A 142,917-nucleotide genomic window follows, 5' to 3' on the forward strand; every position below is an offset into this window, starting at 1 on the left:
GATCACATTTCCAGTCCAGGTGCTGACCGTCTCTCTTCTTCTCGAAAACTCTTTCAAGATTTGGCATTTGCTGAGCACCACAGCAGGTTGAGGAGCTCAGAGTTCCAAAGCCAGAGGCACGGGTTCAAATCCCAACTTGACCAGTGACCAGTGGTGTGATCTCGGCCATGTTACTTGACTTGGTGCCTTTGTGCCCTGTAAAGGAGCTGCTGACCTTCTAGAAGCCCGTCCTTCTAAGGGCTCAGATCAATACCTCAGAGACATCTGAGGTATTGATGAGCATTTGATTGATGAGGTATTGATTGAGACAGGACACTGTTCTGTCTCTCATGCCCACATCTGATCTGACTGTCGGGAAGTCCGGTCGGCCCTACTTTCAGGTATATCCAGATATCCAGAATCCAGTGACCTCTGTCCTTCTCCAGTTTGACCCCACTGCTCGGAGCCATGACGTCTCTCAACCCCCTGTTCTTTCTGCTTCCATGGTGGCTCACCAATAGCTCATTCTCAGTGCTCTGCACCCAAAGGGAGAACCGAAGTCCTTCCAGTGGCCCGCGGGTCCACACCACATGGCCTTGGCCTCCCCTGCCTGCTTCTCCTCCTGCCTCTCCCCTCACTCTCTCTGCCAGCCACCCTGGGGTCCCTGGAACAGTCAGTCTGGGTACACTCCTGCCCTGAGGAGTTGCCCTGGCCATTCTCTCTGTTCGGAATGCTCTTCTCCAGATACAGGCCTGGCTTGCTTTCTCACCTTTGGATCTTTGCCTAAACATCATCTTATCTGACTCCAATACTTAAATGGCAGCCCACCTCTTCCTAGATGCTCTGATTACCCCCTCTGTTTTTCCTCATGGCCTTGATCACTATTTAATAATCCTCTATTTTACCTTACTTGTAGTTAACTCCTTCTACTAGAACATAACTGCAGAGGGCAGGGAATTTTGCTTCTTTTGTTCTCAGCTCTATGCCCTGAACCTAGACCAGCGTGTGTCCCATAGTAAATATGTAACTGATACTGTCAAATGAATGACCATACGAACGAGCAGTATGAGCCATGGGTTTGCTCTGAGGCTTAAATGCGTCTAATGCGAAGTATTTGGAATGCGCAAGCCTCACAGGAAGGACTCAGTATGAGTCTGCTGCTGTCGGGGTGCAGGTCTCTGCTCCAGAGAGCTCGGAGTGCAGTGGTGGGAGAGGTCATGCCCCTGCCAGGAGGATGTTATGGAAGAAGGCTCAACAACACTGCTGACCCCGGGGCTGTGGAAGGGCCCGGGGTGCCCTGGAAATGCCGAGCAGCAGGCTGAGCAGGCGTGGGGTGACAGAGCGGCCCCACATCAGGCCCGGCTGTCTATAGCTCCATGTCATGAAAGGCCTGGAATGCCAGGCCAAGGAGTTGGAGCCATCTGTGGGGGCAATGGGGAGCCTCAGGAAGTCCTGGGGTGGGGCTGGGTGGGGAAAGAGTGTGAAGACTGAAAACCAAGACCCCAAGACCTGTGCCCTTCAAGGTCTCAGAAGGGAAGGTCATGACCTTGAATTAGAAGCTTTGTTGCAGCAGTGAAGGGGGGGGAGGGCAAGGACCTGAGCTCTCCCTAAAAGGACAGTCTCCGGGCGCCTGGGTGGCTCAGTGGGTTAAGCCTCTGCTTTCAGCTCAGGTCATGATCTCAGGATCCTGGGATCGAACCCTGCCTTCAGCTCTCTGCTCAGTGGGGAGCCTGCTCCCCCCTCTCTCTTTCTGCCTGCCTCTCTGCCTAGTTGTGATCTCTCTCTCTCTCTTTCAAATAAAAATAAAATCTTAAAAAAAAAATTTAAAAAAATTAAAAAATAAAAGGACAGTCTCCATTCTGGCCCATGTGGTGAGGGGGAACCTCTCTGGTGAGCAAGAAAGTTCCTCTAGGGACCCCTCCCTATGCTAGCCCAGCATTAGGGAGGAAGCAAGTAGCCCATCTCTGGCAGTTTTCCAGCAGAATTTCCTGGATGCTAGGGAGGAAGGGAGAGCGGCTGGACTGTGTGGCTCCCTGAGCGGCGGGAGGGGCACAGACAGGTTCTCTGTGAGGGGCTTTAAGGTGGTCTCTGCAGGCTAGAGGCCTCTGGGGAAAGCTTCTTCACCAGTTCCTCCACCGTGAGCTCAGTGAGCACCTACTACGGGCCAGGACCGGGCCAGGGACTGGGTGTGTTGGGGACACAGTGTAAGCGAGGCCCTTGCTGCTGTGAGGCCAACAGTCTAGCACCGGAGGCAGCAAATCCACAAGCAGCAGACACACGACACTGAATTGCAAATGTGGGAGAGATCGATGTGGACTGGAGGCTCAGGGGAAGGCAAAGATGACACCTGAGTCAGTATCTGCAGGGGTAGTAGAAGTCTTCAAGTCAAGAGTGAGAGGAAGAACGTTCCAGGCAGAGGGAACGACTGGCCACTTCCAGTCTAATGATTTTCAAGATGATGTTGGATTTTCCAGGGCCGGTCCGAATCTGCATTGGGGGAGTCCACTTTTAGCAGCAAAATTGTTTGAAGTGAAGCCCAGTGTCATGCTCACTGTGGTCTCCTCTACCCTTCAAAAAAACAATGTTCACACCTTTTCCACCCTGACATAGGGGGAGAGTCTGGCCAAGCAAGGATTCAGGAGGCAAAGAGGCAAAATCAGCACTTTCTCCTTCGAAGGTGGGAATAATCTTATCAAAGAACAGAAGGAAAATTCATTAAAGTATTTCATTCATTCAAGTACTTGCTGAGCACCTACTGTGTGCCAGACATTATTCTAGTGCAGGGCATGGAGCTGTGAATAGGACGAAATCTGTACCTTCTGAAGTTTACGGTCTAGCAAGAGACCGACAATGACCAAGCAAGTGAATAAAAGTATCATTTCAGGAGTGAGATGATAATTGCTATGAAGGAAATAAGGCCAGGAGAGAATGGTCTAGAGTGTGTTTGGTGGTCAGGTAGGGTCTCTTTGAGCGAGTAATATTTGAGTTCAATAAAGTGAGGGAGGAATTGGGCACCTGGGTGGCTCAGTTGGTTAAGCAACTGCCTTTGGCTCAGGTCATGATCTTGGAGTCCCAGGATCAAGTCCCACATCAGGCTCCTTGCTCAGCGGGGAGTCTGCTTCTCCCTCTGACTTCTCTCCTCTCATGCTCTCTCTCATTCTCTCAAATAAATAAAATCTTAAAAAGGAAAAGTAAGGGAGGAAGCCTGAGAGGATGTGAGGTAAAGAATTCCATATAGAGGGAACAGCAAGTGGAAAGGCCTTGGGGCTAGGCACCAGTTTAATTGGCTCAGGGAGAAGCAAGGAAGCTAGCATGGTAACAGTAATATGAGGAGGCAGAGTGGTAGCAGAAGTGGTCAGACAAGTACTGAGAACAGCTCATATGGGGCTTTCAGGCTCCTCAGGGGCCCTAGGACTGGCATAGCTGTCTTAGGATTCAAGCCAAGTGTCTGCTCTCAGGCACAGACCAATAAGATATCTGCTTTCTGAGATCTGTAGTCCCACATCCCGCCACCGCTCCTCCTCCTCTTGTCAAAGTCTCTCCTGGAACATTCCATAAATCCAGTTTGGGTGACAGTGATGGTTGCAGAGGTAGAAGGCTGTAGCCAGGGATCTTTCTGACTTTGGAGAGAGGGCTGCAGCTGGAGGCCTAAGGTCCTCCCATCTTAGGTGTGGCTCTTGTATTTCCAGTCCGTATACGGGCTGCTTTCTCTACTGCTCGCTCAGGATACCTCTCTCTGCCTGGTCTGATCAAAAGTGTCCACACCCCACACTGGGCCCACTGGGAGATCCAGGCTTCTACCTCTCTCTGGCCATGCTTGTTCTAAGCCATCTTCTTGCACCTCTGTGAACACCCAACCCTGCTCCTTTGCCTTCAAGTCTGGGCTTCCGGTATGTACCTCCTCTCAGCTCAGCTGGCTCTTAGCTCTGGCCCCATCCGCTGGTGACATGGCCAACTGATGGCCAACTAGTTGATCCCCTGTTAAAGATGATGGTGTTGGGAGTTTGCCCAGTGTTGACACACACCCTCTGTGGGGCAATGGGGATGAAAAGATATCTGCCCTCAGGGAGCTTGCTGGTGGCAGGGGTGACAGCTATAAAGACTTGGCTGGAGGAGTAAGTGTCCCTCCAGCTACACCATCCCCACAGCCCCCTACCCTCAACAGCCATCTTCTTTTGACCTGTGGTCTATAATTTTTTAGATTGTATCTGGAAAAATTTGAAATTTACAGAAAAGTTTTAAGAATGGTTCAAGAAACACCTCTTTTGCTTCACCTGGAGCAGTGGTTCTGAGCTAAGGGATGGTTTTGCCTCCCACAGGAGGGCAGGTCTGGAGGCAAGATCTAGAGATATTTTGGTGGTTAACAAACAAGAGGTGCCCCTGTCTTCTAGTGCTATAGAGGCCAGGGATGCTGTTAAACGAGCTATAATATGTGCCATGTGGTGACGGTCCCTCACAACAGAGAATTTGCTAGTTCTCATCACAAGCAAAAAAAAAAAAAAAAAAAAAGTATAGTGATGGATGCTAACTAGACTTATTGTGATCATTTCTCACCTATATCCAATCATTCTGCTGTACCCCTAAAACTCATACAACGTGGTACATCCCTAACATTTCAACAAAGATAAAGAGATATATTGAAATAAAACCACACTGAGAGTTGTGAATGAAAGCTGGGGGAAAATGTATAATGTGCAAATACTAACCAAAGAAAACTGGTGTAGCCATATTCATATCAGAGGAATAGATTTTAAGCAGCTATATTAATAGGATTACAAGGGAAAATACATAGAGTTAAAGAGAAAATTCTTTAAGAAGGCACAACAATCAGAAATGTGTCTGTGTCTAAAAGCATAGCCTCTAAATATGTAAATGGAGAAATGTACAAACCCATAATTAATTTGGGATATTTTTACTACATCTGTCAAGCAGACAAAGGGAGAGGATATAGACTATCTCAGCAACGAAATATATGATCTTTGTTAGAGATAGACAGATAGATAGATGACCCCAGCCAAGGCTGGGGGAATTCTTATACAGCAAGGTACTAAATCTCATGGTATTTGGGCAGTTGTCCCCTAACAGCCCTGGAGATGACATATTAATGCCAGCTCAACTCTTACGATAAAATGACGAATTTGGAATTGCCATGTGAACTCTAAAGAAACAAAGAAAAAAGCATTTTATGGCCCAAAATGTCAATAATGACAAGATTGAGAAATCCTGCTCTAAATTAACCAATGATAAATGTTTGACTCATATACTTAAATCTCTCTCTTTCTATTTTTTTCTTCTTCTTCTTGTTCTTTTTCTTCCTCTTGCCCTCCTCCTTCTCATTCTTTTCCTTCTTTTGCTGAGTTCTTTCAGGGTAAATTGTGGACATCATGACTCTTTGCCCCCAAATACTTCTGTGCTTCCCTGCTTTACAATACACATTTGGTGCAAAACGATGATCTTGTATACAGTTTACACTCAGATGCTGCCAACTGTCCCAGTAATATCCTTGATTGCATTTCTTTTTGTCACCCAGAATCCAGCCCCGGGTAGGGTCGATATTCAGCTGCCCTGGCCCTTTTCCCTCCTTCCATCTGGAACAGCTAGTTCCTTGGCCCTCTGTATCTTTCATGACCTTGACATTTCGGCAGAATACACGCCCATTGTTTTGTAGCATGGCCTTGTCCTTCAGCATGGGTCTGTCGGGTTGTTTCCCCATAATCAGATCCAGGTCCTGCATTTTTTGGCAAGGACTCCCCGACAGCGTTGCTGAGTCCTCAGTGAATCACATCAGGAGGCATGTGATGTCTGATGGTCCCAACTGATCTCTCGGCTAAGCGCATGTCTGCCAGATTTCTCTCCTGCAAAGGCTTGCTTTCACCTTTGGAATTAGTAAGTGATATGCAGGCTGATTTTTGGAGACTGTGTCTATATCCTCTCCATCCCCAGCAAACTACACCCTGTGATGATTCTTACCTAAATCCATGTTCACTCTATGGAGCCAAATGGTTTTCTCACTCCTTTGTTCCTTGAGGATTCTGACCCGATGACTTGCCAGCATCCACTGCGGATAAATGAATTCATTTTTACTACAGTGGTTGTCCCTCGATGCTTTTATGAATCCATCATTCCTTCTTCGCTTATTAGTTGGCATTCTTCTGTAAGGAAGAGCTTTCCCTCCTCCTCCTCCTCTTCTTCCTTCCTTCCTTTTTTCTTTATTTTGTATTTATCAGGGTGAATTCATGGACTCTTCTATTCAATATGTCATAATCTATTGTCATCATTATTCAATGCTCAATTGTCTCTGATAAGTCAATACTCAAATTGTTCCATAGTTGGCAGTAGTGGCCTCTAGGCTGGATCCTGTACCTTTTTGGTGTATCTCCATCATTCTTTGGTCATTTCCGTACTTTCTGCCAAAACTTGATGTTCCAGGCTCATCTTGTATTTTTCCTGTTTCAGCCTTGGAACCATCCATTTCCCCAAACTGCCCCGTTCCTTTTACTGGGGAAAGACACTTATGAGCTGAGATCTGTGTGCTCATTGTTATGGGGGTGTCACTGATCCTGTACCTTTCCAGCAGAAAGAACCAGAAATCAACATTCATTTGTGTTTTGATATATTTATATTGTGAGCTCATACTTTCACTTCAAATTCCAGTCCAACGCCACAGGCTTCTTTTTCATCATCTCCCTCCCATATTTGGACCTTCCCTCCTGAAAACCCTAGCACTCCGACATTAATTAATGTATTTGCTCATTTTCTTGGTGCTACCATAACCGCAAAACAGCTTCGGACCTGGTGAGCAACAGGAAACCCGATTACGTAAAATTCAGGCTGTCTTTCCAGCTTGGATTTGTTCTTTGTCCCCTCTCTGTCATATCCTGCTATCACAGGGGTTGGATATCAGTTTTTTATAGTTAGATGAATTTGTTTTGGTTTGGATTTAATTTTAGGTTTTTCTGAGTCTTACTGATTTGATTTAACACCTTCCTTCATTCCTCTCTGCCTCTACTTCCTGTGATGTTGGACAATGTCCTGGGCTAAAAATGCCGGGGTGCTGCCAGTGTTGCTGGGAGCTCCTTGTGCTTCAGGCTTTCCCCTGCTGCATCTCTGGTAGAGATGATTTTGATTTTGATTTATTTTTTAAAAGATTTCATTAATTTTAGAGAGAGAGCGCGTACACGCACACACACAGGCATGAGCAGGGGGAGGGGCAGAGGGAGAGGGAGAAGCAGGCTCCCCGCTGAGCAGGGATTCCCCATATGGGGCTCCATCCCAGGACCCTGGGATCATGACTGAGCCAAAGGCAGACACTCAACCGCCTGAGCCACCCAGGTGCCCCTGGCAAAGATTTTTATACTGACTTGGCACTACGTAGCAGTACATCACCTGGTGAGAAGTGGGTTCTTTTTCTGATTCCCCTTCATTGATGACTTCTGGAGGCAAGTCTCAGGTTGCAGTTACTATGGCTTTAATGGCTCCCTAGCACTCGCTCATCTTTCTTCATAACAAAAGTCGGAGGCCCCCCCCCCCCCCACACAGAGCCTGTAGAAGGCAGTGTTATTTAGGTAGAAGACAACATTGGCTTATTCATCTCTGTGTTTCTTAGAGCCAGACTGCCTGGTTTCAGTGGTAACCTTGCTGCTTTCCATCTGTGACCCTGGGCGAGTTACTTAAGGTTGCCGTGCCTCAGTTTGCCCAACTCCATGCTTGAGATATAGTGGCTCCCCAGTATACGACTGTTACAATGGTGTGTGGGGTCATGTTTGTAAGGTGTCTAGCGGAGAACCTGGCAACATGGTACGCGTCAGCTATATTCATTTGTATGACGATCTTCTGTTGATGGGAAGTGATTCTAGCTCTCCATTCAGGATAATGATGCAACATTTCCTTTTAAGATACATTTAGTTCAGCGAGCCAATGAAAAATAAAGATTGAGTTTAGAAACAAGTGGTCTGCAGATTTAGCACAAAGAACGAAACACTACAGTGTGACTGTGACGAGGCAGATCTGCGGGTTTCCTGCTGCCCCTACTTATCAATAAGAAAGAGCACTGGAAACTGTAGAGTGTTCTCCCCCCTCTCCCTCCTTCCCTCACTTCTATCTTCCTTCTTCCCCTCTTCCCTCCAGCCCTCCTTTCTTTCCTCCTCCTCCTCCCCATCCTCCTTCCACCACCCAACTCCTCCTCCAGCCCTCTTCCCTCCCTCCCTCCCTCCCCCTTCCCTCTCCCTCCTTTCACAAGTAATAATAAAGACTCCCCCTAGGTGCTGGGCTCCAGAGGTGAGTAAGTCATGAAGCGTCCTCCCGGAATTCACAGTCTGGTTGGGAAGGCAGACTAGTAACCAGATAATTATGAGCCTGTAGTAATTGCAGCGATGGCAGATCTCAGCAGAGCATGTAATTGGAGCAGAAGCGGGGTGGGATTGCCTCACACAGCAGGGGTGAGGGCGTGTCACGGAGGGTTGCTGATGTCAGAACTCCATCTTGAAGACTGCATAGGAACTATTGGGGTGAAGATCGGGAAGGTGTTTCCCACGGGGAACTCCACCCGTGTGAAATTGCGTGGCCTTAGAGAGGGTGTGTTTGCTCAGGAAAACGTGAGCATGTCAGGGTGGTGGGGTGCAGGGTGCAGGGCGCAGGGCGCAGGACTTGGGGGTTGAGCACAAGGTTGGGAGAGGTCCGCAGGCGTCAGTGATGAAGGAACCGGAAGGCCTTGACATCCAGGGCTTGATCCTGGACTACCGTGGAGCGAAGTATAGCCTAACTTGGCCACATTGCATTTGGGGAAGGTCATTCGGATGCCGGGCAGCATGCCTGGAGGGGCTAGCCTGGAGTCAGCATTTGGGGAGTCTCTCGAGCTTGACCCCATAGTCCCCAGACCCCATGCCTCTCCCTGCTCCAGAGGCATTTGGACCCACTCCCTCCTGAGCCATTTGCGAGCTTGGGTCCCAAGACAGAGGCCCCATCCAGCATGGTAAAGCGAAGACTGAGTCACCCTGATCCAGTATCCTAACCCAGCTCTGTCATTCTCTGGCTGGGAGGTCTTGAACAAGTCACCTCCCCTCCAGAAGTCAGTTTCTTTGTTGGCACCATGGACAGAATCCCACCTGCTTCAAGGATCACAGTGAAGATTAGTCATGGAACCATAAGGGAGAGTCCCTCGTGCCTTGTACAGTGCCATGTCCATGCATGGGGTGGGTGTTGGCACCCAGTTTGTCAAACTCCCATAGCTCCTGGCTGAGTCAGGGCTTCAACGTGCTTTGCTGCCCTGTTCCTGGCTCCAGGCCATCCACCCATTCCTGTCCTTTCTAGCAGATGTTCTAGGTCAGGTGTCAGGGTTCCTTCATTGGTGCTCTGTGCACGTAAGAGGTTGCCAGCCCCTGATGATGGCCTATCCCCAGCACTGACAGCTGCCCCACCCTGGATGTCCCCACACTAGAGGGCCCTCTTACCGGAGTCACTGCTGCCATGTCTGCCGATCTACTTCCTGTGAGTCAGAAGGACAACAGGAGCTCAGGTCAAATGGTCTTGTGTCCATCCATCCAACCATCCAACCATCCATCTATCCATCCAACCATCCATCCATCCACTTCCATTCGAACTCCAAGCCTCCATTTATCTTCCCTGAGCCCCTTTCTCAATGCCAGGCACAGAACTAAGCTGAGGAGAGAGGGATGAAGGAAATGGGTGCATACCTGCCCTCATGCACAGTGGGTTTGTTCAGGAGAACGGGAGCATGTCCTGGTGGGGAATGCGGGGCTCAGAACTTGGGGGTGGAAGCACGAAGCTGGAGAGGTCTGAAGGGGTTAGAGTAGAGGCTGGTGGGGAGATGATTGCACACAGGTAAACGAGACCATTTTAGGCTGTTGTAGTATCAGGAAGGCAGGGAACATGGCGCTCCAGGGAAGGACGGTTGGGTTTGTTGGAGGGCTGGCAGTGGAGGAGGGTGAGACCCTGGGGGCTTGTGAACTGTGCTTGATGATGGGTGGGCCCCAGGGACGGTGAGGAGCTGCTGCCAGAGAACTTGGCTTGCCCTCCAGGTGGTTCTGAGCCTTCTGGGTGCAGGCAACCATCTGCCCCAGCGTGGAGACCTGGGTTCCAGTCTGGGGTCCTCTACTCCCTGGTTGCATGATCTTGGACCAATCACCTTCCCTACTGGACTCTCATTTCATTATCTCTAGAATGGGAATCATGATAGTACTGTCCTCTTGAGTGATAATGATAAATACACATCAAATAACTCAGCAGGGTGCCCACACCCAGGTGGTGGTAATAAATGCTAAATTTTCGAAGTCTCTACTCCTTTCTTCTCACGAGGGGCCTCAGGAGTTTCAGGAACCCTGAAGACCCTGCTTGGTGTGGCTCCTGCTACAGTTTCTCCATCAATAAAATGTATATAACAGTGTCTGCTATATAGTGAGTGCTCGGTCAATGTCAGTGTCTGCCGTGATTGCCCCAGCAGCTAGAGGAGCCGTTAGCCCGCACCTTGCAGACGCCCTTCTGAGAGTCTCGCCACTGCATCTGCCCCTGACCCCACTGCCACCTCTTGCCTCCTCCCCACAGGTCTCATGGACTTTCATGCCTCAGGGCCTTTGCTCAAGAGGCTTCCCTCTAGCCAGCTCCCTGCTGCTCTCCTTACTCCCAGTCCTTGGGCACTCCATCATATCACTCTTTCATTTTCTCCAGGGTCTTATTTTTTGCCGGGATTGGAAAGGATCTTTCTTACGTCTTCTATTTATGTTTATTATCCGTCCCCCTTAGTTTGGGAGTTCTAGAAGGCAGAGCCTAGATCTTGCTCCCTGCTCTGATCCCAGCTCATAGCACAAGCCAGGCACACAGTGCATATTTGCTGAGAGAAGGAAGGAGGACAGGAAGGGAAGGAGGAAGGAAGTAGAAGAGATGAAGGAGAGGAGGAGGGCAACAGTGCTGTGGAAGGAGGGGAGGAGGAGTGGCCAGGGGTGGGGGAGCCCCACACCTCCTCCCCTGCTTCTCCACACAGTCCTTTTTCACATTTCTGTGGTGACTTTCACCTGGGCTTGCTTCCTTTTTTATTTTATGGCGGTAAGAACACTGAGATGAGTTCCATCCTCTTAATAGATTTTTAGGTGCACGATACAGTGTTTACCACAGGCAGTGTTGTACCCCAGACCTCTAGAACTTACTCCTCTTGTATGACTGAAACTTTATACCTGTCGAAGAGTAACTCCCCTTCCCCCTCCCCCCTGCCCCTGGCACCCACCATTCTCCTCTCTGCTTCTATAAGTTCCATAGCTCATATAACCAGAATCACGCACTATCTGTCCTTCTGGGACTGACTGATTTTCCTCAGCACGGAGTCCTCAAGGTTCCTCCATGTTGTCGCACGTGGCTGAATTTCCTTTTTGAAAGGCTGAATAATATTCTGTTGTATGTCTATACCACATTTCCCTCACCCATTTATCTGTCCATGAACATTCAGTTTGTCTCCATATCTTGGCTGTCATGACTGATGCTGCCCCGAGCATCAAAGCAGATCTTCTGCACAGCGAAGGAGACAGTAAACGGTGAAAAGGCACCCCACGGAATGGGAGAAAATACTTACAAACCATATGTCAGCTAAGGGATATAGATCCAAAATATATAAGGAACTTCTACAACTCAATAGCCCAAAAGTGAACAAAGCTTAAAAAATGGACCAAGGACTTGAATAGACATCTCTCCAAAGAAGATGCACAACAGCCAATAGATATATGAGAAGATGCTCGATGTCACTAATTAATCGTAGTGCAAATCAAAACCTCATACCTGTTAGGATGGCTATTTTTTTTTAAAGATTTATTTATTTATTTGACAGACAGAGATCCCAAGTAGGCAGAGAGGCAGGCAGAGAGAGAGGAGGAAGCAGGCTCCCCACTGAGCAGAGAGCCTGATGTGGGGCTCGATCCGAGGACCCTGAGATCAAGACCCGAGCCGAAGGCAGAGGCTTCAACCCACTGAGCCACCCAGGCGCCCCAGGATGGCTATTTTTTTTTTTTTTTTAAAAGGCAGCAAGTGTTGGTGAGGATATCGAGACACTGGAACCCTCACGCACTGTTGGTGGGAATGCGCACTGGTGCAGCCCCTATGGAAAACAGTGTGGGGGTTCCTCTGAGCAAATTGTCAGGGTGCCTGGTGGCTCAGTGGGTTGAGCCTCTGCCTTCAGCTCAGGTCATGATCTCGGGGTCCTGGGATCGAGCCCCACATCGGGCTCTCTGTTCAGTGGGGAGCCTGCTTCCCCCTCTCTCTCTGCCTGCCTCTCTGCCTATTTGTGATCTCTATCTGTCAAATAAATAAATAAAATCTTTAAAAAAAAGCAAACTGTCACATAATCCAGCAATCCCACTTCTGGGTATATATATCCAAATGAACTGAAACCAAGCCTGCTTTTGAAGTGGCCAGTACTCTCCTTCCCCAGGGTTCAGTTGGGCAGAGGTCACTGCCCTCCCCCACCCCATTCCCACTGCCCCTGGGCCTGGGGCCTGGGTACTTTGTTGTGGCGTTCGGCTCAGGAAGCATCTCTTGATGCGATGGAATGAGCGCTGGGTGTTACGAGCAACTGAGGAATCACTGAACTCTACCCTGACACTAATAATACACTATATGTTAGTTAATTGAATTAAAAAAAAAAAAACACACCAACCCAAAACTTCGAAATCTGGTTTCTCATCGGTGAATGAAGATTTTGTTGAACAAGGGGCCTCTGTCGCCACCTACTGGGCATCTGGGGGAAAGAGCTCCTACACGCCCCCAAAGAGCCCCCCCCTGACATCTGGGCACTTACAAATAAATGCCAAGAACAACAGCGAGAGCAACAGCCATGATTACTCTTTGTCAGGCATTGTACCGGGTGCTTTAAAGACATGATGTCTTAATCTCCAACAACCTTGTAGTGTGGCTGGGGTTACCCTCCTGTTACACAGAGAGATGAGGAAATAGACTCAGAGAGAAAGAATGGTCAAGGTCACACAGTTAGTGAACGGCCAAGCCTGGGTTCTAACCCAGGTCTCTCTGGCCCCAAAGGGGAAGCTGAGCAGTGTCCCGGAGAAGGGCAGAGGGGGAATGAGAGGGCAGGCAGGAAAGATGGGAGAAGGGAGTGGGGTGGAGGGCCATAGAAGGCTCTAGAAACTATTCCTGGTGTCCTTCCCAGGAAGGTTACTCACAGTCACTCTCAGGGCACTGATGCTGTCCCAGCGCCTTGCCTTGAGCCCCCCTCAGGACATCCTCCCAGCCACCCTGAGGGCTAATGCTGGGAAGCCATCTTGCAGTCCCCTTGGTCTGCCTCAGGTCCTACCCTCCCTCCACGCCCCACCTGCTAGGGAATGGTAGCCGAAAGACCCGGGGCAGTCTTATCTCAAAATATGTATCTGATCAATGAATGAAGCTCTGAAATGCGCATTTTTATCCCCACCTTGCAGATGCGGAAACTGAGGCTTGGAAGGGGGGAAGTGATTTGCCCAGGGCCACACGGCTCTGTTGGGGTAGGACCCAGACAATAGCACCCTGAATCACCTCCCATGAAGAGAGAGCTCTGGGTGGCTGGACTCCCTCAGGGCTAGCTGAAGCCCCCAGCTCAGGCTTGGGATCAAAGGCAGCACCGCAGGAAGCCCTTCCCATCCCGACTTCCCCAGAACTAGGACAGGCTTTGACGTCAACACATTCACATTCCTGCCCTCCAGTCCCAGGGCGGGGGCACTGATTTCCTCCCTCCAGCCTGGGCATCACAAACAGGAAGATGGGTCATGTGGGTAGGTTGGGGCGGGGCAGCAGCAGGGATGGGGGTGGGTGCCTAATCCAGGCAGCAACTCCCAACCAGTGCCTACCTGGCCAGGGCCCCTGAGGAGGGCCAGGGGCTGGCATTATAATGTGCCCCCAGGGCACCCACAAAGGGTCCTCAGGGACTTGGTCCCTGCCGGTCTCCTCTAGCTACTGCACTCGCATCATCAACTACCACTGGGTTGAGTGCCTCATTTAATTCTCCTCAGAATCTTCTTACCTTCCTTTGCCAGATGAGGGGACTGAGTTACTGGCAAGCTAAATCAGTTGCCCAAAGTCCCGCAACAGTTGGGGGTGGGCATGGCAGGGACTCTGACCGGAGTGTCCACACACAGCCTCCTTCCCTGCTCAGCCCCTGCCACTGCAGTGTGGGAAAATGCAGATCAGATCGTGTCTCTCCTGGGCTAACCCCTCTTCCATGGCTCCCCTTTGCCCCAGGGACAAAAAAACCTGTGCTCTGAGGATGGCATTCTATGCCCTTCATCTCCTGTTGCCCTCACCTCCCTGGTCAGCTTTCCTGTGTTCAGTGTATTGAGCCCCTGCTGATTATGGAACCAACTTTTTTTTTTTTTTCCCATAATGGCCTCTTTTATAGAGGAGGAATCTGATGGTCAGAGGGGATGGAATTTGTATCAGATCCCTAGAAACAGCTGTGGCTGGCCCTATGCCTTCCATGTGCAAGGTGCTCAAATGTTAGGAGGCCTGTTCAGAAGGCAGCTTCCTGGGCCCAACCTGGGAGACGCTGGGAGGGGCCTGGGAATCTGCATTGTCGGTGATCTCCACACCGCCGCCCCCCCCCCCCCGCCATGAGTTTGAGCTCTTCTGCTCCTCTCCTCTCCTCTGCTCCCCAACACTCTGTGGCCACCAGGGCTGTCTGGTGGACTCCCAGGTGTCACAGAAATGGTAAGACTTCATCTTGTGGGACTTTTCCAGCCAGTGGTCCCTACCCACCCAGGGATCTTATCAGCCGGAGTCCAACTCAGGAGATATGTAGCCTGTCTTCTCACTCCCCTTCTCCCTCAGGATCCTGCCGGGACTACTCCACGCTCTCCTCCCCTTTGTCTCATCTCCCCTAGGGGCAGGTACATTGTACAGACCTGAGGAAGGGCTTGATGCACTGGAGGGCTCTAGACCCAGAAGGCCGGCCCCAGCCTGAATCCCTGATTTGGAGGTCTCGGGGGATGCTCCCACTGATTCAGAGCTCCACTGTGAGAACCACAGGTGTAGAAAATGGGAGATGCATGGGAGGCCAGCCAGCAGGCAGGGTGTGTGTGTGGGGTGGGGTCACCATTTTCTACCATGAACAGCTGTGCCTCAATTTCCTCATTGACCCACATGGGGATCAAGAATTCCTACTTCTCAGAGTTGTGCTGAGGTTTGAAGGGTGCATGAGAGTAAGGGACTAGTATTTGCTTTTCTTTCTCACTCACAAGTTCTTTTCTAGGCTGGTTCCTTCCACAGATGTTTCTGAACAAATGCGTGTTTCTCCCCCAAGGCTCTTGGGCTCGGGTTCCCACAAGGGCAGGGAGGATTTTTGCCATCACTCTGATTCCGTGGGACTTAAAGCACTAGCTCTGTGGGGCAGGTGCTGGTGGTTCAACAATCCCACTTGACAGATGGGGATATTAGTGGTGGCTGAGCATCCTCTTTGCACACAGCTAGGAAATGGCAGGGGAGAGATTCAAACGGGGTCTCAGTGTCTAGTTGCCCGAAGTGCTTCTCAGGGAGACCACTGCGCTCACGCCAAGGGAGGAGACCCCGGGTGCTGGGCTCCATCCCCTGCCTGGGGCTTATGGTAGATCGGGTCTTTGGGGCAATTTTTCAGGTTATGGCACCCTCTAGTGGTCCTTGTGCAAAGGCGAGGAAGGCCTAGAGATGAGAGGCTTGAAGAGAGGAATTAACTAAGAGAAGAGAGTGGAGATACCCCAGTCGTGGGTATCTCTTGGAGTGTTAGGCAGCAGGCTCCGCGGGTGCAAATGCCCTGAGTCAGGAGGAAGCCTGATGAGTGAGCTGGTAGGATCTGGGCTGAGTGGGGTGGATGGGAGGAGGACAATGATGGGAGAAATGCTCTGGAGGGAGTCAGACCCAACCTCACAAGGTCTTCTGAGCCTCAGTGGGAAGTTTGCTTGTCTCTGTGGTGCACCAGCTTGGTGTCGGGGTTAAGGGGTAGGCTCTGGCCCTAGGCCATGTGGGTTGAATCCTGTCTCTGTCTTATGCCAGCTGGGTGACCTCTGACAAGTTGCTGAAGTTCTTTGTGTCTCGGTTTCTTCCCTTGGGCACCTGGGATGTTAACAGAGCTCCCCTCTTAGGGCTCCTGGGAGGAATGAGTCTGCACAAGTGACACTCCTGGAACAGCGGGGGCCCCTTTAAGCCCCCCTCCTTCCTCACGAGTGTGGGCGAATATCACTGCTGTTGTTCTAGTTATTTGAGAGTTGTGGGACGGGGTGACAGGATCCGAATCCCAGGGGCAGGAGGACTCTGGCCTCTGAGGAGGGTGGCTTGAAGGGGCCTGGAAGCAGGGAGAGCAGGGAGGGGCTGCTGCAGCCCACTGGAGGGGACAGGATGGTCGTGGGGACCAGGGTACTGGTGGGGAGGAGACACATTCCACATGTATTGAGGAGGGAAGATCGATGGGGCTTGGTTGGTGGATTAGATACGGTGGGGTCAGGGGCATGAGGGAGAGAGCCAGTCCAACATGACTCCCAAGACCCAGGAGTCTGCAAGCCTGGATAGAATATGAGATGAGGACCAGGGGGTTGTTATTGCACCGATTGCCTTTACGTAACTGATGGGGGGAGTGCTGGCATATGCCGGAAGCCCGGGGCTAGTGCACAGCTGCGGGGCGGCAGCCTGAAGGAGGCATCTGGCAGAGGGTGGCTGTGAGGCCCAGCGCTCCAGGTGAGAGGGGCATTCTGGGTCAACTGCGTCGAGGCCATTATTAAAGCCAAGGTTGAGGATACCTCCAAGACGGAGAGGATGCAGATGTGAAGGAGGCAAGGCCTGTTCTGAGCACCTAGGAGAGCCCACCAGCAATGGCTGGTTAGGGAAGGGTGAGCTGGAAAAGACCCCTGGGGCTAGGGTTTCTGGACCTCACAGCATCTGGCCCAGGAAGGCGCATTTCTATCTGCCGGGCCTGAGCCCTCTTCCTCAAAGGGACTGTTCAGCTCAACTCACCAAATGCCTTTTTCTTTTCCCTTTTTGCTTGTTTGTGTGTTTTGTTTTGTTTTAAGATTTTTTTTATTTATTAGAGAGAGAGAACACAAACAGGGGGACCAGCAAAGGGAGAGGGAGAGGTAGATTCCTCACTGAGTGGGAAGTCCACGGTGGGGCTGGATCCCAGGACCCTGACATTATGACCTGAGCTGAAATCAAGAGTTGGATGTTTAACTGACTGTGCCACTCAGGTCCCCCCTCCCTGTTTCTTTCAAATGCCCTTCTCCTGCTGCCTAGACTCTACCGCTAGGTCATTCCAATAATACTTTCTACTCCTTTGCCTCCCACTCTTTCCATACCCCTCCTCTGGGCAGCCCAATCAGTCCACAGAGTAAAGATTCCTCCAAATGCCCCATACCCTCAGCTCCTCTATATGCTTCCCATTATCTGCTTATAAGATTTCCTCTTTGTCTTTGGTTTTCAGTCATTTTTCTATAATGTGCCCGGGTGAATTTTGATTTGAATTTGTTTTGCCTGGAGGATCTTAGCATTTCTTATAATTGTGGCTTGAAGTCTTTCATAACCTTTGTAAAATTTTAGCCACTATCTCTTTGAATATTCCTTCCACTTTTCTCATTATTCTCTCCTTTGGGAACAGATTTCATGGATGTGCTGTGGGCTGAATTGTGTCCCTGCCTCACAAACTCATATGTTGAAGTCCCAACCCCAAGGACCTCAGAATGGGACTGTATTTGGAGAAAGAGCCTTTAGAGAAGAAACTAAGGTAGAATGAGGTCTGTGAATGGAGATTCTGTCCTCCTGGAGCCCGCAGGCATGTTCCCAGGTGACTTGAGTGCTGAGGCAAGAATGAGGACGGCACACAGTAGGTGCTCAGTAAATGGTTACTGGGAAAGAGGTGGGAGGCCGCAAAGGGAACATGCAGTGGGGAGTATCAACAAGCACCTTGAAAAGTGATGTTAGATCTGTATTTCACGAGTCAAACCAAAATAAATTCTAGATTACTCCATTACCTAAATGTTTGTTAAAACCATATAAATGTCCTATAAGATAATATGGGTGAATATATCATCTTTGGGTTGAGACATTGTTTTAAAGATTCACCCCAAAGGCAAAAGACAAAGGCAAAGACTGATAGCCTTGGCTACCTGAATTATCATTTTTTCTCTTTACATATAAAACGTCTAAGCAAAATTGAAAGTCAAATAAGAAAGTAGGAGAAATACTTTCAACTTATCTGGCCAGCAAAGGATTATTGTTTTAACTAGCATTCTTAACTCTTTGGCAATAACACTTTGCCAAAAAATCCACAAAGGACAAGGAAAAGGAATTCACAATAAGATAGGCAGTACTCAAACAATAAAATGCAGTGATTGCCAATAATAAGAAACAGGCATTGCAACATCAAGGAGAGGCCATATATTTAAAGTATCTAACTGATCGAGGATGAAAAATAAATCCTACCCAGAATTAGTGAGGTTATAGGGAAGTAGATAATCCCACGTTGCTGGGGAAGTTGTAGATTGTTTCGGCGTTTTTGGAGAGCTGTTTGGCAGTGGAGGTCTAACTGTCTTAGATCTTTGCATATTTTTGGACTTAACACTTCCTCTGCAAGGAATTCCTCCTATAGGAATTTCCTACAGAAATTGTGAGATGAGCAAAAAGAGCTTCAAGGACCTGCAAGACAGGGTTGTTAACCATTGGAAAATGTCACATACAATTTAAATGTTTATTACTGGGGGAACGATGAAAATACATTTTGGATCATCTAATCAATGGAATACTATGCATTTCTTAGAATTAATGATAAAAATACATGTAGCAATTTGGAAACTGCCCATACATGGTGTGAACACTGGGGAGCAGGTGTCCCAGAAGCCACCGCTCAGCTGAAGAAGCCTCCAGGCCACAGGAGTAGAGCAGGGTGAGAGCCCACATCCCTGGGAGACCCTCAAGGTGACCCCGCTTTGCCTCCCAGCCCTCTGAGCCTTCTGTCTTCTTCCATACTCTCCCTGGGGCCAGTAGTCCCTGTACAACCCCTCAGCTGGCCCGATCCTGTCCATCCCCCTCTTCTCTCTCCTTCCCTCCCTGCCCTCTCTCTCTTCCACAACATGCACCCCTGCACCCACTGACACACCCAGACACACACTCACACCCTCTCTCACACACATCTGCACTCACATGTATCCGCCCACATTCACACACTTAACACTCCCAGAAACTCACCCCCCCACACACAGGAACCCTCAGCCACCATATATTCTAACATGCACACACATGTTCACACCTGCACTCACATTCAACACATCCTCACACCACCCGTACACACATACACAACCACTACTCCCACACGCATTTGTACACTCACCCACATATTTGCACCTGCACTAACACATTTTCACGTATGCTCCTGCACTCACACTTGACACAGGCACGCACAGGCACACTCAGTCACCTCCCCTCTGCCCCGCCCTCCTCTCTGAGATCAGCGGCTGAGGCTCTGAGCTGTCCCCTCCTCTCCTCCCTGGGCTGGAGCTGGGCTGCCCCTAAGGACAGGCTCCCTCTAGGTGTATGAGGGGGAAGACGTGTCCACACCCACGCGGGGTGCCTGGGGGCCGAGGATGACTCTGCAGGTTCCCAGGTCCCTCTTCTTGAGAGTCTGTCATCTGGCCATACTGCCTTCCCTTCTGCCTCGTGGCTGCCATCTGCCACCCCACTGGACAACCCCTCCAAATCACAGAAGACTGGAGCTCACTTGGGGGGACTTGGAGGCTCACAGGAGTGGCCCATCCAGTTCCTGAGCCTCATTCCCTCCCACCTCCAGTGAACTCCTGTTCCCCGGCCCCTTAGCCCCCTGACCCCACTGCATGCCAGGGACCTTCCATCCTCAGAAACCACTGCCCTGCAATCCTCCCGTGACTCTCTAGGTTTCCTTTCCCATTCTGAGAACAGAGCTCCCCTCTCCACTCTGAGCCCTGGCCCTCTTTCCTTAAGCCCTTTACTTCTCCCGGACTCGCAACTGATGATCTCAGCTCATTCTTCGTGGAGTAATAATAGAGGTCTCCAGGGGCAAAGCTCACATCCACACCCCCAAACCTACCACCTTCCCACACAGTGGACACCTCCTCTCTCTGCCACACAGCGGATGTCCTTCTCCCCACCATAGCCACCTCACCTTTCGGGCTCTGGATCCCCTCTGGCTTTCTCAGAAGCCTTGCTTCTTTGATTTTCCCTCCCTTCAACATCACTGATGTCTTCTTTTTTAGCTGATCTTCCTACAGCTCTAGGGAGCTCTATGTGGGCCAAATCTGGCCCGCTAATCCCCTGAGGGCAGACCACTTCCATCTTGGCCCTGGACCTCTGCGGCGGCCAGCCAGTCTGTCTGCTTGGCAGCTCCCAGCCCCGGGTCATTGTCCACAGCTTCTCCCTACCTTGTGCCAGGTTCTGGGGATTAAAAAGTGAGCAAGATAGACTCGTCTCTGCTTCGGTCCAGCTTCTGATAGGGTGAGAGAGAAAGTAAACTGACAGAATGTGAGAAATGCTATAAAGAAGGGGCACCTGGCTGGCTCAGTCCACTAAGCAGCTGCCTTCGGTTCAGATTATGATCCCGGGGTCCTGGGATCGAGTCCTACATGGGGAGGGGGCGGGCCTTGCTCAGTGGGGAGCCTGCTCCTCCCTCTCCCTCTGCGGGCTGCTCTCCCTGCTTGTGCTCCCTCTCTCTCCAACACATGGATAAATACAATCTTTTAAAAAATGCTATGAAGAAAATGGGATGCAAGGAATCCATACCTGTGGAGGGTGGTCAGGAAGGGTATTTCTGAGTACGTGACCTTTAAGTTGAGACTTTGATGCCACAAGACCTTGCAGGCCCTGGTGAAGAGTTTTGGGCGGGATGGCAGAATCTTTGAAGGATTTTTAGCAGAGGAATTATGTAATTTGGTTTATGTTTTGAGAAACTCCCTGCAGCCGTGGTGTGGCCAAGGGGTGAGGCGGGGCGAGGTCAGGAGGAGGTGGGAATTGTGGCCAGGCCAGGCCATGTGCACAGCTCGCAGCCAGGGGAATGATACCCGATGGCAGGATTCACACGGATGAGAGTGCGGTGGGAGTTGTCCCCTGAGGGAAATTGAGGTGCCGTTTCCAAAAAGAGGGGAATAAAGCCTGGGCGGGACAAGAAAAAAAAAAAAGCTGTCCACGTCAGGGACCAGAGTGGAAGGTATTGAAGGGATTATCATGGAGGAGAAGTGCCTAAGGATGGAAAGGACTGTCTACACCGGGGACGTGTGGAGGCTCAAAGAAAGTGTGTGGCATGAAGAGCTCACGTAGGTAGCAAATATGGAGGGCTCTGCACTCCGGAAGGGGAGACCTCTCTTCCCTTCTGCTGATTCAGGAGGAGAGTTAGTGGCGTTCTGTGATGGTTTCTCAAGGGTGTTCAAGGTTAAAAAGCTGTGGTCCACATGGTCCAGTCTGACAGAAGCCAATTTCGGCAGCTATCAGAAATAACTCCCTCTTGGATACTTTCGCCCACTCTGTCTTCCTCACTTACCGGTGGTCATTTGTTCAAGTGGAGAGCCATCTGGGGGTGCCTTCTAAGAGGTGGGCACTGCTCTGAGCACCAGAGATCCAAGAGTGAACTAGATCTTATCCCTCCCCTTGAGGAGCTAATGGTTTACTGAAGGAGACAGAGAAATAAGCAAGTTAGTACAGATTAACCCAGCCTGGTGGTGCAGGGGTGAAGGGTGGCGTCTGCCAGGGAAGGCTTTCTGGAGGAGGTCATGCAGAAACTCTGAGGTTTGAATGGAGAACAGGTGAGTAGGCGTGACCCAGACAAAATCTGTGTGTATGCACTTGGAGAGGGGGCATAGAGGGAAGCATGTGTATAACGGGTCTGAATCTCAATTCATAAACCCAGGCTTGCCTGAAGTGAGCTTATTTTCCTCACAACTTCATTTCTACTTTGAGACCCCATTCCGCTGGAGTTCCCTCCCTTTCCCCCAAGGTCACGGCCAAGTTGCAGGGGCTGGTATCATGCCAAGATGTTGATGGGGTATGGACATGGAACTCAGGAGCTGGTCCTCAATTCCATCCACGCAGTGACCCCGACTGGTCCTAGAGCATCAGATTAGGTGCTGAGCCCTTGCACCCTTTGTGCTTTCTGCCCTGTGGGGAAGAGAGATCCCAGATAAGGGAGGGAAGAGGGGAGCAGAAGAGAGATCCCAGATCAGGGAGGGAAGTGTCAGGGGGTCAAGGAGACTCGGTTAATATTTAAAAACTAAGAGCTTTCTACTTTCATAAAGTTGGCTTACTCTGGTTAGGGCATGGCAAAGTGCAGGGTCAGGGTGATGGGGGGTGGGGAATTGTAGGGGAGCAAGAGGGAAGAGTTGGGGTGGAGCCCACATATCCTCTTTCTTTTATCTATGAAGGAGGGGGTGGCCTGAGTCTCTCCATCATCACTGTTCTCTCCATCAGTGATGGGTGGGCTCTTGAAGGCCATCTGGGGGTCTCACAATTTCACTCTTCCCAGATCCTGTAGTGAGAGGTCTTCTAGGTGGTTTGGGGCTATCACACACCTCTTGTGTTACTACAGAAACCAAGGGGAGCAAGCAAGTGGCAATCACTTTGCTGGGGTCATGCTGCTGACAGAGCTCACTTCTCAGCCCCTACCCAGGGCACATCGCCTGTTTTCCTTACAAACAAGTGGGGAATGATAAACAGCCCTGGGACACTCACTGTCCTGATTTAATCTGATTAAACCGCTTAGCATTAGCTACGCAATTTTTGCAATTTATCAGGAAAACCACTGCTCTGGGGAGAGGCTTAAAAGGTGAATCAGGGCTTAAGTGTTTTCTATTTTATGTGAAGGAGGGAGGGAAAATAACAAGGACTATTTACAAAGAAATATTCAAAAGCTATCGGCAAGATGCGGTATCCATCCTCTCCAAACCAGCTCCTTCTTATATTTCTGTTCTTATTGTTGGCCTGATAAATCACCCAGGAACACACTGTCCCACCTACGTAGAAAACCCTTCCTCCTTTTTCCACCTGGAGACCATCTGCTCCCCCTGCAAGATGCTCCTCCCAGAAGTCTCCCTTGACCTTCGTAGGGTAGACCAGGGCTTTCACGTCCTCCTGGGTTTAGCCAGGCCACTCTACTGTAGCGTCTGCTGCCATTTCTGTCCCGCCCCCTGGTGAGGCTGAGGGTGTGCTGTTCCATTAACCTGCTCCCTGGGCTGCGCGCCCCTTGGCCAACTCTCTCCTGATGGAGGTGGCCTCACCACGTCAGATCTCTTTTCCCACTGTCCAGACCCTTCTTGCACTAAACAAGGATAATGACCCTTCCAGGAGTCATATGCCGAAAACCTGATCCTTCAGAGCCGCTGCCTTTGGAGATGGGGTCTTTGGGGAGGTAAGGGGGTTAATTGAGGTTATAAGGGTGGGCTCATCCAGGAGGACTGGTGTCCTCATAAAGAGAGGAAGAGACACTAGGGATCTCTTGCTCTACATGCACGCAGAGGAAAGGCCATGCCAGGATGTGATGACGGGAAGAGAGTCACCAACACACCACCCTGACAGCACCTATCCTTGGACTTCCAGCCTCCAGAACTGTGAGACAATATGTTTCTGTGGCTTAAATCACCCAGTCTGTGGTATTCTGTCATGGCGGCCCTAGCAAACCGGGACAGGGGTGTAGGGAAGCTTCCCCTCTGCCCCGACGGCCAGAGGGACAGTTTTAGCAGCACTGCCACTCCTCATCTATATTTGAGAATTTTGTTTTTCTTTCCAATTTAAAAAAAATTGTGGTAGGCGTGCCTGGGTGGCTCAGTTGGTTAAGCATCTGCCTTCAGCTCAGGTCATGATCTCCGGGTCCTGGAATCAAACCCTGCATCGGGCTCCCTGCTCAGCGGGGAGTCTGCTTCTCCCTCTGCTGCTCCTCCTGTTTGTGCGCGCACGCGCTCTCTCTCTCTGTCAAATAAATAAATAAAACCTTAAAAAAATAATTGTGGTAAAATAACACATAACATAAAATTTGCCATCTTAACCATTAAAAAATATATTTGAGAGAGAGAGAGCAAGAGTGAACAGGGGGACGGGCAGAGGCAGAGGGAGAGAGAGAATCTCAAGCAGACTTCATGCTAAGCACAGAGCCAGATGAAGGGCTCGATCCCACGACCCTGAGACCGTGACCTGAGCTGAAATCAAGAGTCAGCTGCTTAACTGAGCGCTCTCCCCAAGTGCCCCCTCACCTTAACCATTTGTAAGCATATAGTTCAGTGGCACTAAGTACATCTTCGTTGTGCAGCCATTGTTACTGTCCATCTCCAGAATATTTTTCATCTTCCCAGACAGAAACTGCCCATTCAACAGTAACTCCACACACCCCTCCCCCAGTCCCTGGTAGCCTCTCTTCTGCCTTCTGTCTCTATGAATTTGGCTACTCTAGAGACTGCAAGGAAGTGGAATCGTTCAGTATTTGTCTCTTTGTGATCGGCTTATCTCACTCAGCATCATGTCTTGAAGTTTTCTTTTTATTGCATTTCCTCCTAGTTGTTTAATTTTAATGTGCCTGACACAGGGCTGTATGTGTGGGTTAGACTGAGCCAGTCAGATCAGTGGCCTGAGGTGAGGACCAAAGTTAGGGGCCAGGTAGCATCCTCCTAGTTCTGCAGGGTCTGGGGAAGGAACCTGTCCTGGTCTCAGCCCCAGTCCTTCCCCACCAAACCTTCAGCCCAGTCCCAGACTCTGATGTAACCTCAGCCCGGACCTACCTCAGCCCAGACCCAGTGTCACCCTAATGTGTCCTCCTCAAGCTTCCCTGGACCCACAAGGCCATCCGCAGGAGCTGGCATTCACAGGCCATCTGGTGACATCTCGAGGATGTGCCAGGGATGGGGTGGGAGCCGTAGCTTCATCCAGTGCCTGGACCTTGACTGCCCATCCAGCAGTTTCTTTCTGCTTGTCTTTGCTCACTCTCTCAAGACCAGGAGAGGGCGACCATGCTCCATCTTTGGCAAAGAAACGGCCGGCCCCTCCCAAGGAGGAGCCTGGAAAAGCCTCTTCTCAGGACCTCAGGACTTCCAGGTTCACTGCCCCGAAGGTGAGACTAGGGAAGAGCTCATTGTTCCAAGGGGTGGGGCCCACCCAAGGCCACCTTGCTTCCTGACCTCTGCCCAGGCTACTCTGGGGCCCTGTGTCCCACCTGGAGCTTCGGAAGCCTGGCCTGTGGGAGGAAGCCCACCTAGAAGCCAACTAGGCAGCAGAGTCCTGAGATCCTCTTGGAGGCAGACAGGCTGGCTGTAGCAGAAGGAAAATGTCTCCTGGGACCCTCTGTCTGGCCCCTGGTCTGCTCTCTCAGCAAGCGACCCCGCGTCCTCTGCGAAGGGGCAGCTCCCTTCTGCACCGGCCAGTCTGCCGGCCATCTGCTGTCTACCCTCCAAGGCCCAGCTCTTGTGTGACTTGCTCAGGGAAGCCTCGCCCAGGCCTCTGTTTAGAACAAGGCCGGCTGAAACCCCCCTCCCTGCCCCACCACCACCCTCCACCCCCAAACCAGGGTGGATAGACAGGAAGACTGGGCCAGAAGGGATGGCTCCGGTCAAATCCAGACAGCCCTAGGACTATCTGCAGCTATCTCTCAGAGGGATCAGAGGCTGAAGGGAGACTAGAAGTGTTCAGAATAATGGAGAGGGTTCTGGTTTTTTTTTGAAGCTGGGCCGGGTGTGGTACCAGAAAGGGAGAAGAGCACTAGTTAACAAGGGAGACTAGATGGGGAAGCCCAGAGACATCTCACTGGGAAATTTCTTTCACTTCTGTCCTGTGCTGGCAATGGGTATCTTCTATCTTCTACCCACTGGGGGTGGGGGGAGTGCAGATCTCCCTGGGGGACGTGGAGGTGGGCATGGCCGGTGCTGAGGCTGTGAGCAAGGCCAGGCTGCAGGCAGCTCCCCAGTCTGGTCCATGGAGCTGGGGGAAGGCCTGGCCCTTCCCACGCCCCTCCTGGAATGTAGGGCTGCTCCTGGGAGTTGAGCAAAAGTGTGACTTTCCCTCTGGAGTCTGAGGTCAGTCAGCCTCCCAGGCCTGGTCCAGCATTCTTGATGGGGAGCCAAAACAAGCAAGGGGCGAGGGGCCAGGGCAAACTCAGAGGCCTGGCAAGCCCCCGCCATCTGATTGCCCCTTTCTTTCATTCCTTGTGGGAAGGAGGTGTGCTAACGCCAGAAGTTCCACCCTGGGGGGAGGGGGATTAAATACCAAGGTTCTACTCTTTGGGAGACCCTGCATGATCACCTGCATGATTAGATGCTGCTAATAGTGTCTCGGGGCTAACCCCTGAGGCAGTACAGGGCCTGAAGGAAGGCACAGGGGACTGTGGAAGACTGAGGCCCACCTGGGATGTTGGGGGTGGGTAGTGGGACAAGGGAGGGAAGGGAGATAGCACAGCCTATAACACTGGTAAAAAGAGGAACCACCATTACTGAGCACCTCCCAATGCCAACCACTTCCTGACCCAGTTGGTTCATCTTGACACAATCCACAAGGGGGCTGAGACCTTAAAGATTCAGACACTGAGGCTTAAAGAGGGTCAGTAACTTGTCCAAGATCCCACAGCAGAGGCAGGCCTGGCTCCCAGGCCCATCTGTCTTCTCTGCTGTGCTCTCATCACCCCCTCACCTCCACCACCCCGCACCCCACTAGGCACCAACAGGCTGCAAACAGCTGCTCCAAGCTGCAAAGCCAGGAGGCAGCCTCCCTTGGGCAAAGGTCCCCAGGAGACATTTTTTTTCTGCCACAATCTGCCTCCCTTCCTCCCCGCTATGGGCTTGAGGGGATGGTCTTAGAGACCCCACCTAGAGGCAGGGAAGTGAGGCATAGAGAAGCGGGCTTCCCACTGTACAACTCCAGAGGCCATATCTGTGCAAGCTTCGGGATGAACAGCACTCCTGGGGCTCCTGATTGTTGGCGGCAGGGCGTGGACGTGAACTCAGGTCAGTTCTGCGGACTCCTAAGCAGACCCTTTGTGCTCCTAGGACGATGGCTCAAGCATTTCCCGGGCAGCTGAGGAGAGGTAGAAGAGGGCAGGCTGAGGCGCTCCGCTCAGGGAGAAGGGTTACACCTGGGCAGGCCAAGCCAGGAGGGGGGGCTGCTGAGGAAAGCTGACTGGCTGCCCCAGGCACTTTGTGTTGATGCAGCCGCCCATGGGCTTCTGGAAGCTTCCCCTGGGTGCATTTAACAGCCAAGGTCGGGGCTCTGTTCCCACTGTGGATGCCTGGAATATTCGTGTTTTCCACATCCCTGTGTGGGAGCCAGGACCAGCTTCCGAGAGCCAGCAGAATTGAGCCTGAAGGGAGAAGGGAAGATTCTCTGGCCCTGGAACTGCACTGATGGCCATTGTGTAAGTCAGGGACCCAGCTAGACAGCTTTCTCCTTTTGCCTTTCTAGGTGCACAACCTGGGTCCCTCCCTTCCTATGCCCCTTTTTCTTCTCTTTTCTCCTCCCCCTCCTCTTGCTCCTCTCCCCCATCCCCCTTCTGATAATTTACCCACAGACAAGCTGCGATGCTGTGGGAAGAGTCAGATCTGGTTCAAATTCCCAATCCACAGCTCACAGCTGTGTGATTTAGGGCAGGTCATTGCCCTTTCTGAGCCTCTCTTACCTTGTCTGTAAAATGGGACTATAATATCTGTCTGAAAAATTGTTGGTGGGGTCAGTGAAATCATAAGGACATATGTTCTGGGACCATTTGCCCTTGAAAACCACTAGGTCTAGATCCTGGGAACTACTTTTGTCTTTGAGAGGCCATATGGAATGGCACAAAGTTACTTCATCTGAGTCTTGGTTTTCCTTTGTATAAAACAGAAGTAATGATGGGACCTACTTCAAAGAGCTAGGATGAGGAGTCAGACATGTCATGGAGGTCCTTAGCACATAGTAAGTGTCCAGTAGATGATTTGTTCTTATCTTTGCAGAGGATTGTTTGTCCTGCAGGAACCCAGGAAATAAGGGAAAAAGAAGTCTCCATACAGAACTCCTCTGAGGCTAGCTGTGCTTCCGGTGGCAGGATGGTGAGGTTTGGGGCACAGGTTTTGTACATTGAAGCCTTAGAAGAGAAATATGGTGTACTAGGAAGCATGACCCAGGCATTAGTTAAAGTCTGAACAGCCAGGAGAATGAAGGATGTTTAAATTATATATCACTAAATGATCTATAGTCTTTGTGCCTTGAATTTGATCTGTCCTAGCAGCCTCAGGTCCACACCGGTTTGAACGTGTCTTTTTATGAGTCTGCCTTCCCCTCTAGATTGGTTGGTCCTTGAGGGCAAGGGCCATGTCATCCTTGGTTTTGTGTCAAGTGCGGGTATGTGACAGAAACTGATTTAGGGATTGGACTTTTGATCCAAGGGGTCAAAAGACAGATGACCTGAGACTTTTCCTGAAAGGTTTCTAAAGGGTCACTAAGCTGGTATGATATGAGTGAGGAGCCACTGAAGACCATCGTGGTTACCACAGAGGGAGAGCCTGCCTGAGAGTGACGTCAACCCAGAGGAAAGCAGAACTGAGACAGAGGCAGATACCTGATGACACGTGAGCACCTGGATCCAGCCATTACTGAAGCAGGTTTTGACCATTTTAGTTGTGTGAATTGTTTCTTAAGTTGTTTTTCTTGAGTTGACTTTCAGTCTCTTAAAATCCAAAGAGTCTAGATTAGTATGGTCTTTACCCCTCTTTATTAAAAAAAAAAAAAGAAAAAAGTCTTGATTTTCAGATGATATCTGTGAAAATGTCCCCTGGCCTGATAGAAATGAATGCTATCTTTCAGAGGCACATTTTGTCTTAGCTCTGGAACAGCCACATCTAGGGTGGCTTCCTTCTTCTGCTTTGAAGGGACCCTGCTTCCCTCACCTATAAAATGAGGAGACCAACATTGTTGTGAAGATTCATTGAAAGAAGTAGGAAAATCATGATTTCTTCGGCTTCATAAATGCAACTTCATTTTTCTTGCCCCATTGTTCCCCAAACTCAGTGTCACCAAACCAGGCTATGTCAGCAAGCCAGGAAAAGCAGGCGTGAGCAGCTCCACCTTCTCCCTTCCCCGGCTACTCCCCATACAATGCAAGGCTCCACCCCCAGAAATCTGGGCCTTAAAGCCTGGCTGGGAGAAAGCCCAACCAAAATGGTCAGCCTGGCCTGGTCTCCACTGGAAGCTTGCAGGCCTTTATCTCCACTGTGACTAAATTTGGATCTCAAACTTAGACAATCAGCCTGGGAATTCCTGACAAATTCCAGCAAGGGCTAGCTGTTTGCATCAGTTTTTGCAGGGATGGGAGATACTTTTTCCAAGTAGCATGTTTAAATTAGAAGTAATAATTTGTCATTACAGAAAATTTAGAAAACACGGGGCGGCGGGGGAATGTCCGATAATACCATTATCCCAACATAGACCCCTGGAGATTTTTCCTTCTTTCCTGTTGGTCATTCCAACACAGTCTGGTTTGGGGGCTGTTGTTTGTTCATTTGCTTGCTTGCTTGTTTTTACAACCACAAGATCAGAGTGTATGTGTAGTTTTATATCTTGATTTTCCCACCGTGTTTTGACATAAACATGTTCCCGTGTTGTAAACTCTTTGCTGAGTGCCAGACGCGGTGCCTAGCACATCACCAGCACGATCTCAATAACGCTCACACCCATCCTAAAATCAGGGAACCTTAGGATTCTTGCTTTGCAGATGAGCAAACTGAGGCACAAAGAGGTAAGTGTCTCGCCCAGTGTCGTGGTGAGGACCAGGCCATCTGGCTTCACGGGTCATACCACTAACTAGGTACATATCTGTATCATGGTTCGTTCAACCTTTCTTAGAGAGAGCGATGCCTGTTGTTCCAACTTGCTCAGCACTAGTTCCTCACTGGAGACTGCGATTCCCTACTCTCAGTTCTAGGAGAGCAGCTATTGGGTGGAGTTGAGCGCCTATGGTAGGTCTGGTCAGTAAGAGGCCTGGATCTCCCTGGCTTCTGTGATTGGCTCAGAGTGGAGCATGTGATCCAGGTGGGCCCACACAGGGAGGCTGTAGGCTGCTCCTACCCCGTGCTGTGCCCAATTGTCTTGAGAACCCTCCTGGGATTGGGCCACAGCAAAGGAGGACAGAGTGAGAAGCAGGGGAGACCAAGTCCTGTTGCAGCATTTCAGATTTTGGATCCAGCTGCACCTGAAGTGGCTTCTTGGGTTCATGACACTGGACTTTGCAGGTAACTGAGTTTTTAAATCCCCTTAAACCAGTTTGAGTTTGGTTTTTGTCACTTAAAACTGAGAGCTCTGGCAAGTTCACCCTGGTTTGTTGGTTGGCTGGTTTAGGGTGGCTTATGCAATTTTTTTTACCATTATAAATAATGCCGCAGTGAACATCTTTGCATATAGAGCTTATCCTTGATTAGAATGATTTCCATGTGATATTTTCACAAAAGTTACTTGGCAAAAGGATCAAACATTATCAGGACTCTATGGACATAATTTGCAAAATGTTTCCTCAAGGTCAACAATGCTTCGTACCCCTCACCTTCACTCTCCAACAGTATGTGCAACTGTGATTTTTAAAATTGAGTTCTGAAGAAGCTTTCTTTTTTAACAAGCCAAAGTTGTATTTGTTTTTTAAACAGAAAAAATTATGTTAATATAAAACAGATAAAAATAGACAAAAACCAAAACACACAACACACAAAAGCACAACACACAGGACCAGTGCAAACCCTTCCCAACCCAGTCCACCCCAAGTTTTAAAATCTTTATTACAGATCCCCAAAGATTAGATTGTATTGGAGAAGTCACAGTATTGAATCAGAAAAATAAGAATAAGAGACATTTTTTAAAAGGTCTGTACACAGGTAGTGGGGAGATGGGGTGAGAGACATACACTTCATCACTCCTACATCAAAAAACATAATGCAGAAGGGCTTCTGTGATTAGCACATATTTCTAGAATACTACTAGGTATGCTAGTCCCCTGCCCACTTTTTAAAGTTGCTTTTAAAAAGGATAAAAAGTGCACAGACACTTTCATAAGGCACAGACAGATTGTTGTACAAGTTGTTTCATTAGGGGCTTAGGAAAGACAATTAAATACCAAGAAATGCCAGGAGGCCACGTGTTCCTGAGCAGACATCCCTCTGCCGGAACTGGGGCAGAGATGGGATTGGGCAGGGGGAGGTTACTGCCTCTCATTCTCCAAGACTTTGCACAAGCCCGTTCTCGACTGGAACTAACGGGGTTCTCTGGGGACCAGGGGATTATTTCCATCAGCCACTCCCAAGCCTGAAAGTAGCAGGTAGCCATCACCCTAGGGGTTTCCCTGGGGGAACTTGAGGGTAATCATCAAAAGGTGGAGCCTTTGAGGGTTCTGCCCAAGGCCATTTTGGCAGCAGCTCGCTGACTACAAAGTGCCTGGCATTTCTAATGCTGAAGAGGCTTCTCGAAGCATGAAGCTTTCAGGAAGGCTCTGGGGCACTCACCAGGATAGATCCCCAAAGGCAAGAGAATGGCTGAGAAAGACCAAAGGATTCTGTCCTTAGCATCTCATTGTCCTCTAATGTCTCTACTACTGAAGGCAGAGCTAGGGTGCTGTCCTCTCAGCTCCACATCCCCAGCACCCCACACCCAGCAGGCACGCAGCAGATGTTTGTTGAATGACTGTGTGCATGTGTATGTGGTGTTTTACCAAACCCCTGAGCCCTTGTAATTTGATTTCTGGATTTCTCCCTTAAACCTTTAAAGAGTACCTATTATGTGCTAACACAGGACCCAGTGCCTGATGGGGCACATGAAAGGTTATAAATCTGCCTAGCTCCGGACTCTCAGCTCCCTGTGGGCTCTGTCTTTAGTCCCAATTTCCAGTGCCATGTCCAGAACACAGGCCATGCAACGAGTGGGTGCTGAGCAAAGTGTTGCAGCACTTAGGGGAGCAGCTGCCCTGGGTAAACCCCAGAAGACTCCCAGTTCTGGGATTGGATTAGGGAAAGAAGCTTGTTTTGACTTGGAAACAGCCCAGTTTCTCTGGGGGTTCAAAATAAATAGGCACAAGACCACAACAAAGGTGTATCTTCTGGTCTCCTCCTTCTCAGCCCTGGAATCCCTTCCTGAGGCCCAGGAAGGTGGTGGGACAACGCCTTGGCTCCTCCACAAAGTGGCCCCGTGTGTGCTTCTCTGTGTAACAAAAGGAAGCCTTCGGGTTGGACTCAGGATCTCACATGGCTCAACTCTGCCAGAAGGCAGGCAGTGGGAAGGTGAGCCTGAAAGGAAGGACACTTGTCCTTCTAGGATATGGGTGGCAGAGGGACCACAGTCTGGGGCAGGAACCCTCCGTACAGGTGCAGGTGCCCAGGGTCCCTCCAGGGGCTGCCCGGAGAAGGTTCTAGAAAGAAAATGCAAGGCAGTCTCAAGCTTTCCGGGGCTTGGGGCCAGGCAGCCAGGGAGTGGGACTGAGCACCAGACACTGCTGGGTTTGAATCCCAGCTCTGCCACCTACTGCATGTGATCCTATCACTTCACTCACAGGACCTCAGTTCTCTGACCCGTCAAATGGAAATAATACCATATTTTATCGATTCTAAATAGCAGGATTTCCCCCCCCTCACATGTCAAGTCTCTGATTAGAATGAATCATATAGCTGAGGCATCTTAATTAAATCTGCATATATTCCCCTTAGTGGAACATAAGATGGTGTATTTTATCATCAGTGGTGTTTTAGATCTGATTCAGTGGAGTAAGAAGGCTTGCCTCGCAGGATCCATGTGCGGGGATGCCTCTCCAGCCCAGCGCCGAGGCACATAATGGCGTGAAGTGAGAAAAAGAGGTTCCCTTTCCTCTTTCTCCCGCCATGTGAGGGCCATGTGAGCCGCTCCTCTATAGCACTGAATAAATCAGTTTAGAGCATCAGGAAATGTCTGGTTTTTAGAAGATAAACACCCCCTTAATTCCTCTTGGAAACAGGGAGGCTATTTATAGCAGCTGCGGAACAAGTTAAACAGGCCACCAGTTCCTTTTGATCTGGGTAACTGGTCACCAGGAGCACGGCCTGGGGCCACGGGTGACCACGGCCTGGGGCCATGTCGGGTCGGGCCCTCAGTCACTGGTTTCTCAGTGATGGCTGTACATGACCCTGGCTAGAACCCAGGGGTGGGGGCAGTAAGGAAGGGCAAGGAGTAGGGGAGACCAGCTGCCTCCCTCGGGCTTCTGAGACCACCAGAGCTTGGGACTGGCTCAATCCTGTCTGCGGCACTGCTGCCTGGAGAACCAGCTCTAGTGGGGAGGAGCTCACGCGTCCTTTCCCACGAGGTGTGCTGACACCCCGCATGGTGGACATGGAAGGCTCCTGCTGGCCAAATGCAGCTGGGCCCTAAAAAGCTACCGAGCTTCTCCAGCTCTTGTCCTGGGGCTCCAGTCCCTCCCCAAAAACTTCCGTCACAAAATTTGAAGGTGGGCATGTTTCCCGGATTCACTAGGGGAAAATAGCCAATCAGGGGTCCTTGCAGGGGCAAGAGTGGAGGTTCTGAAGTTGAGATCAGGTCAGAACCCTGACCACTTCAGACAGAGAAGAAGCAGGTGGTCCAAGAGCATCACAAAGACCAACTGGTCTTAACCGGCTTTGATTTGATGAGGGCCCAACTGGGCTGGGGCTCTGGGCCCCCAGACACCTGGCAAACATGTGCTCTATGAATGCAGAAACTCTCTGAATGTTCTCTTTTCCCTGCCATCATCTGTGCAGCAGAGGAGCAGTTTAGGAATCGTAGTAAAAATGTTATCCATTCTTTGCAGGGTGCCGGGCTTTTTAGATGTTATGCTGGTCCTCTCATGGATTCTGGAGTGGGCAGGTACTGGGCCTCATCTTAGACAGATTGGGAACTGAGAATCAGAAAGGCCCAGGGGCTTCCTTAAAGGTACAGCACAAAGTAGGGCAGAGGTTAGACCCAGACAGAACTGGAGGCAAAAGGAAGGAGCAGGCCTGGGCCAGCCTATCAGCCCCGGGGTGGTCTGGGAGTCTGCAGATGTGGGCCTCGGCAGGGGTGAAGAAGTCAGGGACAGGGCCAGGTCCCAGGAAATGCCTGCAAATGGCCCTGGACTCTCCCTGAAGGGGGAGAGTCCTACGGTCAGCATTTTAATATCTCAGCTATTAACATTTTAATGATCATTTAACATCTTAGTAATCAGCAGCGAAAGAGAAACTGAAAATCAGAATCAGTTGCAAAGTCTTTTCCTCCTCCCACTTCCCCAGCAGGCTGCCCTGGTGGTGCCCACTGCTGCTGGTGAATGCCAGGCCCGGGGTGACAAAACGAAACGTGGAGAGCCATCTGCGGGATGGGGTGGCCTTTCCAACTGCAGGTGAGTCAGCTGCCTCCTGGATTCTTTCCCTCCCCCAGGAAAAGAGAACCTGCTGCTTGTCTTCTTCTTGGGGACAGCAAGGGGTGGGAGAGACAAAAAACATCTAGAGGGACCGAGTCAAGGGGCACTATGCTTATTATTAGGCTATCTGGGGTGAAAGGCTTCCCGGGATGACAGCACCCAGAGCTCTCAGTGGGTCGCAGCACCCATCAAATCTCCTCTCCAGGACTGAGGAAGAAACTAAAAAAGCAAATTGTTCTTTTCTGTTCTCCACCCACCTTCCCCCCAAGGCGTTGCTGCTTGGGAGCTGTAAACAATGAGCTATTTTTTCCTCCCCTTAGAAAATCTGAGTGTCCCTTTTCTATACCATCCAAGGGAGTTCTCTTTAGGTGCAGGCTTCATACATTCAAAACCAGCTGACGTTCCAGCCCCAGAAAGTGAATAATTTTGAGTCACGCTACCGTCTGGGCTCTGGATTGCACATTCCTTAGTGTTAAATAACCTCCTAGAGCCAGGATCCCTGGATAAATATGCGTTCTCGCTCACTCATTCTCTCACACACATTCCCACTCTCTTCTCTGGCAGCTCCCTCCCCTCACCCTCTCTCACACACACTCAACCCAACTCCAGCAAAGAGCATTGCACAGAGAATGCTGTTTCCCAGCTGAGAGGTCACCAAGGGACAGGGTGGTCTGCCAAGCAGTTCCTGAGCTCGCTGTTGGGACGGCCTTTTGGGGGCAAAGCACTTTTGAGCCAGAAGCAGCCCTTGCCTGGGCTCAGACCCCCAGGGCCTCATCTCCATGACTGTCATGCCTTGCCCACCATTGGAGAATGGCAGACCGGATGGCCACTGCCCTTGGATCCCCTGGTGGCCACAGAGGTTGCCTGGCCCAGGGGGCCTTCAGAAAGGTGACCTTGCTCTGGCCAAGGCCTGTTGGCAGGCCAGGCTATGGCCTATAGATCTTAATGACATCCTTGATGGGCCGCCGGCAGATGGGGCAGCAGGCACGGGCCTGCCTCTTGAGCCGCAGGCCACAGCTGTGGCACAGACACATATGTCCACACGTGTAGATGACTGTGTCCACTTCGCCGTCAAAACACACCGTGCACTCGCCGTTCTTGCTGCCTGCCGGCTCTGGTGGGGAGAACATGGGGGACACTGGGGGGCTCAGTGGGGAGCTGGGTGCGGTCACTGCAAAAAGGGAGAACAAGACAGACCATAATAATGTGGTTTTCAGGGGGGGCTCCACTGGGGCAACCCCCAGAAGCCAGAGCTTCTGTGGCCGAACTTGTTGGGAAATAATTTTGAGAGACCTTTGGGGCTTTTCTTCTGGGCTTTGCACCTTCCCTACCCTCCTTCCCCCAAGCATCAAGCACCATTATCTCCCTTTGGCATACGATATGTAGATATCTCCTCCCTCCAGATGAATGGACAGCCAGGGAAGGAGAAGATGCAGGGGGGAAAGGTGGCCATCCTTGCTCAGTCTCAGGAAGGTTCTGGCACAGCTAAAGGAGCCAGGGCAGCCCCTACCCCCTCTAGAGTTTATACCTCCTTACCCAAGGATGACTCAGATGCTGAGGAGGACTGGTTGACACTGAAGGCCATATCAGAGTCGCTATCATCCTGGGAGCCGCTGAGGGACCCTGATGGGGACGTGGTCGCAGGGCTGGACTGCAGGGTGCCTGAGACCAGAGAGACTTTATCAGGGGAGATGGGAGGTGGGTCCTGTTCTGCGAGTCCCTGGTTCTTTTGCACCTTAGCTTCCCTATCTGTCTAATGGGAGGGTGGATAAAAGTTACCTCCCAGGTTTCTGCTAAGGACTGATGGAATCCTATGTGGGGTGGACACCTATTCTTCGCCTGCTCAGCCTCCACTCCTGTTTATTTCAGAAACAGTACCAGGATTTTGTTTTGGGGCACTGACTTCACCCTCACTCACAAGATCCAGGCCAGGCCAAGAAGAACTTCCACCCCTTGGTCTCACTGATGGTTTAGATAAGGCTACATAACCCAGTGGAGGTCAAAGAGGTCTTCATGAGAATAACTACAACTGCTGGGAAAGAAGGGGCCCATCCATTTGGAGGTAGGTCTGGCACCGTAGAGCCTGCTTGAGAGGCTCTACATAGGGGAAAGTGAGCTTTGGGATGCGATCCTGCTGGCATGCTTTCAAAACCTCAATCCAGCTGCTCCTGAATCCATCCAATATAGTCCCAGACTTTTGAGGTGTGTGTACCCATACCTTTCCCTTTCAGTTTAGGGCACTTTGAGTGGGGTTTTGTCACTTTCAACTACAAGATTCCTGACTAGTAGTATTCAACAAGAATGAGTTTTCTTCCTTGTGTTCACTGCCATTTCGGATAATAATGGCTTATTTCTTAGGTGAGAGAGATGTTCCTTCCCTTACCCTACTTGAGGATGGATGGACAAATAATGGAGTGCTGGGGTTGCTGTCGGGTAGAAAACAGGACAGCAGGTCCCTGGCCTCCAAAAGAAGTTGCTTCCATTCTACCTTCTTTTCCTGACCACTCAAGGACTCATCCTGGTTCCTCTGGAGGTGCTGGGGAGGAACGTAAGGAAGACAGATTCTAGGCTTAGTTCTTGCCAAAGCCCCAGTGGAAACTTAGGCAACTCATCTCAGGGTAAATGATAACTATATCCGGTCATCCCTTAAACAACAGCAACAACAAACGATGACCTTCCTTGTTGTTCTTCTGCCTACAAACAGCAGTCATCGATGTTACTGCGTATTAAACATGCTGTAGATGGCTGGCACCTGCTGGAAGCATTATATGAACCTCATCATTTCACCCTCCTGACGATGCCACGATGCAGGTGATTACTCCCTCTCTACACAGAAGGAATCCAAGGCTCAGAGAGGGTCTGTGATTTGCCCAGCATCTTCATGGCTGACCAGCTATGTGACTGGGACAGTGAGTTAATCTCTCTGTGCTTCAGTTTTCTTACCTGTGGATGGGATAGTGATACTGGTCTCATAGAGGCATCAGGAGTATAAAATTGAATGAGAAAACATGAAGAGTTCATCATTTCTGTTACCATTTGGACTGACTTCTTGAGTCATGAAAATGGAACGGTGCTCTCTGGGAGCCTTCCCTGACCACCACCTCCCTTCTACCAAATGGGAGAGAAGGCCCTCTGCAGCGGCCCACAGCATTCCATTCAGGGGTGTCTGTAGGGTCCCCCTGTGCTTAGCCTGTGTCCTGTCCTCTGCCATGCCCCACCCTGGAGCCTAGCGCCTGGCCCACAGCTGGGGGGTGCTCCATGTCTATTGGTGGCATGAATGAAGGCAAAATCGTGTCAAAATAAGATGGTTCAAGCCTCCATCCCATTTTCTGTAGACACTGTTATTTTGATGTCCTCTCAAGTGTAGTTGTATTTGCTTTTTCTTCTACAACTTAATATGCCTCATGTATGTAAAAAATAAATACGTGATATAATAAGTCATAACAACAGAAATAAAAATTGCACTGACCATCTACCGACTGCATGAAGCCATCCAGGCCCTGACCACAGTGGGAACTTAGGTCGGTGTGGGCAAAGGGTGGGCTTCGGAGCAGCAATATGACATCCCTGGGACACTTGTTTGAACTGCATTTCGGGACCGCCCCGACTGAATCAGAAACTCTAGGTGGAGGCAAGAGGGTGCCAACATGTGCTCAAGCCTGGAAAGCGGGCCTGGGCTTCCGCGGTGGCTTGAGCTACTCAGCAGACGGCCCCGCGCACGCACGGTGGGTCGGGGAACTCACCGAGGAGGCGCAGCTGGCCGGCGGCGCCGCCGCGCACGGCGAAGAAGGCCCAGAGCGCCTGCGTGGTGTCGACGCATAGCAGGCGGCCGCGCGGGCGTCCATTGACGCCCAGGAGCACGTCGCCGCCGGGCCGCAGCGTGAAGCTGAGCGCGTCACCGCCGCTTGGCACGGGCCCGGCACGCGCCACCACCCAGTACTCCTTGCGGTCTAGCAGCGCATCGGGGTCGGCCGGCAGCTCCGCAGGCCGGAGCCCGCCCGGGTCGCACGACGTGATGCCGAAGGCCAGCGCACCGGGCGCCGCTAGCCCCGGGCGGCCCACCTCCACGAAGAGGCTCTCGCCGGGTCGCAGCGGGCGTTCGGAGAAGACGAGCGTGCGGCCGCCATCGGGCCGCGGTGCGCAGGCCACTTTGCGGTCGGCGGACAGGCTCACATCGGGTCCGCGCGTGGCATGGAAGCGCAGGTCAGCCTCCAGCAGCGCCGGCGACGATGCGGGCCGCAGGCGCTCGCGGGGTCCGCACGGGATGGCGGCTGCCGAGGCGTCGGCGGGCAGCGGGCCCAGGGCGCGGCCCAGCGCCAGGTGGCCCAGCTTGGCCACCACCTGGTTGTTCTCAAGCTCGTTATTGTCGAAGTTGGCGGCGTCGTGGCTGCTGGGCGGCAGGCAGGCGCTGAAGCGGGCCTGGCTGAGGCGTGCGGGCGTCAGCGTGTCGGCGAAGGCGCTCTCTGCTCCGGGGGCAGAAGGGGGGTGGTGAGGATTCGGGCTGCCGGCTGGGAGCCCTCGGTGCCCCCACTGCCCCTCGTCCCCGCCCCATAGCCCCTCACTTTTTTCTAGTTTATGTGTGTGCTGATTCAAGAACCACAGGTGCACAGACTCTGAGTAAGCACAATCCTGTTGACTTCTCTTTGGGTTGGGCAGGTGCGGCCTTTTCTGTTTTCCTTCCTTCGTCCCTCCCTCCCTCCCTCCTTCCCTCCCTCCTTCCTTTCTTCTCCCTGCCCCTCCCCTCCTTCCTTTCCTCCCTCACTCCACAGGTTTTCTTATACTTTGGAAGATTTGAAGACCCTTTATTGTTGGCCTCCCCAGCTAAAACATAAGCTCCATGAAGGGAGCCTCTTTGCTTTTTATTTGTGGCCTTATGTGACAGGTGCTATGTTAAGCTCCCTTGGTGTGTTATCTGAGTCCTCACACAACCTGTGAGGTGTGTTCTGTTATTACCAGCCATTTAGCAAAGAAGGAAGGTGAGGCACAGAGGGGTTAAAGAATGCAAGGTCACACAGCTACTGGCAAAGCCACAAGAACCCCCGCTCTTTAGCACTGTGCTGACACTGAAAGAACGCAGCACACAGCCCCGTGCCTGGGTGCTGCACAAACATTGAATATATTAGCTTTCTGCAAGACAGCCTCATTTTATAGGACAGAAAACTAAGAGTTTTAAGTCACCGTCATGAAAATATTTTTGAATAATTTTTAGTGGTATGGAACATGTTCTTGATACTACATATTATATAGTTAAGTAAAAAAACAAAATAGTGTTTCATTTAGGTAATACAGGTCTTCATACTTTGGTAGATTACTTGGCGATTGTCTCCCCAACAAGAATGTGAGTCCTTGCCTGTCTTTTCACTATCACCTTCTCAGGGCTTAGCAGTGTGATGGGCAAAGACCTCCATTCTTTATTGGCCGGATGGATGAATGAATGAATGAGGTTTGAGGAAGACTGCCACTCTGAGTAACAAATCAGGGAAAGAAAGAAACAGTCATTGAAGTATTATGAAGGTTTTTTTAGTGATAAAAATATCTTCATTAACCATAATAAGCAAAGCAAGAAAAAGTGTTTTTCAAACTTCTCTAACTAGATCCCTCTAGCTAAGATTTTTCATTCTGTAATTTATATCATGGAAAAAAACTATTTCTTCCTCTTTTTAGTTTTCCAAATATAAAATTGTCATAATAATGAATATGCTTTTTCAAAATCATGCCCTAGCCCCTAGTGTGAGTCTGGTATGTTACTCCCTACCCCACCTGCAGAAATCTACAGGGCAGATTTTATAAACTGGCCATCCCTGTTCTGATCCTGGCTCACAGAACTGTTTGTTTGGCCTACTGGTGTATTATTCAATATTTCTATAATAAATATATATATTACAAGTCTTATCAGAAAACCCCAATATTTTAAAAAATCTTTTGAAATCAGTAGTTAAAAATGTGGGAAAACACCAATGATATAACATTAAGTGAGCAAAAGAAGATACAAAACTGAATATATCATTTGATTCCAATGGTGTATGTATAGGATGCATAGGAAAAATACAGGGAGGATATACATAACAATCTGAGGATGGTTATCTCTGGATGTAAATTGACTTCTTTACGGTTTTAGATTTTCTCTTTTTTCTCTAGTGAACATGTATTGGTTTTGTAATCAGAAAAAAAAAAGGCACATATAAAAGATTAATGTGTTTTAGTCTTTTTTCTTTTAAAGACATTTTCGATAAGTGGATGTTTCTCACATAGCATCCACTTCTGGTGGAGCCTCCGGATGCACTTTCCCAGGCCTCTCTGTCCCACCCATCCTGCTAGGCAAGCCTCAAGGCATTGTCCTCGGCTTGCCCTGGGCCTCTGCCCTTGCCAGTGTCTGCTGCTGTCCCCCACCCCAGTGCTGCTGCTCCTTGCCCCAGCAGCTCTACACAGGAGTCATTCCTTCAGTGTGGCATTCTCATTAAGAGCATGGCCTGTGGAGATGGTTCAGGTCCTGGGTTCTGCCCTTCCTGGCTATGTGACTTTAGGTAAGTCACTTAATCTCTCAGAGCCTCGGCTTCCTCAGCTTCAAATGCGATAATCCTGGTCCCCCTCCCTCACGTGGTTACAGAGATGACATTAGATGTTGTTATGAATAGTGTAGCCCAGAAGATGGGACAAAGTAAGTGCTCAAAACATGTTAGTTATTATAATTATTCCCTCAGTGTTTTTTGAACAAAATATATAGAGCACTTGCCATGTGCCAAACACTGTGCTGGGTGCTGGGTAAAGAGAGGTGAACAAGCAGGCATGGCTTCTGTGTGCATGGAGCTCCCCTTCCAGTGGGAGAGGCAGACTTTAATGAAGCACTGACATAAAACCATGTAAGGACAAACTGTGATGAGTGCTACTAAGAGCCGCTGTCCTGCATGGCTCTGTAGAATGAGCATGCTTCAGTGTGGGAACTCAGACTCTGAAAGGCAAGGAGAGTTACTCCACATTGTGCAACCAGAGAGTGACAACTGGAGTTCTCTGAGAGTGTGTGAAAGGGGGACTTGGTCAAAAGTGAGGCCAGAACGTGTCTCTTCTGACAGTGAAGATGGAGTGAAGACCTGAAGGCCAAGGGAGTAGAAGGGTGCCTGGGAAGTGGGATATAACCATTCCAGGCAGAAGGGATAAACAGCATTTCTGAGGTGAAAGGTTCGTCTCTGAGACTGGTCTAACAACATATGTGACAGCATTTAGCCTAATACCTGGCACACAGCAGCCCCTCAGAAAAGGTTGGGCCTCCTCACTTATCTCTGTGCAAGGAACTTTGTCCCCATCAGACATTGTCCCTGAGTGAGACAAGCCCAAGCCAGCACACTTCAGAATCCACCTCTCAAAAGATTCTCTGTGGAGAATCAGAAATCCCACAATACCAAGAGGCCCCCAAGGGAGCTTATCAAGACTTCCTAACTTCTAACCTGTGATTTGCCTCCAAACTCTCTAGACCTGATGAAAGTACATACAGACAGTTTTTTGAGACCCTGCCTACCAGATGCAATTCTGTGCATTATCCCCATCAATCCTCACCACTATCTCATGTAGCTCTGCAAAGTGGGTACTTTTCACAGCGGGAGAACACCGAGGCTCTGAGAGGTGGAGTGAGTTATTTAAGGTCGCACAGCCAGGGGTGACAGAAATGGGATTCCATCTCAGGCTGTATGACTCCAAAACCAGATCCCCTGACCACTAGCAGTACTGCCTCCAGAGTTCACCTGTCTTTGTTCCACTCTTAGAGCTGCCAGTACGTGGACTCAGCCTCCGGCCAAGTCACTCTTAGAGTTGCAGTCCCCACGAGTTTAATATGATCTCTGAGAGAATGAGTCTGGCAGTTCTGTTCCCGCCCCAAACATCTACTAAATAGCAGTCCAGGGGTGCCTGGGTGGCTCAGTGGGTTGAAGCCTCTGCCTTTGGCTCAGGTCATGATCCCGGGGTCCTGGGATCGAGCCCCGAATCGGGCTTTCTGCTCAGCAGGGAGCCTGTTTCCTCCTCTCTCTCTCTCTGCCTGCCTCTCTGCCTACTTGTGATCTCTGTCTGTCAAATAAATAAATAAAATCTTTAAATAAATAAATAAGTAGCAGTCCAAGGCCAGGCACAGGGAGACTGAGGTGGCTAGGATTGGCTCCACAACCTCCAACTCTCCCTGGCCCATATACAGAGCCTGGCTCTGGATCTGGGAGAAAGTTGGATTCTTTCCTTTCCCTAGCTCTCTCAGGTCAAATATGTCTGGGACTAGATGGAAGCAGAGCTGAATTTGCCTCAGGAGAAACCATATTTGTGTGAAGATGAAGGAAGCCAGGAATGAATTAGAGACAGTTCATCAGTCACTCATTGTCTCCAAAGGTGTTTCAGGACATGCTGGCAGAATGGATGTAAGGAGAGGAAAAGAGGAATCAGGAATGACTCTTGAGGTTTTGGACCAGTCAACCAAGTGGGTGGTGCCCTTCAGTGACAGTGGGGATGACTGCCTGAATGTGTTCAGTGTGGAATGCCTGTTGGATGGCAGGAGAAGATGTGAGTAGGTAAAGGGAGGCATCAGGGCTGAGAATATGGACTTGGGAGCCAACATCCTAAAGATGGGATTCAAAGCCTGGTGACAGGCTTGGATCATCATCTGGAGAAAGGGTAGATGAAAATATGGTCTTGCTTTATGATGGCATATTAAACTTCACATATGTTTTGTACACTTTTCTACCTGCATATTGATAGAGAAGAAAGCTGACAATAGAACCCTGGGGTTCTCAGCATATGGAGACAGGTAGGGAAGGAACCAGAAAAGAAGCCAAGGAGGAACAGCCAGGGAGTCAGGAGGAAAACCAGAAGCTTGTGAAGCCAGGAGGCCTGAGCAGGTCGGAGAGGCAGGAAGAGATCACCTGTGCCAAAAGTGAGAAGCCAGGTAAGAGGACAAGCCTGAGCTCTGGATCTGACAGCATGGGGCTGAAGGGAGAGTTTGCAGGCTGAAGTCTGGTGAGACCATGAGGACAGCTTGGGAGCAGCCAGATTTCAGTGCATGAGGCAGAAATTGGATAAAATCGTTGTGAGGAGGTACATGAGCACTGGCTACCCCACGTGTCATTGCTACAGCTGGGAACAACTTTCTCCAAAGTACCTGCTTTGAACTTTGGACTTTGAACCTGCTTTGAACCTGAACCTAACCCAGGAAAAGATGAAAATGAAGAACTAAAATGCTGACAGATAATTGGTCCTCAAGATCAAGTCCAGCCAGACTGGGTCATTGCTAATTGCATTAACTGGTAGAGACCAAATTTTGAACCTCTTCAGTATCCATTTTTTCATGTACATACTACAAAGCCTAAGGAACAAAAGTTGTTTTGGTTCAATGTCAAGAGGAAGCCTTGTTTATAGTCCCTAAAAATTACAAGCTGGTAGCTATACCATTGCTTGAATTGCATGACAATACACCAGGCTCTGGGCCATCATTTCTTGTCTCCTTCAACTTCTGAACAAGTTCAATTTTATATACAGCTGAATTCTGTGCAGTGGTGAAACGAATACACAGCCATACACAATGTAGAATGAACATGGTAAAAAAGTCTTTTCGGGGTTATTTCTTTCCCATTCCCTAAATTGCTACCTACTTCCTACTGTTTGAATAGTAGAGTTAATGTGGAGAACCATATTATATATGGCCATATATACATATACATGTATATATACACACATACATATATGTGTGTGTATATATATACACATTTGGTATATATACATATATGTGTATATATATGTGGTATAAACAAATGTGATATATAATTTATTATTGTTTCTACTCATATTTCTTTGTACATTAAAGAAAGTGGACTTCTTTCTTTTTGTATTTTCTTTTACATTTCACATTAAACTTTTAAAATTAAAAGTTTACATATTACTGGGATAAGATAAAGAGGATTGGGATGAGCCAAAGAGGGAGGTGGAGAGGATAGCAAAGATATTTTTGAAAAAATTTTGCTCTGAAGAAGAGAAGGGAAATGAGAAAGTAGTTGGTGGAGAAGATTGCCAAGGGCATTAAAAAAAAAGAAAAAGATTTACTTATTTTAGAAAGAGCACAAGCCAAAGGGATGGAGGGAGAGAGAATCTCAAGCAGACTCCACGCTGAGCACAGAGCCCAACGTGGGGCTCAATCACCTGACCCTGAGATCATGACCTGAGCCGAGACCAAAAGTTGGAAGCTTGACCAAATGAGCCACCCAGGTGCCGCAGGGGATTTTTTTTTTTTTTTTTTAAATGGAAACCAGACCTCTTTTATGTGCTTCATGGGAATGATTTTGTGGAGAGGGAGAAAGTGAAGGTGGAAAAAGGGACAAATGATAGGAGCAATGTCTCCAAAGAGGCAGGAGGGAACAGGAGCAGAGCTCCTTCAGCCATGGCCACAGGAGGGCTCCCAGCAGGGCAGGAGTATTGGGGCTTAAGAAGGAAAGATGCAGATGCCAGGTCTGTGGGCCACTGAACCCATGCTTTTCCAACAGAAGAAGATGGACCAGGGGAGACCTCCACTGGACCCTGTCTGGTCCTGGATGTGACCTCAGTTTCCTTCTGCAATGTGAGGACCTTCATCCCTGTCTCATAGGTCTGTGGGAAAGGCTGATGGCAGATCTGTGGAATAACAATGTACTTGGCACTGTGCCTGGCACAGAGTAGGCCTGCAGGAGCCTGGGAAACCACAGTCCTTCAGGCAACCCTGCCAGGCAAATGCCTTACTATCAAGACAGGGAGTTGGGTGCTGGCCTGGACCGTTTAGAGAGAATACATTCACTGCAAAATCCAGTTCCCCTGTGCTGCTCCCCACTCAGGCTCTGGATGAAGCCACCTGCAGCCATTCCTCCCTGTGTGCTGTGGGGTGCTCACAGGTCCAATGCTGAGGCACCCCCCCAGGGTCCTGGGCCCAACCCTCTCTCCTAACATGACCACTTACAAGCTGGGTGACCTTGAGCAAGTCCCTGCCTCTCTCTAGGTCTGAGTTTCCTCACTTGAAGCATGGGGTGGTACAGTTGACCTGTAGGCCTTGTATCTGGATCCATAAGTTCAAGTCTTTGTCAAACACTTTGTTTATAACGCTAATAAATAACAAACATCAACTCTAACACCACCAACTGATAGGTAACCTTGGCCAAATTATCCATCTGTGCAGGGTCTGCAAATGGGGACGATGCTACTTCCTGCCTCACAGTGTCCTAGTGAGGAATGGAAAACAACATCCAGGGTAGTTCCCAGCATAGTGCCTGGTGCATAGTAAGTAACTAATATAACGAAGGGGCTAAACGCTTTCAAAAAGGGTAAACGGCTCCCCTACAAGGCCTATATAGAGCTACTGTTTCTGGGTGTATGGCATCCAACCCCCCTTCTTCAGGCCCAGCACCCAGCTTTCTTTTGAGAGAACTGCCCCACACCTACCTCCCGACTCCACTAATTACCCTGAGGAGGAGGCCTTAACTTGGCCAGTCACTATCCCACCCGCCTGACAATGGAGAGCAATGACGCTAAACCTTGAACTTTAGCTAGACCTTGTAGGAAAGCAGCTGCCCTGCTAGATTTGCTAATCTGGTGGGATGAGGGACATGGGAATGGAGCTCCTGGTGGCCTTCCCCCCCACATCAAAAGGGAGCCCAGCTGCGGATGATGCTAATAAGAATGACAGGGCAAACAAGAAAGGGAGGCCGATATTTCAGGTGCTGTTCATTGAATACCTGCATCAAGCCAGCCTTACAGGCAGTCGTTCTCCTGAATTTTCTGTCACATGAGACATTTTTTTTCCCTTGCTTGAGCAAGATTGAACTGGTTTTTGCCACTTAAAACCAAAGATTTCTGACAACATAACCTGCAATGCCATGGCCTTGGATTGCTATTGCTTATTTGGTCTGACCAGTCTTCCACCACTGGGCAGAGGAAGGACAAAGGGGCTATATGACAGTGACCACTACTGAATTGTCTGGAAGAGGGACAGAGGTGCCTCAGGACATGGGGCCTGAACTCCAGAGCTCCACGAAAGAGCTTCTCAGAGGAGCCAGGGACAGGAGGGGGAAACCTGACCATACGTGCCTCTCCTGGGTCCAGGAAATACAAAATTCAACAGAAAGTCATTTGCCTGGGCTCAGCCCCTTCTCTTTGGCCGAGAGGAGCATCTAGAGAAATCAGTTTCTCAAGATGGACCACTCTGGGGTCCAGCAAGGCCATCCTGGTCTGTGCCCCAGACAACGGTAAACCCCAGCAGCCACAGTACAGCCTTGTGGGAGAGTATGCACTGCAATGTAGTTCGCTTGAGGGGATGGGGGGACTGGTGGCGCCCTAGTCCCGTCAGTGCAGAAGCTCATAGGGAATAAGAAACCAGCAGGTCTACAACAGCACAGACAGATCTAAAAATGAGGCAAGTGGAAAAAGAATAATGGAATAAGAATCTTTGCACAGTCTCATCTATCTATGCATGTAAAACTCTACATGTTTTTATAAAAATACTAAACACAAGAGTAGTGCCTATCTGGGCAGGGGAAGGAGTGAATGCAAATTTAGAGTAGGTGCTGGGGATGAAGCAGAAAAGTCAAACAAGAGAAGGGGCTTTTGTGGTCCAGGGATGACCCCATGCTTTGAACTGACATGTCTGAAAAACTCAGCTCAGCACCCAGCAAGGAAGAGAGACAGGCACCAGTGCAAAGGCGACTGTTGTGGTCACAAGCCTGGCTACGTCCTGGGATCACCTGAAGAGCCTTAGGAGATCTAAATGCCTGGGGGCCATGCCCTGAAGCTCCAATTGAATTGCTGTGGGTGCTGCCACAGCCAAGAACCACGGAACTAACGACAGACGGATGCATCTGGGTTCTAATCCTGGCTCTGCCACTCACAAGCTTGGTGGTTCTAGGCAGGTCACTTCCCTTTTGTGAGTCCTAAATTCTTTATCTAAAAGGGCTAAATCCCCGTGTCTTGAGGAGAGAATGAGCAGGTCACAAAAGAAGGCACACCAGACACCGGGAGCTGTAGCTGGAACCCCTTGCAGGAGGAGGCTGCTCTAGGAACATAATTCCATCAACTGAAAGAAATACATGAGGCCTATGAACTTTTTCCTTCTGAGACTTAATTTTAGCTCAAGTTCCAGGGCAAATAAAGGCCCCCCACCGTTCCACAAGCCAGGGGGGTGGTATTTCCCAGATGAGGGGTGCCAGATAAAATCTGGGATGCCCAGTGACATTCGAATTTCAGAAAAACAACAGATGCTTTTATAAGTATGTCCCAAATATTGTTTGAGACATACTTGTACTAAAAAAACCTTATTTTTCTGAAATTCACATGTATTTTTATTCAGTTTGACAAATTCAGATGACACTTGAGCTTGTTGGTTTTCAGTCTTTATCTAGTGGGGTCTGTGAGAGGTGAGGACGGGGTAAGGGGTCTCTATTCTGGGGTTTTCTATTCTGGAGTTTCACAGCTGACAGTCTCTAAAGGAACTATGTCAAAGGGAGATCAGAGGGCTCTGGGTTGCTCAAACATTGGCTGACTTGTATTTATCCACTTGGTACCTTAGACACCGCCATTAGAAAGCCCAGTTCTAAGAACTGGGAGAGGGAGATCCCATTTAGGGTGGGATTTCTGTGGTTCTCATGTTGCCTCACCCCTGCTGCTACCAACAGTAGGGTATCTGTTGCCTGAACTCAAGCCATTAAAAAATCATAAAAGCTTAGCTTCCTTATTTTTATTACAACTTTTTTTTCTGATCATGAATTGTTAGTAACTATGGTGGTAGTGATGGCAGTGGTGGGGGCCACTCATAATCCCTTTACCCAGATGTACCCAATGGCAATTTACTCTTCCCCTGGGAAGGAAACATTAAGCTTTGATCACATGCCAGAAACGTCCCCATTATCTCATATAACCTTCAGAAAGAAAAATAACTTTATTGCCCTTTCTGATTATAAAAGCACCATAAGCTCTTCACATATATTTTTTGGTAAAGTAACTCATAGAGGTATAAAGAAATGAAATTCACCTAGAATCATATCACTCAGAAATGGAATTCCTTCGAATCTTACTTGTACATCTGGTCCTGTAACACAGGTGCTTCCTCTCAGCCCGCACATCTCCGGCACTACCTGAAGATTAGGGGACCAAGGAGCATGTCTACCACGTACACCAGTGTCCCAGGGGTCTCTCTCCCATTCCTCCAAGGGGCTTGGGGCGTTGAAGGGGGCTCAATAAAAGTTTGCTAAGGGAACAAATGTGTGGGGGAAGAGTCCATACTCCTCACAGGTTTATTCAGATTAAGTCATCAAAGGCGGCTTCCAGTTTGTAAATTTTCAAAAAATCCTAACCTACTTGTGCGGATTACAGGGTGGATAGGATTTCTTGGTGGTTACCCGAACACATGGGCTATAGGAGAAAGCAGGTGAATGAGGTATGATCATTTCCCTGCTCTGAATAGAGAGCTCCAAAAAAGAGTGACAGGAGATCAAGGAGGCTTTAGAAACTTACATCCCCTAAAGGTGAAATGCGAAACCTTCTATGGAAAAGAGAGTGGGGGAACATGGTTAAAATGCCCAAGTAAGGCCCCAGCTTGCAGGCTGGGTAGCTATTCATAGGCTGGTTTGCCTAAGCCTAGAATTGAGACATGTGCTTAGCCTCCCATGCTAATGGGCAGAGATTCTGATTTCTTAGCTATTATTTCTCAAGTACCTTCTATGTGCCAGACAGTGTGCTGTGTCCCTTTCATATACCCTCTCAGGTCACCCAACAATGCCAGGAGGCGAGTACTACCATGAACCCATTTTATAGTTGAAGAAACATAGAGGTTTAATCACCTGGCCAAACCCACAGAGCTGGCAAGTCGACAGCCAGGTATAGAACAGAGGTCTGTGTGACTTTCAACCTTCTATTCTTAACCACTCAGAAGTTATGCCTTCCTCCTTCTGGGGAAGAAGGGCACAGCCGGGGTGCATGCATTTTCCCGCCTTGCCCAGTGGTGGTGCGGGTGGTAGTGGTGAGCGAGGTGAGGGTCAGAGTGTTCCCTCAAGGTGCAAGGCAGAAAACCCAGAAACCGCCCAGATATTCAGATCCACCAACTATGGTACCTCTCTATCATGGGATATTACTCGGCAATTAAGATGGAACAAACCACTGATTCACACGGCAGCAACATGGATGAATCTCTAAAATAATGTGCTGCGATAAAGCAGCCAAACAGAAAGTGCATATACTGTATGATTCCATTTATGTGAAGTTCAAGAATAGGTGCAACTAATATATGCTGAAAAATCAGGACACAGGCTGCCTCCAAGAAAGAGGGGAACCTTCCTAGGTTATGGTGGTTATATAAATCCATCCAAACTCAAACTTAAAAAACAAAAACTTTAGATCTGTGTATTTACTGAAGGTAAATGACAGGCAGGGCTGTGTCCAGATGCTCTGAGAAATCTGATCTCCCCTTCCTCGGAAATCAAGGCTGGGCTGGCTCACACGTAACCTATGAGTTCAAGAGCTAAGGTCACAAATACAAAGCAGGTCAGTGGTTGCCAGGGGCTGGAGGTAGGGGAGAATGGGGAAGGATGGCTTAATGGGTATGGGTTTCCTTTTGTGGTGATGAAAATGTTTTAGAACTAGAGGTGATTGTTGTCAACTTAATGTCCCTGGATTGTACACGTTAAAATGGTTACTTTGACATTATGTGAATTTTAAATCCTTTAAAAAGGTAAGAAAAGAAAAAAGGTCTCAAGGGCTTCTGTCCCCATGGATTTTAGCATTAGTGGCTGCCTTCTCCGTTAGAACCAGGGCTAGCCAGTCTTCTCTGCCTGCCTCCCCAGTGGACTTTGAGCCCCTTATTGGTAGCCACTGTAGATACGCGAGGGCTGGGGCATAAATTTGATTGCTAAGTGGATGTGTGAGTGACTGAATGAAGGAGCAAATGAATAAGTACCTGTGTGAATGACTGAATACACGAATGAGTGTGCAAACACATGCATAAGAGAATGAGTGAGCAAATGAACAAGAGAGTGAAGGAATTAGCAAAGGAATGGACAAAAGAATGGGTGGGTGAATAAGCAAGTACCTGATGTATGAATGAACCTGACCCAGGGCCTGGACTCTGGACCCAGCCCTTGTGGGTTTCAGTCCTGGCTTTGCAACTCAAGTTATTTAACCTCTCTGTGCCTCAGTTTTCTCACCTGTAAAATGTGTATGGCAGGTTGTGGTAAAATAATGAGGAGTTAAAATGTGTAAACTGTTTAGAACAAGGCGTGGCAAAGTGAGCCCTTCGTGTTTGCGAATATTGAAAAAAATACACGTCCATGCGCACGGAGAACCAGTGTCTGGTCCGGCCCGCGACCTACCGAGGAGCTGCACCTCATCGGTGATGCCGTAGACGTCGATGAGCGCCCAGAGTGGGCCGCCCACGGCCACGCCGCAGTGGAAGAGCACGGGCTCGCCGTCATTGACGCTGTAGAACACGCGGCCGTGGCGGTCCGCCCAGTAGGCCAGCACTGTGTCGCGCAGCGCCAGGTTCTCGGGCAGCGCCTTGGCCCAGTAGCCAGGCCGCGTGACAAGGTCGGGGCAGGCGTACTTGGGGATGTCCTGGGCGCTCATGAGCGACGGGTCGTGTGCCGTGAAGCCGAAGCGCAGCGCGCCGCTCCAGCCCGGGCGCACGGCCACCAGGCGCAGCCGCACCTGCTCGTACAGCCGGATGGGCCGCTGCGTGAACGTGACTCCGTTGCAGAAGCTGTTGCGTCGAGTGGCCCGGCGCGAGTGGCCATCCAGCCGCACGTTCTTGCCTTTGGCCTGTGCGTGGAAGCGCGGCGCTTCGCCCAGCACCGGGCGCCGCTCGGGGCCGGGGCCGCAGCACGGCCGGGTGGCCAGGAGGCGAGCCGGCGGGCTCGGGTCTGTGGGAAGAGACAGGCAGGAGGGTGAGGGCCCTTCAGAATTCCATGAACAGGTTCGCCCTTTTAAAAGTCATTTCCTTTTTAAATTCCATCTTAATTAGACACTAATAAACTTTAAGTAGGTTCCAGCTACCGCCAGCCTGCCCAAGGCTATCACAACAAAGTCACTCTATTCTGTGACTCCCCCTCTTTCCCCCCCAACCCCCGCCCCCAGCCATTTACCCATAGAAAATGAAGGCATTCTTTATAAGCAAGGTTGGCTTTTCTAGAACATGCACTGTTGAGGATTCATTTCTAAGGGAATTTTGCCCCAGAGGACCTGGAGAATCTTGGGTCTTGGTTCAAAGGAGCGGGCTGCTGGCCACAAACTCAGGTGGCTGAGAGTTGAGGTGGGGGCTTCATCATTTCCACCTGTCCTTCTCCATCCCAGGGACAGTTCCTGGCTCTGGCAGCCTGGGAGACGGCAAGGTGGGGAATTACTGCACGAGTCTCTGCTGCTTGTTCACAACAGCAGCTGAGTACAGTTTTCATGGCAAGGGCTTATAAATCGCAGGCAACCCCTAACCCACAGTGGTCTGCAGTCATGGGAGAAGAATAGTCACCTTAGGGAATGAGAGGCTGTTGTGGGGACCACTCTTCCCACACCCAGCCATGGGATTCACTGCGCTCTGGGCACGTTGTTGGGCTTCCACTAATACTGAGACAAAGGGGAGCAAGGACAGGGGAAAATGAAGAGAGGTGTAATGATGAGCCAGGGAAGCTATGGTTCCCCTCCCCAAGCCTGTGGGGGAGGTAGAAAGCCATGCTGGGAAGCTGGAGGCCCCTCTCCAAACAGAAGCCAGTAATCCCCAGAAGACAAAATACAAGGACCTGAAACCAAGGTCCTGCAGAAGGAGAAAAAAGGAAAAGAACTTAAGGTACTTTAATCATTCGTTTAACAAATCTTTAATGAGCACATAGTGTTTTAGCCAGGTACCATGCTAGGCATTGGAAATACAGTAGTATCCAAGAAGGATGAGGTTCCCACTCTGAAGGAATGGACATTCTGGGGCAGGGGACAAAGTCAGACAAGAAGTAAAACATACTCTACCTGCTGGGAAGCGTGACAGAGAAATGCAGTCAGGAAGTGGGGAAAAGCAAAGTACTAGGTTCACAGAAGGCCTCTTGAAGCAGTGACTTTTGAGCAGAGGTGAAGGGATTGAGCCATGAGGGTAGCTGGGGGGTGGGGGTGGGGGGTTCCTTCCAGGCAGGGGCAAAAACCAGTGCAAAGACCCTGAGGTGGGAATGAGTTGGTATGGCTGAGAAACAGCAGGGAGCCGGCGGGGCTGGTGTGAGCAGGTGTAGGAAGTGGAAGCAAATGAGAGCAGAGCTGGAGCGGGGAGGGGGGGTGGGGAGGAGAGGCCGTGGTTGCTGCTTGTTTTTTAAGCCAATTTACCACAGTGAAAGGGATGTTACTGGAGGTTTCTAGCAGAGAAGTGATGAGGCTGCTGTGTGGAGAGGGGACTGCTGGCAGGGGGTGGGCGAGGGAGCTGGGGGCTAAGGGCAAGGCTACTGGATTATTCCAGGCACAGATGATGAAGGCTGAGATTGGGAGGTGGGGAGGTACCTGTCAGGGTGCCGAGAAGGGCTCAGATTCTGGACATGTTTTAAAGGTAGTTGAGATTGCGAATTTTGAGGTTTTAATAAGCAAGGAAACATTCCATATACTAGCTTTGGGTGGTTAATATAGTTGATAAATAAGACATAATGGATACTTGACGGGGAAACAGAGAGGTGGTGAGGAGGGATAGGGAGATACTAGGGTTGGATCCTGGAGGGCAGGGGCTTTTTCATTTCATCTTTGATTCTCCCTGTGTGTGCCAGGCACACTTCAGGCACTGGATATATCCCAGCTGCTGCCTCTATTTTAGAGCTAGAGCAGAACTCAGAAATCCTCTTCTCTGATAAGCCCATTTTACAGATGGGGAAATGGGCCCAAAGAGGGAGAAGGGCCTGCGGAGTTCAAGGTCAGTAGGGGTCCGGGCAGACCACCTCTGAGGCAGGAGGCAGAATGGCAGAGGTTACTTCCACCCAAGGGGGATAAGGAGAACATCTTTTGTTTATAAGCCATGTCGAGCCAGGTTTCTGATATTTGTAACCCAAACAGCCTTGATTGATAGTAAACTTGTATGGGGCAGGAGGGAGAGGGGGCTATGAAGGGCTTTCAGCAGAGCAGGCTGAAAGGGAGGGGCTCCCTGGGCAGCAAGGAGGCTGAACCCCGAGACATACTGCGGGCCATCTCCCGAACCCCAAGGATAAGAGCAAGGGCCGGCTGGAGAGCTGTTTCAGGAGACAAAAATCAAGTCGGGGAAGTACAACCCCACTGTAAACCATCAAGAGGGGCCGCCCAGGGACCACAGAGCCCACGTTCTCCATGCACACTGTAGCCACATGCAAGGCACCCAGCTTCTCTGGGCTGAGACTTCCTCCAGCATCCACAGGCTGAATTCTCCCCAAGGTCCCCACAGCTGGCACAGTCTCCAGGAAACACTAAATATGACCACAGATCAAAAGCACTTCTGAGCACCAAAGCCCACAAGCCACGTTTATGTGATTATTTTCCTCTCCCTGACATCACTGCTCTTTCCCCAACCTTCTCTCTCAGAGAATTTCTTTACCCAACACCTTGGGAATCCTAGTAGATGTTCTTTTAGAGGGACCTGGCGGTTGAAATGAACGCTGGCTGGGGAGACATACTGCTTTGTTCCTACAAGGGGAAGTTTCCTGTAAAACCAGCTATATGTTAGGACAAAATACAGCCAAGTGACCTGCGAAGTTTACATACTTGTTGAATCTTGATTATACGCTCCAACTTCCTTTAGGGAGTGAGGGATAAACACTCTTTCTACCCGCTCAGAATCTTCTGCCCTGACATGAGTTAAAAAGACCAGAGTGAAAGTGTCGAAGAGGATGTGTTATTTATACAAATTGAAAATGCTTAAGATGAAAGAACAATAAGTAATCTCTCAATTGTACATCGCTGTCTGGTTTTAGCTGGGCTTGGGGAAAGTGGGTTCCACAAGAAACAGAAGTATGAACACGGGCCTCAGGGGCCCCGCAGAACACCCTAGTTTGGAGATGTCAACAGAAAACCTTAAGTTGAAACGCCACAGCCATGTTATAGAAAGTTCAGCAGGAAGGAGAAAAATACCTCCTTTCTCTCTCCCTTCACACCCTAACTCATGTGGCATTTTCCATGGTGTCTATCCGGCCCTTCTCCATGGAAGGGTCGCTGGCTATGCCCTTCCTCTATGCTGTGCCTCATGCTAGATGTCTCCTGGGACTTGGGATTGTAACTACTTCTCAGAATCTTCACCTGCAGGATTATCTAGGTGGCCAAAGCTGGCAGCAGAGACCCTTCCCCTCGGCTGCGAGAAGCTGTGTTGAGATGTAGGCCCAGCAACACCTGATCCCAAACCAGCGTTCCTTCCTCCCGTCCTAGCCTGTTTCCGCAAGCAGCACGCATGTGCCGAGTACTAAGTAGTCCCGAGCATCTTTTCCAGCTTCCCTGCAGTCGGAGCCCACAGCCAGTTTTGCTTCCTGCCTTTTTGTTTCTTAACTCGACATTACATAAAAACCATTTTCCCCACATGGCTCCTGGAGCCTCCCAGGGCTTAGGTTTCATGGCTGCGGAATAGTCCATTGAGGGCCAGAATGTCCCCCACCGTTCCCCTCCTGGGATCACTTCAGCTGTTCCCCCAAATGGCCAAGTCTGTGGGCACAGAGGTTCCTAGCTGCTGGAGCCAGCACCAGATTCAAATGGGCACGCTGTCGGGGCGAGAAAGCCTTCGGCCAAGAAGAGGCCCCCACACCATGTCCGGGAACAGGCCCCAGGCCCCCCTCCTTCCCCGGAAGGCTGAGCACCCACCAGCCTTGTGAGGGTGCCCACTACAGCCAGGGAGCCCCCTGCTCTTCTAGTCAGGGAATCCGACCCAGGGACTCTAACGACAAGGCAGGGTGGAGGGGGTCTTGTGTGGTGGGGGCCCAGGAGACTGCTGCAGGAGCCCATCCCATGCGTAGGAGGGAGCAGGAGACATTCCTGGCCCAGCCTCACAGTTGACCAAAGGCTGCTCCAGCCCTGCCAAGATCACAGGGGAGGGTCTTTCCAGGGTTTTGTCAGGGAAGCAGTGCCTGGACTCTAAACGTAGGGGCAGGAGCGCCTGGGCAGCTCCGTCATTAGGCATCTGCCTTCGGCTCAGGTCATGATCCCAGGGTCCTGGGATCCCTGGGCTCCCTGCTCAGTGGGAAGCCTGCTCCTCCCTCTCCTACTCCCCCTGTTTGTGTTTCTCTTGCTGTGTCTGTCAAATAAAATCTTTAATAAAAAATAAGCATAGGGGCAGAGATTGGGGGGCACACTGAGTGGCTATGGACAGTTAGGGAGGACGGGACTCTATTCTGACTAAATAAATGTTGCCACTGCCCAGACTTAGACAAGTCCTTGGGTAAGACAGGTGGATGGAAGAGCAGCTCAGGTGGTGGTTATGTGCTTTTCCCATGTCCGTCCTTTAGAACAGCCCTCCTGGCCTCTGGGTTCAAGCCTGAGCTTTGCTGCTCATTTGCCTGGGGGCCCTGGGCAGTCACGTCACTTCCCAGTGCTGCAGTTTTTCATCTAGAATGCTGTGTGACCTTAGGCCCCTGTCTTGGGCTTCTGAGAGGCCGGGAGAGCACAGAGATCGGGCAAAAATCCTGGCACATAGTAGATGATCACTGAACGTTCCTTTCCTTCCCTGTGGGAACAGCAGATCCAACTCCTGGGGGAGCTCTTCACCTCCATTTCTCCCAGAGTCTCATTTCCTAAATCTCCGTGTGAGAGCCAGTTAAAAAGAACACAGGCTTGGAGTCAGATCTGGGTTTAAATTCTGTTTTGTCATTTCATAGTGGTGTGATGTTAAGGTCCATGCCTAACTTCTCTGGGTCTCCCCGCCCAGACCTCCAAAACTGGCAGGAGTCCTCACCACCCTGCAAGACCGCTGTGAGGAGTTTTGAGTTGGCAAGTTAAGTCCATCAGACACGATGGGTGGCACGTAGTAGGTGTTCACTAAACACGTGGTCTCTCCCATCAGCCACCTTACTTTGTTCCTTTGACAAGAAAAGGTTTCTGATGTCCTTTGACATCAGAGAAGTCTACCTATAGGTCTGGGCAACTACATCTGGACATGTTTCTCCATGGAGGGCTGGTGACCTTGACCAGGAAAGGCCTCTTAAAAACCCTGGGGTTGCCTTTCCTTAGTGTCCAAGGACAGGAGCCCATTTTTAAGCCATCCCAGCAGTGTCCCAAATGTGTCTCGTTTGTTGCCCCAACCCAGCCTCTCCATTGATCTAAAAAGAGCCTGAGCAAATGGCATTTACGGCCAAGAGGATGACAGGAAGCAACACCCCAGCTTCTCTGGCCGCTGAGATGACAGCTTCCAGCGTGCTGGCATTCAGCAGATGGCATTCTGGCTGAAATTTTCAGCAGATTCCGCTCCACAGGGAAAGGGAATCGCCAGCCGGGAGAACGGTCTATTCTGTACCCTCCTTTCATATGTAGCCCTTTACTGAACTGTTACGGGCCGGTGATTGCCTCTGTTTATTTGATTTAGTCTCTGGGATGACCCTGCAGGATAGATTTTACCACCTTCGTTTTCCAGAGGGGAAAACCAAGGCTGCAAAGCTGGGCAGTGGCAGCAGAGGGCCAAGCCTGGGCCCTTCCATACCCCACCCCTTCTCCAAAGCAGTCCCCTGTAACCACTGGAAGCAAGCGTCATGGCCCTTGTGAAGGAGGATGAAAGCTGTATAGGCCTCTTCTTCCCCGAAAAATACCAACACTCCGTGAACACAATTTGGCATACAATTTCAGGGGCTTCCTAGACTCCTATAACCTCTAGGCTCAGACAGTATACCTCCGGTGAGAAGATGCTGGTTCAAGTGACATTTGTCCAGGACCGCAATTCAAATCAATGCTATTGGCAACATGGTGTGTGTGTGTGTGTATGTCCTTTAGAGAGGAAAACACAAGGCCGGTATTGGTAAGGCTTCCCTCTATCCAAAGCCAGACAAGAATATGTCTTCTCTGGCAACACGAAGTACCTTTGCCATTGGTGGGTTTGAAAGCGGGCTAGGAAAAAAATAACCAACCTTCCCTCCCCTCCGCCAAATGGGGCAGTGACAGGCACCCATGAGATAGACGCCAGAGTAATGGGACTTTGTTCTTTGTTTCAGAGAACCTGGGAGGCCAGGATGGAAGGGGGCCAGCCCACACTGGTAACTGCCACCCTGCTCCTCCCCTTCCTTTTCTTTGCAAACAAAACCTGGTCACCCCAGCACAGCTGGGAAGGCCCCACACTCCTGTCAACACCTACGAGGAGGCTGGGGAGGGAGGCCGGAGCTCACGCGACACTGCTTGTTGGGAGCAAAGCCTACTCTTTCCAGGCCTAAGTGGCAGCCCTCTTGGCTCAAGTGGGCTCAGATGCACCGAGTTCCCAGGGGGTGAGGTCATCCCAATGCCCCCTTGAAGTGTGCTCAGTGGAGTCAGGATTTTCTAGCCCATTCTGACCCTCTGCTGGGCCCCTTCACTGAGGTCTCTTCCTGATAAAATGCCCCAGGAAACTCCCAAGCCCCAGGAAATTCCCAGGGGCCAGCTCCCCTGGTTAGGGTCCCACTGGCACATTAGGGCAGGGAGCAGGGGGAAGTGCCTTCATTCTCTCTCAAGTACATCACTTCCTCCTTCATCTGACTTTTCAGGAACACGCACTCCATGCCAGGGCCTGTCCTGGCTGCAGGGACACATACGCTGACAAGTCACACACAGTCCTTGCCCTGTGATCTGAGACTGGCTGAGGGACAGACACTGACACCAGAACTGTGCAGGGTGGGTGGTGGGCAGGGCTGGGGCCATGGGGACAATTCTCAGAGCAGCCATGCTACAGGACTGAGGCAGAAGTGGCTAGGAGGTTGATAGGGTTGGAGAACTGTATTTGATGCAGAGGGAATAGCACAGACAAAGGCCTGGAGGTGAGAATGGTGTAATGTACTTAAGGAACTAAAAGGAGTATAGGGCAGAAGACAGAGGGGAAGTTGGAGCCAGAGCCCGGGGCCGCATCACAAAGGGTCTTAAAGGCCATGCAGAGGGGGATAAGTTCCTCAAGAAGGCTCTGGGGACCACGGAATTATTTGGAGCAGGGAGGAACCCTGAGGATCCACCTCTCCAGAGAATGAGAGTCAAGCTCAGCTTTTTCCCATAGAAACTTCCTCTCTCTCTTCTCAGCCTATCAAAATGACCTAGCATAGCGGGAGTAAGAGAAACAGTTCAGGTTTTGAATGTTGCTTCCAACTGCTGGTACGGTCCTGCCCCTCAGCACCTGCTTCTCCTCCAGGCAGCTCCTGGCAGCGGCCTAGTGATAAGCTGGCTGAGTCCACCAGCTTTCTCCTCCTCTCTGCCGTGAGGGCAGCCTCTCCCCTGGCCTGGGTGGGGCCCGGCCGCCCGGCCACTCACTGACCTGCAGGGCTTCAGCCTGATTTTTTGGAACCATAGATCCCCACTGGTCCTGCTTCTCAGGCCCAAAGCAACACCCGAGGAGAAAGCCCTCCTTGAACCCCGCTGTTCCGGCTCCTGGAGCCAAGGCAGTGTTCTTCGCAGGCCCCACGGCTGGGCAGTGTTGGCTGGCTAGGAGTGGCAGCGACCTGCCCCTGTGGCACACCACGTGTGTGCCGTGGGCCTGCCGTGCGGCCCCTCTGCCCCTCACCACCCGCTGCCAGGTGGCTCCCAGATGACAAAACCGAGTCCCCTCTCTGGATACCCTCACAGAGGCCACCTAGCTTACAAGGGCAGTGTCCACTTTTGACTCTGGTCCTGTCTGACTCCAAAGGCTGCGCCTTTCTTGTTTCATGCCTCACTCCACCCCCAGGGTCTCTTGCTCGTCTCCTGACCTGGGGGGGAAAAAGTGCTAGACTATGTCCAAGTAGCTTAAGCTGCCTTCTGGTGGGAGCGGTGGAGGGATGCCCTGGCTTGGTCTTGGGGAGGGGTGGTGGGGGGGGGGAATGTCATCAATTAGATTGTTTTGAGCAGCTCAAAGGCCAGTTTGGCAGAACTCGAGAGGAACAATAAGCAGTGTCTAAAAAAGGAAAGCCGGTGACTGATTACGGGGGGCGGGGGGTGCTGTGCTGAAAAGGAATTGGGGGTGGGGCTCGGTCAGACAGACCTTCCAGGGGACAATGCAGAGACTACCATTGGCAATGCGCTCCCCAGACCTCCTGTGGTCCTCCTTGGGGAGGCGACTGCTACCAGACCCAATGAGGCAGGGAGGCTCAGAGAGGTTGGGAGAGCTGCCGGAGGCCACACAGCCAGGATGGGGCGGAGTTAGCATTTGAACCCAGACCAGCCTGGTTCACAAGGTTAGGGAAGAGAGTGCTCTGGCTGCTTCAGGCAAAGTGTAGAAGTCATCCCTGCGTGGAAGGAGCAGAACACAGTGCCCGGCACACAGCAGGTCCTCAACTAATGTTTCCTTCCCTGCCACGTTTGGCTCTGAGGCCCGCAAAGAAGTGACTCTGAAGGGTGCCTCTCCCACTCCGCTTCCCCAGCTTCTTCGTTTCCCTCCACCTCCTCCGCCATGCTGACCATCCTCCAAATGAGTGAGGACTGGGGTTGCTGCAGAAGGCCTGCATGGTTCAGGTAAACAGCTGGGTCAGGATTGGACTCTGACGTGGATCCAAAACTCATGCATGCTCTTGACCATTCTTCAAAATGGCTTCTCCAGCCAACCAGTGGGTGTTCTAGTGATCTCTCACAGGGACCTGAGAGGAACAGGACAACTCGTCTTATTGTTCCTCCCCACCCTCCACCTCAGCCCACCCATTTCAGGAGCACAGCTTCCTTGCCTTCATGGAGTCCTCGTCTTGTCTTCTCACGGAGTGCCCTATTTATACCTCACTGCCTCCCTGTAAAGGAGGTACCATCATTATTCCCCTTTTAAAGATGAGGAAGTAGAGGCTCAGAGAGGGACATGACTTGCCCAGGGTGACCCAGGTTAGATATAGTAGAACTATTTGAACTCAAGGCTTCCTCCGAAACCAGGGCTCTTTCCATCTCTCTTGGGATTCTGGCAAAGAGCTCATCTGTAATTGCTGTGTGAACCGGCACAAAGCTTAGGTCCCCAGTGTCCCCATCTGCCAGATAGGAGGCAGGTTCCGATCACTCTCTGGTCCTAGGAACAGAGTCCCTGGGGGGACTTTGTCTGCAGAGATGAAGGTCTGGGCCATCCTTGGAGTCAGGGAAATTCCACTGTCCCATCTCCTGACCTTGAATTGCCCTGAACCTTGAGGGGAAGGGAAGCTCTTCTGTGGAGTGGAAAGTTACCAAGCCAACCCATCTTGGGAGATACAGGGTATGCGTATGCCCACCCATTTCTTAAATCCATCATCCGTGGGGAAAAAGGAAAGAAAACACGTGCCCAAGGAATAGAATTGTAATATAAACAATGCGTAATGTTGAGGATATAAACAGAGCACACTTGTGAATAGCTGTGGGCACCCTGCCCAGGGCCAACACTGCCCCCGACACCCCCTCCCCACCCATTTCCCCACATGGCTTACTCATAAAAGCACTTTCTCCCCACTGCACAGAGGTGAGGCATGAGGCCAGCTGAGCCGCAGTAATAAGAACGAAGAGAGAAAAAGGGATAAGGGTGAGTTGGGCCTGATGTCCAAGGACAAGGGTCCCAGACCCCAGCAAGGGCAGGTGGCTGCATCTTTCTGTGTCCCAGTACCTGAGCCATCAAATGGGCCAAAGAACTTCCAACCCGAAGAACTGGCAGAAGGATGTTATAAATGAAAGACTGTGAAGGGGTCTGCAGGCGTTCAGCAGATGAACACCAGCGAGCACCCCGGTGAGACCCCAGGGGACCCCTGTAAGAGCATCCCCCTGGGATGGATGAACAGTTCATCCCAGGTCCATCTGACACTCAGTTGCCACCACGATGTCCACGTCAAGTCCCAGCCAGGCTAAACGCCAGTGCTAAACACCTCGCTGCCCTACAAACTGCTTCCACAGTGAGAAAGTTCTAACTTTGGTTGAGCTCAAATCTGCCTCCACATGAAGGCCCTGCACTGGTCCTGTCTGTGTTTGGTCCGCGGTGCCCTTCCCCATCCGCTCTCTGACCGCAGGGATCTGCAGAGAGCTCCCAGGCCATATTGCTAGGAATTCTCTACTGCCCTGGGGATGACACGGGCCTCGCTTTGCAGTCTAGAAAGCCCTCAGGACATCAGCTGTCCCCTGACCTGCTTTGAAAGGGGGTTGGAGAGCTACACATCAGGCTTCGGGGAATATCAGCTGGGGTCCCCTTGGTGAGCCCATAGGTCACTTAGAGACCATCCCCACCCTGCTGTGCCCAGAGGCAGGATGTGAGACAGACACCTAAGGAGCTGGTGAACAACCAAAAGCGAATGTGCCAGGATGCTTACAGATTTCTGCCTAACACCACGAAGGCTTCCGGGCCCACCTGACCTCCCACCCTGACTTGCCAGTCATAGTCCCAGACGGACATCCTCGCCTTCTGGAAGCGATCATGTTGGACTCCTCGAGCTGTGTGCCCTTGGGCAAGTTACTCTCCCTCTCTGTGCCTCTTTGTTCTCTCAACAGTCATAAGGGAGTAACAACAGTAGCTGTCTCCCGAGGCTTGTTCTGAGGGTCAAATGCAGGGACCTACTCACAACAGCGTCTGGCACAGACCAGCTGTGTGACACAAGTGTGTGTCTTCTGGGTCTGTCTCCTCCAGGAGCACAGGGCTCAGTGCAGAGCAGGGGCTAGTTTCCCCTGTGAATACATAATCCTAACAGGCACTCCGTGGGAGCACTCACTATCTGTCAGACGCCCTGCATGCCTGTGAAGTGACATCATCACCCTCTTTCTGCAGAAGAGAGAACCCAAGCACCGAGAGGTCAAGTTGCTTGTCCGGCTAATGCAGGCATGAAGGGCCACAGCCTGTGCTGTCACCAGCTCTGCCAAGAATGACAGCACAGTCCAGAGATGTGACGCTCCTCACCTGCAGGAAAGCCGGGGTGCTGGGTGACAAAGGACTCCCACCTGAGCCCCATACCCTTGCTGACTGATGGCTGGGTGCTGCCTGGCCCTTTGGGCAGGCAGGGCCCATGAGTGGCTAGGCTCAGGGGAAAGGGTGTGGGCGCACTGTGACACCTGCAAATGGCAGGTAGGGGTGGCCAACCACAGGCCAATGGTTACCAGGCAGGAACCTCAGAGAAGGGATGCAGAGATCAAGTTCGCCCTTCTCCAGGGCCACCAAGTCTACAGGCCCTGGGTGAGGTCGGGAGGGGTGAGGAGTGAACAGGCAGCTTCATTCTGGCTGCTGTGGACAGAAGTAATTCATCTTCCCAAGGACAAAAAAGGTGGGAAGAGGCACCTGCAGGCAGGACCTGTTGACAGGGGTGGGGCTCAGGATGAGGACAAGGGGCAGCAGCCCCAAGAGGCCGCAGGGCGCCATGCCCTTTGGTGATGAAGGAGAAGGAGCTCTGGGGCTGGGCAGGCCTGGGGTCAGATTCCACTCTGCCACTTCCTGGCTGCCGGTCTCGGGGCACAGCTCCTTTCCCCTCTGAGCTCAGTTTCCTTATCTGAGGAATGGGAGAGTACTTCTGGAAGGCTGCTCCTGACCGGTGAGAGAGGATAAACTGGCTAAAGGGCCTGGAATGCGACAAGCCTGCGGAAGTTGTGAGCGCTCTGCGACTGCCCAGGTGAGCTCTCACTACTACCTACAGGGCTGCACCCAGGCCTCCTTCCTTTGCCCTCCCCGCTTGAAGCGCACACCTGGCTTCTGGGCTTCTATTTTAAGCCCTCATAGAGCACCGCAAAGTACAGAAAGCCCTTTGGTCCAAAAGAGGGCAGAGCTGACTCTTCTTGTCCGTAGGGAAGATTAAACAGCTCTGATGGCCAAGCCCAGTGAAATTGTATGCCCCTGCTGGCAACTTCCGCACATCATCCTGGCAGGGAGCGCGGCAGCTCAGAAATCGAAGCCTCCTGACTGCGGGCTGGCCTGCAAGAAACCATCCGCTCCTCTGACACGGCTTCTGCCCACTGCTCTAACCCCATGGGAAACCTCTACTTGCACTGGAACCCCCAGAAGGCCACAGCTCCCCATGTATGCCCCGCTCTCCCTCCGCTCAGGCCTCCGCACACCTAGCTCCTCTGTCTTGAACAGCTTTGCTCATTTCCTTCTCTTGGCTAACTTTTCTGCTTTCTGGTCTCACCAGACAAGCATCTTCTCCAGGAAGCCTTCCTGCATCCTGCTCTGGGCTCTCACGGCCCCCAGGGCCCCCCTACCCCACTTACAGTAGCTGCCCTGTCCTTGTTGGTCTTTCCCACTAGACCTTGAGTCCCTAAACCCAGGCTTAACCCCAGGCTCAGCACAGAGCCCAGCCTGGAGGTCTGGTGAACAAATGGAAATGGCAAAATGCAATCTGCCACGATTCTTGTCATCAGAAATCTGGTGTCCCAGACAAAGCCGGAGAGGCCTTGGGAATTGCGGCTGTCAGTACACGTGAAACGGATGCCTCCCAATACAGCCCTGGGTTCAAGGCTCACAATCATCTGGACTGGGCTTTCAAGGCAGAAAGTGAAGGGCACCTGTCATTCGTCCCCAACCAGGAACCCCAGGGGCAGGCTCAAGTCCTCTCTTTCCACAGGGCAAAGATAACCATGACCGTGAAAGCCCCAGGCTATGTGCTAAGATTACCTGCCCTTTTTCATTTAATTCTTGCCACCCCAACCATGAGGGTGCTCCCCCTATGGCCCTCACTTCACAGTGAGGAAACTGAGGCACACAGAGGGAAGCACCTTGCCCAGAGTCACTCTACTGAGCAATGGCTGAGCTGAGATTTGAAGCCGGGCACCTGGACGCTAGGGTCCCTGCTCTAGACCCAAACACCAGACCTCCTGCTGCTGTGGACCAGTGAGTGGTCGCCCCACAACTCTTTGTCGATGGGGCCCACAGAGCCCAGCACACACACATGCAGGCACAACGGAAACAATCTATGAAGAAAAATTCTCCTTACTACCTCAATGCGCTTGATTTTTTTGTTTGTTTTGTTCTATTCTATGTCATTAAATTTTTTAAAAACCTGGTCATGCATGAGCCACGGTAGACAGACCAGTTGGTCTGGTGGCCAGGCCTTGTTTGAGGCCCTGGGCCCCCCACGCCTATCTCTCTGAGGCGGGGTTCTCAGCACCTTGTGCTCTCCGGGATATAACCAGCTACGTGTCCCGTTTCTCTTCCACTAGAGGCCAGCTCCACGGGGGCCTCTCCGGGATATAACCAGCTACGTGTCCCGTTTCTCTTCCACTAGAGGCCAGCTCCACGGGGGCCTCTGGTGGCTTCCATCCCATTCACAGCTAGACCCCCGGGGCCTGGCACACGACAGGTGCCCCAAAATGTCAGTTAAACGAATGAGGATGCACACTCAGGAAAATGCAGGGCAGGACAGACCCTGGGAGTCACTCTAGCCTGGGCACCTGGCCCCTAAGGACAGATGTTGCCCGCCTGGAAAATGGGGCTAAATATAGTCCTCCTAAAGGGTTGTTACAGGGATTTGTGGGTATAGTCCTTGACGCAGAGCTGGGCACAGACCAAGGCCAACATATTTCTCCCACTCCAAGCTCCAGGATGCCTAACTATTGAACTAACACTAAAAAGGGCCATTGACTTGGTCAAGCGTGGACCAACTTAATGATTAAACCCAACTGGCAGTTTGAATTCAGTCTTCTCCAGTCAGAACTGTGGGGGAGCCCTGGAGGCGCGCTGGCTGGAGGCTTGCAATGAGCCGATGAGAGAAGGGGGGAGAGCCCCGCCGTGCTGGAATTCCATCCTCCCCGAGCTCCATGAATTACTTTTATTTTTATTCTTACAAACCCCAGAGAAAGGGAACAGGGTCCAGAGAAAAGGATCATGTGGTATTAGGAATAAGACAGGGTCTTCTAAACCCAGCTTTGCCTCTGCCGACCTGTGTGAGTTGGGTCAAGTGTCTGAACCTCTCTGTGCCTCATTCTCCTCATCCATAAAATGGAGAAGCATGGCACCTTACTCCACAGTACTGAACTGCAACTAGAAAGACAACGGGTGACGCACACGGTAGGAGCTTGGCAAATGCGAGTTCCCGTGCTGGCTCCTGGACATTTCTCTTTATAGGGCATTCGTCTGAATTTGCTGATGCCCTTTGTGAAGACTGCCAAGGGGCTTCCCACCTCAGTCGTAAAGGACACTCCCTTTCTTTGGCTTGTCATTATTGCACACAGTAACATGACAGAGTCACTTGGGGGCACCCAACACAAGTTATCTGAACCGTGGATTGGGAGGGTACCACAAGGTTGGAGGAAGAATGTAGAACTTCGGAGCCAAATCAACCTGGATTCCAAATGGGGGGAGCCGTGTGAGCTGGGATGAGTCATTTTTTCTTTCTGAGCCTTGGTTTCCTTATCTGTAAATCAAGATGATGATCCTTCCCTCGCAGGGCTGTTGCGGGCATTAAATTCATTCATTCATTCAACAAGCATGTACTGAACATCTGTGTACTAGCCCCTGCTCCAGGTGCTGAATATCCAGCGGTGAATAAAAAGACAAGATCCTCCCTGGGGAGACAGGTGATTAAACAGCAATATACACACACCGTGTGGCACACGGTGATCATGCTAAGGAGAGACACCAAGCGGGAGAGAGCAAGTGGGGCATTCCGGGGGCAGGGCAGGGGAGGTTACGGCAGGACCCACACTGGAGCAGGGAGGTAAAGGAAGCGAGGGGGAAACCACGTGGAGGTCTGGGGGAAGAATGCTCCAGGCAGAAGGAGCAGCAAGTGCAGGAGCCTTAAGGAGAAGCATGCTTGGCATGTAAATGAAGCCACATATGCAGGAAGCCTGGCATGGAATCCAGGTGCTCAGCAAATGCCAGCTCTCTATTTCAAGTCCCATAGAAGGAACCCCACGCATGTGTCCTTTTCCTGAGAACGAAAGCACAAGGATTTCTACAGGGCAAGACTGAGCCAAGTGTTCTTTCAGCCTAAGATGCAGGCAACATGTGAGCTCTACCACTGGTTGTTGAGTGCCTGCCAGCCACTAGGCTCTGGGTTGGGCAACCAGGGATACAAGATAATCAAGACATGGTTTTTGTCCTCAGGCAGCCCCGAGGCCAGTTGTGGAGAGGGGTGACGACGATGCAATGTGGTCAGATGCACAAGCAGAGCCATCAGAAGGTCTCTAGGTAGCAGAGTGAAGGGTGGGATTGGTGTGGGTGGTCAAGAAAGCCTTCCTGGAGGAGGTGACAGCTAAGCCAAATTTTAAGAAATGCACTAGACAAGGAAGGATATTTCAAGTGTGGGAAGCCTTGTGTGCTGATCACAGAGTTGTAAAAAATGGCATAGTGTGTGTGAGAAACTAATGACACAAAGGCGGGAAAACAATAAACGGCCCTTCATATTTTCAGTACGGCAACCTGATGTGCCTCAGAGCTCCAGCTCTGTCCCCTTCCTCAAACTCAGGGCAAGCATCAGCCCCCGTGGAGAGTTTTAATTTTTCACACTTAGCTACTGCCGTGGGAAAACAACCTTAACCCCAGGCTCTTAGCCTGGGTGGCCCCTGTTCACAGAGCAAGAGCCCTGTGGGATGGAGAATATATAAATCGCCAGCTATTTTTAGCCTGCCTGGCTGTGGCTGTGTCTTCACCCACCCTAGGGCTGACCCACAGGTGGCAGATCAGATTTTTTTTTTTTTTTTTTACTAGAACAGAATAATTATTTTTAATTAGGAACTCTTACAAAGGGGACCATGCTGCAGCTAGGTATCTGTGGCTGGGAGAGTATCTGCTGCCATATTGGCCAACAGGCCTGGACACCCCCGGGGCCAGGTGGCTGGGTCCTTCCATCTCCACCCAGCCAGTATCCCTGCTCAGAGGAGATGGAGGCCCCTGGTCCATAAATGGACCTGGGTTCAAATCCCACCTCTGCTTCTGACTACCTGATGATCCTCTGCTGGTGACTTCACCTGTCTGAGAATATGGGGGTTTCGAATGCAATGGCCCTAAAGCTGCCCAGAAGCTTATAAAATAGGAGCTGGCTCCTCTTCCACAGGCCAGCCTTGGGAATCCCAGGCACAGCATCCTCCATTTCAATCCCCACCCACCCCCCCCACCCCCACCAGAGGAAGAAACAACGAATTTTTTTATATAAAGCCTAGAAGGGGGGGGGGCTATATGGGAGAGTTAGAGCACAGACTACTAATATGTCTCTCTCCCAAAACCTCATACTAAATTTGCACAGCAGCCGACTTGCTTCCCCACTGAGCTGGGCCTTTGTACTTTAAAAATACACAGACCTCTCACTTTCAGCCTAAAAGACGCTACTGATGCCCAGCCTTAAGCCAAAATAAAGACTTTTTCTAAAGACCGGGGTGTGGGGCTGACTGACATGGGGCCCAACCCAGACTCGCCCCCAATTAGCAGTATGACCTTGGGCGAGTCATTTCTCCTCCTCTGAGCCTCAATTTCTTTATTTGTAAAATTGGGATAAACATCTTGACAAGGAAAAGGTGCTTTGCATGCCGCCTGGGCCCTGGGGTATATGCAAAGTGCCAGACAAGGAGCCTCCAGCGCAGTGATCCCAGTGATCGGTTACCACCAGGTATTCTCTAGCAAGTCCTCCTCTGCCCCCTACTGCCACCTTCCCACCTCACCCCCATCCCCTTACTCTGGCCCCGGAAATTCTAGGGTGATGTTAATTAGGGGGCGATGCGCTCTGCAGTGGTGACTCCGAGGGACTAGAGAGCCCCCAATTGAGCGGACACCAGAGGGGGGCGCAGCCGGGGTGCGTGTGGGGAACATGGCCAAACCAAGGCAGCATGTGCCGCGGGGGCGCTGGCGCTGGAAATTGGGGTACCCCTGCAAGCGCCCCCCACCATCAGCAGCTGCAGTCTCGGCACAACGGGTGGTTCTGGTCGTCGGAAGCCCTGGGGAGCCCGACTCCAGTCACGCCCCAGGGCGCCCCTCCTCAGCGCCCTCGGGCTGAAACAAAGGCGAGGGGGCGAGCGGCATCGCCCCAGCGGCCCCTTCGCGCATCTGGCCAAGCAGGAAGAACGAGGACTGGGGTCCCCAAGGTAACCGGGACGCGGTACCCGTCCTCCTGGAGCGCAAAGCCCAGCCAAGGGGCGCGCGCGGAGCCGGGATCCAGGAGGCACCGATGACTCCAGCCCGCTGCGCGGCGAGGGCTCCAAGTGGGTGGGGTGGTTCTCCGGAAGTCACCCAGCGGGTCCCCTGGGGAGAGGAGAACCCCAGCGCCCGCCTCCCGGGCAGGGCTCCCCGGCATACCTGGCAGGGTCCTGTGCACGGTGTTGCCCATCGCTGCGTTGGGGCGCGGCGTTGGTGGCGGCGCGCGCGGGGTGCACGGAGGCTAACAACGCGGTGGGCCGGGGACCCGGGCCAGGGTCGGGCTCCGGGGCATCGCGGCTGCACGGGCGAGCCGGCTGGCTGCAGCTGGGGCGGGCGCCCGGAGGGAGGCGGTGGCAGCCGGAGGAGAAGGCGGAGCCAACCGGCCCCAGCCCGTTGGCTCCGCCTCCGCCACCGCCTCCCGCTGCCTCCAACCGTGCAGGGAGAGGCGGGGCCGTGGCCGCCGCATCTTTTGAAAGTTTGGACCGGGCGGCGGGAGCAGATCAGCCGAGCCTCCCGCTCTCGCCGCTCCCGCGCCCGGGACAGGAAGGCGCGCTGGCAGTTGGGTGCCCTCGGGGTGCCAAGCCTTACACTCATTTCTTCCAACACTTGGATAAGGCCTAGTGTGTGCCGGGCCCTGTTCCAGGCGCTGGGACACAGGGGGCCAAGCCTTCACCCTGGCGGTGCAATTATGCGGGGTGCAGGGTGCAGGGACTGTGGATGTACACAGCAGGCAGAAGGTCACCTACTTGAGGACAAGCCAGTAGAGATGACCGTGGTGGGGGTGACCTCCAAAGGTTGAGAGGAGGGAACATATTATAACATTTATCAAGCGCATGCCAGGCACTGTGCTGGACATTGTAAGTACAGACAAGGCATGTGAGTGGTGAAAACCGAAATAACAAGCTTTTTTTTTTTTAATTTTAAATTTTATATTTATTTTAAGAGGTTTTTTTAAAAGATTCATTATTTTGAGAGAGAGAGAGAGAGAGAGAAAGTGAGCAGGAAGAGGGGGAGCAGGGGGAGGGGGAAAGAGAGAACCTCAAGCAGACTCCCTGCTGAGCAGGAGTCTGGGGCTCCAACTTCAAACCCAGAGATCATGACTTCAGGGGAAATCAAGAGCTGGAAGCTCAACTGACTGAGCCATCCAGGATCCCCAAAATAAAAAGCAATTTAGATCACACAATATGATGATCAAAGCCAGCAAGAAAATAAGATAACTGTGATATAGTAACTTTGTTTGGAGGCCTCAGGGAGAACCTGGGGGCACTCCAGCTCCATCTGAAGAAACAGCAAGGAGTCAGCCATGGGAAGAGCCGAAGAGCATATTCCTTGCAGAGGGAGTAACAGGCATTCCTCATTCATCCATTCATCCATTCATTCACCCCACCAGTATTCTGAGCAGCTTTCCTGTACAGAACCCAGACCAAACTCAATGGGAAGTGAAGCCTGCTAGTTCCTGCCTTCACTGGGCTCCATTTTGCAGATAGGAACATTGAGGCTCAGGGTGTGCAATTACTTACCCAAGAAGACCCAATTCTCAACCAGTTTTTCCCCCCAAGTTTACTTTCCATGCTCTTGTATCTTCTATGAAATATATGTTACTATCCCCACTTCGCAGATAGGGAAATTGAGGGTCAGGGAATGGAGAAGAGGTGCCCAAGATTTCCCAGCTAGTAAGGGCCAAAACTGGCCTGGAGCTATGTGAATGAAAGGGAGGCATCTCGGACAGAACTCCCAGGGCTGTTTCTCCAATGCCTTCTGCCTAGGATTCCTGACCCATCCCAGAGGGTTCTCATTCTTCAAGGTTAGCCCAAAGCTTCCACCTCTGGGAAAGCTTCTCTATACCCCACCCACCCTGACTCACTATGTCTGCACATGAGGTTGCCTTCTATTTGAGTCACTAATTTCTCATCTTACAGGTGCTCTGTCAGTTACTTAATTTTTAAACACTAGTCCTGTTCGGGAAAGGTACATTGGTTCAAAATACCCTCAATGCGTATGAGCTTGAGATGCATACAGAGGTCAGAATTATCACCAAAGAAGCCAAAGAAATTTTTCTCATGCAAAGCAATGTGGTGCAAATGGGACTTTGACTACAAGGGTCACCAAGGGAGGGTCACAAAGGGTGAGTGCAAGGGAGGTTGGTATAAACAGACCTTTTAAAGGTCACTTTCAGAGCATTCAAGTAAGCGCCTGTGTTGTGCAGACCACAGTACACACTTGGAGCAAATAAAGCCTCAACTGCCCCAATGCTGTGTGGATGGTCCCTGCAGAGGAGACACGGTGTGCAGTGGCCAACTGACATGTGTATCTAAAAGGGCCGTGTTTTAGCATCTTGGTCCCTGTGAATAAGATCCGCTGTGCAGGGCCACCTGGGTGGCTCGGTGGGTTAAGTGTCTGCCTTTGGCTCAGGTCATGATCCCAGGGTGCTGGGATTGAGCCCCACATCGGGCTCCCTCTTCCTCTGCCGCTTCCCCTGCTCATGCTCTCTCTCTCTCTCTCTCTCTCTCAAATAAATAAATGAAATCTTAAAAAAAAAAAAATCCGTGGAAACTAAAAGAGCACCCCCACCCACAAAGCAGATGATGGGAACACCGGCGTCAAAGCCACACATGAAGGGTTTGAACCAAATAGTTTCTTGAAATTTGAGAGTAGACAAAGGCAGTCTTTCCAAATTAATATCTTATATAACATTATTTAAAATCTGTATATCTTGCTAAAGAAATAACTACTGGAAATAGATGTCTATTTTATTTCCACCGTTTAAAGTTTATATTATTCATCTTTATTGTGCGTCTTCTCATTGGGGGACGAGGGATTGCCCTTAACCTTTATTTGAGTTGCCTTATATTTGTGAAGGTACTGCCGTCGCTCACCCCTCTGAGGCCTGTCTGCCCTTTGTCCAGTCCCTCAGTTAGCATAGCTGCTCCCCCTGGATCCACTCCACTGGCAGATGGGAAGCCTCCTGTGGGCAGGACCCAGTTCATAGTCCCTTAGAAATCTCCAGTGCTCAGAACGGGACTGGCATACATAGACGCTCAGTACATCTTTGAATAAACTGACTACGGAGATGTGCTCTGAACTGGAAAAAGAAAGGGAAGAAAAGAAGGAAGGGAGGGAGGAAGGGGTAGGAAAGAGGAGTGTAGGGAGGAGAATTGGTTGATAGTAGCCCTGCACCCTGGTGTAATCACTAGTGATACATGTGGGAGGAAACAAGTGAAGAGAATAGGGGTGCGTTCACAGAGGTAAACTCTCTAGAATGAAGCAGAGGCTTGCTGCTCTAGTGCACGCTGATTGGGCCATTGGAGGAGAAGGTGCTTTGGCTCTGGGTACCATAATTGAGAAGCGAGGCAAAGCTGATCCACAAAGGTGGGGAAGGAGGCTTTGGGAGAGAGTGATCCCTGCCACAGGGGACGTGCAAACAGAGGCAGGAGACAGTGGAAGCATCCTTGGACTTGGGCAGCAGCCTCTGGTCATAACCTCTCCCGGCTTTGAATTCCATGCCCCCTTTCCCTTAACCACATCCAGAACCCCACAGACTCTGCTTACTCTCCCTTAGCACCAGAACCCTTGCTTGGGTTGCAGGGGCCCTTGGGTGGGGCTGACTCTCTTAATAGTGAAGTGTTGGCACAGCCTCCCAGGGCAGTGGGTAGAGAGGGGAGTCCCTGGCCAGGCTGACTGGCATCACTCCCATAGGGCTTGCCCCGGCAGGCACGGCCCCATGCAGTAGGACGCAGTCAGGTGCACCTAGTAAAAAGGGCACACACTGAGCTCGGAGGGGGCATGAGTGTGAAAAGACCCCTTCTTCCAGGGAACCGAAGGGTGTTTGCCTGCACTCCTGCCCACCACTCATTCAAGAACACAAAATCCAGGTTGCCATCAAACCACAAAGCTGGGTTTTTAAACTGCTCCCGGAAGGCTCTACCTTTCAGTAAACTCCGCCTCTCAAACCCTTAGTCCCCGCCGCCAGCAGGTCTTCCCCTACAACAGCAACATTTTTCAGTGCCTGGTTACAACGCAGCCGCCGGGGAGCGGGCACCAGGTTGTGCCCGGTGAGTGATCCTCCTCGCAGTCTAACGGTGTGGTCGTTGACACAATTCCCACCTTGCAGGAGAGGAAACTGTCCAGTTCATACAACCAGGAGGAGGCAGAACTCAAAGGGTTCTTTGTTCTTTTTTACAGAGGAGGAACAGGCTCAGAGTGGTGAAGCCACTTGGCAAACCAGTCTGTGTTTTCGTGGAACAGAATCTGCTGCGCGTTGCCCAGCAGCCAAGGCAAAAAGGGAAGGAGGCTTGTCCCGTGCTCTCTTCGTCCTGTTGCCTTACAGATTCACGCTTGGTGCTGGAGCCAGTGCCAACGGGGAGCTCTTCCTTGGCACGTGGGAAGGCTGATGGGCAGAACCTTCCTCCTGAGTTTGCCCAAAGACACCTCAGCAGTGTTCTAATGGCCATCAGAAAAGATCAAGGGCTGGCCATTTCCTGGAATCTGGCAGAGGCAGCTCTATTAGAGGCTGGGGTCATTGGGGCCTGGAGCTCAGCTTTATCATAACACAAGGACAGAGCTCAGACACTCTGAAACATATAATCATTTTGAGTATGTCCCATGAGCAAGGCAGGGGCTGAAAGGGAATTAATTGATGATTCCAGTAACTTGCATTTACTGTGCAGTTATGGTGGTAATTAGGACACAGAAATAGCTAACATTTATTGAGTCCCAGGAGCTGTTCTAAGTCTTTTAGATGTATGAAGCTCACAACAGCCCTAGGCAGTGCTACTATGAATATGCCCATTTCACCGAGAGGGAAACCGAAGGCCAGAGAACATAGGTAGCTTAGCCACCCACACACAGGCAGAGAACAGTGTGACTGAACACATTGGGTCGATTTATGTAATCCTCATAATAACCCTACCAGATAGCGAGGGAGCTAATGGGTAAGGTATTGCATCCCAGTCCTTGTATTGGTTGCTTTTTAAAACCTTCATCTCCATCCTGTGGGGCCTTCTGGGAAGCTCAGAGAGGTGAACTGGGCCTCACACCCAGGATGGGGACCCAGCCCACTCTGACCTCAGAGTCTGTGTGCCCCTCCTCTTGGCCCCTCAGGTAGCTGAGAGATTGCAGAGCCCAGACCAGCCCACCTAGAGCAACCAACAGGCAGGCCTATGCTGACCCATTTTCAGGGTCCAGTGTCCAACCATGGTCTGGCCCTGGGAGAGCCCACTGCTCGCTGCTGACTTCCTGGAGCTCTGGCGAACCCACCCAGGAGAACACGGACTTCCAAAGAAAAACTGGAGTAACAGATTGTAAATGGCTCCAGAGTCCAGGTTCAGATCCTAGCTTAGCTACTTACTACCTGGGCAACCTTGGACAGGCTGCATCTCCTCTCTGTGCCTCAGTTTCTGCATCTGTAAAACGGAGCTGATAGGAGCCCACACTTCATAGGGTATTTGGAAGAGGAGATGTGTCCATCGACGTGGCCTGGCATATAGTAAATGGTCAGGATAGGTGAGCTTGGGAAGGGCTTGTCTTTCTCTCTGCTCTCCCACTCCTGGACTCACCCCTGCAGGCCCACAAGCTGGTTGCAGCCCTTTTCTGCCCCAAACCCTTTCCACAGCAGAGAGGATCCAGGTGGGGCCAGGGCGGGCTGGGTTCAAGTCCTGGTTCTGTCTTTTGCTGGCTGGGTGACTCTAGGCAGGTCATTTCATTCCTCTGAGTTTTTAACTCCTTCTCTGTGAAATGGAGGGATCATCTGCAAGCCTCCCAGGCCTGGCCGGGCGCACGAGGCCCACGGCCTCCCGCCTATGCTGTCTGCTCACACGGGGCGTCTGCAACCTCCAGTGCCACTGACCCTCCCGTCTTGTGGCTGTGTGTCTTTGTAGTTACTAAACCTCTCTGAACATCAGTGGCCTGATCTCTAAAGCGGGGATAGTAATAATGCCGACCTAATAGGTGATAGAAACTTTCAGTGAGATTGTCTTTGGATTGCGCTTAGCACAGAACAGGTGCCCAATAAATGTTTAATGAATGCATGGATGGACAAATCCCAGGGGCGGGAACTGGGTCTCACTCACAAATCATGAGATGTTGGCCAAGGGTTCAGGCCTTGGAATCAGGCAGCTGGGTTCATTGTCTGGCTTCCCTCTTACCTAGTCGTGTGACCTTAACATCTCACTCAACTTCTCTGTGCCTCACTTTCCTCGTGCATAAAATGGGCTAATAGCTCTAGCCTTATAAGATTGTTTGGAGGATTCAATCCTTACACGCCAAATGCTTAGAACAATGCCTGGCTCGTGGTAAGATGAAAGTAAGCCATCCTCATTATTTATTATTGATCTTTGTTATTCCTGAGGTCAGCTGCTCAGTGAAGAGGCACGTTTTCCTAGAAGAGGAGAATAGAGTAGGGGACTTGGGTGGGCCCAGTGGAGGAAGCCGCCTCTCTTGGCCCTGAACATGGCAGTGTCTCCATGTCTTGGAGCAGCTCCTCCCGGCTGGTCCAGTTTTGGGGAACCTGAGCAAGATCAGAGGGGTAGTGCCAACCTGGGATCGATACGAGGAGCGGGGCCCATCTGGGGCCCCAGGATGCTTGGATGCCTGTTGTCCTATGGCCTTTCTGGCAGGCTTGGCAGCCCTCAGCCAGCCCTGCACTGGCCCAAAGCGTCAAAGGAGTCCCAGAGGCCCCAGGGCTGTGTGGAGTGGCAGTAGGAACCGGAGCTGGGGAGCCCAGGTTGGCAAGGAATTGAAGCAGATCTGGGACGTGGGCAGCTGGGACATGTGTGTCCTCCTAGACCACACCTTAATGTGCTGGGTGCTGTTTGTTCAGAGGGCAGGGTGCCTTGCACCACTGATGGGTTCAGGTGGGCTCTGGAGGGGGGTGGGGGAGCAGGGCACAGACACAGGGCTTTCTCCAGCTCCAGCAGGGAATGATGCAGAGGGGAGAGTGCCACTCTGGGCCCCGGCTTAGGTGCCCACCCAGTCTGCTATCACCCAGCCAGGGGGTCCTTGAGCATGTCGTATGCCCACTCTGAACCTCAGGTTCCTCATCTTCCCAGCTGCCTGAGGTTAGAATAGGCTCATTTTAAAAGTTAAGATCCAGGGCGCCTGGGTGGCTCAGTGGGTTAAAGCCTCTGCCTTCGGCTCAGGTCATGATCCCAGGGTCCTGGGATCGAGCCCCGCATTGGGCTCTCCGCTCCGCGGGGAGCCTGCTTCCTCCTCTCTCTCTCTGCCTGCCTCTCTGCCTACTTGTGATCTCTCTCTCTCTCTCTCTCTCTCTCTCTCTCTCTCTCTGTCAAATAAAATAAAATCTTAAAAAAAAAAAAAAGTTAAGATCCAGTGTAAAGCACACCTTTCCTCTAAAATGTTTGTGTAGTATAAAGCAAGATTCAAGGGCATTGCCAGGACCTTGGTGACGCCGATACAAGGCTGGAGAATAGAGGCAGACTTCAGTGGGGCAAGAGGAGTAGGGGAAGGACATAAGCCAGGGGCCACAGCAGGTGCAGCAGGCTACAGTTTAGGGCCCTGGGGCAAGCTGGCTTGGGTTCAAAACCCCCGTTCTGCCCTTCCTTGGCCATGTGGCCTCTGGCAAGAGACTTCCTTCACTGAGCCTCTGTTTCTTCCCCTGAAAAATGAGAAGGGTGGGAGGGTCTGTATCCCTGGTTAATAGGAAAAGCAAATGAGGCCAGGTGGCCCTTCTGTTGCCTCGGCGCCTGGCAGGGAGCCTGGCACAAAGTGACCCTTTAGCTTCAGGAACCACCACTACTGTCCCAGGAGGAGAAGGGCTGGGGTCTCTGCCTGCTTTCCATGCTGAGGGACTCTGCTTCTATTTAGGGATCCATGGAAACACCCAGGCGATGCTGGAACCTTCTCACTATGGCCTGGCTTATGCTCTGAGGTTTCTGTCCTTCATCAACGCCTATGCGGCTCGAGGGGAGATGTCTAGGCTGTGTGGTCAGAGGAGCTCTGGCACTGACTGGGACTTGAAAAGCCCGGGATCAGCTCAGGGCTCTGGGGGCCTCAGACAGGCCTCAGTCTCCCCATCTGTAAAATGGGCAAGAATAAAAATCAGAGTCGCAGGGTTGTTGTGGGGATCAGATGAGGTTCGAGTGGACTGTGACATCCAGGCCATGGGTATCTCAACCCCACAGATGGATGCGCAGAGCCAGGCTGGCAGCCCAGGCTTTGGTCACATAGAGCTGGGTTCAAATCCTGACTTTCCTTCTAACTTGCCCTGTGACTGATGTCTTACTTGCCTTTATGTCTCAGAGCAATAGGACTCAGTGACGGTCCCTGTTTCCCCAGAGTTTGGCCCCTGTGAGAATGGGGGCCATCAGTGCTCAGAGGTGGAGAAAGAGCACTGTCCTCTTCTCTCCCACTTCTCCCTGACAGTTCCTAGTCCCTGCTGGCTCTGGCTCTGGGGGTACATCTCGGGAGGGCTCTTTGAAACTCCATCCCACAAGCCCTGCGGGACACCTGTCCTGTGCCAGGCCCCGGGTCAGAGTCTAGGAACCCCAGAGTGACAGCTGCTTCCATTGAGCCACCGGGGGGAACTGCCCATTGCACCTCAGCTGGTTCCGGAGAACTGGTCAGTCAAGGTGAGTTGGCAAAAGCTGGGGTCCTGGGCCAGTGGGGGTGGTAACTGGGAGGGAGCTTCCATTCCCCTTCAGTGCCCAGAGCTCGTGGGGATGACCTCTCTGTGGATACCCAACTCCAGGAGCACTTGGCAGTTCACAGAGCCATTTCCCTGTCATGGCCTTTTTGCCCATTTCACGGCAAAGAAATAGAAGCTCCAGGAGCGAAAGATTCGTGGAGGTCACATAGCTGGACATGGGGGACTTGGGCCCATCCTGGGGACCTTACATCTGTGTCCCTCCATTGCACTGACCTCTCACTTGCAGAAAGAAGAAGCTCCGTCAGTTAAAAGGAAGGAGTCAGTGAGAGGAGGCGTGAGTGTCTCCAAGAGCCAACAGTATCCCCCAGCTTGGGCACTCGCTGGCTGGGAACCTTGGGCTGGTCACATGACCGCTCTGTGCCTCAGGTTCTGTGTCTGTAAAATGAGGTAAATAATACAAACTCCCTAAGAGGGTTGTGAGGGTAAATGAGCTAGCAGGCCTGAGGCATTTACACCAGCTCACAAATGCCCAGAGACGTTGGCTACGCACTGCGTACACCATCATGAAGTCACAAGTATCTCCTACCACAGCTGGGTGTTTAGCAGCCGGGCGTCACTAACAGAACCTTACCGAGCTCCTGGCCAGGACGCTTCCAAAGACGTTAGAGTCACAGGAGAGCAGGCTGGCATCTTAAATGTTAAGTAAGAAAAGCTGAACACAGCAGCGTAAATTCAGAACGATGTCAAGCTTGTAAAAACAAAATAAGCAAATACAAAATTTGTATAACAACAGGATGAAAGGAAATGCATCAAAATATGACCAGTGGTTATCTTTGAGCAGTAGGAATACGGGTGTTGTTTTTTCCCTTTTGTCTACCTGCTAGCAATCTCTAAATGTTCTCTAACGAACATGTATAAACCTTCTTTAATGGAGAATTCATGGAGAATTCAATAAATTACTTTTCAAGAACAGAGTTTTATCTGGGAGCTGAAACGCTGCCTGATCTGTTCTTGGCACGTTGGCATAGACTGGGTATCAATTTTCTAGCAACGAGTTGGATGCCGTGGGATGGGAGAGTGACAGGTAGCATTCGGCCCATCCGTACTCATGAGGCCTTGGTGTTGGGCCTGCTTTGGAGTGTGCACGGGACATGGTTATGCGGACAGGGCCCAGAGACAGGCATTAGCTCCACATGCTTTGGATACCACACCGGCTGGGGGTACAAAGGAAACATTCTGAGAACATTGCTGTCTTCATGATTTTGCCATATCCAAATGTTGTCTGCACTTCCACTCCCTTCCTAGTTTTTAAAAAATTGGTTCACCTAAAAATACTCAGAAAACTATAAAACATTATTGAGAGGAATCCAAGAAGGCTAAGCTAAATGGAGGGACATGTATTCATGGACAGAACTCAATATGTTACAAAATTCCACTCTCTGTGAACCGACTTAGAGATTCAGTACATATGACCCAAATCACAATCTTCACAGGTGTGTGCCTGTGTGTGTGTGTTGGAGGGGTGTTGAGTATAACTTGGAAAACAGATTATAAAATCTATGTACAAACACAAAAGGTGAAGGATAGCCTTTTTTTGAAAAAGAAGAGCAAAGTGGGAGGAGTTGCTTTACCGGAAACCAATACCTATTATAAAGCTGGATGAGCAAGACAGTGTGGTATTTTTGCAAGGATAGATGAATAGACCGAGGTACTAGAGATGCCAGACATATATGGACACACATTTTATGACAAATGTGACATTGTCAAGCAGTGGGGGAGGGGTGATCTTTTCAGTGACTAATGCTGAGTCCATTGAAAATTTCTATAGAGCAGAAATAAAACTTGATTCCTACCTCACACCATTCACAGCATCAGTTTGAGGGGGATTATAGATCTAAATGTTAAAGGCAATATATTAAACTTCTGGAAGGTAACATAAGAGAACGTCTTCATGACCTCAGAGTGGTAGGAAGATTCTTAAGCAAGACACACAAAGTGCTGACCATAAAAAAGAGATTGATAAAATAACTACATTAAAAGTCTTTCAAAAGACACTAAGGACAATAAAGAAGGTACAGAGAGGGAAAAGCTATATGATGTGCATATACCAACAAAGCACTTACTTGTTTCCAGAATAAACACAACTACAAATTGATAGGAAAAAGACTAACAACTCAATATAAAAATGGGGACGAACAGGCACTTCCCAACAAAAATGTTCCAATGACCGGGGCACCTGGGTGGTTTGGTCAATTAAACATCTGCCTTTAGTTCAGGTCATGATCCCAGGATCCTGGGATCAAGTCCTGCATCAGGCTCCCTGCTCAGCAGGGGAGCCTGCTTCTCCCTCTTCCTCTGCTGCTCCCCCTGCTCATGCTCGCGCGCTCTCTCTCTCTCTCTCTCTGTCAAATAAAGAAAATCTTAAAAACGAAAACAAAAAGAATGTTCCAGTGACCAATACATTTATAAAATGGTACTGAATCTCATCAATCATCAAAGGAAATGAAAAATTAAAATCACAATGAAACAACATGGCACACCAGCCAGGTTAGCTAACATTAAAAATTTGGACAATAGCAAGGATGTGGAGCAGGCAGTGCTGATGAGAATACCGGTGGGCGTGCTACAGCCACTTTGAAAAAGTATCTGGCAGTATCTTTTATAGGTCACCATGTATCTATTCCCATGATCCAGCCAAACCTCTCCTAGATAAACCCCCAAAGAAATGCATATTTGCATGAACCTAGAGACTGTGATGGCTCAGAGCAGTTTTCTTCGACATAGCCCCAGACTAAGAACAGCTCCCACATCCACCGACAGTAGGATGGACCAGGAAACCGGGATAGACTCATATAGTAGAACGCTGCACGCTAAGAGAATGGACAGAGCAGAGCCATGCACCCCGGCCTGGGTGACTCACCGACATTGTGCTCTGTGACAGTACCTACTAGATGACTCCATTCCTATGTTGTTCCAACACAGTGACGAGACTGTGGATAAAAGCAAGGGATGACCCATCCTACAATTCAGTAGAGTGGCCCCCTTTGAATAGGCAGGAGGGGATATTGATTAGGATGGGCCCAGGGCTTCTGAGGGGCTAGAAATGTTCTATTTCCTGAGCAGGTGTTTGCTTTTTGATAAATTATTGAACTGCATATTTTGGTTTTGATCTGAACTTTAGCCACATGAAATGTGTTCTCTCCCCATGTTGTATTTCACAATAAAAATGTTGGGGGGGCGGAATAAAAGCCTTGCAGGGCACCAAAGAGAAGGCAATTTGAAAGAGTCTAGCTCCTGAGGGAGCACCCCTGGGGCAGGGAAGCAAGGTAGCATTGGTCAGACGGAGAAGTCACCAAAGCCTTTCCCTATCCAAGAGTCGCCTGCCTTGTCCATCTTAGAATAGAAATAGTGCTAAAAAGAGAGGGTTCACGTGTCCGTTAGCACATTTCCTAATTGCAAAATAAACTCAGATCATCTTCTGATTGAAAGTCAGGCTGACTTGGCTTCATGGTTTGGCTGAGAGGGTTGGCTTTGCCACTGGGTTTGCACAATGGAGTTTTCTGGAAGATGAAGAAGCTGACTGTACTAGAGCTCTTCGGTTTTGATGAGATTTTATTTGCAGCTCTTGTTGAGGGCGCAGTGTGCTGGAAATTACATCCTTTGCAACTGTTTACATTTGCAATGAAAACATTTAGATGCCGATTAAAAATGTCTGTGTGATGTATGTAGCTTTCAAAATTCTTGTTAAGAGCCACGTGAGCCCCAGATTTGAAGACCCCTGTTTTTGTAGGTATTCTGAGTGGCCTGTCTGGTGGAGAGGGACAGGAAGGGCCCTCTGGGGGTGGAAGAGCTCGGGCAAAGTCTGGAAAACAATCCATACTGGGAAGGTGATGGGGGAAAAAGGAGAGTGGGTATCTGGCCTGCCAGGGAGCCCTGAAGAGTTTCCCCAGAGGCCTGGAAAGGGGAGCAGGAGCAGGAAGAGGCCCAGGGACTGGGGAGGCAGAGCCCAGTGGGAGCTGCAGGAAGAATAGGAGCGCTGGGAGCCTTCCGAGGAACAGGTGGTAGAGCAGGTGTAAAAGAGGAAAGCAAAGAAAGGGGGCACCCCTGGCCCCCCATTGTGTGTGGTCACAGCTCCGGAAAAGACCCAACAAAGCAGGACCCCTACTCTGGCAGCTGCCTTGAAAAGACCTCGTGCCCACCCATCTGCCATCAGCTCCCACCCCCCACCATTGCCAGGTCTCCCAGCAACATTGGCCCTGTCCTCGCCAGATGGGGGCGTAGAGGGAGGTAGGAGGCCACCCTGCCACCTAGCCCTCTGTCTGGGGACAGAGACTGCTGGAGGCCATCCTGTCCCCTTCATCTCTCTTCGGAACCTTGTCAGTGCAAAAGATTGCAGCTATGATAACGATAAAATTTTCAAACAGTGCCAAAGCGGCTGAAAGATCAGAATGAAATTGCTCTCTCTGTTAAGTGTCCACTGTAGGCTGCTGGGTGTGGATTCTGGTCTTCTTGTTACCGCTTGTCAAATACTCCCCAAGAGAAAAGAGCCAGGGCTTCTGAGCCAGCCAGCTTGGGTGTGCATCCTAGATCCATCACTGCTGTGTGACCTCAGACAAGTTCTTTACTTCTCTGAGCCTTATTTCTTCGTCTGCTAAATAGGGCTAGGAAGGGTACCAATCTCAGAATATTGATGCCAGGGCTTGACTGGCATCCACAGAGTGAATTTCCTTCCCCGATCCCTCCTCTACCAAAAGTGAAGGTAATGGATAGGTCCCCAGCTCAGGGAGGAGAGTAGGACACTCTTAGCATGGTCCCCCCACCCCACGCACCTCACCACCCCCAACACCCAGAGGGAGCTGCAGGCCCTGCCCTAAGGAAGGTCCAGTCTGGTGGGCGAGACAGACAGGAAACCAGATGTCTCGTATAATGTGAGGGTGATGCGGGGAATGAGGGAAAACAAACGAGCAGGGTGTGTGGGTGAGGGCAGCCTCTCCAGCCAGGCAGGCAGGGAGGGCTTTTCTGAGGGAGGATCTGTGAAGGGGCCAGGAAGGTAGCCTGGTGGACGGCTGGGGCAGGGCACTCTAGGTGAAGGGACGGCACCGCCTGAGCTGGGAGGCAGCTCGGTGTCCTGCCAGTGACAAAGGTCTTACCCAAGGAAAGGACAGCTCAGAGGAACAAAACCAAGACACTCATTCAAGGCTACCTAGTTAGTGAGTGGTGTAGCTGAGAGATTTCAATCCCTGTCTTTCTGACCCCAAAGTTCTTGACCCTGAGGTCTCCAGAGCTGAACGTGGCTGCCTGGTACTCCCCACGGTACACAGTAACAAAGGTGAGTGCTCCTCTCCTCCCTGGAAGACCAGGGATGGGGTGGGGAAGTTAGAACAGCAGGACCCTCTGCTCAACCTGCTCTGGCAGGGCCCAGGTAGCCTCCCCTGCCTCCAGACTCCAGGCTGTCCAGTCTCTAGCTGCCCCTGAGCGGCACCCCAGGGGAGGGGCTCCAGGACCAGGCATCCTTCTGATGTATCCCAGACACCCGGGACCACTCTGTCAGAGAGTGATGTTCCCGCCCAGCCCAGCTGAGGTCCTTCCCCCCTCCTAGGACTCAGACAGCTGGGAAGGGGTGAAACCCCCACTGGCCTGGGCCTCCTGCCAGCACCGGCCACTCTCTAGCCTCAGGCGTTGCAGTCGAGGACTTGAGCAAGGGCCTGAAATGGTCCAAGGGCAGTTGCAGAGTACTAACGAGTGAATGAATGAATGAAAGAGGGAGTAGGTGACTGAATGAAAGGGATGCCCAAGCAGACAGGTGTCATGGAGAGTGTGGGCTGCCAGGGTCTGGGAGGAGGTTGGAGGGGGATGCTGTGAAGGGCCAGACTCAGGTGGGCTTTCTTTACCCCCGCCTCTCAGGCTGATGCGCTGTCTGTGAAACTGACCTGTTACAGACTCTGCGGTCTGTGAACACCTCTCTCTCCCTGTGGTTCAGTTCTAACCTCTGGCCAAAGTTGGTCAGGCTCAGAGAGCTGCTGCTCCCACCTGAAGCCCTGCACACACAAGAGGGGAGCCCCCCAGATGAACAGCTCCTGCTTACGATACAGAGCCTGGCCTCATGGACCTGCTTCACCAGTACCCCCTCCCCCAGTGGACATCACTGTCCCTGTCTTTCAGGGGCAGGGAGAAGCAGCCACCTGGACCTGTCTCCCAGTACAAGGTTACACAGCGGCCCAGAACCAGAGTCAAGGCCAGAATTTGGACTCCAGAGACGCTAGGCATGCACTTGTCCCCTGGGGCAGGGCCTCTGTGGCAGGAGCGCTTTTCCCAGGCAAAGCCCATCCATGGCCAGATCTCTGGGAGTCTGTGCTGATCCTCAGCCTGAGTGGGGTGAGAAAGGCAGTGGGTGGGGGCAATATTTCAAGGCCCATCACATGAAAACAGGCCGAGGATCCCCCTATTTTTAGCAACCAAGCCGCACGTACCTGTTTCCCCCCAACTGGGAACAAAATCTCAGATAAACATCCGTTCACACCAGCCAAATAATTCCTTAAATAAAATAGCTACATTTTGGCATCCCCTGAGCTCAAAATATATGCTCCTTGGATTTTTAATATCGCATGTGGTCTGCATAATTTTAACCCAAGTGCATCAGCTGTTGACTGCCTTAGTACATGAGTCACTGTTTGGGGCGTCAGGATAACGGAACAGATTGGCAGGCTCGGCTGGTGTGGGGGGTCTTGATGCTCAATCCTGGTGGTCCGTGTGAGGGATCTGGGTTCTCCTTAGTAATCATAGTGAGGTCTACCAGCTTTACTGAGCTGGGCTTCTTATATCCATTCTGCTCACAGCAGCCAGAGTCCTCATTCTGTGACATGACCCTGGCTGAATGCCTCCAGTGTTGTCCCCTTAGATATTGGGAGGTCCAAGCCCACTTCCCAATGCCCATAAGGCCTGCCTTGATGTGGCTTTTATGGACCTTTCCCACTTACCTTCTGACTAGTCACCTGCACTTACTATGGTTCCTGCCACACTAGCCTCCTTCTATTTTTTAGGCGCACTGAGCTTCATCTAGCCTCAGGGCCTTTGCATCTCCTGTTCACCCCACCTGGAATTTTTCTTCCTTTAGGTCTCCTAAGTGGCTTCATCCATCACTCAGGTCTCAGCTCAAGTGTCATTTCCTCAAAGAGACCCCCCTCAATTCTGCCCACCTTCATTGATGGACTTAACTTTCCTGTTCCTTGTCCTTCAGGGAGGGGTTATCTTAGCATTCTGTTTTATTTTCTTCAAAGACTTTCTGAAAATATCATGATAGGGTTATTCATTTTTTGTCTTCCTTCCCACTGGAAGGCCTGCAAAATGACAGCACGAATCTCATGGGTCTTGTTCCCTGCTGTATCTTCAGAGTCTATGTGCACATAGTAGCTGTTCAATAAATGGCTAGTAAATGAATGATTTCTCAAAACAACCCCCAGCAATGCTACTGCTATTTCTCCCATTTTCCAGGTGAGAAAGCTGAGACCCAGAGCGGTTAAGTGACTTGCCCAGGGTCTGAAAAGGGGTTCATCCGTTCTCTGTGGGTTGTGCCTGAGTCCTGTTCCTTCCGCAACAGTCAGCAGAAACATAGAATCCCCTGAGGGGATTCTTTCCTCCAGGTCACTCTCACACCTCAATGGGAACCTGAATCACAAAGGGCAGTGTGTTTCAAATGCAGAGTCCTGGGGCGCCTGGGTTAAGCGTTAAGTGTCTGCCTTCTGCTCAGGACATGGTCCCATGCCCTGAGATCTGAGTCCTGAGTTGGGGTTCCCTGCTCAGCAGAAAACCTGCCTCTCCCTCTCCCGCTCCCCTGCGCTTGTTTTCCTACTCTCCTTGTATCTCTCTCTGTCAAACAAATAAATAATCTTTAAAAAAAATGAAACACAGAGTCCTGTGAATGCCTGATTTGATAGGTCTGGGTGAGACCCCGGAATCTGGGAATCTGCATTGCCACAACCCCACCCCGGGATTCCACTGCGGGAGACTTCGCAAACCACTGCTCTCACTTTTAGTCTGAGGTCAGCTTGACCAGCAGGGTGGTCTCAAGGGAGTCTCTACCCTGCGAAATGCGTAATCCATGCCCTCCTGCTTGTAAGGCGGGAATGCAATTCCATCATAAACACCCAGTATTTTATAATGATTTATTCATTTTATTTTATTATACAGTTTTATTATTTAGTATCACCCCAGAAGTTTATTACTGTGCTGTGCAGTCCCATCCAGGCTGACCTACCTGTTTATTCCCACTTGAGTCCAAAGGTAACCCTCTTATTCCTTCATCCCTTAGAGTTCTACGCGTTGCTGGCTGAGAGCCGGCCCCCTGATGCCCCAGCCATCTCACGGGTGCCTGTGCAGAGCTGGGTGGTGTGGGTGTAGGTCTAGGAGTCCGCTGCACGTTCATGACGGCTTTTAGGAGATAACACTTTCATGCTAGGGAGTGGCTCTGGCCAAAGTTCCAGGCACTGCCGCGAGCCGCTGGTGGTAGGCGCAGGGGCTCACGTGTCCGTTTCTGCCACTTAGGAGGCAGTCTGCCAATCGTGTATAGAAGAACCGAGGGGCCTGGACCTTACTCCCGGGCTCTCCTAGTTACAGCTTCGCTAGGTGTTCTTACAGCTTCTCAAATGTCACTTTCCCAACACTCAAGTCTGTAGTGGGGAGTGGGAGCCTGGCTGATGAGAGTCCTGGGCCTAGAGTCTGAGGATAATGGGGAGCCATGGAGGGCTTTTGAACACATGGTAAATGGGTTGGAGGACAGAGAGAATAGAGACATGTACCCCCATGGGGAGGCCATTGCACTATTCAAATTATCCAGCCAATATTTGTAGAGTGCCTCCTGGTGAATAAGGGAGGTCCCTGCCCTCATGGAGCCCACAGTCCAGCCACTCATGGATGGAAGGACATGAAGTTCCTTCTTGTCCTTCCAGGAAACACTGGGTTATTTTACAATTCATAGCAAGTCCGAAAGAATCTGCCCACTGGAACTCCCTCTACTCTTGTTCCCCTTCTTAGAAGCCAATGACCTTGGGCAATTTGATTCTCTGTTTTGAACCTCAATTCCTACCTCTATAAAATGAGTGTCAACATAAAATCTGCCTCACTGTCTTATTGGAAGATTCCAAGGAGGAAGGAACTATGTGGCCATGCCTGGAATGTAAGTGTCCTGTATGGATTAGAGGTGAGCCCTATGTCAGAGGGCACACTGGTAGGAAGAATGAGAGGGCAGACATTTCTACCAAGTCTGTCAAAGAGTAGGAGGTGCAGACAGAGCAGAGGGACACTTGAGAAGGAGGTTGATTTTCCTCAAAACTGTACTAGGTGGTTGTTGCCCCAGTGTCTTCTGCTTTCTCAGTCAGCCTGATTGAGGCTGTACCTTCAAACGTAGAGATAGCCCTATACACACTAAAGCTCTCACACACAATAACCTTTTCTTTCCATAGGACCTGGAGTCTCTTCTACACAAATCTGATCATATCCTATTTAAAACACTGAAGTGGTTTCCTGTTCTCTTGGGATCAACCCCTGCTTCCTCTCTCTGGTCCACTGAGCTTTGCATGGCTTGACCTCAGCTGTTTTCTCACTCTTTTTGGTTCCACCCATGGGACCTGCTCCCTCTAGGCACCTGCTCCTTGTCCATTCTGTTTTCTTTACCTGGAATGGTTTCTACCACTGACCTTCCCCTAAGTGCATCCTTTAGACCTCAGGGAAGCCTGGCCTTTACCCCTCCTCCCTCTCACCTTCCTCTGAGTTCATGGATCCCCCATTTTGCCTTTGTGGCACCTCTCATGGGTACAACTATGCATTTACTCATGAGACGATTTAGTTATTACCGTTTCTCCCAGTCTGGGACTCACAGGGGCAGCAGCTGTAGCCATCTGCTTGCTGCTGCATTCCTGCCTCCTGGCACAGGGCCGGCACATAGTAGGTGCTCAAGCAATGCTGGCTGGACAGAGGGAAGGATGGGCAAAGCAAAGAAGTCATTAGGAAAGAAGGACCTACTATGTGTAAAGAACTGAGTCAAGTTGGGGGGCGTGTGTGGAGGGGTGTGGTGAGGGTGGGCTTCCTGTAGCCTCTGAGAAGGGGACTCTTCCCGGTGTCTGAATCAGAGAAGTTTGGACTCACTTGCTTGGCTCACACGCAACCTGGCTGTGTGACCTGGGCAAGTCCCTGGGCCTCTCTGGGCCTCAGAGCACTCATCTGGGAAATAATCATAGGTGCCCTCTGCATTGTCGGAGGTCACAGTGATCAATTAGGGCAGAACATCAGGCCCTGCACCTGGCACACAGTATGTGCTTAATAAGTGTTCATTCTCTTCACATTGCAAATAAACATGTAATATAGTCCATCTGGAGAATGTGTTTCTCACAGGGTTTGGATCTCTCTTCACATTGGCTAACAGGCTTCAAAAAGCACATTAACACCGTATTTTGAAAGCTGTGTATGTGAGAGGAGAAAAGAAAGGGAAGGGAAGACATTTCTTTGTGAATTTGATTTCATGGGAAATGAAAATCCTAGTTAGAAAATCCTTGTTCAGGGTCCAGTGGCCTTAACTGTGAAGAAAGCATGACGGGAGTGGCCCGTGGACCAGGGCCAGCTCCTGGAGCTCAGGGCTACCAGGCCACAGCCAGCGGGCCCCCCGCGCCTCCAGCTCCACCGTCGGCATCCCCCCTTTGCATGAACTGTGCTCAGTCTCTGTGGAAAGACAGCTCTGTGGTCATAATGGGAGCCTGTGGAGGATGAGGGCGGCGGGTGGGGGCTGACGTGTGTTGTGTGTGTTGGGGGGGGTGTTATATTTATGAAATGTAAACCTCCTCTACCTGAAAGAAGCTGATAGAAAAGCAGGGGAGGGACCCACACACAGAGGAAACAATGAGGGATTGTTTTTCCACAGCTTGGGTGAGACCGTGAGTCAGCGGGCGGATCAGTGGGGAGGAAGGTTCCAGCTGGAGAAACTCAAAGCAGCCTTCGGTTCTCCGAGGGAGACTCATGGGGGCTGGCCTCAAAGCTCTGCATCCCTCTGTGCTCCTCCTCCGCGCCCAGCATGATTCAGTCCCACAGGAAGCACTGACCCCTCCCGCTACACCAGTCATGTCACAGAAAGGGAGCGCCTACTTCAGGCCATGCGATGTGACATGATAAACACTTGGCTACTCAGTGTCTCATTTAATCCTCACAGCAGCCCTGCAAGGTAGGGAATATTCTACCTCTTCCACAGATGAGGACACTGAGGCTCAGAGAGGTTAAGTTACTGGCCCAAGGCAGCACAGAAGTTGGCAGGGGGCCAGGGGGAGGGCAGCTCTGGAGGAGCTCTACAAACTTCTTTCAGACAATTTGACAAGATGCAGCAAAAGGCGGCAAAATGTGCCTACGTTTGACCCAGTTGCTCAACTTAATCATCAAGAGTCTCAACAGCTCAGCTCTGGGCATGTCCCGGGCAGGCGTCGCCATCCCGGTGACACGCTAGAAGCCGTATTTCACCCAGCGGGAATTTGGTTTCGTTTTTGCTTTGTTTTTTGGGGGGGAGAATTCATTAAATAAACTCTGGCAAGAGAATACTACGCAACCATTACAAATGACGGTTGGACGCTGTTTACTGGTGTTGAAAACGTCCCCAAGGGGCAGAGCCAAGATTTGAACAGTCCGTGAGGTGCCTGAACTCCAGGACCAGCTCAGTCACTCATCAGCTGGGGGACCATGCGCTGCTGGTGACCTCTCCGTTGGCTCTGTGTTTGCATTTTAACGTGGGGACATATCAAGAATTCTAGAGCTTGTGCAGGCGTTGTAGGACGCGGATAAGTAACCAAGTGTCCACACGCAGGGTAGCTCGTGGCACAGAGCAAACAACCTGTGAGCACAGCTATTATTAGATCTGTGGGCTGGGGAATTTGGAGTCATTCTTTCTTCAAATATTTCTCTGTCCTTCAGAATTACACATACATTAAGCAGTTTGAAGGTGTTCCACAGCTCCCTGAGGCCCCACGTTTCTCTGTAATTCTCTCCTTTTGGTGTTTCCTTTTGGGCCGTTTCTACTGTTCTAGCTCCCCGTTTACTAATCTTCTGCCGTGAACTCCACCCAGTATGGCTTCTCCTACATGCAGTTGTCCTCTCTAGAAGCTTGTTTTACATCGTCCAAGTCTCTATGGAACTTTCTAAAACACATGGAAGGCAGTGAAAATAACGGGTTTCACGTCCTTGTGTGCTAATTCTAACACCTGTGTCACTTCGGGGTCAGCTTTCAAGCCTTGCTTTTCCTCCTTGTTATGGGTCCTGTCTTCTTGCCTCTTGGTATGCCTGGAAATTTTTGATCAGATGCCAGAGATTGTGACTTTCACCTTGCTAGGGACTGGGCATTTTCGTCTTCCTGTGTTCTCGTTCGCCGGTGAAATTAAGTTACTTAGAAATAGTTTAATCCTCTCAAGTCTCACTTTTAAGGACCAGAGCAATGCTTAGGAATTCATTCATCAGGGGCTAATTATTCTCCACTACAGGGGTAGCAGGACCCTTCTGTGGGGCCCACCTGATGCTCTGTGCACCCCAAGCTTTCTCCAGTCTGGCCAGTAGGAAGAGACACTTCTCCTGGCTCTGTATGAGTGTCAGGTACTGTTGTGTCTAATCCTTCTGGGCAGTTCTCCCCCTGGCTCAGATGTTTTGCTCACATGTGTGTACCGGTATATATGTGGCTGAGTACTTGGGGGGTCCTCTAACTTTTCTGGGGTCTCTCTCTCAGTCTGTCTCTGTGCAGCCCTTTCCAGGCCCATACTCTGGCAGGGAGCTCTAGCCCCATCGGCCTCCCAGGACTCTATATCCGGCTCTTGAGCTCAGAGAGGCCATCGGGCTTTGCCTGTGTCCCTGACTCCCTGAACTCCCTCCAGGCAATAATCTTGGCTAAATTCCTTTCCTCACACTTGGAGATCCCTGTTCTTCCATTGCTTCATAGCCAGTGTCTTTAAAAACTGCTATTTTGTATGTTGTGTCGGTTTGGGGTTGTTTGAGGCAGGAGGGTAAATCCAGTTCCCATTACTTCACTGTGGCCTGAAGCAGAAGTGCTTGCATTAGCTGTGATTAATAGCTATCATTAATCCTCATGCTCTAGTCCTTTTTCGGGGCCCAAGCTCTTCGGAAGGGTGAGACGCAGAGAGCACAAAAGTGACTTGCCCAGGGTTGCACAGCTAGTAGGTGGTGGAGCCAGGATTAGTATCAGGCTTGGCTGATACAGAGCCCTCCTCTTTATTCAGACTACGGCCTCTGGGCAAGGAGCTGGCCAGAACCAGCTGTGAGTGCGAGGCGGGCTAGAGGGCGGGTTTATGTTTCCAGTCCTGAGACTCACATTCACCAGTGGGCGGGAAGGACGGGACTGAAGGCCAAGCTGAAGCAGGACAAGGGGTTTGCATATTCTAGAGCCCCAGTTAGCTGTCCTGCCCATGTACTCCCTCCCCTGGATCCTGGTGGTGAGGAAGGTTAGGAGCAGGCCTCCCAGACCTCAGCAATTGGAGTGGTGCTGCCCCGTGCAGGTAACAGGCAGAGGCTAGGGCAACGGGAGGGGCTGTGTGCCAGTTGCCCTTGTCCCCTCCTCTGGGCTCTACACAGCTGGGGGGTGGGGCGAGGGAGAAGGTCCCTGGACCACCTCATTCATTTGACCCACGGAGGCATCAGTGAACCTTTCTAAAAGACCCTTCCAGGTACCTGTACCATGGTCTTGGTGAGACCAAAGCTACCCTTCTTCCCCTGGGAGGCTATTTGTTTCTGAAGAGAGAACAGAGAAGAGAAGAAGGAATTTCCAAAGACTGGGGGTTATCACGTGGCCATGACTCCCGGCCAGAGTCCCGAAAGCGTAGAAGGAGGTTATGACGCCGGGCGTGAAGGAATCTGCTTCTGCAGACACACCTGGGCACGTGACCTCATCTCCCTGGACGTCAGTTTCCTCCAATAAATGGGAAAAATTCCAGGGATGGTGTAGGGATTAGATATAACAATTTATGTTGGATATCTAACCCATGTCTGCCCTGAAAGAGGTGCCCAGGAACTATCCATTGAAGGAACGCAGGAATGAATGAATGCATTTCGTCACAAGGCTGGGTCCTGCGTGTCCACCTCCCAGGCGTGCCAGTCTCAGTTCTTCTCCAAGAGAGGCCTAGGCTTCCCGAAAACTGCTTGTCCCACCCAGTATCTGCCCTGCCACCAAGACCCCATCCCCATCCACAGGAGGCTGGTCAGTAAGTCCCCTGACTTCAAGTCTGTCCCGAAAACCCTGCAGAGTCAAGAGGCACTAGCCTGTGTTTGAACTCAGCAGTCCTACACCCTTCCCCTTGGGACTCTAGGAGCCGGAAAGCCGATTTTTACATCATCACCATAAAGTGTTGTTTTTTTCCAATGGGCACTACTGACCGATTGGAACGAGGATCCTAATTCTTGCAACACCTCCTGTCCCTCTCCAAAAAGGACTTAGCACGTGAATCAGGTTGCTATTTTCCTGAAATATTATATGCAGAAAACTCGGAAAAGCATGAAGAAGAAAACCCAAAAGGTAGATAAATAAATAAATAAATAAATAAGACTTTTAAAAGTCCTCCTTCGTCTCAGACGGTCCCTCCTAACATTTCAGTGTATATACGTCCAGTGTTTTTTTTTCCCCTGTGCTGGAGTTAGAATGAGGCAGAGCTACATTTTAATGAAGGTATTTTAAAAAAGGTTTAAGGGACGTATGCTCATAATCCAATCTCTGCAGTAAAGTTTATCTTCCATCCATGCCCTGATCCCCCACCCCACCCCCATTTGCCCTCCCTAGAAAGAGGTGACAGATGCTACATCTTTTTGTGGAGACATCCAGACAGTCTGTGCCTCTGCAAGTGTGGGTGCACGTGCTTGTGCGAGCGCACATGTGCATGTCTGAAGTCTGCAGGTACCTACTGTTCTGCAGAAGCTTTCACTCAGCACCCTCGAGAATGAGTTCCCACGTCAGTCCATGCACTCTCCTCCCCACACAATGTTCTGTTGCACCGACCACCTTCATTTATCCAAACAATTTCCAATTGTTGCACATTTTAGCTGTTACCAATTATAGACGATCTTGACCATGCTGTGTTGTTAAACAGATAAATGTTCAGTTCTCTGAGAGGGTAGAAAGCCCTAATTTGCAGCGTTTGCCATTCCTGTGGTGTAAATATTCCCACCATGGTTGATTTTAAGCTGCTGAAACGTAATATCACTGAGTGAGCACAGTCCCCGAAAGCTCGTTCAAGACAACTCTGGTGCACCAAAACCCCACAGATGACCCGTGGAACCATGGTGCATGTCCCTAATTCTTTCCAGAGTGACTTGGCTGCCAAAGCATATGCATAATCCCAAGGCTCTTAAGGAGAACACCAAATTGCCCTCCAGAAAGATATGATCAATTAATACTCCCTCAGGCTCGGTGACCTCTGTTTATCTCACCCTGCCCCTCCAACAATGGCTTTTATCAGTCCTTTTAATCTTGCTCATCTGCTAGATAGAGTACTGGTAGCTTATTGCTATTTTCGTTTGCATTGTTTTTGGTGAATAGCTTAAAAAAATTTTTTTATAGTGCAGTGAAATTTTATTTGGGCAACTGTAAGAACATTTCCTGAAGCTTCTGTGGATTAAAGGTGTCCCAGAAGCCATCTGGGAATCATGGCTTTGGTACCTTGCTTTGCTCATCAGTGACCATGATGACCTTGCTTTGCTCATCAGAGATCCACTCATTCACTGAATGGCATCAGAGCTTTTCCCAGAAGGCACCGTGCTGTGTTGCTCAGTGCCATCTTGTCCCAATCACCCACCCCTTATGGCACCACCATCCCCCTACCTTCGTTTCAGGCAAACACGGCTGGCAATGCCAGAGAGTTCACTTAGCCTGCTGTGGGAACTGATGCCAAATAAGACCTGTGCCTAGAAAAAGAGTCGAGTCAGGCAGTAGGGAATACCTGAGGTGCTCTACAGATAAAGGGTAAAGGACGTGTCCTGTAGGTAGGTGGCTATGTGGCCTGGGACAGTTACTTCATCTTTCTGAGCCTCAGTGCCTTTATCAGCAAAGTGGGGGTGAAGGTCATAATAGTGGAGGTTATAATAGCCCATGCAAGATTGCAGTGAGAATTTTTTTTTTTTACAGTGAGAATTAAATGAGCAAATGCTTCTTGGGGGTTTAGCACAGGGCCTGGCACTTAGTAGGCACACAACAAATGACAATCATCACCATCATCATCATCATCATCGCATTGTCAAAGTGCTTTGCAAACCACGGACTTCTATACGAATGTGAAGTGGCAACGTTACGATCCTTCCTGTTTCCTCTGGCTATTCTGCTCTGGACCAAGATGGTCACCATACACCTCACTTGTTCAGTTCAAAAGCCAGTCTTCCCTGAAGTGGGCAGGACACCCTTTGGGTTCTTTGAATTCAGTAGCTTCATTTGACCCAATACGTCTTTTTTTAGAGTGGAGTGTAAGTCCTCTTCTAGGAGTTTCCTCCAACAGGTAGGTCCTTTCTGACTTTGCTTGACTGGGAACAGAAGTGTCCTAATGGGACTCTTGCCTCCTGTATCTATGCCCCGTCTCCAGCCAATTGTCCTGCCTGAGACAGTCTCATGAGTTTTTTAGGACAGAACTTTTACCAGTCCATCTGTCCATCCATCCATTCCATTCATTCAACAAATGGCTTAGGTCTGTTCTCAGCTATGATGAATAATCACAGAAATCATGCACTTGCCAGGGACTCTAATTCCAAGCAAATAAAAAAAAGAAAGAAAAGAAGGAAGAAAGAAAGGAAGAAATCCTTACTCTGACTTTCACGCTCTGACCTCTGTCCATCTTTCTAATCTCATGTTACCATTCTCCCCTTACTGTGTTCCAGCAAGGCAGTCAATTGCAATTCCTTGCATACTCTAAGCTATTTCCCCACTCTGGGCCTTCTTCCATGCTGTTCCCTCAACATGGAGGGCTTTTGTCTCTCCTCTTTGTCTAACCCATTCCTTTTCATGATGAAATTTCCAGATTAAACGGTATTTCCTCCAAGGGGACTTACATTGCCCCACCCCAACTGAAATTATGCCCTCTTCATTATGCTTCCTTCATAGGCTTATCATAACATGTAAAGATATGTTTTCTTTGTGTTTTTACTCATTTTAACATTTGTCTTTTCTGTAAGATTGTAAGTTTCATGAGGGTGGGGACCCTGCCCTCTGTGTTCATGGTGGTGGGACCAGAGCTTAGAACCATGCCTGGAGGAATACATCCTCAAGATAAATTTGTGGGATGAGTGAGGCAATATTTAGCCAAAGCTCAGTGAGAGAACCCATATTGAGTTAGGATTCCTTAAAAGAAAGATCTTCCTTTTCAGATATTCTCCAGTCTATCCTGGAGGCAGTTGGATGGCAGCCAGTTGGGAATGGAGACTCAAGCGTTGGGTCTTGGGTTATAGACCTGACATGTGTATTGACAGAAAAGCATAAATGTGGAAGTGGGGGAGAATGAGAAGTCCCTTCCATGTCTACTGCAAGAATGTTGGTTATGACACAGTGTCCACACTTGTGAGAACCCTTGAGAGAGGTCTTGTGTTAGAACTATTAGAAGATGAATTAGAACCAAGGCTCTGAATTTGGATGTTTTGTATTCCAATCCTTGATCCACCAACTGTCTGACTGTGGGCAAATTGTGAGCTTTTCCTTCTCCGTTACTGAGGAGAATGATAGTGCCTCTCTTGTATAGGTCGATGAGGAGTAGTAAACACCCAATAGATGCAAACTATTATAATTCTCCTGGACAACCGGTTGTTCAAATGGCATGATCATTGTGGTTTATGTCATTGACCAAATTTCCCTTCTCATGCTAGCTGCTGGGAAGCTCAGCATCAATCTTGTGAACCAATCACAGCAAATTTCAAGTGTGCTTTTGTGAATAGGAGGTATTCACGGACTTATTTATTATTGTTTGTTTCTTGCTCTACCATTTATGTGTGTAGCTTTATCTAACTTATGTGTCCTTGAAATTGCCTTTTTTCTTTTTAGTAAGAGATCTGGTACCTTGTATGAGAAGTTTCTGCTTGTGTGGGGCTATTTTGTCTCCTTGGTGAGATGGTGGGTACCCCAAGAGCAGGGACTGTCTCCAAGGCGCTTTTTTACTCTCCCCTCCCCCCACAGTTAAATAGTGCACTCTAAGCTGAGTGGATAAGTTGATGAAATGTTAGAAGGCAAGGAACTCAAAGATGCTCCCTGCCTTAGCCACAAGAGAGGAAACAGCTGACCCGAGAGCTCTTTGCTCTCTCAAGTATCCATAAAACAAAAAACAATTCCTTGTAGGAAAGGTCAGTGAACAGTGTGCTGATTTCCTGTGCTTCTTGACCAGAGAGAACAACAAGGATGTCTGGAGAGGAGTGGACTATCAGGGGGAGACTTTGTGGTCTGGGAGCTGCCTCACTGGTGGGCCAACGAGAAGAATCAAACTTCATTTTCTGCAGCAGCAGAGATTGGCCTGGCTCCCTCCCACCCCCACATCTGCATCATCCTCTTCTTTTAGGTTGTATGGAACACCAGTCGTATATTTCATATCTTCTCATGAAAAATTGCACATTTGGACAACTCTGGGCCCCCAGTCCCACATGGCAACCATCAGTACCCTCTTCTGATGGGCATAAATCCTTGAGTGCTGTGCTGATTCCCTACTGTCTGGCCTACCTCACCTACTTACATCCTCTGCCTGTCCCCGTGGGAGTTTGAGGCTGAGCCCTGGTTCATGGTGACAGTGACAATTCTGAGACCCAAGCAGCCTTTCTTGCCTCCTTGGAGACCCTCTGCCACCTTGTGCAAACTTGGTGGGTCCTCGTGCCCTTAGGGACCCTAGGTCTTCCCATTACTACCCACGGGGTAAGTTGTAGTCCCCTCTGTGGCAATTCCACTCTCCTAGGACACCCATCCCCACCCCACCCCATTCACCCAAATCTTTCCCATTCTTTAGACTTGAACAATCTCATCCCCTCTGGAAGGGGATGGTCACTTGCCCTCATGTTGTTCTGCAATTATTTTCCTGTGGTCCTGCCACATACTCACAGACCTGAACACACCAGAGGCTCAGAACACACTTGCAGAATGAATGAGCGAGTTTGGAAATGAACCAATACATAAACAAGTAGATTCAAGTTGCCCAAGTTCGCATGGGCCCAACACACAGAACCCAAATTTGAAGGTAGGACTCTGAATCCTGTGCTCTGTATTGCTACAGTATTGCTCTGGCCGGGGTCTGGACCGCCTAATGTCCTCCTGTCTTTCCAGGGCTAGGCTTTGCCCACAGAGCCACTGCGAGCTGGGCACCCTCGGCAAGCTGACAGCCGGCGAGGAAGAGGTCACAGCGCTAAACAGTCACATGGGGCCCTGCCTCATCACCTGCTTTGACTGAGAGGAACAGCCTCCACAAGGAGGCTTTCTTTTCTCCTTTCCCGCAGCCTCTCCTGCTGCCATTCCCTCCCCGCCGCGCCCCCCCTCACCCAAGCCTCTCTCTTTAATTGCTGTTCCAGGGAGGAGGAAGAATGTCGCATTTGTTGCATCTGTTTCTCTGGAAGACTGTGAAGCCGCATTAAAATATGTGCTCTGTGGGCGTTTGGTAGGCTGGGGCCTCTCTAGCGGCTTAATAATTGGGGGAAAGAGCTGAGAAAGGAAGAAATGGGAGGGACAGACTGACAGTCAGATAAGGAGACAGAGGGAAATGGAGAGACTGAACACAGAGAGTGGCAGAGAGTCAGAGAGAGAGAAAGAAGCAGAGGTAGAGGAAGAAGCTGGAGAGAGACAGAGGCAGAGGGAAAGGGAGAGAAACTGAGTCTGGGGCCATCATTGCCTTCCCCTGGTTGTCAGCATTTCTCTAACAGGCCCTGGGGTTATCCTGGCTTTACAAGGGTTTATCCTACAAGTCTGCAGTGCCAGGCCCATAAGATACATGCTCTGGTTATTTTCGGGAGCTAGGGCAACGTGCTCGTGGGAACCCTGCTAGCCAGGGGTGCCAAGGGCCTGCCATCCCTCTCCCTTGTCCTTCCCATTTCCCCGATTTCTCTAAGGAGCCAGCAGGGCTCAACATTCCCAAGTGGCCCCAGCTGGGAGATGGCCCTCTGTGGGCTGGGCTGGTTGGTGGGGGCAGTCTGTCCTGCTGAGGAGGGTGCCAGGCATAAGCCAGGGGTGGCAGGGGTGAGGGACGTGTGTAGAGGGAGGCCTACAGGGTCAAGGGAGAAGGGCGGGGAAGTAGAGGTGCTGCCCAGTGGCTCTGGGGCCAAATGTTCAGAGAGTGCAGACTCTGTCATCACCACTGCCCCACAGGATGAGTTCTCAATCCCTCCATTTCACAGATGGAGAAATGGAGGCTCCAAGGGAAGGGGCTTGCCTGAGGGCACGTTGTCAGGGATCTCAGGGAGAAGGCAGAATAAGTATCTGACCACTGGCCCCTCAGCAGCCATTTCCCGGTTCCCTCTCCTAGCAACTCCTGTTTCCATTTAGGGATGTGTGTGGTTTGGGATGCTGATTCCATTTGGGGTGCAGGATGATTCAGTCTAAGCATGGGGACTCATTCTCCCCTTCTGGTGACAGTGGCTGGAACACTGGGCAGAAGGCAGAGACCCAAGGATCGTGATGCCTGGACAAGGGGCTTGGACTGGATTCTGTGGGGACAAAGGTGTCTCAGGAGGGTCCTAAGCAGGGACTGCAGTGGGGGCGGGGTCAGGCCAGTATCTAGGAAACAAAAGCAACTTCCCCCAGAGCATCCAGAGTGGATAGTGGGTTGGTGACCTCTCTCCTGCAATAGTTAATGCCCAGAAAAGGATACACCTGCACACACTTTTCTTATACATAGAATTGTACTTCTACAGAGAGAGAGGAAGGGAAGCAGGCTCTCTGCTGAGCAGAGAGCCCCATGTGGGGCTCGATCCCAGGACCCTGAGATCATGACCTGAGCTGAAGGCAGAGGCTTTAACCCACTGAGCCACCCAGGTGCCCCTACAACTTGTTTTTTTAGAAATAGTTTTATTGAGCTAGAATTCACACATACCATAAAATCCACCCATTTAAATGTATGATTTGGGGTGCCTGGATGGTGCTGTCAGTTAAGCGTCTGACTCTTGGTTTCAGCTCAGGTCATGATCTCAGGGTCGTGAGGTCGAGCCCCGCGTCAAGCTTTGCTCTCTGCACAGAGTCCGCTTGAGATTCTCCCTCTCCCTATGCCCTTCCCCCTCATGCTCTCTCTCTCTTCCCCAAATAAATAATTTTTTTAAAAAGTGTATAATTCAGTGGCTTTCAGTATATTCAGAGTTGCGTCAATCAATTGTAGAATATTTCCAGTAGGCTACAAAACCCTGCACTCCTTAGCCAACAGTCCATCTGGACTTCCACTCCTGCTCAACCACAGAACTATTTTCTGTCCCTATAGATTTGCTGATTCTGGACACTTCATGTACAGTCTGTGGTCCTTCATGACTGGTCGCTTTCACTTAGAATTATGTTTTCAGGGTTCATCCATGTTGTATTATGGATCAATACTTCTTTCTTTTCACGATTGATTAAGAGTCCATTGTATGGCTAGCCCACATTTTATTTATCCATTCTTCAATTGGTGGACATTTGGGTTCTTTCTACCTTTGGCTATTATGAAGAAAGCCAACAGGAACATTCGTGTACAAGTTTTGTGTGGACATGGGCTCTCATTTCCCCTGGGAACATACCTTGGAGTGGAATTTCCAGGCCATATGTTGTCTCTTTAACTGTTTCCAGAACTGCCAGACTGTCGTCTGCAGCTGCTGCACCATTTTACATTTCCATTAGCAACATAGGAGGGCCCCAATTTCCCTACTTCTATGTCAACACTTATTATTATCTGTCTTTTTGATTACAGTCATCCTAGGTGTGAAGTGCTATCTCATTATGGTTCTGATTGGCAATGGACTTTTTTTTCCCTCTTGATATATACTGGAAGTGTATTCCTGCCACAGACCCATTTCAACCTTTGCAATTCCTGCAGAGCATTCCCCTATAAGACATATCCTATTCAACCACTCCCCTATTGATGACATTTGGATGATACCCTGTCTTGGGGGGCAATGAGCACCTCCAGGGCAGGGGGGGCAGATCCTGAGCCAGTTCTGCCTTGGCGCCTGGGGAGGTATTTTGGAGGAGACCGCCTAGGCCCTGGCTGGTATTCCTCAGTGGTGTGAAGAGGTCTCCCTACTGAGTTACAGCCCAGCTCTGCTTCTGATCTGCCTGTCACCCTAGGGCAAGGGCGTCCTCCTCCTCCTCACCTGTAAAAATTGAGGCTTGGACTAAGTCCTCTGGTGCTCTGCCTTCCTAGCCTATCCTCTCCTTACTCCGACAATCACCCTCATCCCCTTAGCAGCTGCACTAAAAGCATTTTTCCTAGCCATGCCTATCACAGATGCTTTGCTCTATTTCCTGACCGTATTTACCTTTGCCAGCAGTCCTGAGACAGAAGCCCAGCTGGGTTAAGGGTCTGACCGCAGGTTCAGAGAGGGTAAGTGGCCAGTCCATGGACACCCTGGAGGTATGGTATGCAGTCAAACAGAGCCAGGTTTCAGCCCTGGTTCTGCAGACTCCTCGGCAAGTGACCTCAGGCACAAGACATCATTTTACTCAATCTCAGCGTCCCCTCCATAAAGACAAGATAACCATTCTGGGAAATCTGTCTGCCCCTCCAGAACCACTCAGCACCCTGCGCTGAGCCCCGGAGTCTGACCTCCATCCAGGCATTGCTCCTGTGCCCTCTGGCTCCTGGTTGGGTTGGCCAATAGGAGGCTCCAGGGGTGTTCGAGGGGGAAAGGAGAGAAAGGCTGGGGTATCTCAGCCCGCTCCCCCGCTCCCTCCTCGCTGGGTCTGCACAGGGTGAGAGAGGCTGCACTCCTTTAAAGGACGCCACAGCTCCTGTGGGCCTCCCCACCTCGCCTTGCCAGGCCTGTGAGGGTAACAGCTTTCCACAGCTGGCAAGCCCAGCAGCTCCTATTCAGTCTCCCCTCTGTTGGGTCCCTCACCGACTCGGTGACCCGTTTCCCACAGAGTTATGAAGAGGCTTGAACGACAAAATGATCTCTGCTGGTTAGATCTATTCCCTGTCTCCAAGGCGCCCTGCCCACTTGACACCGGCCTCTCCCTGTGGCCTAGAGGAAGGGGTTCCTATTGTTCTCTGTCTCTTCCTTTGCCCATGAAGGAGCTGGCTGCTGGAAAGTTCCAGAACCCGAGGATTCTACCAGCCTTGAATTTCAGTGCCGGCCTGATCTTGGCAACTGGACAGAAACTGCATTGAAAGGCCTGATTCCGGGGGATGAAACTGCTCCTGGGGCTGAGCAGACTGTCCACACAGCGTGTCCCCCAGCTGCCTGCTCATAAATGACACACCCCTGCACCCACAAACAGTATACATACCACACCCCACACACACAAAACATCACACACACTGCACCTAACACACACACCTCTCCCGTTCCCAATAACATCTCACAAAACATACCTCTCTATCAATGACACACACCTGGGGAATCACCCATCCTCGCCCCCACATAGGTAAACACCCAGCCCTGGCCTCCTGCCAAGGACACCACACAGGAATAAGCTGGGGTAAGTCCAGTCCCGGGTGCCTGGAAAATTAAGCTCAGGGAGACCAGCCCAGGCTAAAGGGCTGGCGTGTGTGTGTGTGTGTGTGTGTGTGTGTGTGTGTGCGCGCGCATGCGCACGCACGCATGTGTGACCACCCTGAGACCCTACCTGGCAGGGGAGAGGGAGGCCACAGTGAACCCTTAGGCCCCAAATAACTGAGGCAATCCCTGTCTTCAGCCCACCCAGGACAGGTGTTTCCAGTGCTGTGAGGAAGGAAAAGCCGCGCCTGAAGAGGCTGGAATTTACTCACCTGAATGCTCCTGTCCCTAGAAAAGAAGCAGCCGGGGGCCGTGGACCCTGTCCCTAAGACCCTTTGGGCCCCCTACTCTTTGGGCGCCCCCCTCCTGGCTGACAGGCAGCCCGCAGCACCCAGCTCAGTCAAAGAGCGAGTGCTGGACCTCTGTCCCATCCACCCTCGCATCCAGGCAGTTTCCACCTGCCGAGCAAGCATAAGCAAACCCCTTCACCTTGAGCCCCAGTCGCTTCAGCTGTACCGTGGGGAGAACAATGCCGACCGCAGAGTTTTGCAGAGATGAAGTTAAAAGACATAGTGCCTGCAGAAGCCCAGGCCCACAGTGAGGGTGAGGGTCCTTAGGGCTGACTTTCTCTGGGAGCCCTCGGGGCCATGCCATGCACAAAAGTGGGAGGAGGGTGCTGGGAAAGGGTTAAATCTTGCCATCAGAGGGAAGGTGTCAAGGATGCCACCTACAAGCGGGGGACCGAGGGCCCAAGCCACAGAACCTTCATGAAGGGGCACCGGCCTCCCCATTTACCATTCCGGTCAGCACACTGGCAAGGAGAAGGGGGCGGAACTCCCCAACCATGTGCCAGACCTCTACGAGCACTTGGGCACCATCAGTCACTCCACAAAAGCCTGGGGAAAGGTGTGACCCCTCCTGTCACACCCATGAGGAAGTTGAGCCTGGGAGAAGGCAGGTCACTTCTGGCCACAACAGCTTACAAATTACCAAGCAAGACTCAGAAACTGGTTGTGTTAACCACGTGCTTCTGATGTTCTGATATGTGGGGCCTTGCCATCTTGACCCTGAAGAGATCGGCCCTGCCAGGGTAGCCGATTCCCAGCCCAGTAAACCACTCGCTTCCAGCATACCTCCCGAATGCAAGCTTACCGCCCCAGCACCCGCTCCCCCACCACCTCTCACACTCGGGCCCTCTACCCTCACCCTTACAACCCAGGGCCAGGCACCAGACAGCTAGGGCAGCCCCTATACCCCAAGGCCTCCTGGACTTATTCAAACTAGCCAATCTTGAGTGGGTTCACTCTGCTCTACCTGTTCCTTCTGTCCCTAACCCCCAGGAAGCCTCCTGCCCACATTTTCCCTTGCTCCTCTCTACCCCATGACAAACCCTGGGTTCCCCTGTGTGGCCCTGCGTGGCATGGTGTGCCCCCCATCTTGGGAACTGTGAGTAACAACCTGTCTTTCCTTTTCCTTTAATATTTATTTATTTATTTGAGAGAGAGAGAGAGAGAGAGAGAGAGCACGCACATGAATGGAGACGGGGGAGTGGGAGAGGGAGATGCAGACTTCTAGCTGAGCAGGGAGCCTGATGTGGGGCTCGATCCCAGGACCCTGAGATCATGACGTGAACTGAAGGCAGACACTTAATGACTGAGCCACCCAGGCACCCCACCTATCTTTTCAATGGCAGCCATCTCCTGTCCATTGTTGCCATACTTGAACAGCAACAAAACCTATACTGCAAATCACCGATAATAGCTAATTCCCAAGACCTCATGTAATCACCTCACCACACTGCCTGGCTTCCTTGCTGGGGGACAGTGCCCCTCGTCTTCACCTCTGTGTGAGGAATGAATGGCTTCCTGGGTTTCTCTTCTGTCCTAACTCACCGTGGTTTGGATGTTTGCATCCCCGGAGCCGGCTCAGGGCTCCTTGCCCAATGTCCACCTCCTGCACAGAAACTAAACCCCACGGGGGCGGGACATTGATGTTTCCATGCCACGCCCGAGCCCATTCCTTCATCTGACCCTCCTGGCCACTCTCTAGGGACAGCTCGGTATGGATGCTTGTACCCATCTTACAGACATGGAATTGGAGAAGTGACGAGGCCTTCCCATCAGCCGCATGGCCGGCCAGAGGCAGAGTCGGGATCTGAATGTAGGCCCGAGCCCCTGAAGTCTGTGGATGTTTTCTTGGCAACGGTGTTTCATGATCTTGTGTTCCAGCCTGCTCGCTGCAGGGAACAGGCTTGCACTCAGCCATCCTAGAAGTGATAAAAGCGAGAGGCCAGCCAGGCCACAGGGAGGGAACAGAATGACGAGCGAGGGCTGGGGGCCTATGGAATGGTGCACCATGGGCCTTTGAAATGAAGTTGAAAAGAAGACCTGATTTATAAAAGTATAAATAGAAAAAAAATTCCCAAGTAAAACAACAGCTGTCCTGCCTTTTCTTTCTTTCTTTTTTTTAAATCGTTTTTGGTGATTCCTGAAAGCAAGCTGGTGGGGGATGCTGTTAGCAGTGGAGGTTCTCTACTCTGCCCCCCTTCCCTGGCCAAGGGGAGGTTCCCTGCTTCTCCTTAGACTCACCCTCAGAGAATGATTGCCCCCAGTGGGTCCCAGGGTGAGTGAGCTCTACAGTGGCCTGCTTAGCTGCCCCTCCCTGGGCATCGCTGCATGTGTAAATGAATGGATGGATGGATGCAAGGACAGAGGGACAATTTTTCCCAAGCCTCCTTCCCAGCGAGAGCCTCCCTGGTTACCCTGTGTAGAATTGCCACCCCTCCTCTAGCCTGGCAGCCCCTTCCCCACTGCCCCCGCCTCTGCCGTCTTCTCTCTCTGGTACCTTCTTGGTTTCTTTCACCCATCGGCTGGGCCACGATGCGAATGACAAAATCTGCTGTCGAGTCCGTCCTCCGGGGCTTCATACGGTCGTCCCCGCCCCATGTCATCAAGCACCCCACTTGCCAGGCCATCCCATCCCATCCTGGGAGCTGCTCTCCCAGGGCCTGTCTAGAGCAGGAGCTGGCGGCCACCCTGCTTGCCTTTCTCTCTCTGTCGTCCCGCATCCAAGCCAGCACTGGCCTCCAGAACCACCCTCAGACCACCGCTTCCCCCAATGCCACTCGCCTCCTCACTGACCTCTCTCCCTCCAGTCCACCCTCAGCGTCCTTTCTATTTGGAAGATGCAGATCTGACCTTATCGGTCCTCTGATCAGGATCTTTCTGATGTTAAAGAAGCCCAGGTTTCTTAACATCTTTGCAGAGACCTCTGAGGCTGTCCCTCACCCCAAGCTTGCCACCACTGGACTTAGCTCACTCCTGGCTTTGTCTCACTGCTGAGTCTTCACCCATGCTGTTCCCCTTCCAAGGTATCTGACTCCTACTTATTCTTGGGTCCAAATGGCTCCTGCCCCAGGAAGCCTTCCTCCACCCACAGCTCAGTAAATATCTACTCGGTCCCAGAAATTTACAATCTGTTCATTGTCCTTGGCCTAGCTGTGGGAACTGGGGGCAAGGATCCCACCTTTTCTGCCCCCTTCTGAAGCTGCTGTCCTATTTTGTGCCTGGTGCATCAAAGGGGCTCAGGTCACGGTTATGACCTAAATCAAGATGAAATCATCTGAACTGAACCGAATGAATCCAATGTAAGTGATTGACTTAACCAGGAATTCAAGATACAGTTATGGTAGGCAGTATTTAAACCTCATTTTGGATCCTCACAGCACCCAAGACCCTCGTGTACAAATGGGAAAACCGAGGCCCAAGGATAGTAAATGTCAACATTCAGTCTGCATTTTTGACCTTATTTCTCCCAATACAGGACTTTTTTTTTTCCTCTTTCTTTGAGACTATCTATGGCTGGAAGGACCTGCTGCTCTGCTAAGCCTCCTGGCTTTAGGAAGCATGAGGTAGCATGAGGAAGGAAAGAAAAGCTCAGAGAGGTGAAGTGACTCACCTAACATCACACAGTTGAAAGGTAGTGGAGCTGGGATTAAAACTGAGATCCATTTGACCAGAGTCCCTCCATGGGCCATACCAATGGTCATATCAAGGGGCAGGAGGTTGACTGAAAATATTATTCAGAGATTGTTCCTGCAGTCCATGTAACCTTTCCAGCTCAAGTCACACCTGGGCATGGCCAATGGGGTGATGGTATTCACCTGCTTACCCATTTGTCTGCTTCTCAAACGTGGGCTCAGACAACTTCAGAAGCCTTCTGTGTATGCACAAGGCAGCCAATGTTTATCTGATGTCCTAGCCAGGGTAATTTAGGGCAGAGAGGCCTGTTCCTTTTCTTTTAACTCTAAATAGATAAAGAGCTCTTACAGACAACCCAGTGGAAAACAGAGCAAAGCACATGAACAGGCAAGTCACAAAATAAGCCACACCAATAGCTAATAAAAGCATGAAGACAGGATCAATTGCACTAAGGATTTGGTAGATGTAAATGAAAATTTCAACCAGATGTCATTGTAAAGCCATCAAATCAGCAAAGATTAAAATCAAAGTTTGCAAACTCAGAATCTACAAACTCCAGGTAGTTCTCACAAATGGAGCAAGAGCTGGCAAAGGTCACAAGGAACCAACTTCTAGGGGGAGAGGGTCCCAGCAAACCATGCTCATCCCCAGGAAGATCCTGAACAGCCAGATTGCTTTACTTGTCAACCGCAGTCAGAGATCAGATGTTTATAAGAATGTGGTTTTCTTTTCATCATTGGCAGCTGCTTCCAAGTTAGACACGGTAAATACTCCTCTTGGAAATAATGGGATAAATGCACAAAGACGCACATAAAAGAAAATTTATGATAGCACTAACTATAACCATGAAAGACCAGAATCCCAACTAGTGTCAATCCGTAGAGCATTGGCTAAGAGGACTAGGAGAACTAGGAACATTCCCACAATGGAACTCTAAAACATTCCCACAATGGAAGCCCCTAAAATGTTGGTTGGGTCCCATTGGGTTCATGTCCACACCACAGGTCTCTATGGTAGGTAAGAAAGAGAAATTGTAATTTCAGCAACCAAAAACTTTAGGTTTCTCAAAAATCAGACCAGGCCTCATTCACAAAAAGCAGTTGCAAAATAAAATCACTCAGGATGAATATAATGAAGAAAGAATCTTCAAAAGAAACCACTTCTAAGTGACCTCAATACTTGGGTATACCCTGTAGATAAAACATTCAGAACTAACACTTGCAAAGGTGGGTTTTGTCAAGCCATCTACTAGCAATAAGGTGATGTGAACGAACGTCCCTTTGAGGAAAAGATTCAGATAGTGAAACAAGTCTAAATTAATCAGGTTCATTGGGGACACTTGATGGGGACACTTCCTAAGGCAATGGATAGAGTGGATAAGAAGTCCTATACCACATTTTCTAGGAAACACCTCGGCTGTTCTATATCTTGGCTATTGTGAATGATGCTGTGGTGAACACTGGGAAGGCAGGTATCTCTTTGAGATGCTGATTTCATTTCCTTTGGATATATACCCAGAAGTAGAATTGTTCATAGGGTAGTTCTATTTTTAATTTTTTGAAGAAACTCCATGCTGTTGTCCATAGTGACTGCACTAATTTACATCGCCACCAACAGTGTGCAAGGGTTCCCTTCTCTCCATACTCTGCCCCACACTTGTTGTTCTTATCTTTTAGATAATGGCCACCCTAACAGGTGTGCAGTCATATCTCTTTGTGGCTTTGATTTGGATTTCCCTGATGATTATCAACGTTGAGCCACTTTTCATATACCTGTTGGCCATTTGTATGTCTTTGGAAAAGTCTATTCAGGTCCTTTGCCCAATTTTAATTGGGCTATTGGGTTTTGTTTTTTTTTTTCCTTAGAGTTGTATATTTCCTTACATATTTTGGGTATTAACCCTCCATCAGATATATGGATTGCCAATAATTTTCCTTCACTGCATAGGTTGACTTTGTAGTCTATCAACTATTTCCTTTGCTATGCAGAAGCTTCTGGCTTTAGCTGCCGATGTGTTTGGTTTCATGTCCAAAAAAATCATTGCCCAGACCAAGGTTAAGAAGACTTCCGCTATGCTTCCTTCTAGTGTTTTTATGATCTCAATTCTTTTAAGTTTTTAAGCCATTTCGAATTGATTTTTGTATGTGGGGTAAGATAAGGGTCCAATTTCATTTGTCTGCATGTGGATATCCAGTTTTCCCAGCACCATATATTGGACTCTCTTTCCCCATTGTCTCTTTTTAGCACCCTGGCCAAGGATCAGTTGACTGTAGATGCATGGATCTATTTCTGGGCTCTGGATTTTACTCCATGAGGCTATATGTCTGTTTTTTTTTTAAATATATATTTTATTTATGTATTTGACAGAGATCACAAGTATGCAGAGAGGCAGGCAGAGAGAAGCAGGCTCCCCGCTGAGCAGAAAGCCTGATGCGGGGCTCGATCCCAGGACCCTGAGATCATGACCTGAGCTGAAGGCAGAGGCTTAACCCACTGAGCCACCCAGGCACCCCATATGTCTGTTTTTAATGCCGGGACCATACTGTTTATTTATTGTGGCTTTGTCGTATAGTTTGGATTTGGGAAATATGATATGTCCAACTTTGTTCTTCTTGCTTAAGATTGCCTTGACTACTTGAGGTCTTTTTGTGGTTCCATATGAATTTTAGAATTTTATTTTGTATCTCTGTAAAAGTGCCATTGGGATTTTGAGAGGGATTGCATTGACTCTAGATCACTACGGGTAGAATGGACATTTCAACCACATTAATTCTTCCAATCTGTGAATATGGGATGTCTTTTTATTTATCTGTGTCCTCTTTAATTGCCTTTATCAACGTTTTATGATTTTCATTGTACGAGTCTTTCATCTTTTTGGTTAACTTTATTCTTAAGTATTTTATTCTTTTTGCTACTGTTGCGAAGAAGTTGTTTTCTTGCTTTTCTTTTCACAGTTTGATGTTTGTATATAGAAACATAACTGATTTTTGTATGTTGATTTTTTATCCTGCAACATTACCAAATTTGTTTATTAGTTCTAGCAGATTTTTCTTGTTGCCTCTTTAATGTTTTCTATATACATGATCCCGTCATCAGCAAAATGAGATAATTTTACCTTTTCTTTTCCTATTTGGATGCATTTTATTTCTTTTTCTTGTCTAATTGCCCTGGCTAGGACTTCCAGTGCTATGTTGAATAGAAGTAGTGAGAGTGGGCATCTTTGCCTTGTACTGGATCTTAGAGGGAAAGCTTTCCATTTCCCCCTATTGACTATAATGTTAGCTGTGGGCTTTTAATATATGGTCTTTATTGTGTTGGGATAAGTTCCTTCTATACCTATTTTGTTGAGAGTTTTTTATCATGAATGGATGTTGAACTTTTTCATCTATTGAGACAATTATGTAGTTTTTTTTCTTTCATCCTGTTAGAGTGATTATTATCAAAAGGACAAAAGATAACAGCATTGGTAAGACTGTGGAGAAAAGGAAACCCCTGTGGTCTGTTGATTGGAATGTAAATTGGTATAGGCATTATGGAAAACAGCATGAAGGTTCCCCAAAAAATTAAAAATAGAAGTACCTTATGATATTTGTAAATTATACCCCACTAAAGATGAGGAAAAACAACCCTCCAAATTCTCCGTTGTGGATGGGAGGTGGGGGGTGGGCATCGCTGGTAAGATGTCCAGCCACATTCCCGGCCTCTACTCAGTAGTTGCCGGTAGCATTCCACTCCCTCTGAGTTGTGACACTTGGCACAGTCCCTGGACACGGCCAAATGACAACCTCCAGGTTAGATAAAAATAAGAGGCAGCCACACAACGACATGCTGTGTGGCATTTTAAAGAGATGGTGTATAAAATGACTTGGAAAGATTTCCGTGACATTTTTGAGTAGAGAAAAAGACAGGTGACAAACCGGATGTCTACTAAAATTGCGTTTGTACATCTGTGAGGGTTTCACACATGTAGAGGACCGAGAGAAAGAGGGAGAAAAAGAATGATTTTCTGTTTTTCTGCTGGACAGGCCTGTTGGAAGGCTTTGCTGCAACAGTCTTGAGTCGAATTTCAGTGGTGACTAGAGGCAGATTTGAGAGCCCCGGGGACTTGACGCTCTGGACTCAGACTCCTGTCGGGGATGGTTTGGGATCTGGAATCAGGCCTCACCTCCTCCTGGCCCCCCTGGCAGCTGTCAGTTAGCCCTTTGCCTGGCACACAGGGCCCCTCTGACCCCAGCCTGCTCCCTACCCTCTGCTCCAAGTCTTCAGCCTGCTCCCCACCGCATACCCTTCGTCCGGCTTCATTGTGACCCTGGCCTTCTGCTCAGCTGGGACCAGAGCCCTCCCCTGGGGGCAGGATCCCAGCCCAGAGTGCCAGCCCCTGACTGGGGTTACCCTCGGTAGGTCAGAAGCCCTGGCATCATGCCACGCCCCCTGGGCTCCCAAGCTGAGCCCTGGCCCCAGGCTTGATGCCCTTGTTTATCTAGACCCTTCCCCAGCCTAGCACAGCTCCTCGTCACCACCTTCTGGGGCTTGCATCTCAATCAGTGAACAGAGGAGCAGAGTTAGCTGCCCCACCTGTCCCCTCTCGCAGCAACGTCCTCCATCTGCCCCCTCAGACATGGCGGGCTCTGGAGTTAGACAAACCTACACTCAGATCTTGCTTCGGGCACTCACAGCCCGGGTGACTTCGGGCAAGTTACCGAGCCTCATTTTCCTCGTCGGTACAATGGATTCCTCGTAAAGCCACGATGAGAACCAGCTGAGCTAGCGAGTATGCAGCCCACAGTAGGTCCTCAATCAATAGCAGCTTACAGGGTTTCCATTTGGCATTATGCAAAGTTCTGGAACTAGATAGTGGGGACGGTTGCATGACATTTCACAGTACTTACTGCCACCGAATTGTACGTTTTAAAATGGTTAAGTGGCAATGTTTTCATCATGGTATTTTACCACAATCAATCCCTCACTGTCCCTAGTTCTCTATGCTCTGGGCCGTCCAGGTTTCGTGTTTGCCTTTGTCTCCTCTTTCACCTTAGAAAACTGCCCTGACCTCGAAGCTGACTAAGACATCTTGTTTTTTCCTCTTCCTGGAAGGCCCAGCCCCCCAGAGACCGTCCACAGGGCAGCCAGGCAAAGGGCCGGACCAGACGAGGCCTGCTGACTGTCCACCCATACTTCAAGCCCTGTGGCTACAATTGGCAGCCTGAGAGGGAAGCACCCCACCCAGCCCAGGAGTTTGGAACAAATCCTTTGTCTCTCTGGGGCAGTGGTTGTCAGCAGCCAGGGATTCCTTGTTGGGGCCCATAGCTAAGGCTGGCTTGGTGAAGTCTCCTGGATTCTGCCCTAGAGTCTCCTCTGCTCGCCCACAAGCCCCTCGGGACAACCTGTCTATACCATGTTCATTCATCATTCATCATCTCGCCCGCCCACCCTGACTCCTCTTTTTTCATCCCAGATTTCCATACCTGGGAGTGGCACTGTCCTTTCAGCCGCCCATGCCACAGACCCTGAGCTCATTGCTCTCCTTCTGACCCCACCCAGATACCCAGCACCCCAGAATTCTCTGCCACACTTCCAGGGTCTGTATGGATGGCCCGAGTCCTTCCTTCTGAGGGTGGGCTATACCACTGGCCTTTGTGTGCCTTTCTTGGCCTGAGAGAGGGCCAAGGACAGCTGTTCATGGTGGGGTGGGATATTGGAAGAATGACGCAGGGGGAGCAGATCCAGGGGTGCAAGGAGAAGAGGGGCAGACCCTGGGCAGCGGCAAGCAGAAGAGAGAGGTGTGGGCCTGCTTCTAGCATCCTGAGGAGGGCTCGTTTCCTCCATTCCCAGTTTCCAGAGCACAGAGTCTGGCAGAGTCTGGTTCCCATCTCCCAGCCCCTGAAGGGCAGCTTCATGTCAGCCCCTGAGTGTTTAACCCTATGCTTTCAATACATCCATCACATCACTCAGCTCTGTGTGTCCCCGTGGTGGGGAGCCAGGCTTCTCACCAGTGAGGTCTGAGGCTTAGCCTGATGCCACCTGGGAGGTTTCCTGCCATGAGAAAGAAAAGATGGCAGGAGATACCCCTGGACAGCTGTTGGCTGGAGTGCCCTGGAGCCCCCCAAGGCACGGTTCACACCTCAGCTTCCTCCAAAGACTGAGGGAGCAGCTGTTGACCCTCTAGGCCTGACTCTGTCTCCATGCCCTGCCCACCACTTCTCCTCTTACAACTGGTCAACGGGCCCCCTTTCTCCCTGGTCTCTGCCCCAGCCAGCCTTTCCCATCTGTCCTCCACCCTGCAGCCAGAATGAACTTTTGAAAGCACAGACTGTCTCCCTGCAAACACATTTTTAGGGGCTCCCCAGTGCTCCCTGGACAGTGCCCAGGCTCTCACAGGACACAGCCCAGCTGACCGCTCCCTGCCACACCCTGCCCCATGCTGCACACTGCGGTGAACAGCACATACTGTCCCTCCCAGGCCGAGTCGCTTGGTGCTTGTGTGCCCTTGCATCCATCATATTCTCCACCTGCTTCTTCACCTGGCAAATTCTCCCTACTGCACATCCATGAAGATGTGCAAGGTGAATTTTAATAACACCCCTGACATAGTAATACCTAAAAGCTCCGTTAAAGGCGGGAGCTTTGAGGATTAGTCTGCTGTCAGATAGGTCTTGGGTGCAGAACCCAAGTGTACCGATCATTGACTGTGTGACCTGAGGCAAGGTACTCAACCCCACTGAAGTTACTTCTTCCTCTCCAAGGTGGGCCAATGAGATTGACCTCACAGAGTGGCCATGAGGTTCATGTGAACATGAGAGGTGCATGGACTTGGTCATGCTGTTGTAACAACCCAGTAAGCTCTGGGGCTGTGACTATATATCCCTGTTACTTTCTGCATCCAGGAGGAAACATAGGTAGTGGGTTCCCAGATGTAAGCGCATGAGAAGCAGTGATTAGAACAGGCACTGTATGCCATCAGACGAAATGATATACCAATGGTGTGTAGAGGATAACTGAATGTTTGCAAAAACAATAACATATTTTCAATAGAGGGAAGAACATCTAGAAGGAGACAGCCCAAAATGTTAGAGTGGTTATCTCTGTATGATGCACATTTTTAATGACATTATTAATGACAGATAGATAAAGTACTTATCTTTAGTTCCTATGTTTTTTTCCTAGAATGAGTGTTGTGGGTTGAACTGCATTCCTCAAAAGAGATGTTGAAGTTCTGACCTCTGGTACCTGCAAACGTTATTTGGAATCAGTTGTCTTCTCATGTCTCGCTGCCCTGGCCTCCCCACTCACACCCCATCGTGCCCTGTGCTGCCCAGCTAGCCCTCCCCGCCTTCTCCAAGCACCTACAATGCTCAGGGCTTTCAGGGCCGGAAACGCCAGTCAGAGGGTCGGTGGAGGGCACAGTCTTGTCTGCTCTCCTTCCAGGAAGTGGGAACAGAGCGGGACTTTTCTGAAATGTTTCCAGGCTTCTCTTTAGCTGGATAGGGACTCAGGCTCCAGGAGGGGAAGAAACAGCAGATGTCTTCTGCTCCCCCCAGTGACCTTGTCAGCGTAAAGAATCGCAGGAAGCCGCCCTGGGGACCTGCTAATTAGCGCTAATTCCCGCAGGCCTGGCAGAGACTGGGAGGGAAGAGCCTTTGGATCCCCCTCGATTACACCCTTTGGCCTTTTTCTACCTTCCAGATGTCTCCTTTTTCCTTCTTGAAGAGCAGGGAGGCATGGTGACCACCAGGGTTCCAGGAAGAGAGGGGAAGCCGGGAGTGGGAACCCCATGCATTTCCTAGTGGGGGTGGGCTATAAACAGCCCTTTTCCCTGATTCGTCACATTCTGGAGCAGGATCTTCGAGCTTGGTCAGGGATTGATTGCTTCTCGGGAACAGAAAACCAGTCAGGATAACAGGAATTGGGAGGACGCTGGGGAGCGACATGGGACACCGGTCCAGGGGCCACCAAGCCGCAGAGGAGAGCTGTCAGACCTCCAGGTGGCTGCTGTCTCTGTTCTCCCACCTCAGCTCGCCTCTCTCAGTCCATCTGCAACGGTTTGCTGATTCACTTTGGAGATCAGCTCCCTCTGTTTGCTCTTCAGGGTCCCAAATGGGGGACCTGTTCTTTTGTTCTCAAACCTTTTGTTCTCAAAACTTCCGGGGCCCCCAGGCCCAGATGATCAGTCTAGGCTCTCCATACTTGGAAGCAGGAAATACCAACAGCAAACACGGGTATCCCAGTCGTGTGCTAGGCACTGGTCTAAGACCTTAGCGGGGCTTTCTCATTTAACATTTAACATTTAAGTAACCCTATAAGGCAGGTTATATTATTATCTTCATCATAGAAGGGAAGAGAAGCTCAGAGCGATTAAGAAATTTGCCTTGGGGGCCCCTCGGTGGCTCAGTGGGTTAAAGCCTCTGCCTTTGGCTCAGGTCGTGATCCCAGGGTCCTGGGATCGAGCCCCCCCTCAGGCTCTCTGTTTAGCAGGGAGCCTGCTTCCTCCTCTCTCTCTCTGCCTGCCTCTCTGCCTACTTGTGATCTCTGTCTGTCAAATAAAATAAATAAAATCTTTAAAAAAAAAAAAAGAAATTTGCCTTGATCACTCAGCTTGTGAGTGGGGGAAGTCAGTGTTTGAACCTGGGCAGCCTCGAGCCAAGGCCAGTGTCCTGAAAATGACTGGCCCCATTCAGTTTCAGGATTGATGTTCCAGGATCAGGTGTCCCTTCCTGGCCCCATTAGCGATGTCCACCAGGATGGTGTGGGTCACATAGCACTTCAGGGCTGTGGAAGGAAGAGGGGACGGGGGTCTTCCCAAGAACACAAGTGCTTCCAGGACAGAAGTTTTTGTCCGTTTTGTGCCCTGATGTCTCCAGTGCCTAGAACAGTGCCTGGCACACAGCAGACACTCAGCAACTGTTTGCGGAATGAATGAACCCCAAGCATCTTGGGCTTGTTTCTGCCTAATGAGGAGGCAGAGTTAGACGTAGCCTTACTAGGACTACATAGGACCATCACACCCTTAAAAAAAGAAAGAAAGCAAAGATATCTTTCCTCTTTAGCGGATCTCCTTGTCACTGGTTTAATCCAGAAGCACCAATCCAGGAGTTCTGCTCCAGGTCACATAATTGGATGCGAATGGCTCTAGAGGGCAGCCAACTCGGTGCTCCCTAGGGCAGAAGGACTGTCTGGGCCTGTGTTTCTCAGGGTCTCCATCAGGGCTCGAGCCCCATGACTCCCATGCATTTCTTCCTAAAGTGATTTGACCATGAAGCCTTTTCAGAAGGCATCTCATAGGGGGCGAGTAGGATGAATAATACACTAAGAGAAATGAAATTTCAATCAATTTTGTTGTAGTGATTTCATGTGATAAATCTCGGCTCTCCCCAGCTCCCCTGGACTTTGAAGGGCTGCAGGGTGACTTCTGCAGCGGTTACTCCCTTCCCACCCTCCTTAGCCCCACTAGTTAGAAATCTGGCTGGGGAAGTCCTCATGCCCCAGGTCCTCTTCTTCTCAGGCTCTGGCGGGTCTGGGAGAGGGAGCTTCTCTCCCCACGCTTCAGTTGTCTGGCCTCAACCCCTTCTTTCACGGTGTGGTTTAAAATGCAATTATATTTCCCTCCGCGGCTTTGAAGCAGAATCTTAAGCTTGGAAACAATTGCAGTAGATTGCACTAATTATTTTCATTTCATTCGGTGAGTCTGAAGGTTGGGACCTTGGATTAGGACATGAGAGTGAATGAAAATTAGACAGCATCTTGTCAGTTAATGGGTTTCTTCAGTGTCAGGGAGATGGCTCCGAGCTCTGGAGATTTACAGCCCCAAAGCCAAAGAGGCATCAGTCCCCTGTCATACCCCTTATATGAACTAGGTGCTGGGGCTATGAGGCTGGAAAAGACACAGCTCTGCCTCTTTGCCCAAGGGCCATTGCCTCCCAAGCCTCCCTTTTCCCCTTCTGCAAATTGGGTATAATACTTCGTTAAATAAGGAAAGCACCTAGTACATGGCAGGTGCTCAATGAATGCCACTTTCCTTTCCCTTGACCTCCTTACCAGGTTCTTCCTTGGGCAATATAGGCATTGGATCTGTGTGATATAAAGAGCACAGGCTTACAGATTCTTAGCCAGCTGTGTGATCTTGGCCAGGTCGCTTAACCTCTCTGAGCCTCAGGATCTCCCTCTGTGGAATGGGGATAACAGTACCATTTGTTGTGCTTTTATGTGGATAAAATGAGAGATTACTTGCAGAGCAGCCAGCCCAGTCTTGTTCAAACTAACCCTCTAAAAACTCTACCTGTCCGAACCAAAGCCACCCCTCCGTAGCTCTCTGTCAGGGCCAAGCTGAGGGCAGGGGTGGGGCCCAGCTGCAGAAGGGAGGCCACCCCTCCTGGGATCGTCTTCCTCTGTTCTTCTCTTATAGTTTAAAGTCCTTTCCCGCACAGACCAGGCCCCGGGTCTCCACCCCCTGCTCTCAGCTGCAGTGGGTCACGGTCACGGAGAAGGCAAAAACTCCACGAGGCCCAGTTCAAAGCTGCACCTCCACCCGAGCCCTCCTTGGCTCCTTCCCCAACCTGCCTCATCTCTCCCAGGCCTTCCTGACCAGGTCCTCAGGTGTCACTTTCAGATGAGTCTTTTTTTTACACACCTCACCATCCGGGGAGGAGGTCCTGCCCTGTCCTGACTTCAGAACCATCCAGGCCCCGTAAAGTCCCTGGGACTGTGAACTTATGAGCTCTGGCCTCTGAGACAGAGACTAAATGGTGCCACTTCCCCAATGGCTCAGAGCTTCTCCTTCCCTCTCCCTGTGACATCCCTGTAGTTGAGACCACCGCCCCCCCGCCAAGCTCTGGGGGCCTCTCAGAGCTCCTTCTTGCACTATCTGTTTGTTTATTCTGCATGTCACAGACAACAAAGCAGAGTGGTCAGTTCACTTCCTCGGGCCCAGGCGCTGTGTCCCGCGCTGGGGGGTCCTGTCTGGAAATGTTTGTGAAAGGGTCGGAGGGAGGTCTGGTAATGGGGTCATTTGCATGATACCCAGCCCTCTCTCCTTGCAGACTGCCATTTCACTGTAAGGAGCTCCCTTGGGCAGCACTATTTGGCCAGTTCCAGAAATGCGTGTGCGTGTGTGTGTACATGTGCTGGAGGTGGGGTGTCAGCCTATGCTCTGGCTGGGAGTGGCATCATTTGTGAGGCCACCGCGGACCCCCCCCACTCAGGCATGTGTGCATGACACTCAGGTGTCCCAGTGCGTTCCTGGGTAACCCACCGGGACCCTAGCCCTAGTGGGCAGGAGCCAGCACCTCGGGCTGTCCTAGCAGGTGCATGGCAGTTCTCTGAGATCGTTGTAGCTGCTGTCACCTGTGCTGTATGCCAGGCCCAGGGCCCTTGGCCCATAGACTCTGTCCCATGCGTTCCCCTCAGCAACCCCTCAGAGGAGGTATCAGTGTCTCCCTTGTGCTGAGGCGGAAACTAAAGCACGGAGAGGTGAGGAGACTGCTGGAGGTCACACAGCAGTAAGTGCTGAGGCTGTATTTGAACTCACATCCCCCGACCCTCATGTCTGCCCTCCCGACCACATGCATTGCAGCAAATAGGGCTGACAGAGAAGGACATAGGGACTTCCCAAAATGCACGGGACACAGCAGGGCGTTGGCATACAGTGCTGTTGGCATGCCCAAATCAGAGGAGGGAAATCCACTGGGGGAGCCAGAGTGAGCAGGGCTGCAGGGGCCCAAGGCCCCCTGGATGTGTGCAGGCCCAGCCACAGACAGAGTGGAGGGGAGTGGGAAGGGGGACGAGAGTCTTGTGGCTCAGGCTCAGGACGGGACCAGAAAGCCTCGGCTCGGGCGCCTGGGTGGCTCAGTGGGTTAAGCCGCTGCCTTCGGCTCAGGTCATGATCTCAGAGTCCTGGGATCGAGTCCCGCATCGGGCTCTCTGCTTGGCGGGGAGCCTGCTTCCCTCTCTCTCTCTCTCTGCCTCTGCCTGCCTCTGTCTACTGGGATCTCTCTCTGTCAAATAAATAATAAATAAAATTAAAAAAAAAAAAAAAAGAAAGCAAGCCTCGGCTCTGGGTCCCAGGAGCACCTCCTACTGGCTGTGTGACATGGGTCTGTTCCTTCTCCTCTCTGAACCTCTGTCCCAACATCCGTATAGCAGGGAGGTGAGGGAGAGGGAGGAGTACTCTGTTCAAAAGCGCTTGACCTGGGCCTGGCCCAGCAGCCAGCACACCCCTGTGCCCAGCCTGGCCCCCTCACTTCCTCCCCTCCCTGCATGTTTCCTTCCCTCCCTCTGCCCTATCCTCCCTTCCTCCCCCATCTCCTTTCCTCTTTTCTTCCCTCCCTTCCTCCCTCCCTCCTTCCTTCTTTCCCTTCTTCCCTCCTTCCCTCCCCCCCACTCCCTTCCTCCTGCCCTGGACCTCTCTTCCCGCCTTTATCCCCCACCCCCCACTCCCCTTCTTGGAAACTTCTCTTCAGAGGCTTTGAAGAGCTCCAGTCCCCCTTCCAGGGTGGGTCCCAAAGCCTCCAGGACACAGAGGCAGCTCACCTCCAGGCCACCTTTACAGGGCTTAGGGGTGGGAGCAATGCCCTGGGGGCCCTTCCCAGGTGCTCTGCCAGCCACAAAGGCCACCTTCCAGCAGGGCCAGAAAAAGCAGGGCTCCCAATCCCCCACAGACTAAACCTAGCAACAGTCAGGGTTCCTATGGCAACCCGAGATTTATTTTTAGTCCTACTTTAACATTAACATGATGTGAGGGGATCTGAGACTTACATTACTCTCTTTTAAACAGTACCCAAAAAAAGGAAAGAGAGAAAAGAAAAAAAAAACTCCTCTTTGTACAGCAATGTGAACCACTGGGGTGAAACAAGCCCGAGGCGCTTGTGGGGACTCGTCTTGGCAAAAGTCAGCGGCCCCGGACTCCTGGCTTCCCACATAACGAGTGATGGGGGGAAAGGACAAGTGGAAGACGGCAAAGCCAAATAGGCCTGTGACCTGGGACACCAGCCCCTGGGGCTCCAGCCAGCTCTTGGGGACTCGGCAGGAATGCAGGACTGGGGTCTGCCCCCCACCCAGAGGACAGGGAGATGGATGTCTCTCGGGGAAGGCAGGGCTCGGCTGGGCAGATGGAGGCTGTGGAGAGGATGCTGGATGCTGGCATGAGATGTGGGTTCCAGACCCCGCTGTGTGCCCAGCCCCAGGCTGAGCATCAGGGTCCCAGAGGCGCAGAGCTCAGCCCTGCCTGGAGGAACTCACAGGTGAAACAGACCCAGCGTGAAAGTTTCCATATGGGGCAAAAGGTGCCCAAGGAGGAGGAGGTGTCTGGGCTGCTTTTAGAAGAACTGGGGGTCCATGGCTGCAGAGAACAAGGAGGGCCTTACTAGGTTTTCAGCTATGTGATTTGAGCTCCTCTCTCAGAGAATTACCCTATATTAGCTGCTTTTTCTGTCTGTCCAGTGAGGGATCCTGATTCCTGGGGTCACAGACAGTGCCCGCCCCGCACCCCACCTCTCTGTGGCCTGATCACTTAGAGTACTCCATCACCGGCCTGTGTGATTAGACCAAGGAGTGGGCACATGACCCTAGCACCACCAGTCAGAGTCCTTCCCTGGGAATGAGCTACGGTCACCAGAAGAAAGCATCTCTCTCTCACTCTGTCTCTCTCTGTCTCCCTCTGTCTCTCTCGACTGGATTGCTGAGCGGGGCTTCTGAGAGCCTCAGCCTTGGCCTCCTGGAGATGGCAAAGCAGCAGGAAGAGAAAACAAAGCTGTTGGGCAGAGAGAGGAAGAGACAGAATGTTCCTTGTCCAGGACATTGCTTCCTTCAGAGCTGGGCTCTTTGGAATTAGCCTCTCTGGTTTTCCCTTAAGCCAATTCAAGCTGGCTTCCATCTCTGAAAACTGGACCAGTCCGACGAATTCAGATGGTCCTTGTAATTTTGCTAACACGAGGGGATAAAAGCACCTTCTGAAGAGAAAAGGAAATGAGAGACGTTTCTTGTGTTTTCTGTGTGCCAGGCACTACGTCGGATGAGCTTTGTCAGAGCCTCGTCACCACACTGGAAATTAAATATGTGTTATTACCAGTAAGGCGCGTGTGGCACAGAGAGGCAAAGAAACTAGCCCAAGGGCACACAGCCAGCAAATGCCAGACCTGGACGGGCACTGAGGTCTTTCCGACTCCTCAAGGAGCTACGTCATCTTTCCTTCCCTGCCCCAGGGGCTTTGGAGATATAACCTGTGATTCCCCAAGTGTAAATCATGGACAACTTACGTGGGAAACATATGGGTGCTGATTGGAAACAGATCCCAGGGCTCTCAGCCCCAGACTTTCTGGATAGAAACCAGTCTCCAGCCTGCCTTCTGACCCCCACCATCCCCACACATCCCGGCAGCCTGCACTCAGCCGCAGATCCTGCCTCAGCCTGGTTGCCGAGCCTCGCTCATGCTACCTCTCCTGTCTGGAGTGTCCTCCCCTCTTGGTCCCCCAGCTCAGCCGATATGTCATCTTTCTCACCGTAGCTCTCCATGACTCCTAATAGGCCTCTACGCCAATACTCTACACCTGGCTCTAACCAAGGCAGAATTGGGGGCTCCTGCCCCGGCCTCCTACCACAGCCCCATATCCCATCCTATGCCTCTCTGCCCCAGCATTGGGGCCCCAGGCTGTTACTGTGTCCCTCTGGCTTCCCCCATCCTGCTGGGAGCTCCTGAAGTGCGGGCCTTCTAGCGCGGGGCCTGGCTGAGAGCAAGCATCCGTAGGGACTGGGCTGCCTGTGACTCTGTTTTTGGAAAGAGTTGAGATCCTCTCTACTTGATGCCATGCCTTTTAAGGGATTAACCTCATTTGTAGTTTCTTAGGATGATCCCACTGGGGGCAGGAAGGCAGCTTCGCATGGGGTAAAAGGCATAGAAAACCAGGCTTCTGCCTCATGTGAGTTATATAACCCTTGGGCAGACGACTCTCCCTCTCCTTGCCTCGGTTGTCTCATTTATACAGTGCAGAGGACAATACCACCTCATAGGGTTATGGTGGGGATGAGGTATATGGTCCCTGTTGGATGTCAGCTGTCATTGCCATCAACTGATGAGAGCTAAGTCAGGGACAGCAGTCCCCCATGGCCCCACTGGGACACGCCCTTGGACACGACCTCATTTAATCCTCTGGACAAACTTAAAAAGCAGAAATGTTACTATAATCATTTAATGGGTAAAGAAACTAAGGCTCTGAGGGGTCAAGCAACTTGCCCAAGGCCACCCAGCCTATAGGGAGCAAAGCTGTGATTTGAATACTGGCCTATTGTGGAGCCCAAACTTTTTTTTTTTTTTTAAGATTTTTTAATTTATTTATTTGACAGATAGATCACAACTAGGCAGAGAGGCAGGCAGAGAAAGAGGGGGAAGCAGGCTCCCTGCTGAGCAGAGAGCCCAATGCGGGGCTTGATCCCAGGACCCTCGGATCATGACCTGAGCTGAAGGCAGAGGCTTTAACCCACTGAACCACCCAAGCGTCCCCAAACTTTGACATTACAGGTGTGACCACAGATCATAGCTCTGTTCTTCACGAGCTTTATGACTAGAGGCAACTCATTTTACTTAACTGAGATCTACAAAAGGGGGGTTATCCTCCTAACTTGAGCGTGAATCCTGGCTCAGCAATGATTTTCTTCCACTATAACAAGCTACCTCTCAGCTAGAAGACCCAAGTGGAGATCGCTCCCCGATGGGTCCCAGGACTTCCCAGGCTTCTGTCCCAGGAGCTGGGCACCCTGGGCAAGAAGGTGGGGTGGAAAGAGAGAGAGGGCTTCCCCTTTCTAGAGACGGCAGGAGGTGATGACTGCCTCCTGGCCGGGATGTTGCTCCATGAAATGACTTTGCACAGCACCACTTATCCCCGTGAGATAGCTGAGGGCACCATATCCAAAAGGCATGCCACTGAGTAGGTACACAGACTGCACCCAGAAACACAGCCTGGAATGCATTTCGCTCTGAAAAGAGAGGAAGAGCAATGACAGGGAAGGAACAGACAGAAGGAGGAGAGCCAGAGACAAGGGTGAGCTGCGGCGCAGGGTTGGAAGGCTGAATGCCCAGTGGTGGGCTGGCTGAAGATCACTGTCAGGGGAGCCCAACGTTGATTGTGTCTGCACATCTACAAATAAATTCCTCCTCATCTCTGCCCCACCAATGCTTAGGAAGCATCCCTCATTCACAAATGTTCAGACAGGACTCAGAGATACCCCACCCCCACCCCTCCCCAGCCCGCTCTGCTCTGACCAGAAGGCGCTTCCTCCTTCTGTGTCCTGTCAGGTTGGGTCGCTCTCTTAGAAATCCTCCACCTTCCCTGTTCGACACCTGCCCTCCATCTTTCCTATGAGCCGGGGCAAACTCTCTGGTGAGGGATCTCTTATTTCCCCTCAAAAATCTTCCTTTGCATTTTAAAGATCAGGAGGCTCCGTGGAAAAGCTAGGACCTTGACCCAAGTCAGCCCCTGTCCCTAACTACTGTGCTCTGTGCCTTCCCTGGACAGGACAGGTCAAGGAGTGGGCGCTAAAGGGCCATACAGGGCTAAGGCAGTAATTATGGTCCCCATCCCCCTCCGTGTCCAAACTCTTAGAACCTCAGCATCCCCGTGCTGCCCAGGCCCTTGGCCACAGTGAAAGATGATCTGACACAGTCATTCACTTCTTTGCCTTTAAAGGAAATGCCCAGTAAACAGCCTTTCTGCTCAGAATCAAGCACAAATGGTAGGATTTTAGACACTCAAGAGAGGGATGTCTTCAAGTCAGGGTGCCTCTGAGAAGTCTCCCCATCATGGTATGTGATGAGAGCTGACCCTTGAATGGACACAGCTGGCTCACCCCCACCCTGAGAGAAGTGGCGAGAGGGGCTGGCCTCTCAGCTGTCTACAGCCAGCTGCTCTGACTGACAGGTGGGACGGGGCTGCGTGGGGGCGGGAGACAAAGCAGATCTCTGGCCCCAGGCATGGGGAGTGGGGCTTCCAGAAGGGCTCGAGCTCTAGTACACCCACCTCCAACAGTTTTCCTGAGCAAGGAGCTTTCTCGCCAAAACCCAGGGGACTTTTCCATCTGGACAATGTCAGATTCTTGTCTAATTCTGGCTCAACATAAGCGAGACGGAGTGGGAATGGGGGAGCACAGGATGATGAATCGGCAGCTAGGGGAGGGCTAGTCTCCGTCCCACCGCCTAACCCCTGGGACCGGAAGCAGCATGCCCCATGCTGAGCCTCAGGGCCCCATCTGGAAAGGGGGCCAGTAGACCAGACACCCGGGAAGGTCCCTCCCGGCTCTGCACGTGAGAACGCCCATGGTGTGCAGTAGGCAACCTTCCTGTGGGCAGGGGAGGGCAGGGGGATGTCTATCAAATTTCTGACCACTGGAGCCAGGAAATCTGAAGCTTCCATGGAGACTGGAACAGGGAAGTTTGATAGATGACCCGAAGAAAACCACCAACCCACACACAGGATTTTTGGGGCAAGGCTGTCCTCTGTACAAATCCCAGCTCCAACACCCAATTGCTCTGTGACCTTGGGCCACCCAGTTATGAGCCTCAGTTTCTATTTCCTCCCCTGCAGCTTGCCCTGCTCTCCCAAAGGTCAGGGCCATGATGTGACTTGCGTGGGCTCTAGGCACTTTTGTTTTCATGGTCCATTGCCCTACAAACATTTACTAAAAATTCCACTTTATGCCTGCATTGGCATAAAGATGAATGCATCCAGAGTAGATTATGGTAATTATTTTCAATGGCTTTGTACGAAATGAGCACGGTTTCATGGGTCCCTTAAGGTCTGGTGTGTGCTAGGTATTGTACCTATGGAGCCTGGAGGATGTCAGCCCTGGGTCCTGTGACGTTTCTAACGTAGAATTATGAAGCTTCACGTCAGCTATTGAATCAAGCTTAACACACCAGGGAGAAGCCCCCTCCTTCTGAGTATTTTTGGGAAAGCCCTATTGGGATAGCATCTCCCACAACAGGATGGGGCTTAGAGACTGAGTCTCTGGGACTGTGGCTGGGGCTGGATTCAGTCAAGTAAGGCAGGGGCCTGGTAAATTGCAGCCCTGTCAGATCCAGGAAGTCAGACAATCTGAGTTCCCAAAAACTGAGCATCTGACTTGGTTGGGTACACGTGGAGATGGACCCAGGACCTGGGGTCCTGCAGATACTGGGGTGATGTCAGCTCTCAGCCTTCATGGGTCAGGTCTACACCACACCAAGGTCTCATGTGTATGATCTGTAGGTATGAGGGCAGGACTAATATCCTAATTTCTTGATGAGGAAACAAGCTCAGAAATAGCTTACCCTCTCCTTCCAACTTTATCTCCCTGGCTTCTTTTTCAGTCCAACAGATTCTGGTACATCGTGGCAGTCCTACTCCTGGGCCTTTGCATATGCCATTCTCCCTGCCAAGAATTCCCTCACTTGTCCCTTTCATCCCCTGCCTTAAGCCACCATCTCCAGGAAGCCTTCCTTGACTACTTTGGCTTCTTGCGATCATCCTCTCCTTTGAACTCCCAGGACTTGCTAGCTATACACTCATTCAAGTTAATAAACATTTACTACACATCCACCCTGGGTCAGACCCCTTGTTGGGCTCCAGGGGCATAAAGGTGACTCAGTGGTAGGTTGGCCTGGAAGGAGCAGCCATTCTGTCCTGTTGTGGGGGATGGGAGCCATAAATTTTGATAATGCAGCAATCCAGGATTCAGATGGGGGAGCCCTGATGCTGTGAGGTGCAGGGGGAGAAAAGTCCCCCATTTCTCAGGAAATCACATTTGGGCTGGGTATGGAAGGGTCAGAAGCCATTCACTTGGCCTGAAGGAGAGGAAAGAGGGGGGTTTAGCTGAGGCAAGGAGGAAGGGAGGAGGGAGGAGAAGGTGACTGAAGGTAGAGTGTCAGAAGGGTTCCACAAGGAAACCTAAGGTACACTCGAGCAGTGTAATTCAAGGATGATTACAAAGATACAAGCAGGGCATAGGGAAATCAGCATGGCACAGTGTCAGTCACTGAGAAAGCCAGCAACAGCTTTAATCGGAAGGGGTAGGGGGACAAGGTTACCCGTGTGTGGAGGGCTACCTGGGAGAAAGCGCTGTAGAGAGGCAGTGCCCTCACACCTGCCAGGCTCCTGTCAACTAGCCCCAGCTAGAAACCTTGTTAAGAGGGAGCTGCCAACAGAGTCCATGCAGGCCAGCCTTCTGGGGCCCAGTCCAGGGAGCAAGGGTGCAGGGCAAATCCAGAGCGACATAGGAAGAGTGGAGGGCAGTCGGCTCAGCCGCATGGACCACAGGGGCCCCTCCAGAGGCCCCAGTTCCTACTGCTCAGCTAAAACCCAGCTCAGGGATACGCCGGGGTCAGAGACACCTCCCTCCCTGCCCATCAAGGCTCAGATCCTTGGTAGGAAATAGCTGTTTCTCTGGGTCCTATCTCGTTCCAGCATTGTTAAGATGTCACTAAGTGTCATCTGAAAATAGAAACGCCGCCTGGGCCTACCATGGAAACGCTGTTGCCTCCCCGATGCCGTGCGGACAGACCTCCCACCGGCGGATGGAAGCTGCTGTCACCCGCACGCTTGTTCAGCCGCCGAGAGAGAGCTGGTGTTTCCTGAGTGCGCCCATGTGCCCAGCGCCGGGCCCAGCTCATTACATGTGCCCACGTCATTTTATATGTGCACGAACTCTCAGGGGTGGACTCTCCTTCCCATTTTGTAGTGGGAGGCTGAGGGTTAGAGTGGTCGTAGTTTGCTCCAGGTCACAACATGGGCCAGTAACTGATGGGACTGGTTTTGCATCTGATGCTGGAGGCAGGTTTCACGAGTTCTCAAAGGAGAACATGGCCAGGAAACCAATGAATTTGAGAGCTGCAACTTCTTCCTTCATCCCTCCACCCAATCAAATCATTGAGTATTAAGTGCCAACATTCTTTGAGCTGCCATCGTATGCCCAGCTCTGTGCTGAGCTGACTTACACATTCAAGTCTTATCTCCATTTTATCAGTCATGAAACTGAGGTTCAGAGAGGTTAAGCAATTTGCCCCAAGCCACACAGCGATGAAGAGCCTGGAGCAGGACTCCAAAGCCAGAGCTCCTCATGCTCACCAACCAGGCCCTGTGCCAGGCTGTGTCAAACAGACTTGACCCATGTCTAGGCCCTGCCCTCAAGGTGCTCCAAAGGAGAATCTGGCCACCATTTTCTTAGAAAGGTGTTTCAGAAAACTCAGGCCTGGTCACCCCTTTCTATAAACTTCCGAAGAGGCAAAGACAAGTGGCGGTGTACACAGGGAGGTGGCGTGTCCTCGTCTCACTGTGCTCTTGTGATGGGCCAGCTCATCTGACCTCCCTGAGGGCCTGTCCCCCCAATTCAATGGGGGGAGGGGCCCCTTGAGTGATGGTGTTGCAGAGGTGCCCAGCCCTGTCCAGGGTTCCCCGGGGATGGCAGATGGAAAGGGTTCCTCCCCTTCCTGGTGGTTATGGGCTGAAGTGTGTCCCCTCAAAATTCCTACGTTGACATCCTAACCCTCAGTACTTCAAAACATGACCTTATTTGGAGATAAGGTCGTGACAGAGATAATCAAGTTAAAATGAGGTCATTAGGGTTGACCCCCATGAGGCTAGGGTAGTTGAGAGAGGCACGGACAGAGGGAAGACACGCACCCACACCCTCCCCTCTGCCATGGGGAAGACCAGGAAGATGCCAGGGAGGACCACCACCACAAGTTAGGAGAACAGCATGAACACCTTCTGCCTTGTGGCCCTCAGAAGGCTCCAACCCCATGCACACGTGGATCTCAGACCTGCAGCTCCAGAGCCATGAGACACTATACTCGTTGGAACCACCAGTCTGGTCACGCAGCCCCAGCAAGCCATGCATCGATTGGCCTACTCTGCAAGGGCCGGTTTCTGTTTGCCCCCAGCCTGGGTGGCCACCCTATTTTCCAGTGCTCCCGGGCAGGTTGCGGGTGATGGGAGATCCCAGAAGGATCAGGGCCACACTGAACTCGCCGTGGCTCACAGCTCCAGGCAGGTAAACCACTGAATGAGTGACCTCCTCATTCAGCCCTCCTGCTGGCCTTGGAGGGGTACTTTGGTGACTGCCCTCATTTTTCAGGGGGGAAGCAGGAAGAGGGGACATCTGCTAGGGTGTCGAGAGCCTAGGGAACAGACCTGATCGGCTACTTCTCAGGCTTCCAAGATATAACCACCACGTTTCTCTGCAAGTTAGGTACCTGGACACCCCGGACACCACCCAGACCACTGGCCTCTGCGGCGTCAAGCCCTGCGGAGCCATCATGGGCCGCCGTTGGCATGGCAGGACCTGCTGGGCTCAGGTCCACCCCCCGGAGTTTCATTTCCCACAAGGTACCAGATCAAACTTGAGGGGTGCTCCAACCCTCTGCAGAGCGGGCAGTCCTGGGAGGTGGGCTGTGTCTTTAGCCCAGCTCTGCAACCCCCTTCCCACCACACTTTCCTGCTCCTCTCACCCCCCCACCCAGGGCCAGAGCAGCAAAAGAGACAAAGCTTCTCATCTGCTCAGTGCGGTACTTAGCATACAATCAGTGCTCAGTGAGTGCAGACTATCATTATCATTGTTATGATGATCATTTATGATTATTACCCACCCACATGGCAAAGACGGAGGGAGAAGGACAAGATCACAAACCGGGTTCCAAGCTCAGCTCTGTCTCTCCCCACTGTGTGACTCCAGACGAGTCACTCCGCCTCTCTGAGCCTCAGTGTCCTCGTCTATACAGCAGGGATAACAACCCTCACCTCAGAGGATTCCTGGATGAGGGAACATGTAGGAAGCTGCCCGGTAGCTGGCTGGAATTAAAAAACAAACAAACAAAGACTGTCTCCTGCTGCCAAGCTGCTCGCCGACTTCTGTGGAACATATCAAATGAAACGATGCAGGTGAAGGCCCCTGGCACATAGCGGCTGTTCAGTCAGAGTTTGAACCTGAACGGACAAGCCAAGTGTTTGCCTAAGATGTGTGTTGGTGTGGCACGTGTGCACGCGGGTCCCCATGACGCCATCCTCTGGCCTGGCTCTTCTGGGCTCAGACGCCCATGCAGCATCCCATATTTTTGCTCAGGGGGCAGATTAGGAAAGAGATCCAGCTCCTCTTTCAGGGGTGACAACGCCCGTCCCAGGCCCTGCCTTATGGAGGCCAGATCCACCTGCCAGCAGCAGCCCCCAAAACCAACCCCCCAGGAACCCTTGTGTGCCGTTCTGGGAGGGGTAAAAAGCTTGTTAGTGTTCTCCTTGCTTGTTTGTTGGGCTTGTAACCTCCCGGGGTGCCCATTTGCGGCTTCTGCAGCCCTGCCGTGTGTGTGATGGCACGGGAGAGGGGGAGATGTTTGTTGTCACCCTGTCTCTGTCCTGGATCCTCTGGGCTCTCTGCCCAGATATAGCTGCCCCCCACCCCAACCCTGCCACCATCTGATGGGACCTGGGAGGAGAAGGTTTCCTTAGTTTGGCAGATGAGGATACTGAGCCCACAAAAGAGTCACAAGTCCTAAGAAGCTGGAACAGCAAACAGACCCAGGACCTCTGATTCTAGTCCGGCTGTCTTTCCGCCAAACTCCCTGCCTCGGCACAGGGAGGACCAACTGGAGACCGGAGCTAGGGGCGACGTGCTGTCCTCCTTTAGTTACCACTGGGCCGCAATCCCACTCTTTAACCATTTGCAGCCCTTGGAACCTGAGTGCCAACAGTCAGTGCCAAACACCACAGTGGGGGTGATGAGGGGTCGAAGTTGCCGGCTGGGTGGTCTCTTGCCCCCCGGAAATCAAATGGTGCACATGGGCTTTAATCAGGAAAGATCTGGAGTCTAGCCACGTATCCCCCCACTGCCAGCCTCCTGGTCTTGCCGCGAGGCCTGCCAGAGCCTCTGCACGGGTCTCCCCAGTGCCTGCCCCTACAATCTGTTCTCCTCCCAGCAGCCTGTGGGGCCCTTCGGAAACAGAAGTCAGAGCCCATTTCTCCTCTGCTTGGAACCCTACAATGGCCCCCACTAGGACAGAGCAAAAGCCCAGGACCCTGTGACTGCCTGCGAGGCCGCGCTCACACCCCGTCACCCACCCTCCTTTCCCTGCTCTGCTCTGGCCCCATTGGCCTCCCTGCTGCTCCTTCAGCCAGCGGCTCCATCCTCTGCTGTAGCTGGGCTCTGAGCCTGGATCTTTCTCTTCCCAGATGAAGGCATGGCTCCTCCCTTCCCCCTTCATGTATGCCAGGCTCACCCACCCCTCCCCCATCCCACCTCCTTGTTTCATTGGGCAACCGCCCCCCCCCAATCCCTTGCAAGCCAGATCCTTTGATCCCGTTTTTCTCTTGCTGATTTTATTTTGTTTTGTTTCACACATAGCCCTTATCACCTGCCACACCTCATAACTTACTTATTTTCTCTACTGTTTGTGGTCTGCCTCTGCCATCCTGCTTCTGCTGGAATGTCAGCTCCCAGAGGGCAGGGGGGTCTCTGTCTGCTTCTGGTGCTGTTAGTCATGTGCCCTCAGCACTTAGAGTAGTGCCTAGGTCCTACAGAGGAACTCGGTAATAGCTGCTGAACTGATCAATGAATGACCGCAAGAGAGAATGTGGATGGATGGAAAGAAGGACTTCCTCACTTGCAGACACCCAAGATGAGGTCTGACAGAGGCCTCTAGGGAAGTCACAGCAGGCCCAGTGCTGTGTCTCTCCAGCTCTGGCCCCTCAAAGCTATCTGCTGTCTGTGATGAGACCACTGCCCCCTCGAGAGGGAGAGTCCCTGGAGACATTGTTCCGAGACACAGCAAGTGGTCTGGAAAGGACAGACTCAGAATGGGATGGACCTGCGCTAGACTCTCGGTTTCCAGACTGGCTTGCTATTGTTTTTACCTCACTGGTCCTCTTAAGGGAAGTGGAGGTGATGGCTCTAGCTCAGAGAGGTGTCAGGACGAGCACACCCACGACCGCCATCATCGCTTGCTACTTTTCATTGCATACTTAGAATGCGCCCAGCCCAGCACAGGCATGATCTCATTCGGCAGGTCAGGGGAAGTGGGGGATTCCTGTCCCCTCCATTTTACAGTTGAGGAAACCAAAGATCAGAGGGCTAGAGTCACCTATCCAAGGTCACACAGCAGTGGAGCACACAGTGATGGAGCTGGAATTGGAACCCAAGTCCGTCAGATTGCAGAGCCTCCTGAGTGGTAATGGACCTGGGGGTGTAATGAAGCCCTAGTGGTAATGTACTTGGTTAGCGAGTGTTAGTGAGTGTATGCCCCACATACACAATGTCCTCTAGAATCTTCTTCAACAATTCTGAGGTGTTAAGTAATATCATTATCCCTTATTATAGGTGAGAAAATGGAGGGTGAGTGATGGGGTGACTTGTCCAACATCCCAGAAATGTAAAAAGGTGGGAGCCGAGTTGTGAAGGCAAATCTTTTCTGCACAGCAACTACATAACTCAGAATTCCCTGGGACGTGCTGCTGTGAGAGGGGCTGCTGGGCTAGCCAACCACTCTCCTTTCTGTTCCTCACGGGGTCAAGTGTGGGCATGTGTGGTTGGCTGGTGGGGGTTGAACTCATGCCCAGGGTCACTTGGTCTATGCAGCCAGCACCTTCCTAGTGGCCTTTGATAGTGCACCTGGAGCCCCCTTGCTGCATTTTTAGTTCCTCCTTTCTCCTTCTGGTTCCTTGGACCAAATCATGAACTGACAGCCACTCGCCCTCTCCAACCAACACTAGCCAAAGTTTGCCATCATCTTCTCAGTGTGGTGACCACCCTACCTTCCTCTCACTCTTATTGCCTATTCCATAGATCCATTTTAAAACCAACTTGTGGTAGATCAGTAGAGGGTGCACTGACTTCTCTGTCACAATGGCAGAAGAGAGTGAAAGTAGCTGGCACAGTGCTTGGCACATGTTAGGTGTTCAATAGTTGTCTGGCCCAGCCAATCTCTATGCCTTCCTTTCCTGCCTTTCTCTCCTGGGCTCCCTAGGCTTTAGCCTCATTGTCCTTCTCCCTGTTCCTGAGCAACAATCAACTCGGTTCCTACCCCAGGGCCTTTGCATTGCTGTTTCCTCTGCCAGGCATGTATATCCCTCAGATCTCCAACCTTATTGTCTTCTTCCTGTCCTTTAGGACTTTGCTCAAATGTCACCTCCTTGAAGACACTTTCTCTGACCTCCCAGTCTAAAGTGGCAATCCCCAACCCTGGTAGCTCCCTACCACCCTGTTTTGTTGGTTTTTTTTTTTTTTTTCATAGTATCTGTCATTTTCTAAAATCACAATATCAATGTTTCTAGTTTTCTTTCCTCTTCTCCCTAAAGGTTTTGCATCACAAGTTCAGAGATCTGGCTACTCACATCTGCCCCTATGTCCCCAGCACCAGGAGCCATGCCTGGTCTGTAGAAGACCATCTTAAAGTCTTAGACAACCACACAACTGAAGAAATGGAGAAATTCTGAGGGTATAATGTCAAGTCTGAAGTCAAGTCTGGCCTTGAAAGCAAGATAGTGCTTTGAGATTTTACCCTTTATTTTCTTTAAACTTCGTGTAAGTTTTTCATTTTAATGCATTGTATCTGTGTTGTTTTAATTTTTAAAAAATGGGTCCCTTTTCCTTTCAGAAAGATGAGTAAAATTAATGCTCTGGGAGGATGGATTCTATTTCTCCTGTATCCTTGTGAACCCCATGAGCTGTGCTGGAGAATAACAGATCCAGCCAAGTGCTGGCCAAGTACACAGACTCTGTGTGGGTGAGGCTATGGGTTAGCAGGCCCTCCTGTCTGCTGCCCATGGGGTGTAGACTGGACAAGCCATTTGGGAGGACAATTTGGCAGCCTCCAATTAAATGGCAAATGTGCCTACTCAAAAACCATGGTGAATTGATTGCAAGAAAAATGGCCTTAATTCTTTTTCTCCCCACATCTATAACCCTTGCAATGTGTCTTGTTACTCTTTGGATCCTATTTCCCCAACCCTTGAGTGTGGATGGCCTCATGACCTGTTTTGGCCAATAGAACAGAGAAGTGATGTGTTCTCGTTCTGAGCCCAGACTTCAAAAGGCCCTGCCCACTTCCCCTCACTTGCTTGGACTCCTTCCTCTACCATGAGAACAAGCCAGGCTAATGGGTTCAAGGGACCAAGGCCATCTAGAGCAGAGATGAATTGTGTCGGCGAAAGCCGTTCAAGGCCAGCCAGCCCCCAGCTCACCTGCCAGCTGACCTCAGAAGCAAGCACAGCTATCATCCGCTGAGCTCACACTAGATCTACAGAATTGCCCAACCACTGTGGTTGGTGAGAAAGAACAAGCGATTGTTGTTCTAAGTCATTAAGTCTTGGGTTGTTTGTTACACACCATTATTGTGGCAATAGAAAACTGACTGATCCAAACACTTGATGCCTCCGCTCCCTGGGATCTGCCTTGAGAAACACACGTGAGGCAGTGAAGGACGCGTGGACCAGATGATCGCTGCAGCACTGTTTGCCATGGCGAGCACCGGAAGCAAACATAAATATCCAGCAGTAGGGAAACTGATTCGTAGACTAGGATTCATCCTTCCAATGGAATTCTAAGCAACTAAAAAAGAATAGTACAGATCTATATGTGGTGACATGGCAGGCTCTCAGAGACAGTTTGACGACTGAAAAAAGCAAGCCGAAGAATATTGGCAGAGTATTATATCATCTATGTAAGAACACACACATTTTAAAAAATGGTGGATGTTTTCTATTGGGACCATGTCTACAAATACAAAGAAGAGCCTCTGAGGAGAAGCAAGGGGGTTAGGAAGGGAGCCCTTGGCATTGTCAAGGGGGTCTCAAGTCTCATACAAAACGCTTTAATATTCTTATCACATGAATTTATTTACATATGTTACTCATGTCATGAACAATTCAAGTTTAAAAAGTTAGGTTCAGAAAGGTAGAGAACATATGGTTCTCTAATTCCCCCCAAATTCCCATGGTCTCCTCATGAGAAAGTCAAGAGCTTGGTTCATTTTGAAAATCCCATGAAAGGTATAAGCCCATGAAAGAGGCTTCACGTTATTAATCACCAGAGAAATGCAAATTTGAAACTACAATAAGATACCACTCCCTGCTAACTGAATGACTGGAATTAAAAAGATTGCCAGGATCAAGTGTTGACAAGGAAATGGAGCAATTGGAACGCTTAGGCATAGTTGATAGAAACGTAAAATGGTGCAACCACTTTGCAAAAAAGCCCAGAAGTTTCTTTCTTTCTTTTTTTTTTGATTATTTATTTATTTATTTGACAGACATCACAAGTAGGCAGAGAGGCAGGCAGAGAGAGGAGGGGGGAAGCAGGCTCCCTGCTAAGCAGAGAGCCTGATGTGGGGCTCGATCCCAGGACCCTGAGATCATGACCTGAGCCGAAGGCAGAGGCTTAACCCACTGAGCCACCCAGGCGTCCCCAGAAGTTTCTTTATTTCGTTTTATTTTATTTTTTAATTATTGAAGTGTAGTGGACACATAATGTTCCATAGTTTCAGGTGTACAACATAGTGGCGCCACACATCTGCACACCCCAAGTGAAGCTACCATCTGTCACCATACAACACTATTACAACACCATTGGCTTTATGCTCTATGCTGTGCCTTTTGTGCTGGAAGTTTCTTATAAAACTAACCAGACATTTACCATACGACCCAGCGTCTCCACTTCCCGGTATTTGCTCAAGAGAAGTAAAAACATACACTCACGGAAAGACTTGGGCAAGAGCATTCAGAGCCCCCAAATGAGAAACAATCTAAAATGTTTAACAATGAATGAATAGATAAATACAGTGTGCCAGATCCACCTAATGGACTACAACTCAGCCATCAATGGGAACAGACCCCTGACACCTGGGCAAGGCGGGAGAGCTTCAGAACCATCTTGGACACAGCCCTAATGCAAAGGAAGGTGTACTGGAGGCTTCCGTTCACCAGAAATGTTAGAGAAGGTGACACTAACATACGGAGATGGAAGGAGAACACGTGGCGATGCTTGGGGCAGAGGCAGAGGATACTGACAGATAGGGAGCAGGAGGCCCTGTATCCAGAGATGGAGATGTTCTGTATCTTGATTGGGTTGGTGGTTTTGTGGGTTTATGGGGGTTTTATGCAAACTAATTGAACTGTTCTCTTAAACACATGCATTTTATTGTGTGTAGATCATTTCTCAGTAAGCCTGAGAGCAGAAGACTTAACTCCTCAGTCCCAGCGTTGCTGCCTCCTTAATCGGGAGAAAAACAGCAACCAGCATTTTCGTCCCTCCTTTCTCAGGCTCCTGGGCCAGTCTGCCAAGACAATGAGTAATTAGCCGCTCAAGAGTCTTGGATATCGAGCCAAAAACAACAGCAGTGTCACATCAAATGCCAAGACATCTCGGGCTGAGAGCTGAGCTCAGCCACCCCCACCCCCAACAGGACCACAGCCACCCGCAGAAGCAAAACAGCCCCGTGGGGGCAGAGCATGGTCGGGGCTGCCTTCCTCCGCCCTGTGTCGGCCATTCTGGGTCTCCTGGGGGCAGATGGAATCACCCGGATCCCGGATGTGGCCATGTCCTGGTGGTCCACACTGATGACAAGCCGTCCTCCCTGTGTGCCAGACACCATGCTACTAGGCCCTTTTCGTAGTCAGCTTCACGCTCTTCTCCCGCCATGCCCACCCTATAGGTGAGGAAAAAGCACCCCCCTCGCTTCGCAGCCCAGCTCTAACAGCAGTCCCTAAGCTCTTTCTTCTCAAAACAGACCTGAACCCCCACCCCTGCCTTCCCCTGTTTGTGGAAGGGGGACAGTGCTGAGCTGGTTCCCAGCCCTCCCAGGTGGGGCCTACCATTCTCTTAAAGCAGCATTGTTCCTTTCTCTCGCAAATATCCCTCCTGAGGGAGGCCTTGAGGAGGAAGGGGAGGATGCTGGGGATTTCTGGCTGCAGGGGGGATGGCGTTGGGAGGAGGGTGTCTGGGGGCCCTGGCTTCACATCCCTCCCCTCTCAGAGGCCCAGGTCACAGACCTGGGGCTGTAGTCTGGGAGAATCAAGCTTCCTGCCAGCGGTCACGGCTACCGGGGCCATAGCCTGCAGAAGGAGTCTTCTTCAGTCTTTTCCTTCATGCTTTGCTTACAACTTACCCACTCAATCTCAACTCCAAGCTTCTTAGCAGAGCCTTCAGAGCCCTGCACATTCTGGGGCAAACTTTCTGACATCTGAGACCGGAACGGGCCCTCAAGGAGGCCCCACATGAAGTATAGCAATGAGATTTATTATCTGGGGACAGCAGACCTAATGGTTAGTGACCAGATGTAGAAAACCAAACAGAGTCTCCTGTGTGTCCCTGAGCATCTCACTCAACCTCCCTGATCTCTGGAAGTGGGTACAATAACAGAACTAGGGTAATTGAGGGTATCCAACAGGATTATATATACCTTTCTCAAGCCATACTAGTCCCTCAGCCTGAAATAACTTTCCACCTTGTTAAGTGTCTGTTTGCACCAATAGGACTCAATCAAGCATTTTCTTTCCAGAAAGCCACTGGACATCAGACCCCAGGCCTCAGGATCCTCCCTCCCTCTGGCTGTAAGATCATCCTAGAGCTGTGTAGGGTCGGTGCACATGGTAGATAGCAGCAGGTGCCTACCATGTGGGGCTGCCCTGAGGTTCTAGGGTGTGAATGCTAACAGGTACTGAAAACAGCTGCCAGCACATAGTGGGTATTCAGGGAAATGCAACTTCTCCTTGGCAGGACTTCAGCAACTTCTGTCCTGAGTTCCAGTTGTCAGCTCCCTCACTGGCCTGCAAGCTCTTCTAGAGCAGGGCTGGGGGGTGGGGGGTGGGGCTTCATGTCCATCCGCATCCCTGTGCATTGCCTGGCACCCAGTAAGCTTCCTTACTTGGAGGAAGAAGGGTCGCCTTTAGGGCTGGAATGAGGACTCTCAGTGGTCCCTGGAGGCCTCGTGATGTAGTCCACATTGGTTTTGTGTGTCAGCTTAACCCTGGCTTGCCTTAGGCCTGTCAAACACTGGGGTAAGAAGCACAGACCGTGATCCTGAAAACACGCCCCAGTCCAAAATCATTCCTATTTCCAGGACACACATGGGACGGCTGGGATAAATACCGGGGGTTTATCACAGGAAGGTTCATCTCGGCTTGGGGAGAGCAAGCATACATGCGTAGGCAGCCAGCTGATTTATGGTGACCTGAGCCAAACGCCAGAGCAAGGCCATTTATCTCTAGGGTTGGAAAAGAGGTCAAGAGAGAGAAGTCAGAGATGACGCTAAATACGTGACTTGAGCGGAGACGGGAGAGCGGCGCCTCTCTTAACTCCTGGGGTGTCTTCATTCCACGTGTTCTGAGGGGACACCATCGTAAGCCCCTCAGTGAATAGAACCCACAGGTCACAGGGAAGGCTGAGCTCCTTGTTGGGGACAGCTCCGGCCCAGGGCAGCAGCAGGGACCCAGGACCTTCTTAGCCTCCTGGGATTACCAAAGGGAAGGACAGCCAGTACAAGGGAGGCTGAATGGCCGGGAAGAAGAACTCGTGATGGAAGAAGACCTGTGGCAAAATAGAACCACATTCCCCTCCTTCACCGCCTCGGCCTTGGTCAGGAGACTGGCATAGCTCACCTGAAGGTTACCTTCCAAGGGGTCTTCCTGCTCCCACCCCATCTGTCCAGAACAAAATTTAAAGTGCAATAATGCCACCATCCCCTGCTCTGTGGTCACTCCACAGCCCCCTTCCTCAGCTCAGCTGCTTTTAACATTTCATAGACCTTCAGAAACAAAACCTAGTGTTGTACACTTCTGAGTATCTTTGATCCCACTTATGGCATTATGGCAAGGCTTCCCTGTACCCCCCCATGATCTCCTCCCTCCCACATCACAAGCCCATTCTCTCCTCTCACTCACTGTGCTCCAGCCACACTGGTCTCCTCGATTTATCTCTAACACTCCAGACATACTTGTACCTCAGGGCCTTTGCACTTGCTTTCCCCTCTGCCGGGGATGCTCTTCCAGATAGTCTTGCTTCCTTCTCAATTTCAGATCTCTGCTCAAATATCATATATGAGTTAGACTAGCACTACACACACACACACACACACACACACACACACACACACACACGTGTGCATACATAACATCCCTATCATACTTGATTCCTTCCCTGCTTTATTTTTCTCCATAATACTTAATGCTACCCGACGTATGTACGTACTTACTTATTATTGGACCTGTTTGGGATTAATGGCTATATCCCTAGTGTGTGGTCCAATGTGAGACACATTGATATATATCAATACGTATCTATTCAGAAAATGACTAATGATAGCTAATATTTCATGTCTGCTTAGTATGTGTCTACCTAATTTTATTTAACACTGTAATACCATGATGGAGATACTGCCTTTAGGCTCAGGGAGACAAAGTGTCTTACTGTGGTCACACAGCCGGAATCAGGATTGAAATCCACCTGGTTCCAGAGCCTGAGCTCTCGGACACCATCAACAATAAATATAACCATGGACTTGCTTAGAGAGGAACTAACCAACCATGCCTCAGCCCCAGGGTGTACTGGGGGAAAGGGACTTTGATCTGAAAAGAATGATGAAGAGCAAAGTAGAGAAAAAGAAATGTTTTTCTTGCAGTAAAACAATTTGGGCAATTAAAGAGAAACTAAATATAAAAAGCAAATTCCACCTAAAATGAAATACTATGTTTACTAGGAACGACTGTATGCTGGGCATCAGCTAAGAATTTCACATCACATCCATGACCTTGTTTCTGCACAATAACCCTGAGCCACACACTGCTATTACCACTTTACAGTGGTGGAAAGCTCGGCTCAGAGTCATTTACCTAAGGTCACCGAGTTACTGAGCAGCAGCCTGTCTGTCTCATTCCAAAGCCCGAGTCATCTCCTCTTTAACCCCCAGCCCCTGATATCTCGTTCCATCAGACATGCACTCAGAAGCTCCCAAACTGTCCCACGCACTTCCGAGGGGAGAGCCAGGGTCTCACTCATCTTTTTATTCTCAGCACAGTGCCCACCAAAAGTAATGCCCAGTGCTCAGGAAGGATCTACGGGCTGGCTAGGTGGACAGATGAAGGAATGAATCAATGAACCAACAAACACATGGTTTGAGCGGAAGCAGGAGCGGTCTCCATCTGCACATCCTGATGTAAGCCCCGGCCAGCCTCTCTAGAACCCTGAGACCAGCAGACTTGCACCCTTGAAAGCCTCTGCGGGGTTCTTTAAATGCCGAGGTTCCTGGGCCCCTTGGCTGTCCCTGAACCGGAAGACCTGAGGCACAGGAAAGTGCATTTTTAACACATTTTCCAGGAGATCCTGATGTTCTCCAAAGCTTCAAGAAGCACAGGTCTAAAGTGAGCTCAAACCCCAGCTGAGCTGAGCCCCCCACCCCCCCCCACAACGGACTCTCCCAATGGGCATTTGCCCACTGCATAGACAGAGGCCAGCTGGAGGCAGTCCTGGGAAAAGTGAGGGAGATTAGCAAGGGTGAGCAGGATGACTTATTCGGAAAGATGGAAGGAATTAAGGGGTAGCGTTTGTGTGAGGGAAAGCAGGAGCCACACATAAATCCTGGGGACGGATGGCAGCCAAGGCTGAGAGGAATCATATATCCCAGTGTGCAGGCATTACTGGGCCTAATGGGGGTAGGGACTATACACAGGAAACTTGAACTCTGTGCCAGGGAGACATTTATAACGGACAACTTAAACCACTCGTCCATTATGACGTTGCAATGAGATTCGTCAGCTCTGGGCCCGGGCTGTCCTTAGAGAAACATCTCATCTATTTGTATTTAAGCTTTTGAGAAGCTTTTTGGGTGTTGTTTTTTTGTTTTGTTTTGTTTTGTTTTTGTTTTTGTTTTTGTTTTCAAAGTAATGGGTTCCTTGGTTCAAGTGAAATCTTATGCACAACCCCAGTGTATAAGACAAATGAACAAACATACCTGGTCCGCCCTCCCTAGGGGCATCTCCACAGAACCCCAGGGTTCCAGAAAACCCCATGTGAAAACCACCGATCCGAGCCACAGTCCTCATTCTGCGCCAGGAAAAACAGGCTCTGAAAACAGAAGGGACTGGCCCAAAGGCACACAGCAGGTTGGGTCCAGGCTGTCAGAGATGCAGGGTGGAAAGGGCAAGTGTCCCATCGGAGAGAGGCACCAGGCAAATGGCAGAGACAATAACCAGAACCGTAAGAATGCATTACGTGCTGGTGGCTCTTCTCTGAGGGGAGCCCTGATTTCAGCCCTTTCTGTGCATGATCTCTGTCATCCCTAGCACAAGCCCTGTGGTATAGGCTGTCACCATGTGCATTTTATACACAAAGAAACAAGACACAGAGAGATTAAACGCTGCAACTAGGATCACATAACTACTAAGTGGAGATGGAGTTTGAAATGAGGCTGTGGGCCTCCAGAATGTCCCTTTACCCACCCCCCAATCAGGCGGCCGCCCCCAAGAACGCAGAGCTTTCAGCTAAGTTGGAACTGCTCTTGCTTTCTTCACTTCTTTCTCCTGAGAGAAGCCAGATGGTTATTTTTAAATTTTTTTATTTAAATTCAATTTAATGTATAGTGTCAAGATGGTTATTTTTAAAGCACAAATCTGAGTCCTTTTTTTTTTTTTAAGATTTTATTTATTTATTTGACACAGGAGAGAGAACAAGCAGGGAGAGCTGCTGGCAGAGGGAGAGGGAGAAACAGACTCTCTGCCAAGCAGGGAGCCCGCCATGGTACTTGATCCCAGGACCCCAGGATCATGACCCAAGCCAAAAGCAGATGCCCAACTGACTGAGCCACCCTGGTGCCCCCTGAGACTCTCCCTTGCTCAAACACTTTCAGTGGCTTTCCACTTCTCCTCAGGGTACCCCTCTGGCCTCATGTCAATGCACTGGCCCACTTCTGTCTAGACTCTGGCCAGACCAGAGTATGTATGTGTATGTATATACATATATACACATATATAATCAGTGTATGTATATATATATATATATATATATATATATATATATATAATCAGTGGCCTCCAAACTTCATTGACATGTACCTTTTCCCTTAAGGTTTTTCAGCACACTCCCAATATCTGTATACTTTTTAATTTAAAAATTATTTCTGTGTACTACTGTGCTAACCTATGGTATATGCCTAAAATATACTCAAATATAATTTAAATAATTAAACAACAAGATAAAGAGTAAATAGAGATGTTCTTTTTTTCCTGCACCCTAAGAAATTGCCTTGCACACTCACTGGGGTACCACAGTCACACTTCAGGCTTCCAGCATACACTCTCCCTGGGTGCGGGCCCCCCATCTAGAGCCACCTGCTTCCGCCTGCCTGCCTAACCAGCACTCGGACTGAGATCCAGGCTGCCACCTTGCTTCTTTCCAAAAGGCTTTGCTTCTCTGGGCCACCCCACACATCTCCCTGGTAGCACCAAGCTTACTCATAACCTCAATGGAATATTTGGAATCAATTGTCACGCCCATCTCTCTGTCCAGACTGTGTGTGCTCTCCATGAAGACAAAGCAGGGGATCTGCTTTATGTGTGACCCCGGCATCCATCACTCAGTGACTAAGGCCATTTGTGCACTGATGAAGTGTAGCATAGGGCTGGGCACCCCAATCTGGTGGTTTCCACACTTGACCATGCATCAGAATCGCCCTGAGGGCTCCTTAAAACATAGACACCTCTGCTCCAGAGTTTCTGATTCAATAGATGTTATGGGCTGTATCGTGTGCTCTGAAAATTCACATATTGAAGCCTCAACTCCCAGTTCCTCAGATGGGACCATATTTGGTCCTTTGAAAAGGTAATTAAGCAAAAATGGACCGATTAGGGTGGGCCTAATCTAATCTAACTAGTGTCCTTTTTTTTTTTTTAACATATAATGTATTACTAGTTTCAGGGGTACAGGTCTGTGATTCATCAGTCTTGCGCAATTCACAGCACTCCCCATAGCACATACCCTCCCTGATGTCCATCACCCAGCCACCCCATCCCTCCCACCCCCCTCCTCTCCAGCAACCCTCAGTTAGTTTCCTGAGATTAAGAATCTCTTATGGTTGGTGTCCTTTTAAGTAGAGGAACAGACAGTGAGAGACAGCAGACCGGTCATGCAGAAGGAAGACGTTGCTGAGGACACTGTGAGAGAGTGGCCATCAGTAAACTGAGGAGAAGCCTGAGGAAAATGGAAAATCTAAACCTACTGACACCTTGATCTTGGACTTCCAGCCTCTAGAACACGAGAACATGAATCCCTGCTGTTTAAACCCCCGAGTCTGGAATTTTGTGGTGGCAGCCTGAGCACACTGACCTGGCAGGTCCCACATGGGGGCTGGGGGCTTGTGCTCCCAGTGGCCCGGCCCTCAGTGCTGTGCGGGACCACCCTTAGGACTGCCTATGTGCTCTTCGAGTGATGGGGAAGGAGCGGCTGAAGAATGAGAGAGGCCTGGAGGGGGGGGGGCGGTTACTGGCCAAGAATGCTGCCCTGGCATTTCCCGGGCTCTGGGGAGAGAGCTCTCCCCCGCGGGTGTGCACTCTGGAACAGGCCAGAGTGTTCTGAGCTGTTACTCACTCTCCCTGCCCTTGGCTGGGGACGCGGGGAAGGAAGGGCTGGTGGGGGTGGGCAGGTTTCTCCTCCGACACATCAAATCTCCCAGCTGGGGATCCTCAAGCCAGTCACCAGGAGCATGCTCAGCCCAGCCCCTGGTCGGAGAGCTGGCAGCCCCTGGCAGGCAGAGGTCCAGGGAAGGCAGCAGGTTCATGAGGTCCTGGCTCACTGCAGACGGTGCCAGGCGCAGCCCACTGCTCCCTATCCTAGTGGGGGCCCCAGGATGGGAAGCCGGGCTCTGCACATATCCTTCAGGGGAGGGTCCAGATAATCAGACGGTTCCTGTGGGCTCTGAACCTTCTTTGACCCTATTTCCTCATCCATAAAAAGGACATGATAGTGTCTACCACAGAAGATGGTAGTCAGGATTTAAAAATAAAAAGTAGCTGGCTTTTATCTTGTATTTATCAAGGGAGACTCTATTTTATTTCAGCCATACAGCAACCAAGAGGGAAGTGTAAGCTCCATTTTATGGATGTGGAAACTGAGGCTCATGTAGACTGCCCAAGGATTCGGGCCCAGAGAGTAGGTCAGTAAGCATTGGACCCCAGTTGCAGAGCCCACACTCAACCATTCATGGCCTTGCCCTCAGGGAATAGCTTAGGACTGGGCACTGGCTCAGAGAAGCACTTGCTGGCTCTTTGTTCCCTTGGCTTAGCTCAAGTCCCCACACCCGAGTTAGTTCCTCAGTCTATTCTGGAAGAAGGGTAAAGAAAGAGATTGACTGTGTCAGGCTCTGCCCTTTGCCAGGCACTTTCCTCCCCTCTCAGGAGCAGGGTCTCAAGGCTGGAAACCACACATTGTTCTTTGCCCTATCTCTAGTTTGTTCAATGAATGACCAATCCTTGCTTTCTCCCCACAACAACCCTACGAACACGATCATACACCCACTTCATATGCACGGAAACAGAGGCTCAAGGATGTTGAGAGGTTGAGAGGTTGCCCAAGTTCTCTTAGCTATGAGAAATGCTGGTACTGGCACTGAACCCCAGATCTGTCTGTGCCCTCCGCCCTCCAAACAAGCCTTTGCTGATACTACACAACACTCCTCTCCTGGTCCTCTCATTCAAATTCCCTCAGCTCACTTCTTTGGGACAAAAAGCTCTGCCCAAGAGGGAAGACATAACTTTTTCTTCCAAAACTCTGAGTCAACTCATAGGGTGTTATCTTGGTAGGCTAAACAGTCAGCCAAGGAAAAGACCTCTGCCCAGCTGTTCATGACAGTCAGGCTCTGCCCCAATGAGAGAGCCAGAGCCAGAGAGAGACAAAGAGAAAGAAAGGGCAAAGGGGAGTGCTCAGGGACACAGCCAAGATGGTTCGGGTTGCAAATGACAGACACGTGACTCAAGCTGCCTTCTGCCAAAACGGGCATTTATTGGCTCTCAAGACAGAAAAACCCAAGGGCAGGGCCGGCCTGAGGCTCAGCCATGTCACGCAGACCTGGCCTCTCTGTCTCTGGGGATCTGCTCTCTGTGTTGACTCCTGTCTCAGGAAGCCCTTGCTGTCTGTGGGGCAAGGTGGCCACCAGCGCTCCAGGCCCCATCCCGCCAGCTCGAGCTGCCCCAGCAGACAGAGCTCTTCTTTCCCAGGACCTTCCTGGCCCTGATTGTCTGTCATTCCCGAAACAGCCACCAGCGGATGGGGACTCCGTGCAGCCAACCCTGGTCACAGGAGCCGAAGAGGGGTATTTCCCCAGAGGAAAATGGGGGCTCTGTTGCCAGACAAAGGGAGCAGAAGCTGGGTGGGCAGAAACAGAAAGACGCACTCTCTAAGGGCTTTTTCCAGCTTCCTGGCTCTCTCTCATCATTGCTGTGTGACCTTGGACAAGTCCTGACCTTCAATTTCCTCACTTGTACAATGGGGATGATACCCCAAATGTGAGGAATGTTTGAGAGGATTCAATAAGTGAAGACATATAAAAAAAACTTTGCATGGTACCCAGTGCATGGGAGGCGCCAAGTCTCTCCACCCCTTTCCCCCTCTGGGCACCCGATACCAGGCAAGAATGCCTGGCATTTGGAACAATGGTGTTCCTTAAACACTTGGCTGCTCGTTTAATTAGAAGCTTCCCTCCTTGCAGGCATCTCCATGCGTGTGAACTGTTCCATCTGTCTTTCCTCTCAGGAACCTCTCCCAGGGTGAGGAAGCTCTAAGTGGGAGCCCCCAGAGACAGGTGATAGCAGTAACTATTCATTCTGCGCTGGTTTCCGGAGTCCCGTGAGGACCTGTTCTAGGCATTGGGGGGTACAGCAGAGAGCGAGGCAGGCCCGGGCCCTGCCCTCATGGGGTTTGTGCTCATGCCACAGATATGCCGTACACTGCACTGGGCCTCTGTGCATCACCTCCTTTCATTCAGGATTAAGTTAAGTACCTTCTCATCGAATCCTTCAAACACTATCACGCTCATTTCACAGAAGAGACACCTGAGGTTTAGGGGAATGAAAGGCATCAGGCGGGCCGATCCCTCAGCAAGCGAAAGGCAGAAACAAGAAACTGCTTCCCTAGTCCTTCCCGGATGAAGCCCAAGTCAAGCCCTGTATGGAATTCAGAGAAGGTTAATTACAGTGACAGCACCTATAAAAATCAAACAGGCCATCTTCCAGGAAGTTAGAGGAAAGAGAGAGAAGAAAAAAAGACATGGGCTTGCAAAGTCAACCCAGGGTCTGGGATGAGCCGT

The 142,917-nt window shown here is 50.7% G+C and overlaps 1 protein-coding gene and 1 long non-coding RNA gene across 4 annotated transcripts; one reads left to right on the plus strand and one right to left on the minus strand.

Annotated features, from left to right (window-relative positions):
- The first annotated feature begins 30,548 nt into the window (after positions 1-30,548).
- LOC308343450 lies at positions 30,549-37,786 on the plus strand. Its single transcript, XR_013966874.1, has 3 exons — positions 30,549-34,291; positions 36,182-36,374; positions 37,017-37,786. It is a non-coding gene; the product is annotated as an uncharacterized lncRNA (long non-coding RNA).
- On the minus strand, positions 35,239-68,737 carry NEURL1B (neuralized E3 ubiquitin protein ligase 1B; the record flags this gene model as incomplete). 3 transcript variants are annotated; one of them, XM_080804466.1, is made up of 5 exons in its annotated part: positions 35,239-35,483; positions 35,849-35,974; positions 38,056-38,775; positions 50,656-51,201; positions 68,571-68,737. In XM_080804466.1, the coding sequence occupies 5 exons, from the start codon at positions 68,599-68,601 to the stop codon at positions 35,239-35,241; spliced, it is 1,668 nt and encodes a 555-aa protein (XP_080660592.1). The 3 variants fall into 3 exon arrangements, with proteins under 3 accessions (XP_080660592.1, XP_080660594.1, XP_080660593.1); XM_080804468.1 differs by lacking the exon at positions 38,056-38,775; XM_080804467.1 differs by lacking the exon at positions 50,656-51,201 and having other exon boundaries at positions 68,571-68,601.
- Between the last annotated feature and the right edge of the window lie 74,180 nt (positions 68,738-142,917).

This window comes from Martes martes, assembly GCF_963455335.1.
Source record: "Martes martes genome assembly, chromosome: 5".
NCBI lineage: Eukaryota > Metazoa > Chordata > Mammalia > Carnivora > Mustelidae > Martes > Martes martes.